Genomic DNA, 101,434 nt, shown 5'->3' with positions numbered 1-101,434 from the left:
ATTGCTGAAAAAAGATATTATGCTTTAATCCAAGAGGCTAAACTGAGTAGGTTCGTCATGTCATTGCCAGAACAGGTTTTAGGCAAATCCTTTAAATTCTAGCAGCGTTTTTTTATGTTATCACAACAAAAAACAGAGTAGGTGGATTTGCCTAAATCAGCTAAACCGGCACAGAGCATTCCTTTATAAAAGACGTGTGCAATAGGTATTCCAATTTTTAAAAAAATAATACAGTCTTGATTAAAACTTTAAATTCCTTCAATTACAGTTACTAATCATTTCAAATAACTGTTTTTCAGATTTTTCCACCGCCTGAAATACCAGTTTTTATCTGGCTACAAGAATAGGCGTCTGGATGATCTGATTGAAGTGCTCCTAGGGAAGGCCGACGACTACTTCTCAGTCATAAAAACCCTGCAAGATGTGGGCCGCATGAAAAACAGGTTTGCTGACCCCTTGTCTCAAGTTTCAGACTCTGCTTCAAGACTGATGGAAAGTGGTTGGGCTCTTAAAATTACAGTCAAGAACAGCCATGGAGTTAATGCATATCAAGTCCCATCTGAGTCAAGAGAAGACATGGTGTATGATGTCTGCCCTGTTGAGTCCTACTGCAACTGTACATATGGCTTACGAGGCTTCTTTGCAAGCAATCTAGTGTTACTTGCAAATTAAGCAGAAGGCTGACAATGACATCTATCAAACATGGAAACAGACCTTGGCAAGAATTGCAGTGAAAGAAAGGCATTACTTTGTACACTGTGAGGACTTGAAAGTGATAAAAATGCCAAGTTTGTTTGGAAATCTGTGTTTTTTTTGGCATCGGCTGAAACACTTCAAGTGCAACTTGTTGTACGTTCTCTCACTATAACACATGTGCTTGCCTGAAGGTGGCTTGTAGCCATTTTAAACAAATGAAAAACTCTCTGAAAAGTCCTCTATCAACTTTGAATGACACTCCTGTAGTTGAAAGCACAGACAAAAAATGCACAGAAGATGCAGTTGGAAAACTAAATGCTGTTTTAGACACAGTTAAACAGTGGGCATTCATTCCAGAGGGTATTACTGCAATGATAGATGAACTGCATACAAATGTCTTAAAACAAAACAAGTAGGCAAAAGTATATGCCAGTACGAAATAAAGATGACAGATAATGCACGCAAAATTAGGCCATTGTATTCTAGCAAGAAATGTTCGGCCAGCATCGACATTCCAACAGTCTGTGAAAATGAATGTGAAACAGTCGATAACCACTGAAAGAGAGACATCCTCTGGAGAAAATGAAAACCTTTTGGAATACAAAACAAAAAAGAGAAGAGTTAAAGCTAAGTATATGCACAAGTAGACTTTTGTGTGACATTTCAAAGGGACTGCATCCATTACTTCTGTTTATTGAAACCTAAAGCTGAATAGCTGTCTTAACTTTCTGCCAAGGAACAGATGAAAAGAAATTGTTTGGTCTCTCAAGCAGTTGTTATTTATGTGTGTTATTCATTACTTTGGCTTGGTTGCTGTTTTTGATACAAATTCATCTGTGCCCATTGTAATATTTTCATATGTTACTATTTTATATTGCTATGCATTATAAATAAAGGATTACTTATTACTATTAAAGGTCTGCATTTGTAATTGTTGGTATTATTTATAAAATATGCGCGCTTAAGTTTTTGCTCCATAAAACGATACCTGTCACTTTTTGGACATAGAGTATCAGCTGTTGAGAATCCTGGCTCATACAAAATAGAAGTAAAAGGTTTCAACATCCAGCCTTTTTATGATTAAATACAAAGTGTAATAACAGAGTTATTGGGGTGTGATTTTGTTAATAGTTAGTCTTAAGTATAAGTTTAATAGTAATGAGTAAGAAAATATAGCCAGAATAATGGAATGAGACTAACACCTGACCTCACACTGAGATTTGGTATGAAGTGGCATGTTTGTGCTAATGCTGACATTGGGGCTCAGAGTTCCTCTGTGTGTATATATTTGTGAACGTTAACTTGGCTAATGTCCAAGGGTTTGACTGCTTTCCTGTTGGATTGTATCACAAAGAACAGGGATAAGAGCACCAGTGGCCGTGCACACCCTCATCTCTCTCCTTCACCCGATCATTAGTGTTGGAAACCGGCATTAGCTCAGAGTAGATTTTATGATTTGATTTTATGATTATTTGATTCAGTTTTTTCTGTGTTCAAGCTCAATTACTTTAATAAAATATGTTGAATTCAAACAAATAAATAAACAAATAAACTGTGGACATTACCCTTTTAAACCTTTCTGAAACAAGACAGGTAAAAACCAGTGTATAAAAGTTTACATAGGTATAAATAGCTCTAACACTTTACTCCAGCCTGGCGTCCACACATGTGGACATCACATTTTGGGGAATTTAGACCAAAATACTAAATCTTGATCAACAAGTGCCTGATATACAGTTATGAGGACATTATACTGCAACTGTTCTATCGAAATTTCAAATTAATGTCCTCATATGTGGCTCTCATTTTTCTCAGAAACAAAAATTAGGTAAAAAAAAAACAAAACCTGGTAATTCTTTCTTTTTACATTCATCGGGTTCCAATCGGCCCAAATATCAAAGAGAAATTAAAAATGCATGCCATGGAAGATTTCGGGTCTTAGGGGGTTAAAATGACCAGACCCCTCCGGCCTGTTTTCCAGGCCACTAAATTAAACCCAGTCAATTACCAATTGAACAGAATAAAAACCTACGAGGTCCACTAATAGTCCAAAAGTCCAAATCTTTAATAGAAAAGACAGGCAGAACTCAAACAAACAATAATCCAAACGAGGAGCATATATACACACTGGAAAGTAAATAATTATAAGTTATTAAATCAGACTAATTAAATACAGTAAAACTAATAAGGGAAGACGAACACACGGGAAATAAAAATAACAGTGTAAACATACCAAAACTCAAAATAAAACAGGAAAGCTACTACAAACCGAGTGTGACACAATTACATTCATATTGAAACATGTGATAATTTTCTTTCTTTGTAGCATTTTTAAGATATGTGTTAGAACAGTCATTATGCTGTTTGGATTAGGAACCAATCGTTTTTGCCAAATAGTTAACACAAACTTAGAACAACAATGAACAATTTTCAAGATTCTGATTTACAGAACAAACAAAAGTCACAAAAGGTTTCATTATTTAAGAGACAAGATCAAGTTTTTCACACAGGAATGAAATGACAGAATCCAGTGCAGCGGGGCCAAAGGTGTGTGTCAGCAAACTGAAGGTTGAGGAATCAGTCAGCTCATGTTTAAGATTGTGTTGGATTTTGAGAAGAGTCTGTCTGTTATTAGAAAGTAAGATTAACAATGTTACACCAATAATCCAAATACGGGGAAATGACAAATAATACCAAAAAAGATACAACTTTCATATTGTTTTACTAACTTACTTTGTCATATCAGCACTTGAATGGTCGATGCCTTTACAGACCATAGGCCTGTTCTTCGTACCTCGCTAAGTAAGTTAGCTGGATTAGATTGTTACGATTTCGCGTGATCCTGGATCGTTCGGTTCCCCGAAGCTCATCCGGGACTTGCTGTCATAGCAACAGAGCCGTAAGCGTAAACCTGCTCGGAAGCAGGTTCACTTTATGTAAACAGGATTAGATCGCGGCCACGCAGGTATGTCCGCTTCATTTATACGAAAGCAACAGCGATATTCCACCACTGTTTCACCATAAATAAATAACATCAATGTAACTAAAGATAATGCAGCACCTGATCCTTTTATTGATGTCACACAGATACATACAGGTCATTTCCTAAAAAAGGGAAATGTACTATTAACATTCTATTACATGTATGTGATTATTACAGATGTAATTCATATTTCAGAGTAGTAATTGTAAATTACTTCGTGTAATCAAGATGAGAGACCACGGCTATAAAAGCCAAGGTGGATTTGGGAAGCCTGTCGCAGCCATGTCCTGTCCGTTTACGCGAGCCACCCATTGCGGAAGGTGCAAGATTGATAAGGAGAGTCCTCAGAATTCAGCGTATATTGCGGGACAGACAGGATCCTTTAGCTCAGCGCGACAGTGTGCTCATTGAGAGATATCGATTTCCCCGTGAGGGTATTATTCACTTAACCAACTTGTTGACGAGGGGGTGCAGGACCACCACCTGTCTTTTTTTGCTCTGCCCTTTTCTTGGTTGCTGTTATGAACAAACAAACAGATTATTTCAGGGTCTCTTTCCAAGAGACAACAAGCAATATAAGTGATAAATATTACCATTCTATAGAATATTCTTATATTTCACTTTTACTTGTTCCCATGTTCTAGTGGGTCCTGTTGTGGCTCTAATGTGAAAGAGGATATAATATAACAATATAATATAATGTAATATAATATTGGATGATATAGTGTAATATAATAAATCTACCCTACCGCCTACTGGTGTTGGCCAGAGGGGCCGATGGCGCGATATGGCAGCCTCGCTTCTGTCAGTCTGCCCCAGGGCAGCTGTGGCTACAACCGTCTGTTGTGACATCGCAGGCCAATCTTCCGGCAAACCCGAGGGCTAGCTCCCCAGCCTCCTCTTCACTCAGAACACTAAACACTGTTACTTTAGTTTTGGCCTTCTTAGGCCTGTCAAGAATCATTGCGGGCAGTTTGGCTTTACGGCCCTAAAAAAGAAAAAGTGCAAACACCAAAAGAGCAGAGAGAGACACACACACGCGCACAAAGTTAAATGCTTTTGTTTACATGGTGTAATTGTGTATATGTTGCAGCAAATGCACAATTTCCAGCCACATTGTCACTTCATTGATATGAGTAACCCGGATTTATTTCAGGTGACATCAAAATCACGAAATGTATACCTACCCCAATCAAACCTCTGAAAACATGAACTGACATGTTCTCTGCGTTGATTCTGCGCTTGATCTCGTCTTCTGTTATTGTGTAGGTTTTCTTTTTTGAGCTTGGTACAGATAAGCGACCATGCACTCTGTAAACTGTACTAGTTCCTTCTGAATCAGTTTGGAATTCTGTATCTGCATCGATCCTGTCAACATCATCAGCAGCAGCATTATCTGTACTCAGACTTGTGCCGTATACTTCTGCTTCTTTTTCGTTGTCTTCAGTCTGTGTACCTTCATCTCTTTCAGTCTGTGTACCTTCATCTCTGACTGTCAGTCTTCCTATCTCACTGTTACTTGTCGATTTGCTGCAGATGTTCTCTCCCTTAGGAACTTTTCCTTTGTCATTCGCTGCCTGATGCTTTCCCTGATGACATTCTTCACTGGCTACTTGTTACGACTGTGACCGTAATTGTGTGTGTGGATTTGAGTGTCTAGGTGCTCCTCCGGGGTATGTTACGATTTGGCGTTGGTAATGTGTTGTTTTTGCGTGACTGTTATGTGTTTCCTACTTTACTTTGAAAGTCTGTGTCATCTTAGTGTGTTCAGTTTACGTTTCCTTGTCTCGTTAGTTCTAATTTGCCCCGGCTGTGTTTCCCTCCTGTGGTCCATTCCCTGATTGCTCCTTCTATGTATTTAAGCCCTGTGTTTCTGTATGTCATGGTCGCGATCTTCCCCCCCGTTGTAAATAGTTTGACGTATTGTGTTTTGCTTTAAAGAAATTAGTTGTTGATACTTTCGTTTTGGGATGATTTTGGCGGAAACCCGTATTAGTTTTTTTCTCGTGTGTTTTTACCTTATTTTTATTTTCCTTATTTTTGTTTTTTCTACGTTGCACCCCGGTTGCCTAGGCCGGGGTGTAACATGTGGGGGCTCGTCCAATCGCTGAGGGGTCCGAGGACCGCTTCGGCCGTCCGCCGTCGCTGGAGGGTCCGGGGGAGGGACCGCTTCAGCCGTCTGTCTTCGCTGGAGGGTCCGAGGGCCGGTCCGAGGGACCGCCTCAGCCTTCGTCGTCTGCTGGAGGGTCCGTGGGGCCGCTCCAGCCTTCATCCGCCTTCGCTGGAGGGTCCGTGGGACCGCTCCAGCCTTCGTCTGCCTTCGCTGGAGGATCCGAGGGACCGCTTCAGCCTTCGTCCGCCTTCGCTGGAGGGTCCGAGGCACCGCTCCAGCCTTCGTCCGCCTTCGCTGGAGGGTCCGAGGCACCGCTCCAGCCTTCGTCTGCCTTCGCTGGAGGGTCCGAGGCACCGCTTCAGCCTTCGTCCGCCTTCGCTGGAGGGTCCGAGGCACCGCTCCAGCCTTCGTCTGCCTTCGCTGGAGGGTCCGAGGCACCGCCCCAGCCTTCGTCTGCCTTCGCTGGAGGGTCCGAGGCACCGCTCCAGCCTTCGTCTGCCTTCGCTGGAGGGTCCGAGGCACCGCTCCAGCCTTCGTCTGCCTTCGCTGGAGGGTCCGAGGCACCGCTTCAGTCTTCGTTTGTCTTCGCTGGAGGGTCCGAGGCACCGCTCCAGCCTTCGTCGTCTGCTGGGGGGTCCGTGGGACCGCTCCAGCCTCCACCAGCCTTCATCCGCTTTTGATCAAAACATTTCACTTGGGGTTAAATGTTTGATTTTTGGGTAAGGGGGTGTTACGACTGTGACCGTAATTGTGTGTGTGGATTTGAGTGTCTAGGTGCTCCTCCGGGGTATGTTACGATTTGGCGTTGGTAATGTGTTGTTTTTGCGTGACTGTTATGTGTTTCCTACTTTACTTTGAAAGTCTGTGTCATCTTAGTGTGTTCAGTTTACGTTTCCTTGTCTCGTTAGTTCTAATTTGCCCCGGCTGTGTTTCCCTCCTGTGGTCCATTCCCTGATTGCTCCTTCTATGTATTTAAGCCCTGTGTTTCTGTATGTCATGGTCGCGATCTTCCCCCCCGTTGTAAATAGTTTGACGTTTTGTGTTTTGATGTAAATAAATTCGTTTTGAGACACTTTTTGGGATTTTGGTGGAGAGCCTTAGTGTTTTTCTTCGTAGTTTTATTTTCCTTATCTTTGCTTTTCTACGTTGCACCCCGGTTGCCTAGGCCGGGGTGTAACACTACTTCTATTGCTCCTCCTGTATAGCCACCCACTATGCTGCACAACTCCTTTCCCTCTGCTGTGCTGCACTGTGCTGTTACATAAAGAAGAATGATATAAACAGCACTATATCAATTTAATTGTGAAGAGAAATCCCCACAATACGACACAGTTATGTCTAAAATAGTTTTGTGTAAAAACTGGATCTTGAAACGTCCACTTTAATTACACAGTCCTGGTGTGCAAAGGCAAAATTACGAAAAAAAAATTTCACTTTAAACATTTTTGGACATTGTTTAGTTATATTGTGACTTACTCTCACAGAAGATACAGATGCCACAAACAGACTTTGAACAACGCATGTGCTTGTATGCACCACATTTCTGGCACTGCACCTGTGAATTAAAAAAAAGAAAAAAAAAAAAGAAATAAACAAACAAAAAACAAATGAACAAAGTCCATTAAATAAACAATCTATATGGCTAAGGACATGTCATAGTGTACCCGGTCTTTGGCTGCAATCACACACCAGCACTGACTGCACTTCCTAGTTCGATCTGCAAAATATAATTTGTTTAAGTACAAGTTACATTTTCCAATGTTAGAGAAAAAGAAGGCAGCTAATTTTATCTTTACCTATTGAGGAAAATAAGTAGTGGCAAAGTCGGGACCTGAGCTTTGTGATTTCAGTGTTGTACTCCTCCACTTGTGTTTTACCGTCAATGAGAGATTGGGCAAACTAATAATTGACGAAGAAGAAAAAAAAAAAAAAAAAAGAAAGAACAAAAAGAATTAGATTAACAAAGAAATGTTTGTTTGTTTTTAACCCCCCCCCCGAGAAAAAAAAAAAAACAAAAAACAGAGCAACCAAAGCAAAGCATTACTGCTGAAATGGTTCAATCTACAAAAAAAATTGAGATTTTACCATCCTGCCTCTAAGGCTTTAAAAACTGAATAGGCAAAAATGTAAACATTACTTATATAGGTTAAAGCTATAGTTTTCAGTACCATTATGACATGCACTCCACATGAGTTCCCATCCTGTTGATGTGGGTGGCTCACATGTGACAAGGTCCACTCTCCAGCGCAGCCTCTTGCTGAAGCAAATGAGCTGAGAGATCGCAGTTATTACAAATAAAAAGCATATAGAGAAATCAATAACCACGTTCGGTAATGATTTCAATTAAATTAAATATGTTATGTTAAATATGTTAATTAATTACCTCCAGTTTTTCAACACCGCACTTTTTCTGACCTCCGACTCGCCAAATGAATTCATATAGACTATGGTCCTCTTGGGTATGTCACAAAACTGTTTTGTAAAAAGATGGATATGGTAGGCTTGGGCCTTGAGCTTTCCTAATGAGGGACACTGAAAAGTATCATGCACTAGAGAGAGTGCAAAATCTGTGCAACTTACAAACAAGGTCCAGTGGCTGCCGTTTTCCAGACAGGCTCCAATCAATTTCTCATACATCTGAAAGATGTTTTTCTGGAAATAAAAATAATGTGACAAGTATGTTTTTCTGTCAAGAATGACACTGCAAAACTGCAAAAGCTTGTCAGGTGAGACTTGTAATTAATTCTGCAGATACACAAACATATAGAAAGTGTCATTTTTGGTTTACATTAATTAATTTCTATAGTGTGTACAAAACAAATCAAGACCACAGACTCAACACGCACCACTCAATTTTTGGTGTTCTTTGTCAGTTGGCCAAGACAGAAATGTTTTAATCTGTGTGCATTGCTTTTGAACAAGTCTTTACACAGAAAAGGTTTCAGAAAGGTATTTTTCAGGTTCTTCTGACAAGGCCTCAATTTTGGAAAATGCTGTTTGTTTATAGTGGCAACTTATAAACCCTTTGTGATAAGAACATAGTTACCACAGTCCAAGTCATACCTTCAAAAAGTATGCACTTTGTGCTCTTGTGGACCCATCCAAAATTTTTCCAGTGATTTGGCTTGGTATTGGATAAATGTGAGGGAAATTCTATAAAAATAACATAAATACACCTATGTTTTCAAATACATTACAAAAAACGTAAACATGCTATGTCATTATGATCAAACAAGCTTTTCAACATACCTCACACTGCAAATAGATTAGGCCATCTGTTACCTTATAAAACAAATAAATAAATACATATAAATAAAAACAGAACTAAGGAATACGATTCATTAAGTAAATTGTACAATAAAGTGTATTTAAAGCAGAATTTAACATTAGTTTTATGACAACATAAAAGGATTTTTATGTCAAGAGGTACCTCATCTGAAATGTTAGTCTGGTCAAACAGGGATTTCAAACTTGAAATACCAATAGAGTTTGGTCCAGCTACTCCCACAAGGTAATCTGTGAGAAAGCATATGCTGTAGTCAACAGATATCATTTTCTTTTTGCATGCTGCAACCATCATCCATTTCAGTCTTCTAGGAGCTTTGTCTGGTTGTAGTTCTTTTTTCTCCTCCTCATCTATTAATTAAATTGTTTTCTGACCTTCCTAACTGTTTCCGACCTGTCTTCCCAATGTGATGTTTAAGCAATATATGTATGGTCAGAAGGGGGTGAAATTTTCATTGCAGTTGTACGTGTAACATTGCATGTGATAATAAAAGGCTTGATTGGTTGATTATTCAACATGAGTTGACATTTACCTGACATTGTGAAGGAGTCACAGTTTCTGTAAGGGTGTAAGAACATAACATGTGGATTTGTTACACTTCTTTTTCACAAGTTAATAACAATCAATAATTTTCATTCCATTATTTACAAGCTATCACACGATGTCCCAGGGACAACATCTACACGATGTCCCAGGGACAACATCTACACGATGTCCCAGGGACAACATCTACACGATGTCCCAGGGACAACATTTACACGATGTCCCAGGGACAACATCTACACGATGTCCCAGGGCAAATTCTACATGATGTCCCAGGGACAACATTTACACAATGTCCCAGGGACAACATTTACGCGATGTCCCTGGGACAACATTTACGCGATGTACCAGGACAAATTTGTAAATTTCTGGATTACTGTTAATCTCCATAGAATCAAGAACTCATGTCCAGTTTCACAGCTATGGACCAGTTAATTATGTTTCCAGGTGATAGTTTGATTCATAGATTCAGCACACAACCATAAGTCTAGGCCTTTTAGTCCAGATTCTCTTCACTTATGTTTGTAAAATGATCAGGGAAGCTACTGCAATTTTGCCTGACCCAACCCCCGGGCCACGAAACACCCAAAAAGTTGGGGAACGCTGGTCTAGAGAACACTGGTTAGCTAATGCTGTCGTCAAGTAGCCTATCGCTAGCAAACAAACAGCAAGCCAAGTGAGGAACATATGTATAATGCTTACCGTTTATTAAAGGAAAGTATCCTAAATTGACTTCAAATTCGGCGGACAGGCGAATTGACTTCAAATTCGGCGGACAGGCGGCGGTTTTTCGCTTCTTCACTTGTATTTCGAAATAATCGAAGGCGGGTATTTCGAAGTCGCAAAGGAATGACGTCACAAGAAGGTGATTGGTCACTTGCAATGTTGAACCTGGAACAACATTAATTATGATGATGTGGGAACAATGCTGACACGAGGAAATCAGATCGTCCTAGAAACTTAGTCCTCTCTCCCTGTGTGTGTGTGTGTGTGTGTGTGTGTGTGTGTGTGTGTGTGTGTGTGTGTGTGTGTTTAGTGGGAGAGAGAGGACCCTGCCCTTATTTGACAGCATGTCATTGTAGGATTTAAATTGAACATAGTTAGACTGGTTGACTGGATTAGAGCCTGTGTTTGTGTGTCCCTCTGTGCATTTGTGTTTCAATAAGTTATTACTATTCTGCTAAATCATAGTATTTCTGGTACTTTTCGGTACTTGTGCTAAATACAGTATTTCTGCTAAATCATACTATTTCTGCTTTTCATAGGATTTATGCCTTATATAGTATTTCTGCTAAATTATAGTATTTCTGCTTTTTATAGGATTTGTGCCTAACATAGTATTTCTGCTAAATTATAGTATTTCTGCTTTTTATAGGATTTGTGCCTAACATAGTATTTCTGCTAAATTATAGTATTTCTGCTTTTTATACTATTTGTTCTAAATTATAGTATTTCTGCTTTTTATAGGATTTGTGCTTAATATAGTATTTCTGCTAAATTATAGTTTTTCTTCTTTTTATAATATTTGTGCTAAAACATAGTATTTCTACTAAATGTGGTATTTATGCTTAATAATAGTATTTCTATATATTTCTGCCAGGTCCCCAGGCAGCCAATCCTCTGTGAGGACTGAGACATTCAAATTTTCAAATCAGGGCCTGCACAGTTTCCCAGCCAATCAAATAAGTGTCCTGAGGCATTCAAATTTGCATATTGGGGCCTTCGTGGCTTCTAAGCCAGCCAATCATATCTGAGGGCTGAGGAATTCAAATCCACAAATCAGGGCCTGCACAGCTTCCCAGCCAGCCAATCACATATGTGGTCTCAGGCATTCAAATTTGCATATTGGGGAATTCGTGGCTTCTAAGTCAACGAGTCATCCATGTCATATATCTCTAAAAATTCATATTTTAATATTAAATTGTCAACACTTGAAGATTCCCCCATCTCTTCTGAACAAAACGGTGTAAGAATGACCGCTCTAGCCCCTACGGTTAGGAAATTACGGTCATTTGTTTGAGGGGAGTCGTCACTATGAGAAATAGACTGCAAAAATCCTGTGTCTCTCTGTGCTGCTGCGTGTGTAAACAGATGCACCTGTTTTGGTGGGGAAAAGTGCACAGCCTCTCTGATTGGTGGATTCAAATTCACCAGCTCCCAGGCTGACCTAGAAACTTACTTCTCTCTCCCTGTGTGTGTGTGTGTGTGTGTGTGTGTGTGTGTGTGTGTGTGTGTGTGTGTGTGCACGTGTGTGACAGAGAGAGAGAGAGAGAGAGAGAGAGAGAGAGAGAGAGAGAGAGAGAAAGGCTTTTAATGGGATGATCTCATTCTAAGATTTAAATTCAATATATTTAGACTGGTTGACTGAATTGGATCTTGTGTGTGGGTCTCTCTGTGCATGTGTGTTTCCTCATGTGTACATATTTGTGATTGTGTGGCTGTAATAAATTTTTTTGCAGATTTTTGTCATTTAACAAGTATATTTGAGGGACCCTCAGCATGTTCAGCATTTTTTCAGCTGTCCATTTTGCTTTTCCAATTTTTCTGTTTAACTTATTACTATTGTGCTAAATCATACTATTTCTGCTATTTTATAAGATTTGTGCTTAATATACTATTTCTGCTTTTATAGGATTTGTGCTTAATATAGTATTTCTGCTAAATGTAGTATTTATGCTTAATCATACTATTTCTGCTTTTCATAGTATTTGTGCTTAATATAGTATTTCTGCTAAATTTAGTATTTCTGATTAATTATAGTTTTTCTACTAAATCATAGTACAGTATTTCTGCTTTTTATGGGATTTGTGCTAAAACAAAGTATTTCTACTAAATGTAGTATTTGTGCTTAATCATACCATTTCTGCTTTTTATAGGATTTGTGCTTAATATAGTATTTCTGCCAAATTATAATATTTGTGCTAAAACATAGTCTTAATTTAAAATTACAATATTTATAGTTCATCACAGTGTCTCTGGTAAATCACAATATTTCTGCTCTGTTGTACTATTTTTCTAAATCATAGTGTTTCTGTAATGTTTAAGTATTTTTGGCTAAATATATTCTTTCTGTTATCTTATACTATTTCTCCTAAATTCTTGTATTTTTGAGAAGTTATCATGTTTCTGGTAAGTTACAATATTTCTGCTAAATTCTGCTATGCTATTGTATTTCTGCCAAGTATTATGTTTCTTCTAAGATATTGCAGTTCTGCTAAGTTATTCCATTTTAGCAAACTTCTTTTGCTTCTGCAAAGTTTTTACAATTTCTGCAACTTTTCAGCTTTTTCAGCTACTTTTTGCATACAGCTTCAGCTTTAAGCATCCACACTGCATTTTCGCAGGAAATGCAAATTTTTCTAGTTAAAATATGAATTATTAAAGATAATTGACTTCTAATGCACCATAACTGAGTAGAGCAAAGCAAAAACTGCCTTGACTTGCCCTCAAACAACGCTTTCTAACTCTAAATCTATTTGGAGTATCAATATCATTCTTTCACCATAAGAGACAGCAGGCTTTGGTGAACAATCATGGAAATTTTCAGGTCTCTGTGGAAATCCATTAAAAAGATATGACGAGAGAAAAAAAGTGGTTCATTTCCAGAGTTTGAAATCTGAAGAAATCTGAGCGAAGGACGAATTTCTTACCCTCAAACAAGTCTAACTCATTTCAGAACGGTAATAGGTGAGAAAGAAATTCTTGAATTGTGAGCGTCAGGAGTGTCTGAAGATATACTGGGACAAGCCTCATGTCTTAACTTTGCTTCGTTAAGGAGATATGACAATTCGAAAATGCCTCTCATTACAGAAATCAAGCGGTGATTTTGAACAAACTCTCCATTGACTTTCTATGGAGAGTTTTCGGACTTTCTGTTGGTCTGAGGAGATTTGCCAAAATTCTATAAATTCCACAACAATGATTGTGACATTTCCTGAAAGCCAATAAAAATACCTACGTTTTGATGTATAATTTGTGGAAGTTGAGTGAAATTTGAGCAAGTAGCAAGAAGTTGTTCGGACATGAAGAGAAACCTTCAGTGGCACACTGGAAGCCAAGTGCATAGCAACCATAACAACGCATGTATTTTGTGAAAAATCACAATTTTGCAACTCAAAACTTTAAGAGGCATAAAAGTAAAACGGTAAAAGATTTGAAAAAGCTGATTTATACCTGAATAGCCCAATAATTTGAGAACATTTTAAAGTTTGAATGGTTGTTCTACATGAAAATATGAGGAAGTAGTTAAGTTTCAAAAACAAGCAAATTTTAGCAGAATTGCAGAAGTTCCCCATTCATTTCAAATTAAAGGAAAAAAGCTTAATATTTTAAAAAGTATAATAGTGAAAAATACCAAAAGACATAGCCGTCATTAGCAGAAATAGCAGAATAGTTTAAAATTTGAACGGTGAAAATCGGCTGAAAATTGTGGAAGTAGATCCACGGCGAAAAGTGTACGGAAACACCAAGAAGGAACTCAATAGTGTCCACACAATAAAGATGAATAAAGTTTTGTGAAAATGACTACTGAGTCCGGTGCCGTCTCTGGATGCTCGAGGAATAAAAAGAACCGGGGTAAAACTGATTTCGTAACACTTGACAGTTACTAAGTTTTTTGTATATCATTTGGGATGATATACTATTTTGTGAAATAGTTTATTTAATCCTATATCCCACGTAGCAGAAAGGTCTGGCCCGGATCTAGTGTAAAGACGGCACCACTGGCTGACTTCTGGCATGTTAAGTGGTATGTCATCTAGATATGGGCCAGACCTGGCAAAGATGGCAGTGTTTATGTGATGGCATGCCACATCTGGCAAGATTGTGGTTTGGTTTATGTGGCCCAGGGTCATAGAAAACAGGTCTGGCCCCGATCTGGCATCAAGCTGGCACTTCCGACTGACTGGTGTCATGGCAGGGTGTATGTCAACCACATGTGGGCCAGGTCTGGCAATGATGGCACTATTTATGTTCCTATTTTCCTATTTTAGTTAGAAGACCCAAATGCCCTGCGACAGACTGGCGACCTGTCCAGGGTGTACCCCGCCTCTCGCCCTATGACAGCTAGGATAGGCTCCAGCGCCCCCCGCGACCCTGAAAAGGATAAGTGGATGGATGGATGGATGGACCCAAATGCTATGTTGCAATACTATACTGCTATAGTAGCCAACATTTCAAATGCAGGTTTGACAGGTTTGTGAGTGTACACTTTATCCAAACCCTAGTGAGGGTTTACTCATGTTTACCACTGGGTGGCTGTAGCTGATCGGAAGCTTATTGGGTCGAAGTTGTGTCTGTAGCTGGCCCGTGACTGCACACAACTTACACATGGCCCACATACCGCAAAGAATGACGGCCCTTTGGTGGCCCAGGTCAGGTTTTCCAGAGGTAATCCATACATGGGCCAGCACAGGACCACCAGTGTTTCTGCAACTGGCCTTGTGCTGACCCATGTGTGGGGCACCTCTGGCAAACCAGATCTGGGCCACCAAAGGGCCTTCATTCTTTGCAGTATATGGGCCACATGTAGGCACATTGTGCGGGCCAGATCCGGGCCATACAAATTTTGCTATGTGGGATGTTGCCCTCATGCAGCAAACCACATTTTTGATGATTATCCAAACCTTAAACTTATTTTTTTTATTTGCTTATTTTGTGACACAAAATACCTCAGTGCTCAGTAAACTGAGGCATAGAGGAGGGTTTGACCTTTGACCTGGAGGTGCAGCAATCCTTTCAGGAGCCCACTCTGACAGACTGCTGCTTACTGTTTTTTTCACACAAATGTGTACATTTAAAAACAGTGTGATCCTAGAATCAGGTCTGAGGGTGCAACAGCATTTCCAATTTCATGCCCGAACAACACAGGAAACACAAACCTCGGGCATCAACTGAACTGGGAACATAGAAACTAGAAACACTAATACTAGGAGAGAGCACACAGCCTGGGGTAGGACGGATCACAATACAATGAGGAACAAAGGAAAACTGAAAACTTAAATCCACAAATGAGGTCAGGGAAGAGAAAAAACACCTGAATGGAATGATGAATAAATAAAACAGGAAACCTCGACTGACTACAACACAAGAGCTTGGTACAGATAAAAAAGTAAACAGACTTCATAAGGAGACACACACATGAATAGACTAAATACAAGAATTTGACACAGGTGGAAAGGAACACAAAGAATAACAGAAACTTAACTAAACACTCGGCACTGGCAATATAAGACAGGAAGTACGGACTACAGAGATGCAACCTTGACACACAGACAGAAATACAAACACAGAGACAAGACTGACTGCATAAGAAGTGATGTGGACCACAGGAGAAAAAGGCTGCAACAGGAGAGGTCACTGGCCCAGGAGTCATGGGACTCACAGCTTGAGAGTCAGGAGGTGGGAACTAGGTGGGGCCACATTGTTGGTAGAAGAATCTGTAGGAATGGAGTCTAGGTCTGCTCACAGCCCCGCTGTTGCCCCAGATGGATGGTCATGCCCTGATAAGGGGCCACTCTGTTCCTGAATCCTGTACGCCACCTCCCCCAGGCACTGACGGACTGAAGAGTACCAGAAGGTATTTTCTATCTGACAGATGAAAATTTATTTGTTTTCCTTTTTCTTAACAGTAGATTAGATTTTCTTAACACTAGATTCATAAACCTGATATCACCCTTCCATTTTTTTTCAGGTTGTGAAATTGACACCAAGGAACTGCCGAATTATTGAAATGAATCAAGCCAGATTTTAGTAAAGCACGGTTCTGTTTCATCAGTTGTGATACAAGGTCTGTTATGTAAATATCCACATGTGTGGTATCCACAGAAACCTCCGCATCGCAGCTAAAAAGTTTAGCTAAAAAGCTAAACCATTTCTACTATCACCAAACACACAGAAAACAAAAAAAAATAAATAATTAAAAGAGCAGTTACAAACTTTCATGAAATTTATTAGTTTTTCTTCACAGATGCTGACAATAGCCTCTATAAACTTTTTTCCTGAATACACAAGGTCGTTCACAATGTTTCAGGTAGAAGCAATCAACATTTTCAACATTTTCAGCCCGATTACAGACGTGTGATCGGATGAGCGAGTGTGTTGTAAATTGTTTGTCACGTGCATTTTTTGTCTTAAAACTTTTGATTGGTGGAACTGATGTAAACAGCATTATATTAGCGTGACTCTTTTGGCTCAGATGATTAAAAAGAGGGATCAAACATGTAAATCGGCCAATAGAAGCCAAAGTTATGGCCCCTCAGAATTAAAGGGCCGAGGCTATTTTCTAAAAGTGCATTACGCAAAGGCACAAAGATCACAATATACCTGAATGTGTACGTCGTTCTTCAATAATTATTCAAAAAACAACAATTTTAAGGCATGTACATCAAGTTCAATCATTTCTGTCGTTCAATACCTAAGACATTTCAGCTGACAGATGGTGCCAAAATGCTCCAAATGGAAAAATGCCTGGCAACTAGTTTATTAAAAGCTTGATCACCTTTCACTGTTTCACTTCAGCAGCATCAGTCTTTGCACAGATGTGTTGATTCCTGGTTTTCTGGAGTTTATTGTCTACTGAAGCATATTTTCAAAGTGGTTTTATCCAAAGCAATCCAAAAATAAATTAGGCAAGGTTAAAATCTCTTTTTCTATGTTCCAGCCTCAGTAACATTGACACAGTAACATCTGCTGTAATATTTACACCTCTGATGAAATCTCACAAGTTTTCGCTTTATTTTGATACTGAGGCCTCCTGCTTGTGACATTTAATTAATAGCTATTTATTTCTGGTGAAGATATTTCAAAGATTAACATGAGGAAAAATTAAATAAAAAGCAACTTTTTCTGAATTTTTTTCCACAAAATAATTCTATTTATGCTGCAAAGTTCAAAGATTTTGGAATAAATCATGGAATGAATAAAGAGTGCATAAGTGGTTTCTATATAGTATATACATGGATGTGTACAGTAAAGAGTATAAACACCATGCTGTGGTTCAGCAGCAGGTATGGTGGATGTTATAAATGCAGATAGTTTGAGCTGTTGAAAGAAACCGTAAACATGTTTGCTTGCTTTGGCTTGTCTGCTGCTTCTTCATGTTGTGACCTCCTCTAACACTTTGTTATAAAGAATTTCACCATGGCATGAAAGCAGCTCCAAGTGACTCTTATATGCATAAGTGTTTGAACATGTGTAGCAGGGCTCTTTGACTCTGGCCGGATGCTCAGTGAATATGTGACTAAATGAGCTTCACCATGTTTCAAAAACAATGAAATGTTTCATGTTTGCTCTCTGTGGCTCAGGTATCCTGAGGCGATCGGTTCATCTCATCCAATCGTGGCCACTCATGACAATGATGCCATGCTGCCATGTCAGTTGGAGCCTCCAGTTGTGGACAAGGAGTGGTGGAGACCGGACCTTCCTCGACAGAGCCAGTATGTGCACCGTTAAAACCAAAACCAGGATGACAACAACATGAAGATGTGGAGGTACGCTGGGAGGACAGAGCTGTTCAAGGATGGCCTGAAAAGCTGCAGCACATTGCACGGTGGAGCTCTCAGTAGAAGGAATATACAGATAGATGTTTCTTCCCAGAGTTATGGGGCCTGAAGAGAGCTGCAGATATCAGGCTGGCTGTTGGTGAGTTCTTCCAGGAAATGTTTCATATCGTAATTGATGATGTCACACAGAGTTATTCTAGCTTTGATTTTAATTAGTTATGCTGCATTATATAAAGCTTCTTTAAGCCTTCTTAGGAAAATTATTATTTGATAATCCATGTAGTATTTTTATCTGTTATTTATTAAAAAAACATTTTTTTCAGAGTCAAATGCTGCTAAAATTATGGCGATGACAACAGCGCTGTGATCCAGACCTCTGCAAACAGCAGCTGTGAATGAAAAGAACAAAGTTAGAGGTGAAAGTGATTCTTTATAAAGATCACAACAAACAGTGACGTGACTTATGAACCATGATTTTTGCCCTATTTCCAAATAAGTTGGAGCTTTGTAAAAAATGTAAATAAAAACAGTAGTGCTGTCAGCGTTAATCTCGTTAAAATGACGTTAACGCCATAACTGCATTAATCTCCGTTAACTAGTTACGGCGGATCGCCCAGTGCGTGGGGCCAGACGGCGTCAACGCATTAACAAGCTAACACTAAACATCACAAATCTCCCACATCTTGAAACTCTCTCTCTCTCTCTTTCACTCGCTCGCTCTGTCGCGCTGCTGTTACCAACACTTCCCAAACTTTCCCCTCTTCCTAAACAACCAAATCCCACATGTTGACTTTTGTTTTTACTTGGTCGACATAGCACATTGTTTCCACTGATAGGAAAGAGGTGGCTTTTTTTCTTTCTTTACTGTTCTCGCGCTGTCCTTGCTTTTTAAATGCTTTTTTTTTTTTTATCCAAAAAAAAACACAGTGACAACAGTATTTAGAAGAAATCATGGCTTATATTTTTTTAAATCATAACTCTGGATTTACTGGCCTGTAATTAAAATTTAAAAAACAGTGTATACTTTGAAGTCCAAACTTGTTTTGTTTTAAACAGAGACTCCTGCTCACACACCAGTGTAGACGCCTTAATGAAGAGAGCATCAGCATGTGGAAACCACAGGGAAGACCTGAACTGTCAGGGAGCCAGGGTCCATGAGCAGTGTGGACAGTGTGTTTTTAGTTGGTCTGTGCTGCTGTTGTGTTTCCACGTTGTATGTATAGGCAGTTGTGTGTGGGTGAGTGTACGCAGTGCGGCTATTTCCTGTAGGCCAGCTGACAGGCACCTGCAGGCCTGGTTGGTGTGGCCGTGCTAGGGGGCTGGCCACACCTGAAGACCTTGCCACACACCTGCTGCTGATCAGGCTCATCGGGGGAGCTATTTAAGAGTATGATGGAGCTCTCACTGATGTGGGATCATTGCGTGAGACTCCACAAAGTGTTTTTAGAGAGACAAGTTCAGTGAGTGTATGCCCACAGTAGTTAAGTGTCCTGACGGCTGCTTCTATTGTTTCCACCAGTAGGAGTGTGGAAAGCCAGAGAGCAGCGAGCACAGGGAGTGCGGATACACGGAGCGGAGAGCACGAGGCATGGACTTATTGGGAAGAAGACACGACACGGGAGTCAGGGGATCACACGGGAATTAACTGTTCATCAGAGTCCAGCGTTTGGGTACTAATTCCCCACATCCCCACGGTGTGCCATGGCATACCGTGACATGAACATTTCTTCTTCAGCAGAAGTTTGGATTTCAACTTGAATGTCAATACTAGTTACTAATTTCACTAATTAGAAGCTGTGAGCTGATGTCAGAGTCGGGAATTAAAGGAAGGACACACAGAGCCTGATCTGATCACAAAGCCCTCTGTTGTTTGTTGTTTAAGGTCAAAAACTCTGCAGCTGACCTGGAGCTACAGGCTAGCTCACTCGAAGAATTCAGAGGCTGAACAAACAGAGCTCCAGCTGTGCTGCGTCCTTTCAGTGCAATACCAGAGATTGACACTAGAGGTCACTTTTGGATTTAGTGTAAAAACAGTAACCACACTGACACTGACTTGTTCCACACGAGTTCCAGCAAACGAACATGTCAAACAGTATTTTAAAACTGATCTTAAACACCTGACATAATTTGAGTATAATTATTTGCTATTTATGTGGATATAGTACAAGTGTAGCATTCATTTGATTTTAAGAAAAATTCATGCAAATATTTAAAAATGAATATGAAGTGAAAATAAGATTTCAACAATTTATTTAAAAAACATTCAGCAACATTGAAAATGTATTAGTTTGTATTTAAGGTTGTAACCTGTTACTGTAATGCACAAAATAAAGTCATGAATCATGTCACCAATATAAAGGTTGCAGAATTTGAAGCATGGATGAAATACATTTTATGCAAGTTTGAACATATTTCACCCTAAAGAAGAGGTCAGAGGTCCAAAGTAACCTGATATTTACAATCCCCATGTATCATTCCCTACATGCTGTCAGTACCAACAGGGACATAGTTTTAAATAAATGGCTCTATATAGCATTATCATTACTTTGACTTTCAGGTTGAGCTGTTGAACTTATGGGAGAGGTCAGAGGTCAAATGTGATATGATATTTTAAATCTTTATACTTTATAAATGTTGGCATTACACAGCACACTATTAATAATCATAGATTCTAAGTTTTAAGACTTTTTTTTTAGAACGTTAGAAACTGATCCACAGGTTAATCCAAACGGGAAGAAATAAAAGCATGAATAATCAGCCTTTGACACCTTTATTCTGAGTTTTAAAGTATTCCTTAGATAATAAAAACAGTTCTGGACAAGCCGTTTGGAATGTTTCTCAACATTGAGCTGTCAAATATGACACCAAGGTTTCTAAGGCTCGATTTAACAGGAGGGTCTAAGAAGCTGATATGCTGTCTACTTTCTGAAATCATGTGGTTGAGAGCAATAATTAAAGTTTATGTTTTATCGAAGATTAGCTGGAGGAAGTTCATTTTTAACCATCATTTTTAACATTTTTAACTTGATTTCTGTCAGACAGTTATTAAAACTAGATAATTTATAAAACTCTCCTTTGAAAATGACTGCTTGAAACCCAGGAGCACAGCTGTCTGAAATGACTGAAGATGAAGCACTTTTTCTGAATTTATGTAGATTAAACTGAGTTTGCACCTGTCTGTGTTGAACTGTAACAATGTTCTGCATTATGTCAATCAAAGCTAGAGAGCTCGCCTTTCAAAGGAAAATATTGTAGCGACTCAAGGAGAGGGAGCACTAGCCCAAAGACTTGTGGTTCATGCTGAAAAAACTCAAACAAAACCGGTTATCCTGACGATGACATATCACCCTTGATCATTTGTGGAGTTATGATAGTCAGGCATTGGTACAATGTTACTCTTGTGAGTGAACCACAGGGGTGTGATTACTGTTTACTACACCGTTGAAACCCTCATGCCCTCCTTAGGACTTTTTTTAAAATTTGGCAATCATGTTGGCTGTGTTATAGCTTGTGAGATAAATTTTTGCAGGAAATCTTCTTTTTAGTCAAATTTTTAAAATCTTGTGTCCTTTAATCTTACATGTCATCCATACTCTGCTGATGCATTTTGCACCGTTTCAACACCTTTGTGCACAAAATTCTACACACACAAAATCTGCTTTTTTTCATAAATCACTAAATCATCTTCAGCCCTTTTCACAATAATCAAACATTAAATTAATTTCAGGATTTTAAGCCTTGAAATGCCAGTTTATTCATTGAAAAAAGTCTAATTGTGTAGTTTTCCATACAATAAATAGAACGAGGATGGGACATTGGGGTTTTTTTTAGATTCTTGGACATGTCAAAGAACAGGAAAAAATTTGATTTGATTGCATTATTATTGTTTGTATAGTCTCTCTCGACACAAAAATGCCCGATTCACTTCCATTGAAACCCCATATTTAAATCTCTCTTGTAATACTCTTGTATTATAAAACCATGCATTCAATGTCAGCATTTTTTTTAAAGAAAAGAAGTGATATTTTATATTTTTACTGTTTTCCATCAGATTCAAACATTTTGCCATTGTAGGCTAATGCATGAACTTATTTTATTTTTGTCACTAACATTACGAAGCCGTGTGACCACCAGGGGGTCCAACGAGTGATTTATATGGATGTGTGTGTAAAACAATTTTCAGATCACCATCTGATTCATCAATGAGCACATTTATTATGCAAACTGCACCAACATTGAAAACCTCAAAAACAAAAGATAAACACAACAGAAAATATGAAATATGTATACATTTGAATCTGAAACATCCAGGCTTTGAATATATGATGCATGTGTGTGTTTCCGAGAAAGAGATAAATGGTATCTCTTTGTGTGTGTGTGTGTGTGTGTGGGGGGGGGGGGGGGGGTGTCTTCTGTGAGATGAGCAGTTTAGATTAGTTTGGATTGTGGAGCAGGGAAATTATTTTACTGCTATTGTTAAATAATTGTCATCATTACCATTGCATTAATAATATAATCTGGAGTTTATATTGCATTCAGGGGTTGAACAGTGTGTCTTTCAGAAAGGCTAAAAGTAACAGGACAGGAAACAGGCTTGGAGAGTTTTGCAGAAGCAGGAAGTTATTTTGAGCAGCAGGCTAAGACGAGGCTTTAACAATGTAACAGATAGCTTTAAGAAGGCCTTAAGCAGTTATGACTATTTTATACACAATGCATATCTGTGCTTATTAAAGAGTTGGAGCTCGGTCAATTAATTGGGGGTCGGAAGCTTTGTTCGGCGCGATGTTCGGACAATCTATTGTGCAAGTGAGTGACTTGGAGCCATAGAAGGAATTGCAATACATGCTTACAAAACACTTATATATCAGGTCATTTCATATTAAGGTTTTAGTAGAAGTTCTTGGTTAAAACATTTATTTAGTAGAAGACATACACATAGTCTCAGTGAGCCTCTGGTCTGGTGAAAGGTCAGAAGTGCAACAGGTGAATTGAGAAAGAGCATGTGAGGTCGTGACACACACACATGAGTTAAATTTATTTAGAGGAGAGATTAGTCATGTCTGGTTGTAACTGCAAAAGTGTCTCGGTAAAAGAGGAACCGTCCTTGTTGTCTCGGCAAGAAAGAGGAACAATTTACTTTAAGACAAGAACGGAAAGTACCAGCCATGAAAATAGAAGATGATCTTCTGGGTTAAAAGCCATTGTGGTGTTGATCTGATCTATGTATAAAATGTATCTGTGACGCATGAAGGGGCGTCAGTAAACAAGCCCTGACGGTATAAAATCTGTTCATGCTTTGATTAAGTTGAAGATCAATCCCTGTCTGCGTACAGAGTGGTCTTCCCACGCGTGTATTCATTAAAATCATTGTTTGACCAAGAGCTTCTGGACCAAGGGTGGTTTGTACTCTCCTTCCTCAATTTTGAACCTTAACAGGATTTAAGACTTGAAAATGGAAGTCCAAACAGTGAACCCGTGATTTGATTTTTGGAATGTATATCTCTTTTATTTATATGTGCTCAGTTTTGCATTTTAAGTGATTTGATTATTATTTTGTGATGCTTACTATTTGATTTTGCTTTGCTCTTGCTAAATTTCTTTAATAAAATATTCTGCAATTAAAGTCTAAATTGTGGGCATTCACTTTTTAACCTTTTGTGAAACAGTAAAGGTAATGGTCTAAGTATTATTCTGTCACAGTCTGGCTGTGGCAGACTATATGGAGTGATGAGTTGAGCCCAAACATAGACACGTAAAGTGACAAAACTTGACATAATAGAAGGTGAGCCTTTTATTTAAGGCTGGCAAAAGAACTACAAACAAAGGCCAAGGGAAAAACTGAAACCTTAACTGGGTGAACTAAACTACAACATGAAAGACCCTAACATGAACACCTGGGCATGAATACCTGAGACGTGGAAGATGCAAACCTAGGAGCATGACATGGAAAACAACAGACGAAACACAGACTAAATGCACACAGGAGGTGATCAGGGGAAATGGAAACAAATGGGAAAACAGCTGACACAAATGAACATAATGACATAACATAAAACACTGGGCCAAATGACCCAGGATTGTGACATGTTCTTTATTAGTACAAATAGCTCTTACAAATTATGCTGCCAATCAAAGCAGTAGTTGGTGATGACAAACATTTTTTCCTTTCCATCTAGAACCTGCCATCAGTGTTGTTTCTAAGGCTGGGGAGTGGATCTAAGTTACAACACAAATAGGTCTAAGTGTAATGTTCTGATGACTTCTAGTTGATCACAATCTTTTTAAGAAGGAATGAAAGTCACTGTCCATAATCAGTTTAAAGCTGCTTACTTTTTTACTTTTTTTACTTTTTTGCTCACATCATGTTTACCATTATTTATTTTATACTCAAGCGTACATTAAACTCTACTAATAATACAAGCACATCTTCCAGCTGATATGAGGACAACAAGGTCAGCAGTTTTTTCCCAACATTACTAAAGTCATAAATATACTGGTGATACTCTGGTAGAATTGCAGTTGCTGAAATATCATATATTTACTATCCATCCATCCATCCACTCGCTTCTGCTTATACCTTTCAGGGTCGCGGGGGTCGCTGGAGCCTATCCCAGCTGTTATAGGGCGAGAGGCGGGGTACACCCTGGAAAGGTCGCCAGTCTGTCGCAGGGCTAACACACAGAGACAGACAACCATTCACACTCACATTCACACCTATGGGCAATTTAGATTGATCAATTAACCTATCCCCACTAACATATCTTTGTTCTGTGGGAGGAAGCCGGAGTACCCAGGGAGAACCCACGCAAAAACAGGGAGAATGTGCTAACTCCACACAGAAAAACCCTGGCCTGATGGTGGAAGGTGGAATTGACCTTCTTGCTGTGCGGCAACTACCATGTCGCCTCATATATTTGCTATTTAAAAAAAATAGTAAATCATATATTTACTTTTTTTTTTTTTAATGAAAAATAATGAAAAAAATGTTTTATGTTTGTACCGGTAAGTGAATAAATACCTGAAGTATTATGGAGTTGGCTTATTGAGATGATTTGATGTGGTTATTCTGCACCATACAATTATTGGTTTATTTTCACTTTTGAAATCTAAAGAGAAAATAATACTTTCACGGAAGAATTTATAACTGCAGACAAAAAAAATGCTGGAACCGATTTATGGTGTAATAATTCCAGTGAAATCTTTATTTGATGTCTGAGAATTGCAGGAACAAAAAAAAAAAAAAAAGACAAAAACAAGAATGATCCAGCCCTAAGTATATATTTAGGGCTGGGTCAGATGACCCTGAACCTGTTACTTATGCCTGGGATGGGGCTTCCCATGATGCACTGTTTCTTCTTCCCTTATCTGTTTTTTTTCACTCACCATGTTTTTATACACCATTCTGCATTTAATTATTATTTGTCATTAATGTAACCTCTGGCTCTTCCACAGCATACCTTTTGTCCTGCCTTCCTCCTTTCACCCTCAAACAGTTGTAGCAGATTTTGATAATATTTTAAAGTAATAAGATTTTCCAAACTATTTTCAAAAATACTTTTTGCTGAAAGAATTATCTTAATTCATCTCATATGTATAGCTATGTAGAGTGTCTAAAATTATAAAGCCCATCTGTAACAAGATATTGAGGGCCCCATCCAGAATTTTTCTGTTGCTGTGCAGACTCTTTATTTCACACTTTCTTTCCTTACTGCATAATAACACTTTGCAGTGACACCAGCTCAGTTCTTCTCTCTCTGGTCCCACCACACTACTGTTGTACAAATAGGGGAGGGATGATTAGATAACTACTGATAATAGCACCAGCCAGCCTCCCTGGCACTAGCCCTCAACCCACTATACCACCCCTCCCCTGCAGCTGAGCTACAGACCACACTCCACCACTACAGGTTTTTTTTTTAATGGATTGTTAACCTGTGGTTGATTTCACTCTTTGATCATTTCTGCAAGTGGTAACTGAACAGAAACTGAAACTTCTTACTATTTATTATATATAGTAAAAGCTGTCACACGTTGTGCTTGTCTAAGATCAGACAAAATAAAATACCTCAAGCTATATCGGAAATTATGAAAGCACAACCTTATATTTTAGAGAAGATTAGAGAAAAAAAATAAGCCTTGGCTAAGCAAGACAAAGCCAAAGCTTCTTGCTAGAATATTTCTATTTTGGTATGAAATGAAACCCCAGAAACGATTGTTTGTTTGTTGAAGTGAGTTTGAGTCAGTTCTTTGTAACTCATATATTTCCACGGTAAAGAAGTCCCACGATGAGCAGCAGCAGAACTACCATGATTACAGTGAAAATAGTCCGTACTACCAGGTAACAATGGCAAGAGTTCTGTGAGTAGCTCTGAGCATTTTGAAAGGCTGAAAGAAAGAAAAAACAAAACATGCCTAATTTACACTTCTTAGAGTTACAAAACCGAACAAATAGCAGATGGAAAGAGAAGCATTTGAATAGGCAATAAATATTATACTTAAGCTGTTTAATTTTTTTATTTTAAAACATACAGTCGATACATAATCAAGAGAGATGTTGGTGTTTGAGAATGACTTTTTTCAGTTTTACTGTCTTATATTTTTGCTGTGACTTTTCAGGGTTTTTTTTTTTTTTAATTGAGCCTAATAGTAAAAAATCTTCATGTCTTACCTCGGACTGCCAGCCAGCTCTCTGGAGATTCTCCAAACTCTGAGATATTGCACTTATAAAGCCCTTCATCAGACTCAGAAACTCTAGTAATGGTCATCTTGCCTGTGGAGCTGCTGCTGATGTGTCGGTCATCTTTGAAGAAATCTGCTATGTGGGCAGAAGGGGCCATGGTACTTCTACAGATAAAAGTCACGACTTCTCCCTCCTTCACAGGAACAACAGGACTTTCCAGGATCACAGCTCCAGCTAAAATATCAACAGACATTACTGAGAGTCAGCTGCTTTGACAAAATGTTGTCACTTTGTTTAATTTTGTCATTATTAAAGCGAATGTCTCATCAGTCAATCACAAGACAGCAACTTGGTGTATAGGCACTGGATAATGAGCATCAGAATGGGAGAAAAAAGGTGATTTGAATGAGCTTGATTATGCTTTGGCTCATGACCGTCGCCAACACAATCATCTCTAGGGTTTCTGGAGACGGATCCAAAAGAGAGAAAATATGCAATAAGCATCAGCTCCCTGGGTAGAAATACCTTGTTGATGCCGGAGGTCAGAGGAGAATGGCCAGACTGATTCAAGTGGATAAGAAAACAAAAGTAATTCAAATACTTACTTTGTTTAATTAAACTGTGCAAAAGACCATCTCTGAATACACACTGAACCTTGAAGCAGATGGGCTACAGAGCAAGAGAAGCCAATCCTGTCAGCTAAGAAGAAGAAAGTGAGACAACAATTTACACAGGCTCGCCAAAATTAGAACTGATCTGATGAATCTGGATTTCTGCTGTGATATCTGGATGCAGGGATCCATCCTGCCTTGTATGAGCAATTTTGCATGCTGCTCGCAGTATAATAGTGTGGGGAATATTTTCTTGGCACACATTTTGTATTAGTGCTGACTATGTCCATCCCTTCATGTGTGTGGTGAATCCATCAAACAGGACAACACACCTTCTCACAAAGCATCTTATATTGGTTCTGTGAACAAAAATTCAGTGGAGCCCCTTGTTGCAGAATGGAAGATTCACATGCACATGAAACATCCACTGCAACTGTGTGATGATATTTTTCATCATGTCAATATAGACATATTATTGTAGGGTCTTTACCTTACATTATAAAACACCTTGAGACAATTGTAGTTGTGACTTGATGTTATATAAATAAAATTTAACTCAATTGAATTGAATAAAAGGAATTGAATATAAACCAAAATCTCTAAGGAATGTTTCTAGCACCATGTTGAAATCTATGGCATCAAGAATTAAGGCATCTCTGCAAGGAAAAGAGGGCTAACCCAGTAGTAGCAAAGTAAACCTGAAAAAGTGACTGGATAGAGCACCTTTTTTTCTTGTTTGTTTGGGTTTTACTCTAACTTATCTAAGCTTTAATTTACCTCTGACTAACTTTTTGTAACACACGACTCGCTTTATTGCAGGTAATATACATAGTTTAAAGCTCATGTGTTACTTGAGTGAATGTTTTTTATGAAAATGCATATTACCAGTGACTGTGACGTTGACAGTGTTGCTCCTCTCGCCTCCAATCTCACACCAGTATTCTCCGCTGTCTGTGAGATAAACAGGTTTGATGGCGCAGACAGACGTAGTTGTTGTCACCCAGTTACTGACACATGCACTGACTTCTCCCTTTCGTCTCCTCTTTACAGTCCATCCAGTTTCAGGAGTAAAACCCTCACAGTTAATTGAGAGGGAGCTATATTCAAAGAGCTGAAGTCCAGTGGGAACAATCTGAGCAAAAGCTGTATTTGAAATGTAAAAATAACAATGATAATAAAATTAAAAGAAATGAGTTTGACAATATAGTGATATTTTGAAATATATGTAGGACCTAAAAAAACTTGGTTACTGCTGAATAATAATATGTTAGTGACGTTCTTTCTTTCTTTCTTTCTGCTTTTACGTCTGTGTTTTTCTTTGCTTTTAAGTTGATAATAACTTACACCTGTCCTGTGCATAGTTATGTTGAATTTGTGAAACCACCAACACCAAAAACGCTGTCACTGTAGAGATGAAGAAAATATAAAAGGGTCTTAGATTTTTTTAAATTTGAAGTTTTTTCAGCAAATAACTCCATCAAACAGCATGTCATTATCAAATTAGGAATTCAGAAAGGGAGGATACATTGTAAGGATAAATTACTACATTTTACAAGAAGACAAAAGTACTCACACAGTTTCTTGCAAAGAGCTGTGAGCTCCATGGTGTCTCGCTAGTGACTGTATTAAAATTAGAAATATAACAAAAAAATGTAGGTTAGACCCGCCTCCTACTGTGTGACTGATGGATACCACTAATGCAAAAATAAACTTCGGCTCAGGCTGTGTCACAAAGGGACCCTGTTTTATTAGCTTCGCCTAAAACTTTGTTATTTGGGTCAGAGATTTTGAGCCTTATTTCAGTCGATAAAGGGCAGATATGTATGATATTCCAACAACTTTGTTTTTAAAAAAGTATGATAGACTAACTAGTGCTTTGTTAGGTATGAGCTTTTAAAAACTGGCTGCTGGCATAATGGAAAGTAGGACTATTACTATATTATTAGGCCTGTTAGTCTTAGTATTTTTGCAGCTAGACCTCTGGTCTCGTAACATGTAAGCTGGTGGCACCTTTACATGATGCAATTCCAAACAAATCTGACTAAGCTATGTACCATGTAGTTAATTTTAGAATATTGTATTATAATTAAGCCTTTATCTTTTATTTAACCAACACTTTTTTATATTATATTATACTATTTAGTATTATAACTGAGCCTTGATCTTGTCCTCATTTAACCAAGACTTTTTTTATATACATTTTTTAAATGTTCTGTTACTGTAACAATTAGGAGGTAAAGAGTATTCTTATGTTTAAGTGGAAATCCTCAATCGAGTCCACTATTAAATAAAGCAACTGTATACTAAAACCTGCGACAACGTATGATGTCAACACAGTCTACTGGGAAGACAAATGTAAAAACAAATTAATTTTGAGCAAGAGAGAAACACTTATAACATGCAGCCAAAATTGATAACCCCTGCCCTTTAAAATCACCTTTTATCCTAGTTGTCTCTTCGTGGTTCCCATTGGTGTATGGGATTCCTGAGTAATTTTTAGCTATCCTCGGTGTTTGCTATTTCACATTCTGTTAATGTGGTCCACTCAGTCCTGACTACCTTAACTCTATTTGTTAACTGTTTGTTAATTTGACTACAGTTCTTCAGTCCAAATGACATTATAAGAGTGTCCAAGTAACACCTCATTCTGAATAAAGAAGAAACAATCTGATGTTGATTTCATAATGTACTTAGTTCTCAATAAAAGGTTTACCTTCCATGTAGTTGAGCCAACTAGCAAAACAGCCAGCAAGCAATCGGACTGACAGAACACTTTTGGTGAGAAAATGTAAAATGAGGAATTTCAGGTGATTAATTTATTATAAGTTGTCTGTCATTCAATCTCTAAATCTCATTTGCATTTGTATTAATATGCTAGATACTTATAATTAATTTTTTTTATCTAAATAAACTCATTTTCTATAGAAGGTTTTTAAATGTCTTCTCTATTACAAAAACGTATATGGATACAGCAACTGAATATTTTATTTGTCTTTGAAGGTAGGAAACATCAGGCTGGGCACGGCCAAAACAACAAACAAAAAATTCAAGTAAGGACACCGAACCAACTTTCTTTTCGTGAAAATCCAAAAAATAATACAGGCCTCTCATTTGTCTCCCTAACCTAAACAGGAGAAAAGGTTTTAAAAGCCATAAGCTTCCTACAAAAACAGCTACCAGATCAATCAACAAATGAGTCAATTTACAATATATAGAAAAATAACTAATCTAGTTCTTCTAGATACAGGAACTTCATCACACACAGTACATAACTCTGCACGAAGTAGGCGGAGCTACAGTGGTTCTAATTTACAGGGAGTTTCATTCAACCGATGGCCAGCCTCCACCTGACACAATATTATCAGCCCCTCTACGATTATATGATGATAAATAGGTTAAAGGTTAAAAGGTTAAAATCTTGCAGCAATATGGACCAATGCATGAGGCCCTGATGTTATTGCGCATGGGAGACAGGAAATGTTGCAGTGCTAAAAGTAATGCTAAGGTTTCCTTTTCATTTGTGCTGCAATTCTTCTGATGTGTATTGAATTTCTTTGAAAAGCAGCACACTGGGTGAGCAGCCTCCTGGAGAAGTGCAGCACCTGCACCATAAGAACTTGCATCCACCTCTAGCTTGGAAGCACAAGCAAAATCAGCAGCAGCCACCACTGGAGCACTGCACAGCCGAGCTTTGGCTGAGTCAAATGACTCCTGACATCCAGAAGTCCACACAAAAGTGTCGGCAGGACTTGACAAATCAGCTAAAGGAACAACCAACAAAGCCCAACTTGCAGAAAGCAGGATAGTAGCCACACATACCCCGAAATTGAAAGCCAGGGTTCAAGCCATTTTGGATTTTCCTGTACCAAATGGCACACTTGCTCTTGACCTACTTGTTTTCCTAGACAGTTGACCACAGCTTTGTCAGACTCACATTTTACACGATTTAAAGTCAAGTATGCACTCTCTAACCTGGTGAAGAATTCCTGCAAAGTGTCCATGTGCTCTGACCATGTTGATGAATAAACTACAATATTATTTGAGTATACTTTGCAGCTGCTGACACCAGAGAGTACTCTATTCATCAGCCTTAGGACATTGGCTGCAGCATTTCATAACCCATATGGCATTACAGTACAATGTAAGAAGTGGTACGGTTTCACAAAAACAGAGAAAATAAACAATGCGACCACCAGGTGTGCAGGAGCCAAATCAATACACGAAAACACGACCTGGGTCATAATACAGCATAGAAGATATTTTATCATTACTCTTTTAATCAAGTAGAATAACTGTATTCTTGTGCTAACAATGACAAGCTTGTATTATCTTGTCTTATCGTAATATCATGTGAATTGTATATCAGTGATTGCATCACGTCTCAGTAATTCTATTGTTTCAAAATTGACACACTTTGCTTAAATTTTCTTTTATGAACTAAAGCAAACACTTTAGACAGACCTAAATGAAAATACACACTCAGTGGTTAGCACTAACCTTATAGTGTCTTCTTATAAACTGCAACAGTTCTTGTAAACAGTGTTTTCAGTTGTGTGAACAGGAAGACTGAGCTGAACAAGGTTAAACCACTAAATCTTCAAAACAGACCCTGATGACTCCGTAGCTTTCACATGAAGGCAGTTATGGACAGTAAATTAAAACCATGTATGTCTATGCAAAAATATATTTAACAGACAAACAACTGAGAAATAATAATGAAGAAGATTTGTTTTCCACATCCCTATTCAATTTCAAATCTTAGCATCCTGTTGCTCTTGTACAGTTCTATGTATTCCAGGAGTTATAGGCTTTATTGTAGTAAATCCAGCCAGTGCACAGGTTGGTAGCTTCATGTACTCTTGTGGAAAAAAATGTGTACCTCATGATTCAACAGTTTGTAGACCCTTTCTTACCAGCAATAGCATGAATGACATTATCCATGTCTTGCATTGTTGTGGAAGAGTCTTGGCCCACCTTTCTTTGCAACATTGCGTCACTTCATTCAGGTTTGTGAGAATTTCTTTATGCATAGCTTGTTTAAGGTTTTTTATGTTGTAGAGTTACTGGTGTCCTTGTCCTATTGCATGACTCAATTTCAGACATGCTTTACTTATCGGAGTGACGGCCTTACACTTGACTCTATGATGAGGAATTTCATCACCATGCTTGACAGTCTGTATGAGGTGTTTGCGCTGATATACAAAGTAGCAAAACTGATATGCTGATATGCAAAACATGGAGCGGTGTATTATTGCCAAATATTTTAGCTTTTTTTTTCTATTTTATCCAATGGACATTGCTCCAATAGTCTTGTGGCTTGTAGTATCTAGGTATGAACACAAAACTGACAACACAACACAATGATAAAAACCAGCACTAAGAGACTACAAAGCAATCGTACAGTGATTCTACTTTAGAAACACGAACAGGTAGAAACCTAGCAGATTAACTGCTAATCTGTTTTTTACCTTTTGAAGTTCAGGGTCTGGCTACTGGCCTGGGGTCAGCATTCATTCAGCTGGGTTTTTTACTAGCTTAGTGTTAGCATGTGTAGGATTGTTTAGCTTATTTTAGAGTTTAGAAATGTGTTAACATAGAATGTAGAACTATTGTAGAGATACTGCCCTTAATATTATAAAGGCCTCATAGTGTTGTGAACTTAGGAGTAAGACTGTAGGAGACCCCTCCCCCACTGAGTGGAAATTCCCCAGAGGATGTTTAGGTTGGGGGTCTCAAGATTTGTAACTTGATAACTGTGGTCTGGAAGGGAGATGAGTTTTATGACCTCTAGGGAGTTACCTACACCCACAGTGTTTTAACTGTCAAGCACACACATCCACACGCACACTCACTCATGTGCACTCACACATACACACAGGTATGCGTACACAGTCACACACACGAGCACTCACATAGACACGTGGGAACGCGCACATGTAGGCATTCATGTGCTCGTGCACATGGACACAGACACAGAATTTGCAGCACACCGTTGGGGGGGGGGGGGGTAAGTATTGAGTTGTATTTTTGTTATTGACCAAATACTTATTTGCCACCCTGATTTACGAATAAATTCTTTACAAATCCTATTTTTTTTTTCACATTCTGTCTCTCACAGTTGAAGTGTACCTCTGGTGCAAATTACTGACCTCTGTCATCATTTTAGGTGGGGGAACTTGCACAATGGGTGGCCGACTAAATACTTTTTTGCCCCACTGTAGATAGTTTGGAAACCAACACGTAATGACTGCACGCCATTGGTGCAGTCATTACGCCATCAGTCTTCAGCCTTGGAATAAAAAATAAAAATACTGAAAACCTTATCAGCACACTAAATATACAACACCTTGCTATATTTCAATCTGGGTATTACTTTTAATTGTTTAAGATAGAAGTTGCCACTGCTAGCTAAGTCACTTTTGAACGATGCTAAAGAGAAAAAAAAAAAAAAACCCCGGCCGAACAATGAGGCTGCTGTTGTAAAAACGCCAACTTTCTTGTGTTGGCAATGGGTCGTTAAAAAAAAACCGAGCCTGCTTGCTGCTGCGCTGAGGTCTCACACACAACCTGTCGAAAGGGGAGGGGGGTGCTGCTTGCAAATACATTTCTTTCATAATGATGTAAATCAAAGTGTATGTGTGTGTGTGATGCTAGCAGGCAAAACCTAATTTTTTTTTAATTTTTTTTTCTTAATGACAAGTTACCTTGCTCAGTGATTCTACTTGGTGTAATGTACTGTGAGCGTAGCTTCTGGCAAAGGTTTGTTTTGCCAACTTTTTCTAGTGTAAAGTAAATGCTTTTTTGTAAAACTATGTTTTGTGAATAGTTTAGACTAGTTTTGCTCTTTCAATAGCCTTCAATAGCATATCTGGCTGAATAAACTTATACTATGATGAGGTATCTGTCAGAGTAGTTATTTTGTGTCATAATTTAATCAAAATTACACATGACGGTCTACTAATCGGTCTTTAACCAAGATTATATTCGTCATTTTTATAAATATGATCACTAAAATGTTTTTAATATGTCATAAATGACATTATGGTTAATTTATATTTTATTTAATTATCTATTTTAAAAGATCGACCACATTTACTTTGATATATATTAAGTTGCTTAAAACTACCAAAAGTATATTCTTTAAATTGAACTACTGCTATAATGACTCTGACTCTCCATCTTTCAGATTAGTAGATTTGTGTCAGTCTTACTGACACTGAGATGAGCCATAAACACAATAGTAATGTTATCCTTTATTAGTTCTTTCTCCTTTCTCACACAGTTATGTGAACAAAGAAATTCATCCTTTTCTGCCCTCTGCTGTCACTCAGCTTGCGATACAGCTACAACATGTCCTTCCTCATTATTACCATAACTGTAAAAAAAAAAAAAAAAAAAAAGTCTGTAAAAATATCACCTGGTCTGATGAATCTCGTGGTCAAATTTTTGCATGCAGCAAACGGCATGAAGCATGGATCCATCCTGTCTTGTCGGAATTATTTTCTTTGCCTTTGAGCTTCAAGTGAGCATTGTTTAAGCACCACAGCCAACCTGAGAACTTAAACCCTCTATGTCTATCCCCCATCTTCTGGTGGATGCCTTCAATATGATAACATGCCATGTTATCATACTGGCCCGGGACACGGTGCAGGTGAGATGGACTCACCTGCACGGCATCTACAATCACACCTCTCCAGCTTAAAACCTGTGCTCTTCTTGTGTTGTTGTTGGTGGTGATGTGTAGGGCTGGCAGCGGGAGAACTGCAGCTGTTGAATGTAGTGTTACAGCAACCGTGTAATTATTGTAAGAACAAATGATGCTGCGAAGCATGAAAATGCCATCAGGTCTGCCGTGGTGGTTTGGTTATCAAGTTTTTATTATTTATTTATTTTTTATTTTTTTTAATAAAAATCTTAAAGTGCAAGCAAACCAGTAAACAAATTAAAACAAACAAGTACCGTTGAGAAACTATAATACTAAAATTACAATTAAAATTCTAAACAACAAAAACAACTGGTGTAAAATATAATTAATTAAAATATAATTAATATGTAAGCGACTTAACAACCCCCAAAGCCTCTAAGTCATGTCATGTGACAGTGCAGCACCTAAAGACAAGATGGGGGAGGAGGAGCAAAATGTTCCTGTTCTTCACTGACACGGGAACGGCGAGTCCAGCAACCTGGCCGTTTCGTCTTTGCCGAAACCATTGCAAACGAGCAGAACTTAAAGTAAAGACTCAGTCTGCATGCCTAGGTCCATGGAACTGATTGAAACACCTGAATTCAATGATCTGGATAGATGAATAGTTTTGGCCGTATAGTCCCTCTGTCACACTGCATCTCTGCTTCGGTTCAAATGGAGATTTACAGGTAATTTTAGCTGTCGAACAAAAAGCATTGCAGTATAACTTCTTAGTATATAATAACCCGCTGCCTTTAAAACAAGCCCTGTTGGTGTTAAGCTGAAGCTCATATGGGAAAACAATTGTCTGAAATGCTCTCAATAGATATTCTATTTTTTTTAACAAAAAATAAAAAAGTTGATAACTTCTTCCTTTTCAAAGATAAGGTTTTGTGATTTAACAATTCAAATATTTAGATTGAAAGTCTGCTTGCCTGCATTTGAAAACAATTATTAAAACCAACATTTAAATATGTATTTCTATTTTGTTTAATTAACAAAGATTTATGTCATCTAAATACATAACTGGGTCACATGGTCATGTCTGAAATAATAATAAGACTTAGATTTAAAATCAGTAAAACTGCAACACAGCCAAAAGAAACAGTATAAGGTGGACATTGTAATGCATCCAAAAAACAATAAAACTTGAAAAAAACATTCAAAAAGCTTCAGATTTATGTCTTAACTTTTTCTGTATTCAGATGCATTTTTCTGCTGTCAATAACCTGGAAGACAAACAAAAATGTGATGTTGTTTGGCTTGCTTTGATGTCTACAAATGTCCCGTTGCTGTAGTCTGTAAGGCGAAAATTACCTCGGTCTTTCTTATGATATGCAACAGTAGCATATGTTGTTTTCTCTGGATCGGATTCATTTGTCCTTTTACAAACTGACAAATAAGAGAAGAACATGACAAACTATATGTATCAGCCACATACACTTTAATACTAAAGCAGTATGTAGACAGATACACTGTAATTACTAAGCACACAGACACAGAATATCACCTGTATGAAAACAAAACAACGAATCAGCTTACTTAAACATGGCTATTATAGTTTCTGTGGTTATGTGCTTTCAGTTTCCTTTTAATGTAGAATGAAGTTCCTGCCACACAATGTTTCTCACTCATCTCAAAATGATCTGTACTAAAATTGCAATATAAGTAGTTCACCACAGTGAGTGCATTTACAAATGACAGCATGTCTATTCTGGTATAAGTAACACTCATGTTTGAACAGAGATATAACGTCGTCGGTTCACTTCATTACCCTCAGGACATCTTAAAAAATAGATGCGATAGATGTGAAATACATAGTAGTGAAAACCAGTGACTGGAATTAAGCAAAAATCCTAATAAAGGGTGCAACAGAAAAATAGTCTAAGTGCCTTTTGGTTTGATGAACTGCTGTGCTTCGAGACCAGCAGGTTTAGGGAAGTCATTTATGGGGTCACACTCTGACCCCCCCCACACACACACACACACACACACGCACGCACGCACGCACGCACACACACACACACATACACACAAGGTACTCTTTGTTTGTATGTAGACGTCATATGTTAATGAACCTATGTATATTCATGTAACCTCAATAAAAGAGCAGTGTTACGGGGAACGGACGAGAGCAACTGGGGTCAAGCGAAGGAACGGCGTTTGTCTGGTTCTCTCCCGTGCACGAGAAACAAGAAGAACTTTGCCTACTTCGTGTCTTGCTTGCTGTGTAATTATATTGTCTTCAACGTTCCAGCGGATGGGTTCAAGCTACAAACCTGTCACTAGCCCTTATTAATGAAAAAAAAATATTATCCATCCATATAACATATTTCACATATTTTGTGCTTCTGTCAGCGAACGACACAAAATAACTTAATGCAAATAAGTTACCTCTCTCCCTCTTTGGTTTGACTGTGACATCAGCATATGTAACACTGTCTGAATCAGCTACATTTACCTCTTAATTCAACACAAGAAGCAATAAATCCTTTGATTAATGGTAAGATGGAGCTAAGACATTATTATTATGGATATTAAAGGTTTTATAGACATACAGTGGTGTAAAAACCTGTTTTTCCCTTTCCTGATTTCCTGATTTCCTCTTTTTTTGTCAGACAGCATCTCATCAGAATCAGGTCAGGACTTGTACTAGGCCACTCCAGAGTCTCCATTTTGTTTTTCTTAAGCCATTCAGAGAGGACTTACTCATTTGTTTTTGATCATTATCCTGCTGCAGAATCTTCAAGTGGGCTTAAGCTTGAGGTCATGAACAGCTAGCTGTACATTCTCCTTCAGGATGTTTTGGTCTTCCAGGTCCTAAGACAGCAAAACAGCCCCAGGCCATCACACAGCCACCACCATATTTTACTGCTGTTATGATGTGCCTTTTCTGAAATGTTGTGTTACTTTTACACCACTTGGGACACACACTTTCTAAAAAGTTCAACTTTTGTCTTGCCAGTCCAAAGAATATTTTCCAGAGTCCAAAAGTCTTGGGGATAATCAAGACGATTTCTGGCAAAATTGAGAGAAGACTTTAAGTTTCTTTTGCTCAGCAGTGCTTTTCATTTTGGACATTTTTGCCCAGTCTTATTTCTTATGGTGGAGTCATGAACACTGACTGTAACTGAGGCAAGTGAGGCCTGCACTTTTTCGCCATTATAATGGCTCTCATTGTGGTTTGGTGGAGTCCCACAGATTTAGATGTGGGTTAAGCTTTTCCAGTCTGATTGACGCCAGTTATGTTTTTTCTCATTTCTTTCAGAATTTTCTTGGATACCGACATGATGTCATGGCATGAACAGGTGTGGCAGTAAGTAGGCCTGTGTGTGGTTCACTTTTTCACACAGGGGGCATGTAGGTTTGGATCCCAAGCTTAATATTAAACACCTTCATTTAGAAACTGCATTTTGTGTTTAATTACATTTTCTTTGTCTAATATTTAAATTTGTTTGATGATCTGAAACATTTAAGTGTGACAAACACAAAAAAATAGGAATTCAGGATGGGGGCCAAAACTTTTTCACACCACTTTACATTATGCTATGTACATTATACTCTAACACCTACATGCATTACAATAGTATGCTTATTGCTATTTTCAACCACACTATGGTATAAAACAAGATATTATGTAATAAGTACCTGTTTTCTTGTTGTTTTTTCTGTCATTATCACGTTTATCCATGATTAGATCAGGTACCCTGACATCTTCATACACTGAAACAAATAAACATATGACACCAATGCATACACATGTATAGATATAAAGTAATATTAGTAGAGTAGACATAAAAAGATACATACTTTAAAAATAGTAATCTTTACAGTCGATGTATTCATTAGACTTCAGGAAAAAGAATTTCAATAAAGTCTAGAGGCTTGAGTTAATGCCTCACTTGAAATTACAACTATGCTTCAAGAGGAGTAATTACTACTACTAGTAATTTTATATAATAGTATTTTTATGCAATGTGGTTTCTGTTCATTTACCATGTGATTCTCACCTGGTGCTGATGTGCCAGAGAAAGCCCATGCTATTAGATAGAAAAATAAATAAACAGAGAGATCAAATGTGAGAACTACCAAATGTGTTGGGTTTTAGAAGGATTCCTTTATAGGGAAGCATTCTATATAGAATAAAGTAAATCATTTTTTTCTATACCTCTATTTTTCCGGCAGTAAAGTGCTCCAATAACTACCAGCACAGCTACACCTAATATGGTAAAGACAGACGGCAACAAGACTGAGGGCTCAGTGGAGTTGGGTGTCTCCTCAGGAGTTCTTTCATTATCCGTAGGTATTGTTTCTTGAGGTGTAGTAGGAATATTCACTGCTAACACAATAAAAGCATTAGTATGGCAATATTCAAGTTTCCTCCTGGAGATTATCAGTCAAAGAAAAAAAGCACTTATCAAAACCTCTTAGTATTTATTCTGTGACAATATAATGTTTCATAATTAATGTCATTTTGTCAAACAGATCTTGGCAAAACAATCAACCTTTTTGTTTTGTCTCAATTGACTTTTTTGTTTTCCAGATTGTCATGCAGGCAATAAATTAAAGATTTTTTTACTAGAAGATGAATCCTGGTGAGCCTTGGTTTATATGGTACATTGCAATTTTGTTTTAGCATCACATTTTTAGACTAATTATTGAGTAAAGCTAAAAGAGCAGAAGAGGGGAAGTACTATGTATGTGCTCTTTCTTTTATACACAATTATACGTCAAATATGTGGTTATTACTCACCCCCAACAGTCAGCCAACTCTCTGGTGATTTCCCTTGAGATTCAGTAAAGATGCACTTGTATAGTCCTTCATTAGACTTGGAAATATTGGGAATGGTTATTTTTCCTACATATCCAGTTTCCAAGTAGTGGCCATCTTTATAAAAATCAGCTGCAAGACTGGAAGGTATTGTTTTTTTCTTGCAGCCCAAAGCAATATTGTCTCCCTCCATAACAGGAAAAGCAGGGATCTCCAGGATCACATCTCCACCTAAAAAAAAAAAAAGACAGCAACAATTATAATGATGAATACAGTGATCCCCTCCCCCCCAATAAATAAATAAATAAATAAATAAAAAAATACAAATTCCATTTAATACAAAGTCCATGTGTAAATGTGACTAAAGTGAAGATGACTGTAAAAATATTTTTAACTGAAGGCAATCTTGAGATTTTGACATAATACTGGGATTTTTTAAACTGGCGGTTACTAAACATACTAGTGATGGTGATGTTGACAGTGCTGCTTTTCTCTCCGTCTTCTTTTTCACACCAGTATTCTCCACTGTGTGACTTAAAGGCAGGTTTAATGTACAAAGTTCTTGTTGATGTTTCCCACTGAGTAGAATTTAAACCAAGCTTTTTGATCACTCTCCATTCTGCTGGGCCATGAAACCCCGAGCAGTTTAATGAGATGGAGTCATATTCAAAGAACTGAAGTCTATTAGGATGAACATGAAGATAAGCTCCTTCTGCTGCACAGATAATTACAAAAAGAAGAAGAAGAAAAGAAAAGAAAAAATAAAGTCAGTTGATATTCACTGTTCAAAGAAAAGTGAAATGAAAAAGTCACATGAAGTTACACGAAAAACAAAAACAACCACCATTGTTCAAATTATGAACCTCAGGATAGAAAATACATACAGTAACTACATCCTCATTTTTTTACAATTTATATATCAAAAATTTCTCCTTACATTTCTGAACATAGCACCATTTCTGATCTTCAGCTATGAGCAGAAAGAGTATCATCACCACTGCAGACACAAAAAGAAAACCTTGATCAACACAACTAGTCGATATCAAATTTAGCTTTTAGTGAGATATTTCAACCATTTTCCAACTTTTTCAATAAATACATATTGTAAACATTGACTAAAAGTAGGATTCATGTTTTGATAACAGTAATATATTATGTAATCACACACACTAATTCACAATTCAAACACGTGAAATTTTTACAGTAGTTAAACACGTAGACAAAGACTGTTTTTGTTGTATCTTAAGATTTTGAAATTGAATTGAGATGGAAAGAAGAATAAGTACTTACTCTGTTTCACACCCAGCCCTGTGACCTCCATGTTACCCCTCACATGTCTCAAGATATAACTGAGTAAAAGCACAATATCACAGATGCGAAGGTGCAGTACTTCCTTTTTCCTGTTCAGTGTAGAAGCTACCTCGACTTCTGGGGATTTTTTTTCCCCCACATGATTAACTTTTATGGGGAACAAAGGGAAACTTGTAAATAACTCATGAGAGAATAAAGTTATGTTGAAACCAAGCACACCATTGTTTTTCTTGTGACATTACCAATAAGTTTGATGTGTCACATGGCCCTCTTCCTATTGGAAAAACAAAAGTTATATCCAAGATGGCCGACTTCTAAATGGCCACCATGGTCACAACCCATCTTGAGGAGTTTGCCCCCTCACATATACTAATGTGCCACAAACAGGACTTTAATATCACCAACCATTCCCATGTTATTACGGTGTATCCATATAAATGGCCCACCCTGTAGTTTCAAAGACCATTTAGAGCGGTATGTAAAAGATTTAGTTCAAAACCCATTTGCTTATGAATACTTAACTTTCAGCTCCAAAATGTTGATTCTGTTCACTGAGAATCCTCAGTGATAGCAACCCCACCAGGTGTGGAAGGCCCTCATCAACTACAAAGGCCAGAACCCCCCAACTTCTGACAGGAGCCTTAAACTCGCAGGGGGGCCTTCTTTTCTCGGTTTGAGACCACCCCTCCCCAACTCCCCCACAACCACCACACCCCCTCTCCCTCGAGAAACATGAGGTCAGGACGAGACTGAGAGCGCAGACCAACTGGCAGGAATCCTCACCAGGCTGTTCAATCTCTCAATCAGGTCCCACACCTCCAGACTCACAAACAGCTCCTTCCCCTGGGCCATGCGGACTGGCAGTAAACACTGTCCCCCCACACCCCACTCTTGCCCACCCACCTCACCAATCTGAGCCATGGTTTCAGTAACCCCCATCACTCAGGAAACTCATACAGAGACTTCAGACACAGACTAAGACTATGTGCACTACTTCCGAGCACTTTGAAACTATCTTGTTGTCTAATGTGTGCCTTTATTATTTTTGTATACATTTCTCTTTTGTATATATCACTCTTGATTGTGTATATTTTTTTCTGTTTACTATCTATTCCTGATGTCTACTATTTATATTTTATTCACACACAGTTGGTGTGGAGCACCCACAATTTTGTTGTCCATGTACAATGACAATGAAGGGCTACTCTGTTCTTTTCTATATGCGATCTCAGCTCTGAACTTCACTATTCACCCCGTGCCCCTCTCCACGCTTCACCCCACCTTATGAGAAAGTAAGACTGTGCACGTATTGCTGTTTATCACCTGGATTTCCCGCCTGGAATTCTCGCCTAACAGCTTTTTTCTCGCTGCAGAGACACTGAGCCTCCTGGCTCCAGTCCCCTGCTTAGCCTCCCTGTTTCCAGCCACTTCTGGGTTCCTGTACCTGCAGTCACCCAGTATCGGGTTCTGTACTAGCTCTGTTCTGGACTCTCACACCTCATAGTAAATGACTTTGTGGTTATAGCATTCATAGAACTGTAAATGCTCATAGCATTGCTTAGTTAATAGTGTTACTCTTGCTTTACATACTTAACTATCGCCTGTGCATGGTTTAGGTTTACAGTGTTTAGTGATTATTGTTTTCCACAAATAAAGCACTGCTTTCACAGGCAGCCTGTGTCTCTGTGTGCTGTCTGCATCTGCGTCCTTATACCTGGTGGCCCCTGTCTGATTGCACTTTGAACAGTGCACATACCAAAATTTTGACTCAACATATTAGCTTGGGTATATATTAACCGGCATTGTCTATAGATGTCCATATCATTAGACAAATCATCATATATGTAGTGACCTAAATATTTAACAGCAGTTTGCACTTTAAGAACAGAGCCTGCCAGATAAAATTCAGGAGTTACTCAATTCTGGCAATCAAAATATTACTCTTCTTGGCATTGGATATCAAACTCCTGCTCATATTGAGAGCAGGCCCTCAATAATTGTTGAAGGACAGCACTTTATGGGGAAAAGATTACTAAATTATCTGCGTATATCAAATGGTTGACTATGGTATTGCCAATTGCACAACCTGTTACACATCCCAAAAGGTTGATTCTGTTCATCTGTACGTAGCGTTTTCAGTGGCAGAAACATTTCGTCACTCATCCTGTTAGGGTACCTAGGTCGTTGACCCAGTGTTTTCATTTTTGTACCATTATTTGTGTTCTCATCTTGGTTTATTAATGTGAAGGTTTTGGTTTCTGTTTTGCATTTCTATTTTCCCCGGTTCTTCTTGGTTTATGATTTTGTAGTTCTTAAGTTTGGGTTTCCATACTCCCTCTGTTCTGTGTCCAGTCGGTGTCTGCGTCTGCCCTGGTCCCATGTCTCTGTTCCCTCTGTTACAGTGTCTGCTTGTGAGTCTGTCTGTAAGCCCAATCTGTGTTTCCTGTTTTACTTTGAAAGTCCGTGTCCTATGTTAATGGATCTGGTTTTGCGTCCCTCGTCTCGTTAACCCTGAATTGCCCCAGCTGTGTTTCCCTTCTGTTTCTCATTCACTGATTGCTCACTCTGTGTATTTAAGCCCTGTGTTTTCATCTGTTCATGTTGCATGTTTCATGTTGTTCTAGTGTCTTATCATGCTGTGTGTTCTGTCAGTCAGCCTGTTTGGTTTTGTAGTTTTCAGTTGAGTTTTTGGTTTTGTTTTAGTTAATTTTCTGCTTCTAACAATGTCCCCAGACGCATACGTTATTTGTTATTGCGCCCTTCTTTTTTTGTCTCAAGTAGCCAGTATCGTCGTTGCGCCCACCTTTTTTTCAGAAGTGCAAAAGGCCTCAGACACATAAACATATGTGCCCCAACTAGTCAGCAAAATTAAGCCATCAGGCGCTTGATATTTGTTAGGAAAGCGTGAGAACTTCATAGAAGGCGTTTTACAGGTCCAAGGTGTGTTTATGTCTTTTAAAATATACTAATAGCCATCCTGACACAAGAGTATCGTTGTACTGTGTGTCTAATGTTAGAGAAATCATCCCCCTACTTTAGTTCATATGCTAACATAGTGAGAATCTATATCATGCTTTGAAAATGTGATACGTGTAATGTGATCATCAAAGAATGTGATTTTAAAAACTTATTTTTATGCTTTAAAAGTATGTCAGACTATCATTAAACACTTATTTGTATGTCAGCTGTCAGTTTCCACTGTGAGGAACATAGTGACGAAATGGAAGACCACAGGCACAGTTCTAGTTAAGGCCGGAAGTGACAAGTCAAGGAAAATCTTAGATAAGCAGAGGCGAAGGATGGTGAGAACAGTCATAATCAACCCAAAGACCTGCAACATCATCTTGCAGCAGATGGAGTCACTGTGCATCGTTCAACCATTCGGCGCACTTTACACGAGCAGATGCTGTATGCGAGAGTGATGCAGAGGAAGCCTTTCTCCACCCACAGCACAAACAGAGCCGCTTGAGGTTTGCTAAAGCACATTTGGACAAACCAGCTTCATTCTGGAATAAGGTGCTGTGGACTGATGAAACTAAAACTGAGTTATTTGGGCATAACAAGGGGCGTAGTGCATCGAGGAAAAAGAACACAGCATTCCAAGGAAAAACTGCTATCTACAGTAAAATATAGTGGTGGCTCCATCATGCTGTGGGGCTGTGTGGCCAGTGCAGGGACTGGGAATCTTGTCAGAGTTGAGGGACACATGGATTCCACTCAGTATCAGCAGATTCTGGAGACCAATGTCCAGGAATCAGTGACAAAGCTAAAGCTGCACCGGGGCTCTCTTACAACAAGAGAACGAACCGAAACACTGCTCATAATCCACTAAGGCATTCATGCAGAAGAACAAGTACAACGTTCTGGAATGGCCATCTCAGTCCCCAGACCTGAATATTATTGAAAACCTGTGGTGTGAGTTAAAGAGAGCTGTCCATGCTCAGAAGCCATCAAACCTGAATGAACTAGAGCTGTTTTGTAAAGAGGAATGGTCCAAAATACCTTCAACCACAATCCAGACTCTCATTGGAACCTACAGGAAGCGTTTAGAGGCTGTAATTCCTGCAAAAGGCGGATCTACTAAATATTGATTTCATTTCCTTTTTTTTTTTTTTGTGGTGCCCAAATTTATGCACCTGCCTGATTTTGTTTGAACAATTATTGCACACTTTCTGTAAATCCAATAAACTTCATTTCACTTGTCTAATATCACTGTGTGTGTCTCCTATATGATATATTTAACTGACATTTTTTTATTGTAACAACCAGTGATTTATACAGGAAAATAATGACTATTACAAGGTTGCCCAAACTTTTGCATCCCACTGTAACTTCCAGTCTCATTTTGCTTTATACATTTTAGTCTTAGACAGTGAGCTGCTCGACATGAGTAGGGACTCCACAATATTCTCATATAAGGAACACAACTCAGCCGCATGTTGGGGATTTTTACAATTAACATGTAAATGCATCTTTCGGTAGCTCAATCCTATCAGAATATACCAGAAGGTCCTCCTCAATCAGGTTAGACCAATTTTCCCCTCAAATATATTATTAATCTAAGGCAATTTGCCCAAATTTACAGATAAAGAGATACAGGAACATGATCAGTAAGAGCAAAATGCTAATTAATGCTCATAAACTCTAATGAGTCCTGAGCTGTGCAGATACAATGATCTAACCATGATGTTGTGTGCCATGCTTCTCTAATATGTGTGTATATTATCAGGCAAAAAGACTTTACTGGAGAGATTTAAGCCATTATCAGAGCAGCACTGCAGTAAATGACTTGCAAATAAAGATCTACCATCAGATACATCCGCATTCCGACGCTTGCCCCAACCTGATGCAGAAGCCGGGTCGCCTGGATTCCGCCAGAGATTCCGCAGGAGCCGATGCTGCTGTCTACATTGGCTTACTCTAACCCTATTTAGCTACCCCTGGTGCTTGTAATGGGTTTTCATGTTGTTACAGTGTGAACATTTATGTGCTTTTTGTACTAAGGAGTTTTTGTTTTCTGTTCTCATACTGATCCCCTATAAGGAGCTCAGTCTGAGTGGAGTTCTCTTTTTTTCTCCTCCTCTTGCCTACTGTGTTGTACATTTCACTGTTTTTCTTTAATGCTACCTGTTCTGACCTGTCTCCCCGGTGTGATGTTTTTGTAATGTGTGTGTATGATTGAAAGGGGTCCAATTTCGCTGCAGTCAACTGCAAGCGTCAAATAAAAGCTTCATCATCATCATTATCATCATCGATCAGGGGACGACGGTTGGGCACGCAGGCCCTTTTCTACTGTGAAGGAAGCCGCCAGTGCTGTCGGCTCCTGTGCGTCTTCATCCTCCCATCTTAATATTCTACGTATTTTTCTATTCTATATTCTAGTTTTTATATTTTTACAATGCTGTCTCCCTGATTTTTTTTGTTGTTGTTTTGCAGATTTGTCACACGTTTCAGATCAATCACAATAGACGAAGATAACATGAGTAAATATAAATTGCCGTTTTAAATAATGATTTCATCTATTAACAGAAAAAAATCTATCAAAACCTATGTGGAAAAAGTATGTGACTCAAAAAAAATGTTGTGCCACCCCCTTCACTGCCAAGTTTTCTTTTCATTTTTTCTTTTATATTTACTTTTCCTTCTTTGCTCCCATTTATAAATTTTATAATCATTTAGTTTATGATACTCGTGATAATCTGTCAAAGACCACATCTACCACATTTTCTTAAAAGATTCTCTCTCTGGTGTGTTGATTTACCTCCTGTTACTACGTCTAAAGGTCAATTCTAATAAACACAGTTAAAATTAAAGGCAGGTATGTTGTTGCTGCAACATATCTGATTTATAGCAGTCTCAGATTTAATATTATCAGCATGTTGATGGGACTGAACAACAGACAGCCTTCCAATTTCCTACATTTTTTTTTTCTTTTTCTGTGTGTGTGTGTGTGTTTGGGGGGGGTTGTGTGCTTTTTCATTTTGTGTATTTTAATTAGCTTACAGCAGTTCTTCAATTTGACTTTGAGGCAAAAGTCATAGGTTAGGTATGTATCCGTATTAAATAATTACTCTAGGGTGATTGCAATTAAAAGAGATAGTGTGGCGGACCACTAGGTGGCTCCACTCACACCCAGGGAAGTGTTGGGGTGGAGGTTTGGCACTTTTTGTATGTGGAGTTGTTGTGAAGCTGTTAATAAAGAAGTTGGAGTGAGACATATTGAGACCTCTCCTGTCATCTTTACATACCTCCACAATAGCAAGATTTTATAAATGGACTTTGACCAGGCAACTTACTTTCCTCTGAGGTGAGCTGACATTCTGCCACACTCCATGGTATGTACGTATGATTTGATAAAATTCCTGTTAATGATAATTTGCAATGACAGTAATACCTAACAATTCATAATATCTTACAATTTATTTATTTATTTGTATTTATTTATCTCTTTCTATATTTGTATTAGTTTCTGATGGTGGTACACAGTGACTGTTTTTACAAAAACGGCATTAATACAGATAATTGATATTAAGTATACAGTGCAATTTATAGCAGATACGTTGTACAGTAAAATGACTGCTTACACATTTCCTGAATGCTTCAAAAATCCAAGCTAAATAATCCCTTAGAAAAAGGAAAGATCTCCTAAACACACCACTGTGTCTTTTTCTTTTATTCTTATTTAAGTAGACTTTGCTGATCTCTGTAATACTACATCAATTACATTTTTTGTTTTTTTGGTTTTTACATAAGCCAAAAATGAGGACATGTATCTTTTGCTGGGTTTTTCTTTGCATCCTGTTGTATTCAGGTAATGTATATTTAACATACTTGTAACAACTTGTAAAAGTTTTCATCAAGATCTAATGGCATCACTAATACTACAGTATTGATGGTTTTTCATATGCTAAGACCTACATAAATCTTAAGCACTTGCTAACATGATTTCTTTGATAACTATGCTGTATAATTATGTGCTTACATTTCTACTCTAGATAATGGGATTGGCCACCACACTGCAAATTGTGTCTATTTTAGAACAGCCTCTTATATGAGCATTATGTCTAAAAGATATTTTTAAAAAAGAAAAGAAAAGAAACTGACATGATATTGTTTTAAATCTGTTGGGTTTATATTACCATGCACCCACTTCGGATACTACCAGTCAATACATTGGGTGTTATTATCAGAAATCATTTCCATAGATATGGGCCAGGAGGGACCTTCTCTACCTCCTAGTTTGTTCAGAAGGTTGTTCTCATCCATCCAGATGGAGGATCACTAACAGGAGCAAGGGAAGACTCCAGAATCCACTCTGGCTGGAATCTGGTGAATACAGCAGTGTTTACAGGTAAGACCATTTAAATGGACAGCATTTATAGAATGACTATTAAAAGTCAGCGAGTGTCAATAATGTTAATGTGGTTATGTTAGTAATACACCGAGTGCTAATATAACAGCTGTAAGATGCATTTGTAGATATTATTACGTGTTTTACCGTCTTTATGGTGCTAGCTTAAAGTTACGGTGTAAATGTTAGCTTATATTGGAGGAAAGCTGTTACTGGTTAAACGATGTTAGGACAGAAATATTAGCTTCTGTCATGACTGATGAAGTTACTAGTTAATAAAGTTTCCAGTAAAGTGTTTAATCGCAGCCAGATCACAGAATCAGGATTGAGTCAGGCTGCATCAGCTGAATCTGTTATTTGTAAATATCAGTATGTTTTATTCAGGTGTGGGGAAAATACATAAGAGTGCAGCGAAGCGACGTACCAGATTAATCCCTGTCCAAAGGTATCATACTTAAATCGGACTACTGAACCTGCCACATCAGCCTTTTGTGAGGTCTGTTTAAAGTCGACTAAAAATGAACTGCAGGTTCCTGAGAGGTGGACTGTGAGCACAGAAACACATGTTCATACATACAGCTGTAGCATATGGAACGCCAGGACTGACATAATGAATTAATTAAATACACCATTAAATAATTAATTAAATATGGCAAAAAAAATAATAGGAAATAATTAATTAAAATGGAAAATAATTAATTAAATTAATATTTTTGACACGTTTAATTAATTATTGCCACATTTACATAATTAATTAATGTGTATTTAATTAATTGATTTTGGCACACTTGACTCTTTCAGGTCTCACCATGAAATAATTTTATCTGTCAACCTCACCAGTCAAACTCAGGGGGCGGGGTTAACACTGATCGAGTCAAAACCATTGCTTTGGCCTGGTGGCCATCATTTTTAGAAGGCATTTCTGCACACAAACAACCAGCATGTGGAAACTAACTGAACTGTACTTTGAAAAACCCTGTTTGTGTGTCACCAAATATAGTTTTAATGTTTTTTAGCCGAGAATGTAGGGGTTTAATCTTCAGATATCTGGTCGGTTTGTCAAGATACAGCCTCTTTACAAAAGTGTGTCGATGATTTCGGAGATGTCTGCCCAGCTCAGTCTCACAGCAAAGCATGGGATAGACCCGCTCGCAGACACAGACCTTCAAAGTAAAACAGGAAATTCACAAACACAAACTCAGAGAGACAAACAAAGCACCAGGGTAACGACACAGGAAATAAACCTAGAACTGGAAACCCTGACAATGAAACCTACATACTAATAAAGATAACCATGAAGAAATTAAACATCAGATCAGCTAATAATAATAAACACAATGCCAAACACAAAACACTGGGTCAATGACCCAGCACCATGACAAAACCATTTTGAGCTCCTCTTGGGTTTACACATGATCTGAACTGATCTGATGCCGTATGCAATCAAGGTAAGCCATCCCTGTGTTAGTAATGCCCAGTGTTTATCTGATAAACATAAAGGAATGTGCAGCAATGAACGTTAGAAACTGGTCCAACCAGAATGTCTGTTTTGCAGTAACTGGTTGATACTTGTCTCAGTTTTTGTTTCCTGCTCGGCTCCAGTGACTCATTTCACTTTAACAGCGACACTTTGGATTAGTTTGGATCACTGTGTCTGAGTCTAGGGTCTTTATCTGTGGTAAGTCTTTATGTTTATTTGTTTGTTTGGTTTCTTTTGATTTTGAGTCAGAGAACAAGTAGAAATCTGGGCCACCAAAGGGCTGTCATTCTTTGTGCTATGTGGGCCATGTGTAAGCACATTGTGTGGGCCAGATCTGTGCCATGTCAATTTTGCTATGTGGGAGACTGCTGCTGATTCGTGCAACATAAAAACAACAAATTAGTTGAAAAAGTTTTTATATGAAAATGTCTTCAGCTGCTTTTTAAAAGAATCAATGGAGTCTGTACAGCAGACAATGGGGGTGATTAGATTCTTGGACATATCAAATAACAGAAACAAATTTGGTTTGAATGCATTATTATTATTTTGTATAGTTTCTCTCAACACAAAAATGCCCCATTCATTTCATGTCAGCATTTTTTAAAGAAAAGTAGTGATATTTTACATTTTTACTGTTTTCCATTGTAGGCTAATGCATGAAATTCTTGTCTTTTTGCCACTTATATTCTGGCGTCCCAAGAGTGATTTATATGGATGTGTGTGTGAAACTATTTTTAGATCAACATCTGATTCATCAATGAGCACATTTATTATGCAAACTGCACCAACACGGAAAACATCACCAAAAAAAAATAAACACAACAGAACACATGAAATATGTATACATTTGAATCTGAAACATCCAGGCTTTGAATATGTGATGTATGTCCGTGTTTGGGAGAAAGAGATAAATGGATCTCTTTGTGTGTGTGTGTGTGTGTGTGTGTTTTCTCGATTCTTTGTTGATGTGCTGAGAACAAACAACCAATACTCAGAACAGGTCCAGTTAACAACAATAATTTATTTTAGTACATATATGTGGGACATCCACATGACACCGCCCAAAGCGTGGTCCGGTGGATCTCAAAGAGGAAGCACTTTGATACACAGTTTTATATGTCAGAGTTCATGCCTCTTTATGTGTAAGCAGAGTATATTTATCATCCATCAGTTACAGTTAGAGACAGCTAGATATGATTCCTTTTTTGTTGATCTTCTACAATTACTTAAAAATCTATCTTAACTGCCTCTCTCCTTGCTGTTTCCTGTTCTTAATATGAGGCCTATAATAGTCTATGACACATCCTGAGTACATCCTGTTCTGCACAATTTTCAGTCTTGCTAAACAATCTAATGACCTATGACACAGTTTATAACTCAAAGACGGCCTTTAATATACTGACCTGTTATTAAATGCATAAAACAAAATACACGGCAAATAAGCGCTAGAAAATATATTTTCCCAATAGTGTGTGTGTGTGTTGGTGGGGGTTGGGAGTGTGTGAGAGAGCATGTATGTAAATCTGTAAATATGCACTGATCATTTAATGGGGTGAAAAAGATCATCTTAGCAGATATGTTTGATGTATGTTTGAAGAGGTGCTTAAGCCAAAACATGGCCTCTTATTCAAAAGGAAAAACTGATGTTAGTGTGTATATGTACCTGGCTTGTCCTCTGAATGAGGCAAATTCAAGCACATTAAAAGGTAACCAGACAGCACGTGTAGAAAGCGATATTCCAGTGTTTCTCTTTAAAAACCACACACCAATATTTAAAATGGCCAGTTATGCCGTGAGAAAGCTGAAGCTCTTTCACTCAGAAGAGAGAAACATTTTAAAGACCCAATGCAAATATACCATGTAATAATTTTTTACACCCTTATCATTTCATTTGATGAAATGGGTCATCCAATTACTGAAGTGCTGCTCTTAAATACACACACCAAGAAAGCTGTATGCACTATACACAGTGAGTTATATTTGACACCTTTCACGGACATAATGTCCTTGTTCACAACTCCTAAACAAGGAATTCACAGCATGTAGGATGTTGAAGCACATTCATCATGTTAAAAGACAGCTTTGACTTAAATGGACAAATGAATCAAATTGAAAGTTTAACAAAATTCCAACCCGTCCTCACTTTATGAAAAGAACTGACCTTTGATATCAGTAACTATAAAGTAAACACGCGTTATTGTTTAACAGAGGGTTGGGTTGAGAGTGCACATAGTTTTATTACAACTTACTTTCTTTGAGCTGTGGTGACTGTTTTGAGCAGTTCGACAGGTATGTAGACTTTTACCATAGAAAGCTAAACTGTACTTAGCCTAAGTTTTCTAGTAGGTGCTCATAATACATAAAATCACATTGATTCCATTAGCATTAACAGTTAACAGAGGCACAAAGAGTGCTGTAAGCATCAAGGAGCGAAAGTAACATAATTATTATTTCTGGATACTTGTACATTCATAAATATTTAAAATGTGTACTTTTAATTACATGCTGTTATTAGTTGCTACTTCAAGAGTTTACAATTTGAAACAAAATCCCTATCTTCTATCAGCATTTTATAGACAGTAAGTCTATTAATTGCAAACAGGACAAAAGAAACCATGACCTATGCACAGACACAGCTTTTTGGTTGAGGAGGATATACTGAACTCAATGTTACTTGTGTCTCTTGTCTCTCTACTTTCATCGCTCTATTATTTTGATCTCTTTATAAGCAGTTACTGGTAAGAGTAGATGTTGGAATCAGACAATGAAAATGGGACAGAAAAAAATCACCAATGTTTTATCATTGTTTATCAATAAAAACTTACTTTTGTGCTAAATTTCACAGACTTAGATGTAGAACTTTTATTGTCATTGTATAGTTACTTGCACCATTCAATTATGTAACAAGACCACAAGGTGTGAAAATAAAAGACAATATACAAAAGAAGAAGAAAGAAATACATAAACACTATGTACACTCAAATATAATAAATAATAAATAAATAAGGGTGGACGGGCAGCACGGTGGCACGGTGGTTAGCACTGTTGCCGCACAGCAAGAAGGTCCTGAGTTCAATTCCACCATCAGGCCGGGGTCTTTCTGTGTGGAGTTTGCATGTTCTCCCGGCGTTTGCGTGGGTTCTCTCCGGGTACTCCGGCTTCCTCCCACCGTCCAAAGACATGCAGCTTGTGGGGATAGGTTGATTGGATAATCCAAATTGTCACTAGGTGTGAATGAATGTGAGTGCGAATGGTTGTCTGTCCCTGTGTGTTGGCCCTGCGACAGACTGGCGACCTGTCCAGGGTGTACCCCGCCTCTCGCCCTATGACAGCTGCGATGGGCTCCAGCGCCCCCCGCGACCCTGAAAAGGATAATGGACGAATGGATGGGTGGACGGGCTATGAAAATTGCACATCTGCTAAAATATTGCACACAAAATTGGTCCAAAAAACATGTCATTTTCAGCTTTTTTTTTGTAAAAAGATAACAATGTTAGCCTTTTCTGCAGCTATGGGGCATATATGGTATCACTCTTAGCTGGAAGCAGTGCTTAAACAATGGAAAAAAACCAATTTTGTCCAAAAACCTCTCATGTTTAGCTGTTTCCCTCTTTTTCTTTGGTCATTTTAGCCTTTTTGGCCAGGGTGAAGGGAGTATCTGTCATCAAACAAGAAGACAGCCGCATGTAGCTATGATGATGTTTGCTAGTTCACCTTACATGCATTAATGTAATAACATGGTTAGCCTACTCAATGTAAATTACACACAAACAACATTAAGCTACTCACGCAGAGAAGAACGGCTGCTGCTGCATCATCATCCGTCATCATTTCTGCTACACTGGCAGGGCTAGGGGCCAGGACTCTACTCTTCGTGTTTTTGGGGGATGTTGCTAACTCCGGGTCTGATAACAGGCAACCCACCCGCAGTAGATGCGCTCGGTGTGAGGTCTCGCAGCAAGCTATCAAATACGGTGCATTTCTCGGCTTTTAAAAAAACAAACGCTATGCGTCGCCAGGTGTTTCATCGGATTCGAGGTTACCTCCTTTGACAGTATCACAGTATCAGCTTAAAGCACTTGTTGCTGCTGAGTTTGCATATTTTGCTGTGAAGTACAGCCAGACTTTTGACCGCTTCGCCTTGGGCATTTTTAATCTGTAGCTCTGCTCTAAAAGAACGTACGTACCTGGCCCCGCCTACTATCCTCGGAAATGTAAAACGATTGGCTAGAATCTAAAGTGTATCACAGCTCAGGAAAAAAAAGCACCGACATAAAGTACCGAAATGTGCGCCGCTTTTCGGTCTGGTTATTACCGTTTATGTCAGATGGCACCGGACACCGGTACCCATCCCTAATGTACACTCAAATATAATAAATAATAAATAAATAAGGGTGGAAGGGCTATGAAAATTGCACATCTGCTAAAATATTGCACAAAGGAGAAAAAAAAGGGAGACCTTTGATTTAGTAAAAAGTGCTTTTGTTATTTTGCTTGTAGTATAATGACTTCGTAAAGATGAGTAACTGGGCTGTGTCCAGATGACATGTTTGCTCTCATCAAGAGCTAAGAAGAAAATGTCCAGATTTCCTGCAATGTTCTTGATCTCTCTTGTTGCTGTTACTCCTGGAAAGGAGCACATTTCTAAATGATTAAAAATAAATTTTAACATAATTAAATACTTTTTTCAAATGTGATATTACCGTGACACTCTACAAATCAGTCTTTCACGGTTTCATTTTTTTCTATCGGAGAATGGCTTAATATAAAAAGTGTGTGTTTACTATGCCCCCCCCCCCCCTTTTTTTTTGTTGCAGACATCTAGAATGAGTCCTATGAAGAATAAACATCTCTTGGTTTTGCATCATGTTGTTGCCGTCCTCCTTTTTCTAACACAAACTTGTGGTGGTAAGTTGCACACAAACATTTATAAAATACACAATTTAAAGTTCTTACCTGTAGTCTTTCACAGATGATGGAAACACACACTGTAACAGCACCAGTTTATGTTGATGTAGTTAAATAAATCAATTACATATCTTGCTCAGACTGATCTTCACAATTACTAAACTGCTGAACTGTATGTGTCCCTAAATTTGTTAGGTCAGCATCAGATGATTGGTCCAACTCAGCCAGTAGTGGCCATGATTGGTGATGACATCATGTTGCCATGCCACCTGGAACCTGCTGTGGATGCTGTTGACCTGACTGTGGATTGGTCCAGAACTGACCTCAAACCTAGATCTGTCTATGTGAGGCGAGAGGGTGTGGAGCTTCTGACTGAGCAGAATCCTTTGTACACAGGAAGAACATCACTCTCTGTCAACAAACTGCAGTGTGGAGACGTTTCATTGAAACTCTCCACAGTACAACTCTCTGATGCAGGAACATACAAATGCCTTGTACCTAAATTTAATGCAGAAACTGTGGTGATGCTTGCTGTGGGTAAGTTTCATTAAATTTAGATTAATTTCTTCACTTTGCAATTTAGATGTGAAGAAAGACTTTAAGCAACATAGATATTGAGTGGATAGGTACAAGTTAATTTCAGTCTATATACAGGAACTTCGAAAAGAGAAAATGGAATAAATAAGTAAGATTATTAGAATTTTGACCAGTTAGATTGAACAGTTGATGTCACATAGCATTGTGCGTCTCTATAAGCTTAAAAGGACAATTTGAGTTAAGGTCAATAAGAGAGACATTTGGGCGAACTGTAACTATTTTAAGAATCTTTTTTAGATATATATTTTGGCAACTACATTTCAATATTTTGTCTTTCATTCTTTTCTTTGTAGGTTCAGTTTCCTCACCAGTCATAGAACTCACTAATGTCAAAAATGAAATGGTGTTAGAGTGTAAATCTAATGGCTGGTATCCAGAGCCTCAGATGTTGTGGGTGTACAGTGAGGGAAAACCCATTTCTGTTGAACCTACAAAGATTGTCAGAAGTTCTGATGGCCTCTATACTGTCAGCAGTAAAGTGACTGTGGAGAAAGGACAGAGCTACAGCTTCACCTGCAAAGTTCAACAGAAGAATATCAGTCAAATCAAAGAGACACAAATCCATGTTTCAGGTAGAAATGCTTTTTTATGACTCACATTAATTTTCAGTTACAGAAAGTAGAATCTAGAACATTTTGTCTCCTTGTATTCACAGGTGATCTCTTTATGGTCCAGTCTAATACTGCTGTTCACATTACCATCAACTTGGCTGTCTGTTTAATAAGCGTCGGGACAGTAATATTCCTAATATGGAAATGTGAACAAAAGAAAATCAGTAAGTTCAAACTTCATGGTACTTTTTACCCCAACCTTAAATTATCATCAGGCCTTTTTAATGTCTGGTTTTAATGTAACTGCCTTTAAAATTAAGGGCTAAGAAGTACAAACGTGATTCAAATAAAAATGACACAAAGACATAAACAGTTATGTTAAAGGCGCTCGAGGGAAAACAGTGGTTAGAAACTGCAGAAATTACAGCGATTTACTAGCAAAATTGGAGGCTCTCAGCAACTTTACTTTTATAAAGGAATATAACCCTGTGTCCTGTGTTGTAAAGAGATGTGTTAAGACATGCAGAGTTGGTCCCATCAGTGCAGACTGACTGAGATTGCAATATCTTGACTCTCTGTCTGCATTTATAAACTAAGTGTCAATTATTGGCAAGTGGTTGCCCGTCTGTCGGAGAGTAACTAGACTTCCTTCAAGTCACGCTGTGATTATTTGTTGGCAGTTTGCATCCCATTAGCAACCTGTGCAATTGCCTTGTGATCAGAAGTGGAGTATAGACCACCATCAACCTCTAGAAGAACACCTGGTTGCCACAACCACCTGCTGAATGTGTAGAAATTCCACACGAGGAAGTTGCCTTCCTATTGTTTTCCTCTAGTATGACTGAGACATTTTGGGGGCAAAGGTAAAAATATTTGAGGAAATCACCCACTGTAAAATTATAGTTATAGCAACAATATAAATGAAAACTTTTTGTGCTTTATCCTTGTTGTAGGAATTGCAACCAAAATGTCATGTTCTCACTCGTTTACTCATATAAACAAAGCAGTGAAAGAAAATTAAACGTGAAAATTAGATATGCATGAATAGATGTGATTTTGAATAAAATTGGCCAAACCTCTCTGACTCACATGTAGCATTTTCAGTACATCTAATGTTATTTTAAATATCCTTCATTTGTGATTTCTGAACATCTATTTTCACTGAATTTTGAAATACATCTGAAAGTCAGTCCATCTCAAAAGAAGACTTTGTTCTAGACTCTACATTCTTGTTGGGTGGTAACCATAGTATCAGTCTCTATAGTAATGCTTCAAATGTTTAATGTTTATTTCCATTTATATTTGATTACTGGTATAGTAAATTCCTGCAATTTTACTCACACAGAAATCAGCAAACAAGATGAGGATGAAAATAAACCACATCAAACAGAGATGGAGGAAATATTACAGAGAGAACGTGAGGAAAAGAAAAGACTTGATGGTGAGTTGCAGAACAAGGAGGAAGATTTAAAACATGTCAGACAAACCATTGAAAAACTGATGGAGCAGAAGACATCTCTGAAGAACCAGAGAACAAAACTCAACACACTACTGCAGGAGGACAAGGCAGAGATGAAAGAGGTCAAGAAAAAGTTGGAGAAAGACAAAGCCCCAACTTTTGACAAAGAGAAAAAAATGAATAAGCGTGAAGATAAAAAAACTGACCTGGAAAAGAGAACAGAAGTACATGAAGAACTGTTAAAGATGACAGAAAAGCTAATGGAGGAAACCGAGAACATTATAATCCAAATGACAGAAAGAAAGGGAAAACTAGAAATAGACAAGGAACAAATTATTAAACACTTGAGAAAGAAACAGGAAGACATAGAAGAGATTAAGAAGAAACTGTCAGAGAAACAAGCGAGAAACAATGAACAGGTGTGTAAGTTTTTCTTTAAGATATTTCTTGCTAAAATCACACGTACAAACTGTCGTGTTGTGCCTTCAGTTGTGAACCTAAAACGTTTTTTTGCTTTTCTTCCTCAGCGCAGGACAGAGTAACACGACAAATAAAACATGGATTTTTCTGTTTTTTTTCTCTTGCTGTCATTTTGCAATGTGATGCCTAATGTTTCTTTATTTGTTTGCTTTAAATTTATACTATATACGTTTAAACAAGAAATGCAGTTTTACTGTATTTTATCATAGGAGATTTTGTTATGATAAAATGTATCAACATTTTTGTGATCCTTTAAATCTTTTGTCTGTGTGTAAGTAAGAATTACACTGTGAGAGGAAGAAGAAAATATGTCTGTATTGTGTTATGATCAGTGTTGTGTTTGTTTTGTGTAACTCCTCCCACCAGAGGATGGCTGTGGGTTTTTGTTTTCTCCTTTTCTCTCTTAAGAGGTTGACACCTGGGCGTGCCTGCTGGGGATCTGGGTGGAGTCTCGGCCTATCCTCGGATTGGATAATTGACTAATAACCTCTGGTTTTTAACTATCCGATGACAGCCACCTGGCCCCCTCTCTCCGAACCTCCACCACTCGACCAAGAACCTGTGTGTTGTTTTATTGTAGTGCACACACAGAAAAATAAAGGTGCCAACTGGAACCAAAAGTGGTTCTTTAGACTGATGCCATAGAAGAACCTTTTTTGGTGCCACAAAGAACCTTTCAAACAATGGTTCTTTGAAGAACCATTTCTTTCAGTGGTTCATTGAAGAACCATTAAAGGTTCCCCAAAGAACCATCAAGAAATGGTTCTTTGGGGCACCTTTAATGGTTTTTCAAAGAACCTTTTAAAAAATGGTTCTTTAAAGAACCATTTTTAAAAAGGTCCTTCAAATGGTTCTTTAAAAGAACCATTTTAAAGAACCTTTTTTCAGTGGTTCTTTAAAAAACCATTTCAAATCTTTCAAAATAAAATGCACCATAAATTGAATTTGAGTAGGGTAAAATAAATACGAGCACAGCATAGACATATATTAATGGTTTATTGCCATTTTGTAGTTACCAAAAGACAAAAAGGCATTTTAACACTCAACACAACATCACTACTAATACATGTCACATATTAGTGTTTTAAACAGTAATAATTAAATATATTTGCTATACTATAAATAAATATATATAAATACTATAGCTACAGATAACACAACAAATAATACATGTATTGTTTAATTAATAAAACATCAGAAAGTGATAAAACACAATAGAAATAGCAATGGCTTCATAACAGACCAATAAATCAACACATTTTCATCAGCAGATGTTTGCATGTTCAGTAAAAACATTTCAACAACAAGTTTATGATTAAAATGATCAATGAACTTCAGCCTTACGCTATGTAATGTACGTTTCATGTTGTACTCATGGTCCTTTGTTAGTCCAGTTTAGGACAATGTCTCTGACGTATGTTTCATATCAAATATATGTCATATCAAAACAAGCCCACACCTGCAGTTGTTTCAGTTTTTCACTGGTGTTCCCTGGTGTTTCCAGTCACTCAGGCGGACATCCATATCAGCCAACCAAACGACAAGCTCCTCCCTTTGTGCTTCAAATCCCTCCCACTCTGAGACAAGGAGCTGAAAGAGAGAGAAAAGAGTCAATTATAAAGAAGAGAGAGAAGTGAAACCCTCCTCAGAAGGTCTGACTCGCATACCTGCAGTTGACCTGTGATGGACTCCAGTTTGGTGTTCACGTCATCCCTTGCTGTTGCCAGCAGCCGAGTCTGCAGGGTGCCCTGGAAGAGCTGAGTTAATGTTCGACTCCTCCTGGTCAGGCTCTCCAGCTGGATGAGCCGAGGTCTCCCCTCTCGCCGCTGCCTCTGAACACAGAAACACAAATTGCATCTGAAGCAGGAGGTGCAGATTTTTTTTTGCTATTCTTTTCTAAATCCAGGCTTGATCACGTGGAGGTATTTGGAAAAACTTTTTTGGCCAGTGGACGACTGTTGTCTTGCAGAAAGTCAAATCAATCAAACATATGCGATACACAATCAATTCACAAGAACACATTATAAAAAATAAGTCCAGTTCTTGCCTGATTTCAAGTGAAATCTGCATCAAAACAGGGTGACAGAAGTAAAACGAGTGCACAAAGCCTCACTTTGTAAAAGCCTGCTATTACAGTTCTCCTCTATGCAGACGACTTTCCTGTTTTGAAGGCACAACTTGGATCTGCTGTACGAATCTTATGGATACACACTAAATGAAACAATAGTGTGCATGACTCCAGATTCTGATCCCTCATCCTAATATGGTCCCAACATAGCAACAGCAATAAAGCAAATGTTGAGGCTTCAAAATACAAAGTCCATAAACCAATGGCTGACATGGGTTTTATCATAAGGGTGATAAATATACAGATTTCAGTCTGTCTCAGAGATTTGATGTTCATTTACCTGCAGATGCACTATACGTACCTGCTCTGTGGTTTTTCACAACATTTTGCACATCACTATTTAATACAGGAAGTAGGTGAACTAAAACAAGTCATCTTTCTTTGTGAGAGGACCATATTAATGAAACAAACCTCAATGACATCATAGGGAGCCCTAAAGATGCTCCTGCTGCTTCTCTTCCTCCTCATCCAAAGCTTCCTTCTCCTTGTCCTCGCCTTCCATCCAATTGTAATTCAACCTAATTGTGTTTCTCCCCCTTCTCTTCCTCATTTTGTTGGAGCTGTGAACACAATTAATGTGAATCTGGATTAATTTGTGCAAACAAGAAAAATCTACAGCTTTTTGGTTAGAGGTGCTCTTGTGATTTAAGCCAGGTAGAGTAGATTTATGTGTTGATGCTGCCTGCTTCAGCTGAGTGATATTTACACCCTGGCTGGATTACAAACTTTAACCATGTGCTGAACTTTGGCCCAGCGTTATAATAATGTATAATGTGTATAATGTGTATGTGTTAGTCCCCATAGGGAAATAGTTCCTCTGCATTTAACCCATTCACCCAGTGAAGCAGTGGGCAGCCATCAATGCAGCGCCCGGGGAGCAGTGTGTAGGGACGGTACCTTGCTCAGGGGTACCTCAGGGTAGCCGTTCAGTGGAGTTGAACCCCCGACCTTCCGATCATGGGGCCACCACTCTACCTACTGAGCCATCCCTGCCCGTTAATACCTCTTGTTAGTATAACTACCTCTTCTTAGCTTGCATGTATGATGTATGATGGTGGGTAAATGAAATATACAAAAAAATTAACTATATTACAAAAGAACATCTATCTTGGAAACATCAAATGACCGGAGCATAACTTGTCAACTAGTCCGAAAATAAGTTATACAGGAACAGTCAAAGACACACCTTTTCATGTCACATTTCTATTCATTTCTATATAATTCGATTAGACAATAAAGAGTTATCTAATCTAATTATTCATTCAAAACTCTTATGCATAGCTGTATTTTATACAGCTCATACAGAATTCAAAGTACAGGTTCATGTGAGTATTTAATGTACGGCTCAGATCTACAGAATTTCAGAGATTCTAGAGCAGACACAGAGCTCACGTCACAACAGGCTTCAGGCGCCATTTTAGTGACTTTAACAACATATTAATTTTAATTTCGGTCTAGCTGACATTAGGTTATGTACGCAGCACTCAATTGAACCACATATTTTAGAAGCCAAAGGTTCAAATTAGCTGGGAGCAGCTTCACTTAATTATAACAGTGGTTTTGTTAGGAAAACCGTTGGATACTAAATTGCGCTGACGTCAACGGCTAACGTATCTAGCTAATCGCTACTGTTAGCACAACATCAACAGCAAGCTACAATGACGAGTAACAAAAACAAAACAGTAATAAGGTTTTAATGAAAATGTTTTACCTCTTCTAACAGTCCCAGAATCCACAGCTTCAAAGTCCAGCAGGTACTGAAGACTGTTATCCGTTTCGCTGTCACCGTCCGTGAGTTTTTTTTCCCGAAGGTCAAGGCCCGCCGCTCGCGCACTCTGTCTGCGCATGCGCATCCCAACGACTGACCCCCTCCGTCCGCTCCCGGGAGATTATAGTATGACGTGTTCTGACGTCACTCTCTCTCTCCCTGTCATTTATTTGGCTCGAAACACATATTAACAAATTGCTCAGTGATGAACAACTACTCAGATCATTTACCTAAGCAGTGTGCTTTGTCAAAACGAAGTGTGTGTTCATTACACTGACATTCTGTTCTGCAATTGTTATTTACTTGTATTTTATAATTTGACTTTACATACTGCTGGGTGGTTTGTAAAGTTTACAATAACTAGTATTATCATTATGCTATATTTTCAAAAATATATAATAATCTCAAAAGTAATGCCTTGGAGTAGAAAATAGTAATGCTTTATTAAAATTTAAAACTAAAGTACAGTATTTGAATGTGTGTATTGTGTCTACTGCTTGTTAACTGACCATATTCATAATGTGTTTGTGGGGTTAGGGGTGTGTGTCTGTGTGTGTGTGTGTGTGGGGGGGGGGGGTTAGTGTCTTTAGGCTTTGGCCCCCACCCCTGCCACCAGTATATTTTTAAGGAAATATTTCTGACTTTTATTTGAATATTCAGTTTCCTACCATCTTCTCTTAAAGGGTAATTGCCAGGTAACCCGCCCTCTCCCTTCGCACACACATGCACACAAAGAAAACACACAGTATAATTCACAGCCTCATTATAGTGAATAAATATTTATGCCATTTACACCATCAAACTTAGATAGCTAAGGATGAAGAACCTTTTGTTCTTTAAAGAACCATTTGTAATAGACGTATGATGGTTCTTTAAAGAACCATGAAGACATCTGAAGAACCATTTAAGAACCATAATTTTTCTGAGTGCAGTGTAGAGTTTTCACGTGTATATCTGGTGTTGTTATGTCCATTTTTGTAAGTAGTTGTAAGTAGGTTGTCAAGTCGCGATCACGCTTTGTTCACCTGATGTATATCCTTCACTGCCGCAGCCTAGTAGGCGTGAGAAGCCATTTTTGTTAAACAAGTTTTCTCCTGTTTTGTCATTAGAAAGCTAGGTAAGTGACTTGTCTTTTGTTTGGCTTCTTTTTCATTTGGTGTAGGGAAGCGTAGGGACCACTAGGGAGTTTTGTTTGTTGTTTTTGGCATTGGTCACTGCCGACGAAAATAAATGGCTGCTTAACACTTTAAAAGGTATCGTTGTTGGTGTTCTTGCTTGGGTGGGGAGTGAGTGGGCAAACTTCTTGTTGCGTTTATTTACTCGCCTGGACTAAAAACGTAACAATTGTCGTGAGACCTGGGGTAGAATGAGATTGAAGTCCCCCCCTGGCCGCCTCATCATCACAGCTAAGAGATATTGAAGGTCTTAATAGTCAGACTTATGTGAGTAAAAGTGATCAAAGTTCTAAAACAGAGCTTTCATCTATTTCCTAATAATTAAGCATTTTATTCTTAATCAAGATAAATAAAATACAAATGTAATTAATATACTAATGACAAACATAGTTTGAGTAATAGAAATAACTGTTTTAATGTCTGAGTTTTGTGGTGAAATGTGTGAGTGCTCATGAGCAGCTTCAACCGTGGCAGTTTTGTGTTTCTAATAACAGGCCTCACCAAGAGTCTGACCTTGGTGTGTGTGTGTGTGTGTGTGGTGCAGGATGGGGGTGAAAGTGACAGCCTGGGGCCAATTATATTAGAAAATGTCTGACTACAAAATGTATGATTCAGTAAAATAAGTTATTAAAATAAATAAATAAATAAATAAAAATTAAAAAAGGTTAATTAACAGATTTTAAAAAGGTTAAAGAAAATATCCCTTTGTATTTAAAACAAAGAGGGATTATGCTGCAACAAATGTTCAAGTTAAAATGTTCCTCAAATTCTTCATGTTAAGAATAACAAAGAAAATGCAATGAGTTGATTTCAAAGGTTTAAAAAGTACAAACTTTGTGTTAAATCATGTAAGTCAGACAGACAGAGAGTGACAGATGTGTGGTGGACAGCGGATCATAAAATGTCAACAACTTGATTGGATTTCCAAAATGTGAAGATGTGATGCCCAGTAGGAAAGGGGGGAGAAAAGGGTGAACAGGTATAAAAATGAGTCTCTTTTACCCAGAGTAAAAGAGACTCTGGGTTCTTCCCTTTTGTCTTCTGTGAGATGAGCAGTTCAGAAAATTGGATCTAAGAGGTGAAAATTCTAGCAGGGACACTAAAAAGGGTAAAAGTCCAAAGTGTGAATTGATTTTGGAATTTATATCTGCTAAAATATCTGCTCAGTTTTGCCTGTTAGATGGTTAATTCAGAAGGATTTTGAGTTACATCATACTTCCACTCAATGCCCAGCTGCTCTGCTTTCCTGTTTGGTGATTATCATTAACTCAGAGCATGGGGATAAGATAAGAACAATCTCAGCATTAGCTCAGAAAATGTTTTTTTTAGATTAGTTTAAGTGTTTTGATTATTGTTATATACTGTCCATCAACAATATAACGGTGTTTACTTTTTGCTCAGATCATTTTTTTTTCTCCACACTTACATTACACACTTACCATGTCATTATTTATTTTACACTCATGCATACATTAAACTCTAATAATACAAGCACATCGTCCAGCTGATATACAGCATAATTAGGTCAGCAGTTTCTTCCTCCAACACTTCTAAATACGCTTGCAATGCTGGAATTACAATTGCTGAAATATCCTATATTTGCTATTATTTAAAATAATTTTATAAATTTTATGTTTGTGAGTGCATAAATACCTGAAGTATTTTGGAGATGATTTGATGTGGTTATTCTGCAGAATTTAATTATTAGATTATTTTCAGTTTTGAAATCTAAAGCAAAAATAATATTTTCACAGAAGAATTCATAACTGCAGACAGAAAAATGCTAGAACTGATTTATGGTGTAACATAACCAGTGACTTTCTTTTTTTTTACTTTGTCTGAGAATTGCAATTAATTATAATAAAACAAAAACAAATGCAAGAATGATCAGCCCTAAGTATATATTTAGGGCTGGATCAGATTACCATGAACCTTATGTTACTTATGTCTAGGATGCTAGGGGCTTCCTATGACACACTGAGTGTCTCTTCTTCACTTATCTTTTTTCCAGTCACCATTAATTATTATTTGTTATCAATCTAATCTCTGGCTCACTTCCACAGCCTTTTGTCCTGTCTTTCTCCTTCCACCCCCAAACTTTTGAATTTATTACGTATCATTGATTCCCTATATTAGTATGGAAGTTATGTTACTATCATCTGGTTGTCTTAAGCCCCTAGGTTGTTCAGTTTTTAGTTCTCTGCTATCAGATCCCTTTTGTGTCATCACCCCCTGAGATTTAGTCTCCCTTGTTGGTTCATGTAGTTACTTGTCAGGTTTCATGTCTGACATTTGTTTTCTTGTTGTCAAGTTCATGTCATGTCTGTGTCTTATGGTTCCTGTTTTACTTTGAAGAGGTCTTGTGTTCTGTGTTCATTCTTTTAGGTTCACTTTCCCCTGTGGTGTCCTCACGCTAATTTGTATCAGCTGTGTCCCCATGTGTTTCCCGTTCCCTCATCGCCTCCATTGTATTTAGTCTGTGTGTCTCCATTCGTTCTTCGTCCCATGGTCATAGTTATCATAGTTATCACATAGTTAATTCATAGTGATAATGGTCATCATAGTCTGGTTACAGTGTCGTAGTTTATTCAAAGTTTTCTTTACTTAGTCTTCACAATCTAGTTGTTACTCAAGTTTGTTTCTTGCCTTGATTTATGTTTCATGTGTATAAACACCAAATAAAGCTTTTGGTTCGAGTTAATTCCATCTTCTTGCCTGTGTCCGCACCTGGGTCCTCCACACACACTCTGGCAGACCGTGACACAAACAGTTGTAGCAGATGTAGCTTGTTTGATTTCACTTGTGACTGTTTGATCATTTCTTCAAGTGGTAACTGAACAGACACTCTGAAACTTCTTGCTATTTATTATGTACAGTAATAGCTGTTACATGGGCTCCTCTAAGATCAGGAAAAAAATTACCTGAACTAATACCTGAAATTATGAAACCATAACCTTTTATCTTAGAGAAGATTAGAGAAATAAATAAGCAAAGCAAAAGTTTCTTGTTAGATTTTTTCTATTTGGTAAGATATGAAACCCCAGAAATGATTTTAATTTTCTGGTGAAGTGAGTTTGAGTCAGTTCTTTGTAACTCATATATTCCCACAGTAAAGAAGTCCATGATTACTGTGAAAATAGTCCTTATGACAATGGCAAGAGTTCTGTGAGTAGTTCGAGCAGTTTTGTGAAGGGCTGCAAGAAAACAAAACATGTATAATTCATTATTATAGTTTGTTATTTTTTCTTTTAATATTTGATATTTGAGAAGTACATTTTTTAGTTTTACTGCCTTATAATTTTGCTGTGACTTTTAAAGTTATTTTTTAATTGAGCCTAAAAGTAAAACATGGTAAATGGCCTGTATTTATATAGCGCTTTACTAGTCCCTAAGGACCCCAAAGCGCTTTACATATCCAGTCATCCACCCATTCACACACACATTCACACACTGGTGATGGCAAGCTACATTGTAGCCACAGCCACCCTGGGGCACACTGACAGAGGCGAGGCTGCCGGACACTGGCGCCACCGGGCCCTCTGACCACCACCAGTAGGCAACGGGTGAAGTGTCTTGCCCAAGGACACAACGACCGAGACTGTCCAAGCCGGGGCTCGAACCGACAACCTTCCGATTACAAGGCGAACTCCCAACTCTTGAGCCACGATCGCCCCATAAAACATCTTCATGTCTCACCTCGGACTGCCAGCCAGCTCTCTGGAGATTCTCCAAACTCTGAGATATTGCACTTATAAAGGCCTTCATCAGACTCAGAATCTGTAGTAATGGTCATCTTGCCTGTGGAGCTGCTGTTGATGTGTTGTCATCTTTGAAGAAATCTGCTATGTGGGCAGAAGGGGCCATGGTACTTCTACAGATAAAAGTTACAACTTCTCCCTCCTTCACAGGAACAACAGGATTTTCCAGGATCACAGCTCCAGCTTAAACATAAGCACACATTACTGAGAGTCAGCTGTTATGACTAAATGTTGTCAATTTGTTTAATGTGTTCATCATTAAAACAAATGTCTTATCAGTTAATCACAAGACAGCAACACAGTGTATAAAGGCACTGGATAGTGGCCAAGTTTACCTGAAGCTCAAACTGAGCATCAGAATAGGGAAAAAAAATGTGATTTAAGTGAGCTTGACTATGCTTTGGGTCATGACCAACACAAACATATTTGGGGTCTACAGAGACTGATCCAAAAAAGACTTGTTAATGCCAGAGGTCAGAGGAGAAAGGCCAGACTCATTCAAGTGGTTTGGGAAACAAAAGTAACAAGATAATTACTTATTTCAATTAAGCTATAGAAAAGACCATCTCTGAATACACACTGAACCTTGAAGCAGATGGGCTACAGAAAGAGAAGCGGCTCCTATCAGCTAAGACGAGGAAAAGTGAGGCCACAATTTACACAGGCTCACAAAAATTAGAACTGATCTGATGACTCTTAATTTCTTCTGTGATATCTAGATAGAGGGATCCATCCTGCCTTGTATCAGCAGTTTTGCATGCTGCTTGCAGTATAATAGTGTGTGGAATAATTTCTTGGCACACCTTTTGTATTGATGATGACTATCCCTTTATTTGTATGATGAATCCATCTAACAGGACAACACACCATGTAACAAAGCATTTTAGACTGCAGAGCACCTTTGGGATGTTGCAGAATGGAAATTTCACATTCACATCAAACAAATCCACTTTACCTTACAATAAGAAACGCCTTAGGACAATTGTAGTTGTGACTTGGTGTTATAAATAACATTGAATTGAACTGAATTGAAAATGGACCAAAGTCTCTGAGGAATATTTCCAGCACCTTGTTGAAATCTATCCCATTAGGAATTAAGGCAGCTCTGAAAGGTAGCAAAGTATACCTGTCCAGATAGAGCACCTTTTTTCTCCCGCTTGTTTTAGTTTTACTATAATTTCTCTATTCTTTAATTTACCTTTACATTTCAGCTTAGATTTATTCCAGCTAATTATCAAAAATATTTTTTTTACATAAATGCATATTACCAGCGACTATGACGTTGACAGTGTTTCTCCTCTCGTTTCAATTCTCACACCAGTATTCCCCACTTTCTGTGAGATAAACAGGTTTGATGGCGCAGACAGACGCAGTTGTTGTCACCCAGTTACTGACACATGCACTGACTTCTCCCTTTCGTCTCCTCTTTACAGTCCATCCAGTTTCGGGATTAAGACCCTCACAGTTAATTGAGAGGGAGCTATATTCAAAGAGCTGAAGTCCAGTGGGAACAATCTGAGCAAAAGCTGTATTTGAAATGTAATAACAATGATACTAAAATATAAAGAAATGAGTTTGACAATATAGTGATAATTTGAAATCAACAACACATATGTAGAAAACTGACCCTAAAAACTTGTTTAGCACTGAATAATAATATTTAATGACTTTCTTTCTTTTTTTTCTTTATGCCTTTATGTCTCTGTTTAGTTTTTTTGTTTTTGTTGTTTTTTTTTAAGTTGATGATAACTTACATCTGTCCTGTGTGTAGTTATAGTCAATTTGTAAAACCAGCAACAACAAAAAAGCTGTAACTGTAGAGATGAAGAAAACACAAAAGTGTCTTAGACTTTTTATTCCAAGCATTATGTCTGTAAATAACCCCATCAAACAACATATTATTATCAAAACAGGAATCCTGCCTCCGTATATGTAATTCAAACTGTAAATTGTTTAATGTTTTATGAATAAATTGCTACATTTTACAAGAAGACAAAAGTACTCACACAGTTTCTTGCAAAGAGCTGTGAGCTCCATGGTTTATTGCTACTGCTGTATTAAAATTAGACTGAAATATAACTGAAAAAATGTAGGTTAGACCCTTTTTTATTATCTTTGTTATTTGGGTCAGAGATTTTGAGCCTTATTTCAGTCGATAAAGGGCAGATATGTATGATATTCCAACAACTTTGTTTTTAAAAAAGTATGATAGACTAACTAGTGCTTTGTTAGGTATGAGCTTTTAAAAACTGGCTGCTGGCATAATGGAAAGTAGGACTATTATTATTAGTCATGTTAGTCTTAGTATTTTTGCAGCTAGACCTCTGGTCTCGTAACATGTAAGCTGGTGGCACCTTTACATGATGCAATTCCAAACAAATCTGACTAAGCTATGTAACATGTAGTTAATTTTAGAATATTTTATTATAATTAAGCCTTTATCTTTTATTTAACCAACACTTTTTTATATACTTTTTTAAATGTTGTGTTACTGTAACAATTAGGAGGTAAAGAGTATTCTTATATTTAAGTGGAAATCCTCAGTCGAGTCCACTATTAAATAAAGCAACTGTATGATAAAACCTGCGACAACGTATGATGTCAACACAGTCTATTGGGAAGACAAATGTAAAAACAGATTAATTTTGAGCAAGAGAGAAACACTTATAACATGCAGCCAAAATTGATAGCCCCTGCCCTTTAAAATCACCTTTTATCCTAGTGGCCTCTTCGTGGTTCCCATTGGCGTATGGGATTCCTGAGTTAGCTAGCCTCAGTGTTTGCTATTTTACATTCTGTTAATGCAGTCCCCCCCCCCCCCCCCCTCTATTTGTTAACATCTGACTGCAGTTCTCCAGTCCAAATGAAATTCTAATGTCACTGCTGTAAAATCAAGTCCTGTGCATCAATCAATCAATGTCTCGTTCACTCCTGGAATACAGCCATTGATTGATTGATTGATTGGTAATTTATTTCAACATGTGAACAATATACAAGTACATTTAGAAAATAAATAAGAGAGAAAAAATACTATACAAATTACATACAAAAAAACATTCTGATTAATTTACATGTTGAAAGGGAGTGGGAAGAAGTAAACACTTATTTAATCCCACCCCTGTCCCATAAATTATCAGTGAATATTTAGTCAGCTTCCTTACTGATATAATTTGTAATAAAAATAGTGAACAGATTTCTGATATACTATATACTATAATATCACATCATGAATTTATTGTTTGTTTGTTTGTTTGTTTTTAAATAGAGACATTCACTTAATTTAAATATTTTCCTTTTCTTTATAGATCGAGAAGATCATATTTTTATAACTCTTTTTGAACAGTTTTATGTTTGGACATTGCTTTAATTCCATATTCAGTTTGTTCCATAATTTCACTCATTGAACAGAAACACAAAAGCCTTTTCTTGTAGTACGTACCTTCATTGTTTTGAAGTTACAAAAACCCCTTAAATTATAACTTCCTTCTTTCAAAAAAAACATACTCTGAATATTACCTGGCAGTTCTTTATTTTTTGCTTTGAATAGAATTTGTGCTGTTTGGAATTTCACTATATCGTCAATTTTCAATATTTCAGACTGCAAAAATAGTGAGTTTGTATGTTCCCTATAACCTGCATTGTGGATGATTTGAATTGCTTTTTTTTTGAAGAGTAAAAAGTGAATGTAATGTGGTTTTATAGTTATTGCCCCAGACCTCTGCACAATAGCTTAAGTATGGTGAAACCTTCTACCTCTTCAACCTGAGCCTGAGGTTGGGAAGAGTCCCACAGCTCTGGAAAACCTCCTGCGTTGTACCAGTGCCAAAGACTTCATGCCCTAAGGACCTCAACAGCTACAGGCCGGTGGCTCTGACATCCCACCTGATGAAGACCCTGGAGCGGTTGGTCCTGGCTCAGCTTCGGCGCCTAATAAACTCATCACTGGACCCACTTCAGTTTGCCTACCAGCCTGGCATTGGAGCGGATGATGCCGTCATTCACCTCCTACATCGTTCCCTCGCTCACCTGGAGACCGCTGGAAGCACTGTGAGAATCATGTTCTTTGATTTCTCCAGTGCCTTCAACACCATTCTTCCCTCGGTTCTTAAGGACAAGCTGGTGAACTCTGGAGTGGACCATCACCTCACTACCTGGATCCTGGACTACCTCACCGACCGACCACAGTATGTGAGGACTCAGGGCTGTGTGTCGGACAGGGTCGTCTGCAGTACGGGGGCCCCACAGGGAACGGTTCTGGCTCCGTTCCTCTTCACCATCTACACTGCAGACTTCTCCCACAATTCCACCCAGTGCTTCCTGCAGAAGTTCTCTGATGACTCTGCAATAGTCGGCCTCATCACTGATGGGGACGACAAGGAGTACAGAGGTCTGACCCAAGACTTTGTGGACTGGTGCCAGCTGAACTACCTCCAGATCAACGCCAGTAAAACCAAAGAACTGGTGGTAGACTTCCGCAGGCACAAGCATTCTCCACTGCAACCACTGAACATCCAAGGTATGGACATTGAGGCTGTGGACAGCTACAGGTACCTTGGTGTTCATCTGAACAATAGACTGGACTGGACTCATAACTCAGACGCCCTCTACAGGAAAGGGCAGAGCAGGCTGTACCTGCTGCGGAGACTCAGGTCGTTTGGAGTGGAGGGCCCACTCCTGAAGACCTTCTATGATTCTGTTGTGGCTTCTGCTATCTTTTATGGTGTGGTCTGCTGGGGCGGCAGCATCTCTGCTGGGGACAGGAAGAGACTGAACAGGGTGATCCGAAGGGCCAGCTCTGTTCTAGGATGCCCTCTGGACCCAGTGGAGGTGGTGAGTGACAGGAGAATGGCGGCTAAGCTGTCATCCCTGTTGGACAACATCTCCCACCCCATGCAGCAGACTGTGACAGCACTGAGCAGCTCCTTCAGTGGGAGACTGCGGCACCCACGGTGTGGGACGGAGAGATTTCGCAGGTCTTTCCTCCCCACTGCTGTCAGACTCCATAATAAAGACTTTAACTGATCAAGCACACACATCCATACATATGCAATAATACTAAGTGCAATAATCCTTTCTGTCATCGTTGTATTTTTACTCAGTTGTATATAGTATTTGTATTTGTATTCTATTTTTATCTTATTGTATATTTATTTTATTTTATTCTACTGTATATAGTATTTATTTTATTCTATTCTGTACAGTTGTGTACTGTATTTATTCTTATTGTATTCTAATTTTTGCGTCATAACTTTTGCACTGTCCACTTCCTGCTGTGACAAAACAAATTTCCCACGTGTGGGACTAATAAAGGTTATCTTATCTTATCTTATCTTATCTTAAACCAGTGAACAGTAGAGAATATGAAGTGATGCTCTGTCGAATACCTGTTTTGCCTTGTTTAGTACTGCAATGCTTCGTGATACTTTGGAATGAATATATCTTACGTGAGCTCTCCAGTTAAGTTTTTCATCTATTATTACTATTTTTACCCCCAGAAATTTATTTTCACTGACTCTTTCAATATCAACACCATTTATTTGAATCTTTGCATTTGTATTTAAACTACTATTTCCAAATAACATAAGTTTAGATTTATTCAAATTTAATAATAATTTGTTTTTATCAAGCCAGAACTTCACTTTACTTATTTCATTAGTCATATCCTCCAATAAATTCTGCAGATCATCACCAGAGCAAAAAATGTTTGTATCGTCAGCAAAGAGAACCATTTTTAATACTTTGGACACTTTACAGATGTCGTTAATGTACAAGTTGAAGAATTTTGGACCCAAAACTGACCCTTGGGGTACACCACAAGCAATGTCCATACATAAGGAGCAACCACCATTTATTTTCACAAACTGCTTTCTGTCACTTAAATAACTCCGGACCCAATCTAAAACTACCCCTCTGACACCATAACGTTCCAGTTTTCTTATTAATATATCATGATCTATAGTGTCAAATGCCTTTGTCACGTCTATGAATAACCCAGCCACATATTGCTTTTTGTCTATGGAATTTGTGATGTATTCTATTGAATCTAATAGTGCCGATGATGTTGATCTGCTTGATCTGAATCCGTACTGACTCTCAGTGAGTAGTTTATGTTTATCTATAAATTTTTCCAGTCTGTTTTTAAACAGTTTTTCAAGAACTTTTGAGAATTGAGGTAGTAAAGAGACAGGCCTGTAGTTTGTGAAATGGTGTTTGTTTCCAGATTTGTATAGAGGTATAACTTTTGCTATTTTCATTCTGTCTGGAAATCGACCAGTTTGAAATGATAAATTACAGATGTATGTAAATGGTTTTATAATAGCCTCAATGACTCTTTTAACCACTATCATATCAATATCATTACAATCCAAAGATTTGTGATTTTTACATTTTTTGACAATTTTAAAAACTTCATTTTCATCAACGGCTGTGAGAAACATAGAATATGGATTTCTGTCAATCAGTGTATCGGGTTTTTCCTGTGCTTTCCCAGGATGAGTGATTGTTCTTGCTAAATTTGGTCCAGCAGTTACAAAGAATTCATTGAGACTATTTGCCACAACATCCATATTGTATTCTTCATGGTCATTACAAATGAAATACTTGGGATAGTTCTTTTGTCCAGTCCCACATTTTATAACACTGTTCAGGATTTCCCATAATCTTTTATTATTATTTCTATTTATATCTAATTGCTTCTTATAGTATTCCTTTTTACTAAATCTAAGTATATTAGTTAACCTATTTTTATATCTTTTGTATCTGATTTCAGCATCTTTAGTTCTCGTTCTTAAGAACTCTCTGTATAGAGCATTTTTCTTTATACATGCATTTTGCAGACCTTTTGTTATCCATGGACAGTCCATATATTTCTGTTTCCTACTATATTGCTTTATTGGACAGTTGTTATTGTACAGCAATGTAAATATTCTAAGGAATTTATTATAAGCACTATTAACGTCCTGTTCCTGATATACTTCACCCCAGTTTTCCTTCAATAAATCTTTTTTAAATGCATTCATTCTTTCTTCTGTTCTTACTCGTCTGTACTCTTTTTTACTGTCCATTTTATTGATCTTGTAATTCCTATCATAGATTGTAAAAATTGGAAGATGGTCACTTATGTCGTTAATCAGGAGTCCACTTACAGTCTTATTTTCAATGTCATTTGCAAAAATGTTGTCTATGAGAGTTGCACATTGTGATGTAATCCTGGTAGGTCTAGTAATTTTAGGGAATAGGTTCATACAGTGCATTGTGTTTATAAATTCCTCAGTGGTTTTATGTTTATTTGGGTTTAGCAAATCAATATTGAAGTCTCCACAAATGAAAACTTTTTTGTGAGCTAGTTCAATAAATGTTTCTTCTATCCAGTCTTTAAATGTCTCAATACTACTACCTGGAGCTCTGTATATACAGCTAATGATTACATTTTTACTTTTTTCTTTACAAATTTCAACTGTAATACATTCTAGTACATTATCAATCACCATCGTCATCTTTTCCACCACATTAAATTTCAAAGATTTGTCCACATACATGTCCATCTTCTCTATATTCATCCATGCAGAGGAGGCAGCTTGCAATTGTTCCACTTCATAGTTGATATCCATAGCCAGGTGTTTCAGGCACATGCAGAACAGCAGTGGGGACATAGCATCTCCTTGGTTAATCCCTCAATTTATGATGGCTTGTACAGTTGGCTTGAAGTTAGCCTCCAGTGTTGTTTTCCATATCCCCAAATTTAATTCCTGATCCTTAATCAAGCTTTCCAAGAGACATAGGATTTGTTTTAGTAACTCCAGAGAGTGCACAGGACTGGTCTTTTCTTGGGATCCTTGGGGATCAAGACCTTCTGCCCTTTGGTTAACCAAGCCAGGTGTGTCTCATGCATTAGCAGCTGGCTGATTTGTGTTGTCAAGTGATCATGCAGTGGAGTTAGTTTCTTTAGCCTTTAGGTTGGAATCATTTCAGAGTAAAGAAAAAAAACAAAGGTTTACCTTCCATGTGGTTGAGCAAAACTGCCAGCAAGCAATCGGACTGAGAGAACACTTTTGGTGAGAAAATGTAAAATGAGGAATTTCAGGTGATCAATTTATTGTAAGTGGTCTGTCGTGCTATCTCTAAATCTCATTTTCTTTGAAATACACATTCTTATTGGGGAAAAATGCAAATTGTATTAATATCCTAGATACTTATATTTTTTTAAAATCTAAAATAAACACATTTTCTATAGAAGGTTTTAAATGTCTTCTCTATTACAAAAACATACGGTTAACAGAGCAGTAACTTCACCGTTCACGTGCGTAATTTCCAGGGGGTTATGGGGGTCATGATCCCCCCAATAATGAGATCCAGCCAATATAACCCCCCAATATAAATTCATCATTCCAGTTTATAAAATTATGAATTATCTTGCCTAAATAGCCTGTTGATTTTCTTTAATCATTTCAATTACTGCCAGCAAACTAGTAGCATGTTTAATCATCTAGTAATGTAACCCCCCCTCCTTTGCTGATTACTTGGTATTACCCAACCGGCTTTCTCTACCAAACTTTCAGTATTTGCTGTATGCTTGTTAGCGCAGTCGCTGGTGCTAACTAAATGCTTGCTAACTGAACTGTGGAGACATCAGACATTAAAAGAGGCGGCATTGTGCTGTGTGATCAAGCTGCATATTTCAGAGTGGCCTTTTATTGTGGGCAGTCTAAGGCACACCTGAGCGATATCAATGCTATCTAATCAGCATCTTGACATGCCACACCTGTGAGGTGGGATGGATTATCTCGGCAGACGAGAAGTTCTCACTAACACAGATTTAAACAGATTTGTGAACAATATTTGATAGTAATGGGTCCTTTGTGTATGTAGAAAATGTTTCACATCTTTAAGTTCAGCTCATGAAAAATGAGAGCAAAAACAAAAGTATTGCGTTTATATTTTTGTTCAGTGTATTTTAAGCATCCGTTTGCTCGGACCACACAAAGGTGTAAAATATGGAATTGTCTCCATGATAATCGTAAGGGCTGCACAAATGTTTTTCAATTTAAAATGTGCTGTAAGAATAAAATGATAAACCAATATGAAGAAGATGAAAATAACAGGAGTTAACTGTAGAAAGAATTATCCTTTTAGTTTTATATTTAGTGGTATTGCTTGTTGTTGAGTATATTGTTTTCTTTGTTTTGTTTAGCTGTGTGTAGGATAGTGTCAGAGTGTATTTTGGTTGTAAGTGCCTACTTGTATTATTACAGATAGTGGGCAGGTGTTAATAAGAATTTATTCTTCTTCCTGTTCCTTTTCATGCATGGATACAGTGTTACTTCAATTGAAAGGAAGGTTTGTGTATAGGAAATGAATTACTGCTGTACCATGTGTGAAACAAAATAAAATGAATTGAAATGAAATGAAATGAAATATTTTATTTATCTTTGAAGGTAGGAAATATCAGGCTGGGCATGGCCAAAACAACAAACAAAATATTCAAGAAAGTAAACCAAATCAACTTTCCTATCATGAAAATCCCAAAGAAAATCCAGGCCTCTCATTTGTCTCCCTAACCTGAACAAGAGAAAAGGTTTTAAAAGCCATAAGCTTCCTATGAAAACAGTTACCAGGTCAATCAACAAAAGAGTCTATTCACAATATTTACAATACATAGAAAAAATAACTAATCTAGTTCTTCTAGATACAGAAAATTCATCACACACAGTAGATAACTGCCTGGTTGGAAGCAGGAAGTAGGTGGAGCTACACTGGTCCTAAATTGTAGGGCGTTTCATTCAGTCTTCAACCGATGGCCAGCCTCCATCTGGAACTTACATAAGCGGCCAAAAAAAAAAAAAAAAAAAGAGAGAGAGAGAAAATTAACAATGCCACCATCAGGAGTGAAAACAATAAACAAAATTATGACCTGGGTCATAACACCCCCGATTTAAAATCAAGTATTGGATATAAAATGTAGTAGCCACATTTCTACCCCTGAAGAAATGCTCAACCTAAATTCCTACATGGCATAGTGCATCTGCCATAATATTATCAGCCCCTCTATGATTATATGATGATAAATATCAAGTGTTAACCATCCCTCGCCGTCAGTCCCCTCACCGTGGTCGGGAGACGCAAGGGGAGATGCTTCCTCCAGGGAAGTTTGTCCTCCTTCGAGGTTAATCAGCTGAGACACCGGAGAGTACTGAAGAGATGAGGCTTTAATAACAGTACTGCACACTTCGAAACACTGCATTGGCTGTAGCCTGTTAGAATGCTGCTCCCGGTCGCCCTCTCTACCCACGACACACTCTCTCTTTTTTCCTTTTTTTTCCCTTCCGCTCCCCACGTTTCCTTCACGCGCATCCTCACACACATCACGTACACTCTTTACTGCACCCGGCCACACACAAGACGGCAATTCCTGCAACACAAGGTTAAAATCTTGCAGCAATATGGACCAATGCATGAGACCCTGATTGTTAGAGACAGAAACACCAGGGGATTGTGGTCACTATAAACAACAACTGGGTGGAGCTGGAACTAACATACACTTCGAAATGTTGCAGTGCTGAAAGTAATGCTAAGGTTTCTTTTTCATTTGTGCTGCAATTCTTTTGATGTGTATTGAATTTCTTTGAAAAGCAGCACACTGGGTGAGCAACTTCCTGGAGAAGTGCAGCACCTGCACCATAAGAACTTGCATCCACCTCTAGCTTGAAAGCACAAGCAAAATCATCAGCAGCCACCACTGGAGCACTGCACAGCCGGGCTTTGGCTGAGTCAAATGACTCCTGACATCCTGAGGTTCACACAAAAGTGTTGGCAGGACTTGACAAATCAGCCAAAGGAACAACCAACAATACCCAACTTGCAGAAGCCAGGGTAGTATTGCTGTATTCTTGTGTTAACAATGACAGTAAAGCCTCTCTTATCTTGTCTTATCATAATATCATGTGAACTTTATATCAGCGATTGCATCACAGCTCAATAATTATATTGCTTCAGAATTGACACTAGTGGTGTCAATACTGCATATTTTGGTATTGGTATCGATACCAAGTTTCATTTTTAGGCTGCGTGCAGGCAGAAGTGGTGATATGGAGGACCCAAAGTTCAGACACTCTGAGGCAAAACGCGAACTCAAAACAGCTTTAATGCTGAACTCAAAAAGTAACAAAACTGAGAATCCAAAAGTAAACTTAGGCAGGCAGACAGAACACAAAGCAAGATGAGGAAAGAAGACACACTTTACTAAGACACAGAATAGACAAAGAGAGACAGACTAGACACTAAACTAAACCTGCAATAACAACAATAATCAAAACAGTAACACTAAATAATCAGAATATGAATCATAATCCAAAGAAATACCAAAAACATAAGAACTGAAAATGCTGGGTCAGAATGACCCAGAACCGTGACACCAAGTAAATACAGGCCAGTATTGCGGATACCAATACTTTTTGAATAAATGAGGCGGATGCGCCATTAAATTGCTAAATCTCAATAAATTTTTATGACCTTAAGTGTTTTTGTGATGTTTCCTTTTTTATTATTAAATAGTTAAAACCCCGGACATAATTAGGGCAAAGTTTATAATTAAAAAGAAAATTCTTATCGAAAATGAATTTTTTTAGAAAAATCTTAAATAAAAAGTGCAGGCAAACCAGTAAACAAATTAAAACAAACAGATACTGTTGAGAAACTATAGTACAAAAATTACAATTAAAATTCTCAACAACAAAAACAACAAATGGTGAAAATATAAATAATATGTAAACAACTTAACAACCCCCAAAGCATCTAAGTCATGTCACGTTATGGCGCAACATCTAAACACAAGAGGCTGTTTCGTCTTTGCCGAAACCACAGGACCGCAAACAAGAGCAGAACTTAAAGTAAAGGATCGATCTCACCAGGCTAGTATCGATCCGATACCAGTGCATGATATACAGTGTATGTATGTGTATGTGTGTGTGTGTGTGTGTGTAATTTGTGTCTGTGCATCCATATATGTATGTACACTGAACGAAAATATAAATGCAACACTTTTATTTTTGCTCCCATTTTTCATGAGCTGAACTCAAAGATGTGTAACATTTTCCACATACACAAAAGACCCATTACTCTCAAATATTCTTCACAAATTCGTCACAAATCACAAAATGTCTAAATCTGTGTTAGTGAGAACTTCTCCTTTGCCTCACGTGTATGTATGTAGGTATGTCAAGGTGCTAAATAGACATATTGCACAGGTGTGCCTTAGACTGCCCACAACAAAAGGCCACTCTGAAATATGCATTTTGATCACACAGCACAATAGTGTTGCATTTATATTTTTTGTTCAGTGTATGATCACTATTAAAATGTTTTTAATATGTCATAAATTACATTATGGTTAATTTATATTTTATTTAATTTTCTATTTCAAAAGATCATCCACCCATTACTTTGACACATATTAAGTCGCTTAAATCTACCAAAAGTATATTCTTTATATTGAACTACTGCTATAATGACTATAATGACTCTGACTCTCCAGCTTTCAGATTAGTAGATTTGTGTCAGACTTGCTGACACTGAGATTAGCCATAAACACAATAGTAATGTTATGCTTTATTAGTTCTTTCTCCTTTCTCACACAGTTATGTGAACAAAGAAAATGATCCTTTTCTGCCCTCTGCTGTCACTCAGCTTGCGATACAGCTACACAGACCAAACATATCCTTCCTCATAATTGCCATAACTGTAAAAAAAACATGTGAAAATATCACCTGGTTTGATGAATCTCGTGGTCAAATTTGGGCATAAACAGCATGAAGCATGGATCCATCCTGTCTTATCTGAATTATTTTCTTTGTCTTTTAGTTTCAAGTGCGCATTGTTTAAGTGCCACAGCCAACCTGAGAATGTATGCCCTCTGTGTCTGTCCCCCATCTTCTAGCGGCTGCCTTCAGTATGATAACATGGCATGTTGTATTTCACATTCATTTGACTGGCAGGCATGAGGACCCCCACAGGAAAGGAAGACCAGGAGTCACCTCTGCTGCTGAGGATAAATTCATCCGAGTCACCAGCCTCAGAAATCACAAGTAATGCCAAGAGTGTCCAAAGCAGTAATCACAGCAACGGGTGGCTATTTTGAAGAGTCTAAAATATAAAACATGTTTTGATTTATTTCACAGTTTTTCATTAACTTCATAATTGTGTGTGTGTTCCTTCATAGTCTTGATACCTTCAGTGAGAATCTACATTGTAAATAGTCATGAAAATAAAGAAAACACACAACATTGAATAAGAAACTGTGTCCAAACATGTGACTGGTCTATAACTGTAATCTCTTTGGTTCAATACATAGATATATTCCACCTGTGGCAGAGAAAAAAATAAATATAAAGAAAATGTATTTTATACTTGGTAAAAGAACAAATTCTTTTTTGTTCCTTATGATGACGTGGAACCCGTGACCGTCGCTGACCTGTGTGAAGTTGATGGTGAAGATGGCGTGTGAGGGGCTGCTGACATCGTGCATGCCGGCGCTGGCGGTGGTGCGGTTGATGTTTCCGGCCTCCATCAGCTACGTAAGGCCCGCCTTTCGGGTGCTCCCTGACTCTCAGGTTGTAGGTCTGAGTGGACTTCCTCCTCAGCAGGTCTCTGACACTCTCGTTGTAGAGCTTCAGGTAGCTGAGGGCACAAGCACAAACGTGAAAGCAGCCTCTCCAGCATTTTGGACCCTCAGGTGCTGGAACCAGACTCTCACCTGACTTCTGTGTGAAACGAAGCTTCGACCCATCGAGTGGCCTCCGAGATCCGACTGAACAAACCCTCACATATCCTCGGGATCAGGCCGGCGTCGCCCTAAACCGAGACGACACCCATCATACCAGAAGGCTGAGCTTTCACCTACGCCTGCGTGGGGAACTCAAAGAGTCAAAAAGCAATTTTTGACTCTCCCAGAACACCCGAATGCCTTATTCAACCTTTCATAGAAGCGCCTAAGTGTTTTCCATCTAACATTTAGACACTTCCAAGCTTCTGGGGTATCTTGGTATCTTGCCTAAGGACATGTGGCATGCCCCCCGACTTGATGATTGATGACCTGCCCTTCCTCCTGAGGTACTTTGCCATGAATTGGCGTTTTAGTTACTGGTTTCTAATACAGTATGGTGTATATTGCATTTGAAATTATTGTTATTATTATTATTTGGTAAGTATTTTTAACATATTTGGTAACCAAATCATAGTTGTATGTTGTTGTAGTTGTAGCTCTTGCAGTTGATTAACTGATAACCAACAAGTGTGACCACACCAATTAAAGCAGTTTTGGCATTTTGCTCATCTATTCCAACAAACTGCTTGTCTGGAAAACTCCAAACTGGTATATGTACGCGTAACCACAAAAAAACAAAAGAAAACCCTTCACTTTCACTAGACACATCTAGGCGTGATTGCTGAGGAATTAAGAAATCAGTTAAATAGAACATGACTGATAAAGTGAAGTAGAACGAGAATTCTCAAAAAGCAACACCACACTACAAGAAACACATGAGAAACATAGTCATTGAGATCTAACAATCTGGAAAGGGTTACAAAGCCACATCTAAAGCTTTGAGACTCAGCAACAATGATGTAGCTATCATCCTCAAAAGGAGAAAAAGTGGAACTACTGAGAGATCTTAACTCATTCACTGCCAGCCATTTTCAAATCAGGTAACTCCCCACTGCCAGGGTTTTTGAGCATTTTTACTCATTTTTGAAGAGCTTCTTTTGAAGAGTTTTTCAATTGACGTCTATAGACGTCAATGGCAGTGAATGAGTTAAAAAGGGTGTTCATGTGCAAAATAATGAAAAATGACAGAAATTTGGCAATTCTGCAAAGAAAAATGGGTCAAGATTCCTCTCCAGAAGGAAATACTGCAAGGGTGGTATAACGAGTCATAGGTTTAGGTGATTATTATTTGATCATTTTATGTTTTCACTTTTGAAATCATGTGTAAATGAATAAGCACACATAATTCTGCTCTGCAAATATTTATTTGTCAACATGATCTGAATGCTACATGTTTATTTTTGAAGATCACATTTGTTCTATCATAAATGGATTTCATATCACACCTGCTTATAACCTGAATTAATGTAAAAATGAACATTCAATGGACTTTAATTTAATATAGCAGGTCATGTGTGTGTAAAAAATTGCCAAAATAATGCACACATCTGCTTTCACACACATATATAGCTCAGTAGGTAAAGCGGTTGCCCCATGATCGGAAGGTCAGGGGTTCGAATCCCCTGAACGACTACCCTGAGGTACCCTTGAGCAAGGTACGATCCCCACACGCTGCTCCCTGGGCGCTGCACTGGTGGCTGCCCACTGCTTCACTGAGTGAATGGGTTAAATGCAGAGAAGACTTTCCCCACGGGGATCAATAAAAGTGTACATTATTATTATATGAACTTGAGTGACATCCTTTTCTTAATCCATAGTGTCTAATAATGTTGACCCATTCTATGCAGCTATCTCCGCTCTTCAGGGAAGGCTTTCTAGAGGTTTAGGAGTGTGTTTATGGAAATGTTTTGACTCTTCTTACAGAAACACATTTGTGGGGTCTGACACTGATGGACAAAAAGATCTGGCTTGCAGTCTGCACCCTAATTCAAACCCCAAGGTGTTCGTTCGGGTTGAGGTCAAGACTCTACAAGCCAGTCAGTTCTTTTACATCAGAATTTCCCATCTTTGAGGTCCTTCCTTTGTGCTCTTGTGTACAGTTATGTTGGAACAGGAAGGGGCCAATCCCAAACTGTTCCCACAAATTTGGGAGCTTGAAAGTGTCAAAAAGTATATTTGTTTGCTGAAGCATTAAGAGTTCCTTTCACTGGAACTTAGGAGCTGAGCCCAACTCCTGAAAAACAGCCCCACACCAAAATTTCCCTCCTACACCAAACTTGGGACAATGCAGTCAGATAAGTAACGTTCTCCTGGCCTGAACATGTCTCCACTGCTCTAAAGTCCAGTGGTGGTCTGCTTTACACCACTGCATCCAATGGTTTACATTGTAATTGGTGATGTAAGGCTTGGCTGCAGCTGCTTGGCCGTGGAAACCGATTCCATGAAGCTCTCTATGCATTGTTCTTTATTTGATCTGAAAAGTTCTGTGGTGACTGACACTGCAGAAAGTTGACAACCTCTGGTACACTATACACCTCAGCATCTGCTGACCACTCTGTGATTTTGTGTGGCCTTCCACTTCATGGCTGAGTTGTTCCCAATCTCTTCCACTTTGGTATAAGCACCCATTCTTTCTCTTTTTTTTTTTTTTTTTTTTTTTCTAAATGACATCAGAAACAGCAGTATGCGACATTACGTGATGGCAGAGCTTCAGTTCATCCTTTGTCATTTTTTTTTTTTTTAAATAAATAGGACAGGGGGAATGAATGAGAGAGAGAGGGGGAGAGAAAGAAAGAAAACCAAAGGGGAGAAGAGACGGTGAGAAGGGGGGGAAGAGAGACAAAAAAAAAAACTCCTGGGTCACCTGTATGGAGAAAAAAAAAAAAAAACAAACAAACAAAAACAAACAGAGGAGAAAGCAAACAACAAAGAGCAACATAATAATAGAGAAAACAAAGCACCATCACAATAAACTAGCTAGTCATAGATATCAGTATTTACTAAGTAATAAACGATATTGTGCAGCACGCAAGATAGACAGCGCACAGTGTGCTTTGAGGCAGCAGCCAAGAAAGCTTTAGTCCGCGTCTGTGAATACCCATGTGTGCATACCTGTGTGGATCAGCATGCTTGCATTCCAAAAGTTTCTCCATGTAATGATCTGCTAGGGAGTGTGGGGGGGCCACAGCCCCGTCCTCCAGGGTGTGAAGCGGGTATGGAGGAGATCAAAACTCCAGACATCCAGAGGCCCCCAGAACACAAGAGACCATGGAAGACCAACAGAGGGGCAGCCGCGCCACTGTCCCAGTAAGAGCTGAGGAGAGTCCCAGATGAGGGCTCGCCCAGCAGCCGCGGAGCAGAAGTCAGGGGGAGTTGCAGTGACGCGCCCGTGAGCTCCGCCGGCCCCCAGCTGCGCCTGAGCCCTAGGCCGAGAGGCCGGGGGCACCCCACCTCCAAAGGGGCCCGAGCGAGCCCCAGGCCCCAGGCCCCGACAAGCGGCCGCCAAGGAGTGAGCCGGTGTGCACCCGGACGCCCACCCCCAGACACAAAGAACCACCAACACACCGACACCTGAGGGAGTCCGCCACCGGCAGGGGAAGTGGTGGTGGGTGGAGATAGGCCTCCAAACCTTGGAGGGCCTGAGGTGTCCCCAGAGAGGTGGCGTCTGATACCCAACCTGACATATAGACACAGACATACAGGCACACACAGACACAAACATCCATTCCCACCCTCATGCTCTCATATGCACTCACTCCACACTCAACCAACGTGGAGACAGACATAAAGAGACGCTGTACACACAATCACACTCCCCAAGCGTACTCTACAAACCGGGTCTAGGTACCCTTGCCCCTGGAGGGGGGAATTGCACCCAGACCCAGGTGGTGTTACCCTTTTCCCTGCGGTGGGGAGAGGCAGACCACCCCGACTCCGCAGCAGCAGGGAGGCCCCACACCCCAGACCGCAGTCGGACGGCCAACTCCTCCTACTAGCCCTCCCGCTCCAGCAGGCCGCTCAAAAGTTTGTAGGAGCAGTCTGCATGCCTAAGTGATTGATTTTATAAACCTGTGGCAGTGAAAGTGATTGGAACACTTGGGTTCAATCATCTGAAACTTTTGGCAGTATAGTGTATCTGCCGCACTGCATCTTTGCTTCAGGTCAATAGCCACAACAGCAATAGCACATTTTGGTATAACCTGTTAGACCAGGGGTCTGCAACCGTTAACACCCAAAGAGCCATTTGGACCTGGTTTCCACGCAAAAGAAAACACTGGGAGCCGCAAATACTTTTTGACATCTAAAATGAAGATAACACTGTGTATATTGTTTTTTACCTTTATGCTTTGTGTGAACAACTAAGGTGTGTTGCTTAGGAAACCCATGAAGTGCTACAGAGAAAATTACATTTTATTTATGTAATTAACACATTTTGAACTCTTGAAGAAATATAACAAAAGGAAAGACACCCAGCTGAACTAAAATCATCCATGTAGCAAACAAAAACTGTTGTGAGCCGCCACCCTTTTATCACCTTTGGGATTTTGGAGCCTTGACCTGACTTTTAAAAAATAACTGGAAAAAAGCACTATGCTGCTGAAAAATGAAAAATATATATTTGCAAAATTCTGCCTAAATATGTATTTTATCTGGTTAATGTGTGTGGTGGGGTGTGGTCTGCAGCACCGCTACAGGGGAGGCGGACGCACCTGAGCGGCACCCGCAATTACGCCTCGCCGCCTTTACGTCTGTGCTCTCTATGCTGTTATGTTGTTGTTGGTATGTGTCGGGCTGTGAGCTGAATAGCTACAGCCAGCTGTATGCGTACAGCAACTGTGTGTGAAAAGTGGTCAATAAAGAGATGCTGAAAAGCAGCGGGTCTGCCGTGGTATGTTTACAATGGGACTTCTGCTCCTGAACCTTTGCGCACAGCGTCTGCAAATCGGGGCTGTACGAAGTCACTTTCATCTGTACGCAGGCCTGTAAGCTGTCATCTGTGAGGCGTGAGCAGTGTTTGTTTTTAACATAGTTCACGGTGGAGAACAGCTGCTGACATAATGTGGACCCGAAGATCCATAATTGGCCTACCTGGGTTGAAAGTCTCGATAAATTCACGGCATTTCGCCCAGTACACCGGCTTCTGCGAGTGTGACGCTTATTTTGAGCGATGAAGAAATCTTCCAATTTATAACTACAAGTTAAAAAAGAACTAACATAAATAAAATACACTTCAGCTAAATACTTCTAATTTATTTTCCCAAACCACGCGGAGCCGCAGGACTAAAGGACTAAAGAGCCGCAGGTTGCCGACCCCTGTGTTAGACTATAATAACCCACTTCCTTTAAAAAGAGGCCCTGATGGTGTTGAACTAAAGCTCACATATGAAGACAATTGTGAGTCTGAAATGCTCTCAATAAGTATCTATTAAAAGAAAATTTGTTATTTAAAAATTAAAGTTTTTAGGTTGCAAATCTACTTTTCTATATTTGAGAAAATTTATTTAAACCTATATTTAATGATTTATTTCTACTTTTTTAAATTAACAACAATACATTTTATCTGGCAAGTCTGAAGTAATAATACGACTTAGATTTACAATCAGTAGCACTGCAACACAGCCAAAAGAAATAGTTTAACCAGGATATTGTAATGCATCCAAAACACAATGAAATATGTCAAAAAGCTTCAGACTCATGTCTCATTTTTCAGTATTCAGATGTCTTTTTTTGTTGTCAATGACCTGCAAGATAAACAAAAAGGCAATGTCAAAAATTGTGTTGATACCTACATGGCCTGTTGATGTAGTCAGTAAAGAGAAAATTACCTCTGTCTTTCCTCTGATTTGCAACAGTAGCATATGTTGTTTTGTCTGGATATGATTCTATTGTCTGTTTACAAACTGACAAATAAGAGAAGAACATGACAAACTATATGTATCAGCCACATACACTTAAATACTAAAGCAGTAAGAAGGCAGATAAGCTATTATTACTAAACATACAAATACAAAACTTGAGCAATACAAAACGAATCATCTTACTCAAACATGGGTTGGTTTTTATGGTTTTTGTGGTTATGTCCTTTCAATTTCCTTTTAATGCAAAATAAATTTCCTGTCAAACTGTTTCTCACCCATCTCAAAATTATCTGTACTAAAACTGTAATATAAGTAGTTCACCACAGTGAGTGCATCTACAAATGACAGCATGTCTATTCTGGTATAAGTAACACTCATGTATGAACAGAGATATAACATTGTCGGTTCACTTTTTTACCCTCAGCACATCTTAAAAAATAAATGCAATAGATGTGAGATACATAATAGTCTCACTTGAAAAGGATAGGACTAGGGGTGACTAGGATTAAGTCAAAATCTTGATTGACTTTATTGGGTGCAACTGAATGATAAAAGCTAGCCCTAATTAATGAAAAATGAAATTATCAATCTACATAACATATTTCACATGTTCTGCGCTTCTGATAACGAACAACACAAAATAACTTGCAAATAAGTTACCTCTCTCCCTCTTTGGTTTGACTGTGACAGCAGCATATGTAACACTGTCTGGATCAGCTACATTTCCTCTCTGATTTTCTGAAACAATATAGAAATACATTTTCACCTCTTAATTCAACAGAAGAAGCAATACAGACTTTGATTAGTGGCTAGATGAAGCTAAGATATTATGGACTTATAGACAAGCTTTAAAAACATATTCATACAGTATTTTCCTTTATGTTTTTGTATGTTTGTCACACTTAAATGTTTCAGATCATCAAACAAATTTGATGATCATGCCAAAGTATTTCAGTCAGATTCAGGTCAGGACTTTGTCTAGGCCACTCAAAAGTCTTATAGTTTTCTTAGGCCATTCACGCTTGAACTTGCTGGTGTGTTTTGGATAATTGCCCTGCTGCAGAACCCAAGCACGCTTGAGTTCACGAACAGATGGCCCGACATTCTCTTTCAGGATATTTTGGTAGACAGCAGCATTCATGGTTTCATTTACCACAGCAAGTTTTCCAGGTCCCAAGGCAGCAAAACAGCCCCAGACAATCACACTACCCCCACAATATTTTACTGCTGGTATGATGTGCCTTTTCTGAAATGCTGTGTTGCTTTTACGGCAGATTTAATGGTACACACACCTTCAAAAAAGTTCAGCTTTTGTGTCGTCAGTCCACAGTGTTTTCCTGAAAGTCTTGTTTTTGGCAAAACTGAGACTAGCCTTTATGTTTCTTTTGCTCACCACTAGTTTTCATGTTGTAACTCTGTTATGCAGGCCATTTTCCTCCAGGCTCTTTCATGAATACTAACCTTAACTGACACAAGTGAGTCCTGCTGTTTTTGTTCTAGGGTCTTTTGTGACCTCTTGGATGAGTCATCGCTGTGCTCTCGGGGTAATTTTTGTTGCCGGCCACTCCTAGTAAGGTTCACCACTGTTCCATGTTTTTGCCATTTGTGGATAATTGCCCTCACTGTGGTTCACTGGAGACCCACAGCTTTAGAAATGGCTCAAACTTTTCCAGACTGAAAGATCTCAATTACTTTGTTTCTTATTTCTTTCTGAATTTCCTTGGATCCCAGCATGATGTCTGGCTTTTGAGGATCTTTTGGTTTACTCCACTTTGTCAGGCATATTTAAGTGATTCTTTTATTTATAACAGGTGTGGCAGTGATCAGGCCTGGGTGTGGCTAGAGAAATTGAACTGAGTTTTCCAAAGTTGTGATACATTACAGCTGATCCCTGTAGGGAAATTACTCTCTGCACTTAACCCATTCACTCAGTGAAGCAGTGGGCCCATGGAGGAGTGTGTAGACAGTACCTTGCTCAGGGGTACCTCAGGGTATAAAAATGATATTATGTAATAAGTACCTTTTCTCTTGTTGTTTTTTCTGCCATTGTCACATTTATCCATGATTACATCAGGTACCCTGACATCTTCATACATTGGAACAAATAAACATAAGACATACGTGTATACACATGTATACATACATAGTAGTAGAAAAGTAGACAGCATACATATACTTTTAAAATAGTAATCCTTACAGTCTTTACAGTCAAGTTATTCATTAGACTCCAGGAGAAAGAATTTCAATTCCTTTCCAAAGTTTAGAGACACCGTTTTTTGAAATTACTGCTATGCTTCAAGAGGAGTAATTACTAGAAAAAAATACTGAATGCACAGTATTATAAATAATCATTTTATATAATTGTATTATTATGCAGTGTGGTTTCTGTTAATTTAGCATGTAATTCTTACCTGGTGCTGATGTCCCAGAGGAAGCACATGCTATTAGATTAAAAAATATAAATAAAATAAACAGAGAGATCAAATGTGAGAACCAACATGAAACTGCTAGCTCAACCATCATTTTTGTATTACTTACTTAAATAAACCTTCTTTAATCTACCGTACAAATGCTTACCCTAAGCTCTGCTACCCATTGCACACACTACACTTTTATTTGCTTTATTTTGAGTGCATCTCTCAGTTTTCCCTATATTGGCTATATGGCAAAAGTGAATTAGGCAGTCATGAAGTAATGTCAAAGGCTTGAGTACAGTTTTCAGACAGTAGTAGTGGAGCTCAATACATGCCCACTTTTAATTATACTATTATACTTAACATCCTGTGGCCACAAAATGTGTGGGGTTTTAGAAGGATCCTTTTTATAGGGAAGCATTCTATGGAAGACAGTAAATAATTTTATTATTTCTAATTTGCAGCTGGATGAAATATTGTCTATACCTCTGTGTTTCTGATGGTAAAGTACTCCAATAACGACCAGCACAGCTACACCCAAAGTCGTGAAGACAGCTGACAACAAGATGGAGGGCTCAGTGGAGTTGGGTGTCTCTTCTGGACTCCTTTCATATTCACGAGGTATTGTTTCTTGAGGTGTGGTAACAATGTCCACTGTTAACAAAATAAAAAAATTGGTATGGCAATATTCAAGTTTAATTTGCATGGAAATTACTGGTCAAAGAAAAAAAAAAACTCATCAAAACCTCTTAGTATTTATTCTATGAAACTCTGACATTTGATAATTAATATCAGTTTGTCCAAAAGATCTAATCATAACATTTTTACTTTTTGTTTTGACTCAATTTAGGTCTTTAGTTGTGCAGATTGTAATTTATTTTTTTCACATCATAGTCACTAGAGCTCGAATCCTGGATGAGCCTTGGTTTGAATTGTACATTGCGATTTTGTTCTAGCATCGTATTTTTAGCCTATTTAATGTATGAAGCTAAAAAAAAAAAACCCCAAAAAAACCAGAAAATGTGAAATACTGTGTGTGTGCTGTTTCTTTTATACACAATTATATGTCAGGTATGTAGTCATTTCTCACCCCTAACAGTCAGCCAACTCTCTGGTGATTTCCCTTGAGATTCAGAAAAGATGCACTTGTACAGTCCTTCATTAGACTTGGAAACATTGGGAATGGTTATCTTTCCTCCATATCCAGTTTCCAAATTGTGGCCATCTTTATAAAAATCAGCTGGAAGATTGGAAGGCATTCCTTTTTTTCTACAACCCAAAGTGACATTTTCTCCCTCCATAACAGGAAAAGCGGGAATCTCCAGGATCACATCTCCTCAAAAAAAAAAAATAATAATAATAATAATTATAATGATGAATACAATGATACAAAGTCATTGTGCAAATCTAACTAAAGTGAAGATAGCTGCAAATATATTTTGAATAAAGCCTATTTTAACTTTTTCTGGAGCCATGGCAGCATATTGAACTTTTTAAAAAAATGTTAATTGTGGGTTACTAAACATACTAGTGATGGTGATGTTGACAGTGCTGCTTTTCTCTCCGTCTTCTTTTTCGCACCAGTATTCTCCACTGTGTGACTTAAAGGCAGGTTTAATGTATAAAGTTCTTGTTGATGTTTCCCACTGAGTAGAATTTAAGCCAAGCTTTTTGATCACTCTCCATTCTGCTGGGCCATGAAACCCCGAGCAGTTTAATGAGATGGAGTCATATTCAAAGAACTGAAGTCTGTTTGGATGAACATGAAGATAAGCTCCTTCTGCTGCACAGATAAGCAGGAAAAGAAAAGAAAAGAAAGTGAGTTTATATCCACTGTTCAAAAAGAGCAAAGTGAAAACTCACATTGATTAACCAGTTTAATTTTAGTGCAGAACTAATACTCTGTGTTACATTGAGACCACCACTGTTGAAATTGTGAGACTCAGCATAGAAAATACATACAATAACTACATCCTTATTTTTTTTACAGTTTATATATCAAAAATGTCTTACATTTCTGAGCATGGCAACATTTCTGATTTTCAGCCATGAGCAGAAACAGTGCCATCACCACTGCAGACACAAAAAGAAAACCTTCATTACACCGCCACTCAAATTATTAAATTTAGCTTTTAGTGGCATATTTCAATCGTTTTCCCCCTTTTTGAATAAATACATATTGTAAACACTGACTAAAAGTAGGATTCATGTTTTGATAACTGTAATCATACACACCAATGTCCTTATTGACTGAAATAAACTCCTTTAAATGCAAGTCAATAAAAGTTAAAGGAGTTTCTATCACCAATACTAACTGACTGGTTAAAGAAAATCTGACTCTAACAAAAGTATTTAGGTAGTAAAGTTTTAATACTGTCTAATAGACAAACATCTTATTTTGAAGATTTGATTTTGAAGTTGAATAGAGATGGAAAGAAGAATCAGTACTCACTCAGTCTCATACCGAGGCCTGTGACCTCCATGTTACCCCTCACATGTCTCACATATCACTGAGTAAAAGCACAATATGATAGATGTGAAGGTGTAGTACTTCCTTTTTCCTGTTCAGTGTAGAAGCAACAGTGACTTTTTTTCCTCCACATAGTTTACTTTTATGGGGAAGTTCTGTTTTGTTTACATTAGAAAGTACAGATAAGGAAGAGAAAAACAAAAAAAGTGATAGATCATGACTTAGCTTAATCATCACTGAACAGCATAATGTTACAGCTGCGGTGGCAGATGTTTGGGGTTATGATAGATAACCCAAAATGCAGGAACTGGCTTTGATGCGATGAGTGAGCTTTTATTGAAACGATGTGAAATAACAGACTGACATGGAGGTGGTGAGGAGAGGAACTAAGCAATAACCTAAACTGGGAAAATCGAATGAATGAAACTGAAACCTAAGCTCAAAGGATGACATGCAGGGAAAAACACTGGACGACTCAAAGATGAACACAGGAAGAACCGCAGAGGAAACACAGGGAGGCAAAACAGATGTACCAGGAAAAGGCAGAAGAAAACGCACGACTGAATGGGAGACAGGAAACAAGCTATGAGAAATCAGAGCTGACAAGACTTTGGGAAGCAAAACCAGACACACTACACACAAGACAGGGACTATCAAAGTAAAACAGAAACAAGCTTAAGACAAGACATCAGACATAGCAACAGGGAGGGAACACATGGGCAGACACAAAACAGAGGAAGCAGGGAATCAAAACCCTAGAACTAAAAAGTCTAAAATCAAATACTTAGACAGAATACACTAGAACACAAGATCATAATAATAAACACAAAACGCTGGGTCAAATGACCCAGGACAATGACACATAATCCATGTAGTTTCAGACCACCTAGAGCAGTATGTAAAAGATTTTAATTAAAACCCATTTACTTATGAATATTACCATTTCTGCTGTTTTCATTTTATGTATTGCGTCATTAATCAGACATAAACATTGACTTTAGTTAACCTCACATTGGGAAAATTCACTTACTAAAGCAACAGAAAGAATGGAAAGAAAAAGTGAATTCGGGATATATTATAGAATGTAAAAACAGAAAAAAAAATTGTGTACAAAAAAAGCTGAACTTTCACCTCCAGAATCCCCTATGTGAATCACCACTTTATCTTTGTGGAGGGTTTGTTGAGGGGTTTTTGTCTCCTGGTAGGGTCTCCCATGGGAAATTGGCCATGGGAAAGGGTTTGTTCCCTGTTCCTTCGGGTTGGGGAACAGGTGTTGACTGCTTATGTGCAAAACAAGGGTTCAGAGTACCCGGCCTTATTGGATTCACTGGGCATGGTGCTTGAAGGTGCTCCACTTGGGGATTCTAACGTCCCACAGTGTCCCAGATCTGAACCTGAGTGGTATTCTGTTACTGGACTTTTGTGCAAACCACAGTTTGGCCATAACAAAATTATTTTCGAACCTAACGTTGTCCATAAGTGCATGGCACCAGGATTTTGTAATCGTATCATCAGATCTGCAGCTGTATGTTCTGCACACTCAAGTGAAGAGAGGTGCTGAGCTATTCACCACCTGGTGTTGAGTTGGATCAGGTGGTCATGGAGGATGGTGGACAAACCTGGTGCACCTACATGTACAGTGAGGGAACACCCGGCAGAGGCCTCAGTCCACGAGATCTTTAACTCCCACCTCCTGAAGAGCTTTGACCGCATTATGAAAGAGACTGGGGACATTGAGTTTAAATGGACAATGTTCAGCACCTTCATTGCTGAAGCTGCTGCGCTGTGCTGCTGCTGCAATGTGGTTGGTAAATACAAAATTAACAGAAAAAAAATTAACAGAAATTATTCAGAAAAAATCTTGTGAAAAAATATGTGATCCCCCAAAAAGCCTTCACAGCAGTTTTCTTTTCCTTTTTTCTTTCGTATTTACTTTTCCTTCTGTACTGCCATCTGTTCATTTTATGGACATTTTATTTTTATTATTCTCATGATAAGCTATCAAAGAACATATCTAAAGTTTTCTTAGAAGAAGTTATCTCTGGTTTATTCATTTACCTGCTGTTATTATGTCTAAAGGTCAATCCTGGTAAACACACAGTTAAAATGAAAGGAGCCAGTTTGTTGTTGCTGCAACATAGCTGGTTTATAGCAGTCTGCGATTAATTATTATCGTAGCAAATACTATCAGCATTTTGATGGGACTGAACAACAGACATCATTCGAAGCTCCTACATTTTTTAGACTCTCAGTTATTTGTGTCTTTTTTGTGTTTGTTGTGTGTGTTGTAATTAGCTGACAGCAGTTCTTCAATTTGACCTTGAGGTAAAATTCATGGGTTAAGTATATATCTGTATAAAGTCATTACTCTAGGGTAATAGCAATTAAGAGAGATAGCAAGATTTTATAAATGGACTTTGACCAGGCAACTTACTTCCTATCTTTCTGAGATGAGCTGACATGCTGCCACACTCCAAGGTATGTACGTACCATTTGATAAAATTCACAAATTCACAATCACTTAACACTTAAATTTACAATTTATTTATTTATTTGTTTAAATATTTGTATTACTTTCTCATGGCTGCACACATGGTTTGTTCTTACACATTTCCTGAATTCTCAAATAAATTTATGTTAAATATTCCTTTACAAAAAAGAAAAGCTTATCTGCTGAACTTATCGCTGTGTCTTTATTATTCTTATGTAAGAAGATTTTGCTGATCTATGTTAACTTACATCAATTACATTTTTCTTTTAGTTTTTACAGAAGCCAAGGATGAGGACCTATATCTTTTGCTGGATTTTTCTTTGCATCCTGTTATATTCAGGTAATGTATATTTAACAAATAAACTTGTAAACATTTTCATCAAGGGCTAAGGACATTACTAGTACTACAGCATTGGTAGTTTATCATATGCTAAGCCCTACAAAAATCGTAAGCACTTGCTAACGTGATTTCTTTGATGACAATGCTGTATAATATATATGCTGTATAAAAATATGCTAACATTTCTACTCGAGATTATGGGATTGGCCTCAGCTCTGCAAATTGTGTCTATTTCAGGACATCCTCTAGTATGTGCATTATTTCTAAAAGTAATGGTTAAAAAGAACTCACATGGTAATGTTTTAAATCTGTTGGGTTTATATTATCATGCCATCTCCACTCACTACTAATAAAAAAGGTAAGATATGAACATGTCCTAAAAGTAAACTATGTAAAGTTTTATGACCATATTTCAAATTATTTGCGCGGTCACTGAAATCTTGTTTTAAAAAACCTTGCTGCATAATGTGATATTTCCCCCAGGGTCATTGATTAGGACCGTGACTTCCAAAAGTGACACAGAGGATCAAACTGATACAAGCAGCAAGCACACAGAGAATGGTACATATTCTGCTTTGTCCTGGACTTAGCATAAAGATATATATAAAGATATATATATATATATATATATATATATATATATATATATATATATTAGTATTGTAGTCTTGATCTGTGTAGTCTTTTAGTGCTATCTTGTATACGCTAAATTAATTGCAAAATAATATATATAATTATTTGTTTGATCATTTCATTTCAGCTTTGGCCTGTTCCCCATGTTCTTGCGTTTATTGTATCATTATTGGCACAGCTGGTGGCTTAGCTTTTGGCTTTGTGCTTGTTGGAGGTGCTTTTATCTTCTGGAAATGCAAGAAATCAACAATTAGTAAGTATGAAATATAATGTCCAGTTTTCTGCTGCCATTTACAGACTACCATTAAAAGACTTGGATGTTCAGGATTACTGGCAGATTGACATCAAATACATCATAATTCAAATACTTTTTCTTTCATTTTTAATTTAATATTTGTTCTAATAATCCCTTTCCTTTGTGCCCTCTGTAGTGCAATGCATTTTCTCAGCAAAAAAGAATGATGGTCAACTAAAGACGGCCCTGCTGCAGAGACAAGCTGAGAAGACACATGAAGAACTGGACGTATTATCAGCGCTGAACACTCTAATGAAGGAACTGAAGAGGGGATATCACCAGCAAAAGGAAGAATTCAAACAGTTAGAGGAGACAAATAAAGAGCTGGCAGAAAACAAGGAGAAACTTTGTCTGGTAGAAAATGAAATAGCAAAGAGTGAGAAAGAAAAAGAGACAGACAAAACAGAAAGATACTTGGAGGAAAAACAAAGTCTATTAAATGTTCAGCGTAAACTGGAGAAGAGAAAGGAAGACCTGGAGAATCTACAACTGAACATGGAGAAACAGCTGCAACAAACAGAGGATATAATGAGCATGATGACAGAAAGGAAGACAAAAGTAGAACGCACTTTAGAGGTGATTAACTCGCAGCTGGAGGAGGTAGAAAGTCAAAGTGATACGGCTCATCTTCACACACAGTAGTGACAATAACCTACTGCTACTTCACTGTTTATTAATTGTCCCTTGAAACTAAACTTAGGTTCATAATTTGGATAGAAAATTTTGTTTTATAGAATACAATTTCTTTTCTTTTAAACTGTTTACACCACGATAGCAGATTTTACCCAAGTAACCAATATGTAATTGAAAAGCAGAGTTTGCATCATTAATTCAAATCATTTAACAAAGAATTTTGTATTAACATTAACTTATATTCAGTGGTTATATACAGTATACTGCTTACACAGTGTCCCATTTTCAGGGGCTCAAAAGTCACTGGACAAAGTAACACAGCTTTAAACATAAGGATTGCTTCTAACAGCTGGAAAACTTTCTGTTGTTAATGGCTGTTTGAAATCTAGAAACCATGGACATCAGCAAGCTGTGTTTTTCTCCTTTGAGAAGTTTTGCAGGGCCTTTGTTGCAGCTGCTTTCAGTTGCTGCTTGTCGGTGTGTCTCTCTGCCTTCAGTTCTCCTCTTCATTAACTGAAAAGTCACCTTCTATTTGTTTTTAAATCAGGTGACTGTAATGACCTACTTTTTTGACTTGAGAAATTGTTGGGTCTTCGTCTTCTTGAGTGTAACTAGTGGCTTATACCTTGTTGTAAACCTCCTGTATTTCGATTTTAACAATGAAACACTTATCTGAATGGTTGGATGGATGACTATGCTTTTGTAAAAAAAATTCATTCATTAAAAAAAAAAAACAGAAAAATAAACATGGGTAGATTTAGGCACCAAAAAAGTGGTTTAAGTTGAAATATGCCACTGAGAGTAACAATACATGTTCAACATCACGCTCACCTAGATAATTTATATGTGGTATACAAAAGAAAACCAACAAGGTTAATAAAACTGAAATTCAACAACATAAACATTTATTAGAGGAATTTTTCATGAGATTGTTTGTAGGATAATTTTGATAATTTTGCTGCTATAAGTAAAAGGGAGATTTGGTAATTCAATGAATTATTATACATTTTGTGTTTTGATTACCTTTTAAGGATAGTCTGTTAGTCATTGAAAAAAATAGATTTTTTAAAATGAAAAATCTGTTCTTAATTCTTTATCTGTGTGTTATTATAGAGTTTAAGAGAAACTGAATAAATAGACTTGGATGAATATGTGAAGAATAAATGTCATTCTTATTTACTTTGAAATTGTGTGATTACCAGTAATGTCCTCCCAATAGGAGCAACATCAGCAGAAAGTCTGACATGTCATCAGATTTTCCATTATCTGTTTTATTCAGAGTCAGTGTACAGCAGTATTCCTTCTTTAATCAGTGACCATTTATTTAGTTATATATGACAGTTAAACATTAAACTCTGGTTGAACCCTGGTTTAACTGCTGTACTGTAAAGGACAAGACATTTATACTGTTCCGACCTCAGCGGAAAGCCAGTGTCATCATCAAGGACCATTCGCACCCTGTGACTTATATATCATGTTTAACTTGAGCAGTGAAAGATCGCTGGGGTCTCAAAACGATATGCCGGGAGTCCGAGGTTTTCACTGGCTCTAGTGAGCCTCGACCTCCAGGTCAGCTATCAAGATGGTGGGTAACAAATGTCTCTGAAAACATTAGAGCAGTTTTGCAAATATGTGATGTTTTGATAAATTGAGCAGATATTATAAGTTTACACAGCTACAGTCTCGCCTTAAAATATCTTAAAGGTTTATTTTGTGACCCAGAAAGAGTAATATTAAAACTAAGTAGCTGTCACCATTGTTGAAAACTGGAATTGGCTGGGCTGCGTTATGAATTCTGAGATAGGTTGGGCCACGAAGGATACACCCAACCCATCCTTCAAATATGGGGAAATAAGGGATGCATTTGTCGGCTGCATTTAGAGCAGCCTTCGAACTGGGACAGCCTTCGTCGCCTGGCTGTGATGTAATCAGCCTTCAAATGCAGCCTATGAATTGGCCAAAACAGTGCCTGTTATATGTACGCAAACGCGCATTGCAACTTCTTATCTGGTGAGCATCTTTTATTTCAGAATCAGAATCAGAATACTTTATTGATCCCTGGGGGAAATTATTTTTTGTTACAGTGCTCCATTTTAAACCAACATTAAGACAAGACAGACAATACACTAACTAAGAATAGTATAATATATACATATATATATATATATATATACGTATATATATATATATATATATATACATATATATATATATATATATACATACATACATAAGTCACTTATAAATAAATAGTTGGAAAAGAAACATGTGTAGCTGTAGCAGCAAACAGTGTGTTAAGTGGATGCGTTGTACAGGGAGATGGCCACAGGCAGGAAAGATTTCCTGTGTCGTTCAGTGGTGCTTTTCGGTAATCTCAGTCTCTCACTGAACGTGCTCCTGTGACTGACCAGCATGTCATGGAGTGGGTGGGAGGTGTTGTCCAACATTGTCTTTATCTTGGACAGCATCCGCCTCTCCGACACCACCTTGAGGGAGTCCAGCTCCATCCCCACAACATTACTGGCCTTACGGATTAGTTTATTAAGTCTGTTGGCATCTGCGACCCTCAGCCTGCTCCCCCAGCATGCAACAGCATAGAGGATCGCACTGGCCACAACAGACTCATAGAAAATCCTCATTATTTTGACAGTGAATGCGCACCTGCGGACCACTTATGTGCACCACTGGTTAGATATATATATGACACAAAAGATCTATTCTGTTCTATTATACTCTATTCTATTCTAGTAAGTCTAGTAAGTCTGTGATTTTATGATCATTATAAATACTTGCAGATCCTCTATAGCAGTTGTGGCGGAGGTGTGGTCCTGGGAGCGGCTGCAGGGGAGGAATGGTGCAGTGAGCTCAACGGGGCGGTGCTGAAGACGCAGGTGAGAACAGCTGATGGCGTTTAGACTGATGATGGTTTCCTTCCCTTTTATAGTGAGACGGGAGAGGAGCGGAGGGGAGGCTGGAAATCAGCTGAGACCGGAGCTGTCAGACGGTGGTCGGTCATAACCAGTGTTTGGTAAGTTACTTTAAAATAGTAACTTAGTTACATTACTAGTTACTTCTCTCAAAAGTAACTCAGTTACTTCAAGTTACTTGTTACTTTCAAAGTAACTAGTTACTAGGGAAAGTAACTTTGGTTTTACTCAGAATTCTCTTGTTAATGTGTTGCTTCCATTACTTTGCCAGTCTTCTAGCTTGCTTACTTGCCACAAGTGCACTGTGCCACCATCTATCAATCGTTTGTTGAAAGATTCAGATAATTATTTTTTAAAAGCTAGACATTTTAAATGAGAATAAGAAAGAAAAGTATTTCTTTGTGCCCCCCTTTCCCTGTTAATAATGCCCTACCTGCCCCCCTGGCAACACTTTGCTAGATCCGTACCTGCACAGTTACCAGCTGTCAGCTACCTAAAAAAGGATCCTGGGGTTATTTGTCTCTCAGAAACAGTTCATAACTTCCCTTCAACTTCCCCTAAAAGGTAAACCTGTTTCTCCATCACCTGTTCACATTATGCACTCCACACTGTATATAAATGCCACTTGTTTTGCACATATTCAACTCTGTATATTTTATATATTTTATTATTATTATTATTATTATTATTTTATTTATTTTTTTACTATTTAATTTGTAAAAATGTGTATACACACACACACACACACACACACACACACACACACGTAGGAAAATATTTAGTATACACATCCAGAAATGCATACACTATTATATATTGTACATATATTTATTAGTTTCAGGTTGGCCATTCTTGTATTTTGCTCGTTTGTGTTGTTGTGTTTGCACATCTCTGTTGCTTGTGGGGCTCGCACACAAGAATTTCACTCGCATGTGCTGTGCCAGTGTGCCTGCACATGTGATGTGACAATAAAAAGTGATTTGATTTGATTTGATTTGATGATCCAGTAAGGACATCTCCTGGTTTCATCTTCATGTTTCCCTCTCACCAGATAACCAAACCATATCATGACCAGCAGCTTTTTTGCAGCTGTGGCTCCAGCAAACATCAGCTGATACTAGAAATTAATATTAAATAAATTCTAACAACAGCTGATCAAGCTTAAACGTGCTGCTGTTGTTTAGCGCAACATCCGCTGGTTTCCTCTTTCGGCGCAAAGTGAGCGATAAACAAACTAGAGAGAAAAGCCGATCAGGTGATCATTGATCAGTTTTCATGATTGAAGTAGAAACGGGAGAGGGAGGGGGAGAATGAGAGAAGAAGAGGCAGCTGTGCAGCAAAGACACAGAATAACTCCAGCTTTGTGTCTTTTTCATTGTAGCTGAATTACGGGACAAACTGTTCCTTTTCACCTCAATAAGAAACGCGTAATATTTTCTCTGAATACCAGACGGGACGGTTGGCAACTCTAATAACTTATGAACAAAATAAAGTTCAACATCATTAACTTCGTAGCACCCACCCAGCTGTATAGAAACTCTGTCATGCTAGCTAGCACGCAGTACGGAAAAAGTCAGAATAACGAAAATAAACTCCACCTAAACTTGGTTCATATCTGACCCAGAGAGACTGCAGGTCATAACTTCTTACCTGAAGTTCAGTTCACACTTGGATCGGCGGCCGCCTCGGGTCTCTTTTCCTTCTGCGTCCCTTTTCCTTCATCCACCTGCTGGCCACCACCACTTGCTAATGTTACTGAATCTGTGGAAGCTCCGCGATAGCCACCACACGAAGTAACGAGTAACGACCCTATCTAAATCCCAGTAACGACTAACGCGTTCCTGATTTTGGCATAATAACTAGTTACTGTGCTCGTTACCACAATAATAATGTAGTTACTGTAACGCGTTACTTAATAACGCATTAGTCCCAACACTGGTCATAACAAATGAGAACTATAAATAAATGTGGGTTCTGGCGACAAACAACTGTGCGTGTGTGTACGTGTGTGAAGTGCATTTCACAGCAGTGTTTACAGTGCATGCTGTGTGATTATTTTAGTCCAACTTAAAAGCTTGCACCAAAGAAAAAGAGATTGCATTAAAGTGCACACGTCATTCTACAGTGAAAGTCTTGCATTGTACGATGTTGAATGGCAGTGCAAAGTCACTAGGAGAAGGAAATGGTATGCACCTCTTCTTATTTAAACATCTGCAGGCGGTAACATAGCAAATGACCTTTAAAATAATGAGTGATTTATTAACACTTTATTTGTATCTGATAGATTTTTTTTCCTGCTTAGTCTGGAGCATTCTATCAGTCAAAGTACATATCACAGGATGACAAATGGGATATTGCATTGTAACAAGATGGTTTGTGCTGTTGTCTTCACTTTTCAATCTATTTTGCGTTAATTAATTGTAAAATATTTCTTTCTACAATGGCCTGTTGTCTATGGCTTGGTAAAAGAAAAGAAGACCCAGTTGCAGAAACAAGCAGAGAGAACTCAAGAAGAGCTGACTGCATTGTCAGAGCTTATCACTCTAATGTTGGAACTGAAGAGAGGACTTCACCAGCAAAAGGAAGAATTCAAACTGTTAGAGGAGATAAATAAAGAGCTGGTAGAAAACGGAGAAACTTAATCTGGTTAACGAACTGGAAATAGCAAAGAGTGAGAAAGAAAAAGAGACAAAACAAAAATATACTTTAAAAAAAACAAAGTCTATCAAGTGCTCAGTGTAAACTGGAGAGAGAGAAAGGAAGAACTGGAGAATCTAAAGCTGAACATGGAGAAACAGCTGCAACAAACAGAGGAAATAATCAAGATGATGACAGAAAGGAAGAAAAAAATCATAAAGGTGATTGACTTTCAATGAGAAATA

At 38.1% G+C, this 101,434-nt stretch overlaps 4 protein-coding genes and 1 long non-coding RNA gene across 6 annotated transcripts; 2 read left to right on the top strand and 3 right to left on the bottom strand.

The window, feature by feature from the left end:
• Nucleotides 1-9,086: 9,086 nt before the first annotated feature.
• On the bottom strand, nt 9,087-10,533 carry LOC113018296 (uncharacterized). Its single transcript, XR_003271749.1, has 3 exons — nt 10,324-10,533; nt 9,611-9,636; nt 9,087-9,308 (listed from the first exon to the last, which is right to left on the bottom strand). It is a non-coding gene; the product is annotated as an uncharacterized LOC113018296 (long non-coding RNA).
• Nucleotides 10,534-37,842: 27,309 nt separating this feature from the next.
• Nucleotides 37,843-42,100, bottom strand: LOC113018294 (high affinity immunoglobulin gamma Fc receptor I-like). Its single transcript, XM_026161347.1, has 7 exons — nt 41,947-42,100; nt 40,806-40,865; nt 40,329-40,583; nt 39,851-40,099; nt 39,266-39,436; nt 38,804-38,820; nt 37,843-37,917 (listed from the first exon to the last, which is right to left on the bottom strand). The coding sequence occupies exons 1-7, from the start codon at nt 42,098-42,100 to the stop codon at nt 37,843-37,845; spliced, it is 981 nt and encodes a 326-aa protein (XP_026017132.1).
• Nucleotides 42,101-50,127: 8,027 nt separating this feature from the next.
• Nucleotides 50,128-58,246, top strand: LOC113018293 (butyrophilin subfamily 3 member A2-like). The gene is made up of 7 exons (XM_026161346.1): nt 50,128-50,208; nt 54,828-54,918; nt 55,114-55,455; nt 55,809-56,087; nt 56,171-56,290; nt 57,412-57,944; nt 58,053-58,246. The coding sequence occupies exons 2-7, from the start codon at nt 54,837-54,839 to the stop codon at nt 58,065-58,067; spliced, it is 1,371 nt and encodes a 456-aa protein (XP_026017131.1). The 5' UTR covers nt 50,128-50,208; nt 54,828-54,836; the 3' UTR covers nt 58,068-58,246.
• An 8,619-nt stretch (nt 58,247-66,865) lies between these two features.
• On the bottom strand, nt 66,866-91,246 carry LOC113018292 (uncharacterized). The gene is made up of 8 exons (XM_026161345.1): nt 91,216-91,246; nt 90,777-90,836; nt 90,290-90,546; nt 89,854-90,100; nt 89,250-89,417; nt 80,652-80,730; nt 80,300-80,505; nt 66,866-67,017 (listed from the first exon to the last, which is right to left on the bottom strand). The coding sequence occupies exons 1-8, from the start codon at nt 91,244-91,246 to the stop codon at nt 66,866-66,868; spliced, it is 1,200 nt and encodes a 399-aa protein (XP_026017130.1).
• A 2,277-nt stretch (nt 91,247-93,523) lies between these two features.
• Nucleotides 93,524-95,751, top strand: LOC113018297 (dynein regulatory complex subunit 4-like). 2 transcript variants are annotated; one of them, XM_026161349.1, is made up of 5 exons: nt 93,524-93,711; nt 93,995-94,064; nt 94,548-94,625; nt 94,825-94,950; nt 95,129-95,751. In XM_026161349.1, exons 1-5 carry the CDS (start codon nt 93,694-93,696, stop codon nt 95,632-95,634), a joined length of 798 nt encoding a protein of 265 aa, XP_026017134.1. In that variant the 5' UTR covers nt 93,524-93,693; the 3' UTR covers nt 95,635-95,751. The 2 variants fall into 2 exon arrangements, with proteins under 2 accessions (XP_026017134.1, XP_026017135.1); XM_026161350.1 differs by having other exon boundaries at nt 93,524-93,715.
• Nucleotides 95,752-101,434: the final 5,683 nt, after the last annotated feature.

This window comes from Astatotilapia calliptera, unplaced genomic scaffold, assembly GCF_900246225.1.
Source record: "Astatotilapia calliptera unplaced genomic scaffold, fAstCal1.2 U_scaffold_56, whole genome shotgun sequence".
Lineage (NCBI taxonomy): Eukaryota > Metazoa > Chordata > Actinopteri > Cichliformes > Cichlidae > Astatotilapia > Astatotilapia calliptera.
This window is presented reverse-complemented; position numbering and strand designations above follow the sequence as displayed.

Excerpts from the sequence above, each read along its gene's own strand:
- LOC113018294 (XM_026161347.1), bottom strand. The coding sequence starts at position 42,100 with ATGGCTCAGATTGGTGAGGTGGGTGGGCAAGAGTGGGGTGTGGGGGGA. Across the intron at positions 40,866-41,946 it reads CCTGGTGAGGATTCCTGCCA|TGGTGATGATACTCTTTCTG; the intron begins GTTGGTCTGCGC and ends TTGTGTCTGCAG. Across the intron at positions 39,437-39,850 it reads GAGTTGGCTGACTGTTGGGG|CAGTGAATATTCCTACTACA; the intron begins GTGAGTAATAAC and ends TTATTGTGTTAG.
- LOC113018293 (XM_026161346.1), top strand. The coding sequence starts at position 54,837 with ATGAGTCCTATGAAGAATAAACATCTCTTGGTTTTGCATCATGTTGTT. Across the intron at positions 54,919-55,113 it reads TCTAACACAAACTTGTGGTG|GTCAGCATCAGATGATTGGT; the intron begins GTAAGTTGCACA and ends TAAATTTGTTAG. Across the intron at positions 56,291-57,411 it reads ATGTGAACAAAAGAAAATCA|AAATCAGCAAACAAGATGAG; the intron begins GTAAGTTCAAAC and ends TTACTCACACAG.
- LOC113018292 (XM_026161345.1), bottom strand. The coding sequence starts at position 91,246 with ATGGAGGTCACAGGCCTCGGTATGAGACTGA. Across the intron at positions 90,547-90,776 it reads ATGTTGCCATGCTCAGAAAT|CAGAAGGAGCTTATCTTCAT; the intron begins GTAAGACATTTT and ends TTATCTGTGCAG. Across the intron at positions 80,506-80,651 it reads CGGCCTGATCCCGAGGATAT|CTACCTGAAGCTCTACAACG; the intron begins GTGAGGGTTTGT and ends TTGTGCCCTCAG.
- LOC113018297 (XM_026161349.1), top strand. Across the intron at positions 94,065-94,547 it reads TTGCATCCTGTTATATTCAG|GGTCATTGATTAGGACCGTG; the intron begins GTAATGTATATT and ends TATTTCCCCCAG. Across the intron at positions 94,951-95,128 it reads ATGCAAGAAATCAACAATTA|TGCAATGCATTTTCTCAGCA; the intron begins GTAAGTATGAAA and ends TGCCCTCTGTAG.